Source organism: Lacerta agilis, chromosome 4 (assembly GCF_009819535.1).
Source record: "Lacerta agilis isolate rLacAgi1 chromosome 4, rLacAgi1.pri, whole genome shotgun sequence".
Lineage (NCBI taxonomy): Eukaryota > Metazoa > Chordata > Lepidosauria > Squamata > Lacertidae > Lacerta > Lacerta agilis.
This window is the reverse complement of record NC_046315.1, coordinates 25,677,163-25,783,233: the sequence shown is the minus strand read 5'-3', so window position 1 is coordinate 25,783,233 and position 106,071 is coordinate 25,677,163. Positions and strand designations below refer to the sequence as shown.

General features: G+C 40.2%; 2 protein-coding genes across 4 annotated transcripts; one reads left to right on the top strand and one right to left on the bottom strand.

Moving 5' to 3' along the window:
* Positions 1 to 755: 755 nt before the first annotated feature.
* PDS5B (PDS5 cohesin associated factor B) lies at positions 756 to 73,022 on the bottom strand. Its single transcript, XM_033146484.1, has 35 exons — positions 72,935 to 73,022; positions 60,458 to 60,581; positions 55,519 to 55,722; positions 49,572 to 49,658; positions 49,285 to 49,382; positions 47,557 to 47,683; positions 44,992 to 45,072; positions 41,990 to 42,130; positions 40,332 to 40,447; positions 38,965 to 39,059; positions 38,043 to 38,188; positions 30,619 to 30,770; positions 29,151 to 29,264; positions 27,445 to 27,526; positions 23,521 to 23,569; positions 22,431 to 22,570; positions 22,229 to 22,344; positions 20,974 to 21,079; positions 20,383 to 20,543; positions 19,222 to 19,345; positions 18,656 to 18,814; positions 17,757 to 17,825; positions 14,997 to 15,133; positions 12,966 to 13,089; positions 12,589 to 12,793; positions 12,041 to 12,155; positions 11,565 to 11,697; positions 9,889 to 10,008; positions 9,307 to 9,369; positions 8,356 to 8,501; positions 6,230 to 6,329; positions 4,926 to 5,368; positions 4,736 to 4,837; positions 4,348 to 4,486; positions 756 to 3,335 (listed from the first exon to the last, which is right to left on the bottom strand). The coding sequence occupies exons 2-35, from the start codon at positions 60,563 to 60,565 to the stop codon at positions 3,300 to 3,302; spliced, it is 4,338 nt and encodes a 1,445-aa protein (XP_033002375.1). The 5' UTR covers positions 60,566 to 60,581; positions 72,935 to 73,022; the 3' UTR covers positions 756 to 3,299.
* Positions 73,023 to 84,245: 11,223 nt separating this feature from the next.
* Positions 84,246 to 105,780, top strand: N4BP2L2 (NEDD4 binding protein 2 like 2). Of its 3 annotated transcripts, XM_033146480.1 has the most exons (11): positions 84,267 to 84,395; positions 85,943 to 87,183; positions 88,983 to 89,110; positions 89,820 to 89,908; positions 90,265 to 90,341; positions 91,374 to 91,517; positions 98,202 to 99,913; positions 102,078 to 102,163; positions 102,424 to 102,469; positions 103,844 to 104,024; positions 105,594 to 105,780. In XM_033146480.1, the coding sequence occupies exons 2-10, from the start codon at positions 85,943 to 85,945 to the stop codon at positions 103,915 to 103,917; spliced, it is 3,597 nt and encodes a 1,198-aa protein (XP_033002371.1). In that variant the 5' UTR covers positions 84,267 to 84,395; the 3' UTR covers positions 103,918 to 104,024; positions 105,594 to 105,780. The 3 variants fall into 3 exon arrangements, with proteins under 3 accessions (XP_033002373.1, XP_033002371.1, XP_033002372.1); XM_033146482.1 differs by lacking the exon at positions 85,943 to 87,183 and having other exon boundaries at positions 84,246 to 84,395; XM_033146481.1 differs by lacking the exons at positions 102,078 to 102,163; positions 105,594 to 105,780 and having other exon boundaries at positions 103,844 to 103,984.
* Positions 105,781 to 106,071: the final 291 nt, after the last annotated feature.

Sequence of the window (106,071 nt, the reverse complement as noted above, 5' to 3'; positions counted from 1 at the left end):
CTTTCTCCCACTGTGGCTATGCATGCATTCTAGTGGGTCCTTACCACTGCACCTTCCTGGGTTAATATGCGCTGACCTCTGCACTGACAGCAGACTCTTGATGACTAAAACAGTATTACACTCTCAGACTTCAGGTGGCCGTGACAAAGAGATCTAATAGAGAGGGGTCGTGTTTGCCTTGAGATGAGATCACCTCTTTTTCTGGTACCCCTTGCCATGTTACTATTATTGGGTCCTCTGGCCACTGTTATCCTCGGCTACACTTCCAACTGTGTCTCTCCCCTCAGGTCAACAACAATACAATAAATCTGCAAGATCAGGAGCAATAGTCAGCTGGGATTTGCAAGGCATTGTGATGTCAACCCAGACTAGACCCTGAACTGCCCTCTGGAAACCGCAAGGCAAAATGGGTGAAAAATTCACTATTTAATGAATAGAACTGATGAAAAACACGTGTGCTCACCTCCCCACCCCCCCACCCCATAACAGAGATTGCAATTGTAATCTAAACATATCTAGCATAACTGCATTTTTGGGAACTGATGCAGAGAAAAGTAGTAGGAAAAACCTTTTGGAAATTGTTTGAAGAGTTTTGCCTTTTTTAAAAAAAGTACAGAGAGAGAGATCACTGTTTCCAGTTGCACTGCAGCAAGAAAATGGTATCTTTAAAGTGGATTAGTATGACTGGCTGCAGACTGTTGCAATATAACTTACTGTAATCATAATAATTTCATACTTGAACTTGTAACAGGGAGTTCAATTTGACTGTTTAATGTTATACAGTACATACTATAAACTGAACATAATTGAAGAGCACGCTAACTGAATCTTAGCGTATAGTCTCTTTATACATTATTTTACTGCAGCTACTGTATGCAGATCTCAAAGTGTTAGTACATAAGATATTCATTATACGTGTATGATGAGGATAAAACCTAAAAGGTTTATAAACATTGTCATCTGCACCTGTTTTCCCAATTACACATTAAAATGCAAGAAATGAACATTTAAACTGCAAAACTATAGATTAAATTTAAACATTGGCATTTTATGATTAACGGATGTGCAGCAATATTAATGGAAATATGACCAAACTATGTTCATGCAAATAAATCTTCAACAGTCTGCAAGTAGTTTCAATATCTGTTCCATACTTTGTATAAAATGATCTTAAGATATATACTCCGTAAATGTTGTCAGTGCAATATTGTCAGTGAAGAAAATGTGGTGCTAACTTCCTTTTCCCACCCCCCTAGGATATAAAAACTCTCATTTGCACTGCTAAACTTTGTGAACCACTGAAGTTACTTTGTGCTAGGGAAGTTTCTAAGTCATCTGAGCCACCTTCAGCTAATGTTTTCAGACAGCTGTTTACCCAGAACTACGGGCATAAAAATATAGGACAGCTGAAGAACAGTAATTACTAGCTAAAAGAGCTACTACAAAAAGCACTTAAACAGAACAGCTTGATCAACACAAACTGTCTGGCTTTGTCTATTGCTGCTGCTGAATAATAATACAAATCAATACAAATTATATAATAAAAAAGCTTAGAAAAAAGTTGAATCACTTCTGAAAAATATACTTGCAAACATGTTTGCAAACTACCATGATGTCTCACATCCCTTCCCCAGCATACACTTCCTTGGAATTATAACTTAAAAGGATGCCTTTTGTTAATTTTATGACAATGTCCCATTATTCCATGAGATAAAATATTAATAAGTTAAAATTAGATTCTTTTACATTTACTGCTAGTAAGCAGGAGGAAAACAGCATGTTAAACTATGAAGTGTGCTTGGCTAAGCATAAATAGCAACCTATACATTTTGGTTCAAAGACAGTTTGTAAAACTGCATACAGGACAATGCCTTAAGGAGTTTCCCCCTAGTTGTTTTTCTTTTCTTTTCCTTTTTTGTAATTTTACTCCAGAAACAAAGTTCAACCACTTTAAGGTAGGACATAAAGTGAAGCTTCATACAGATTCTGAATACCCTGATTGGAATATTCTGCAGCTGATCATTCAAATGAAAACACGGCCCTCCTAGGTCCCACCCCCTAACTGCCCATAACCTCACTCACAAAAATAAAAATTTTGGTTAACAAAGAAGAAAGTACAATAAACTCTTGGTAGAACGTTCTTCTCATGAGGCAAGGTAGCATATCCTACAGCCAGATAAGACTTAAAAAATTACATTGCAATTTCATTACATTTTTCTCATAAACATGCAACTCACTGTGAAATACAAAACACTTGGCTCTGAAGAAAGAACAGCTTTATAAAGACAGACTGCATCAATAAAATTTTCCTTCTGATTTTTACATGGTTATAAAACCTGCTTTTTCACTAAAGTTCAGGTATCAGGTTTCATATTATTATAATGTAATAATTTGCTCTTTGTGAACATAATGTTCAAGAGGAAATATACACATTGACATACTAGACTATTAAAAATTCAGTTACAGAATTTTATTGATACAGCAGATTAAACCAATAAGGAAAAATAAGGGGATAGGATTTCATTACATTATTTATTAACACATAAAAAATTAACATATTAAATCCTCTTTTTTTTAAATGCTCAATGCCACAAGAGGTCCAGGAGTCTGGGATCAATACTGAGGTGCATAAAATGAATCGACTTTCACAAATCTGCATCTGGCTGTATTATTTTATCCCACATCATTCAAAATCAATTTGGCACCTTCAAAGACAGATGGGTGCCAAAGGTAAACACTGGATTAGATACATAAAGATAAAGAGATCATGTATTTTCTTTTTCAAACAAATAGTGTCAGAAGTGTCACTATTTTGTCAAGCTGATAATTTGTTCACAGTTAAATGCCAATAAAAAAAAAATACAGACACTGACAGATATTGCTTGATATCCATTCTAACTCCCCCCAACCCTCCCTTTTTTGAAATAAACATATCTAACAAACAGTCTGGTACTGTCAGGTTTAAAGCCGTTGTAAAAGCTATACAAGCACTTTAGAAGTCAGAAACATTTCTTTTTTTAAAAAAAGGATTATTTACAGGTGGTTTCTTTATTCCATGTGTTTATATAGCCAGTGCACATTACACTTCACAAGAACCCACAGTTAATGATATTAACATGTTGTGTGGCTTATGCTTGTGACCTACAAACTCCAAATGCAAGGGCGGGAAACAAGAGATTGGTCTAACTTCCTTCAGCAACCCCATTCTGAGCACCAACAGCTTCCTTCAGCCTGAAACTATGCATAATAAGAGCATTCTTCAAAAAGACTTCACTTCAAAGGCTGGGAACGCGGATTGTTCATCGCCTTTCCCTTTTGGATGTTCTCCGGCTCACCTGAGGGGGGAAAACACCAGATGAAGAGTTAAAGGCTCTAATCCAGAAAGGAGATCTGTCTATGTAAACAGGCTTCCACACATATCACCACCTGCTCCATCAAGAACCAAAAGCAGAAATGGGACGCACAACCCAAATTCATCTTAAATTGTGCAGCTGGGTGGTAAATGGCTCCTTATCAACCCTGGTTTATACTTCCAGCTACCTTTTTAAACAGGCATAGGCAAACTCGGCCCTCCAGATGTTTTGGGACTACAATTCTCTTCATCCCTGACCACTGGTCCTGTTAGCTAGGGGTGATGGGAGTTGTAGTCCCAAAACATCTGGTGGACCAATTTTGCCTATGCCTGTTTTAAAATAATCTTTTAAAAGTGTGATATAGATATAGGAGAAAATAACCATTACTACATGAAAACGTTCTGCTCCCTGAAAAGCCAATGGGTCTAATGCCAAAAAACCAGGGGTTAGGAGAGATTTTGCAAAAAAACAAAACAAAACAAAACAAAAAACTCAACAACTTTTGTGTCTGGATTTTCACTTTTTGAAATATGGCAACACTAGAAAAACTTGTTCCATCTATTTCAGAGGGGTATCATGAAAGAGTTGATTTCAATGGTACTAGGCAGAATCAGGAAGATGGTGAGGCTTTTAAGTGATATATCACGTAATGTATGCTTATTTGGATCAAGACTGAGAACCAGCTCTCACATTAAGCACAGGTAACTTAGGTTCCCATGGTGCTCACTTCTCTTGTAGTGTGGAATGTAAATGATTGGCCTATCCCACAATAAAATCCATTCATTTCACTTCCCACATTAGATGTAGGTACAGAAGGTGTCTCTTTGCTGACATGTGATTATCAAATGATGTTAAACAGGCAAGCAAGCCATTGTTTGTTTCTGTATCTCTTGAACATTTGTAGTTATATGTAATAAAATAATTCAAACTGGGGGAGGGGGGAATGAAATGAACAGATTTAATAGGTAGCTGTAATACACAAACATTTGCTTACTCTGACTGTAGAAACTTCCTCTTCCTCCATTGTTACTTCTTGGGGAATGTCCTGAACAGGGGAACTACTTTGAAATACATCCATCTCTTCAGTTGATTCATTTTCTTTACTTGCTATTTGCTTTGACCGTCCAGCTCTTCTAAAATGGCAAACCACAAATCAAGTGTATTAATCAAGGAGTGTTAAGTACAGGTCATCACAGCATTTAAGCAAAACTGAACTTATTTCCCGCATACATGTTCAAAGGTTGCTGCAAAACTCTGGAGGGACATTAAGAGCACTGCCCAGCAAGTTAACAATTTGGGCAGAATTATCTGAGGTTTTGCAACGTATCAAAATTTTAAAACTAAATTTAATGTACCCTATATTAAATGCACCTCACACTCACCCTTTTTTCTGCTGCAACGGTGGTGTTTTTGGTGGTCTCCCTCGCCTTTTCTGTGGTGTAGATTGGTTCGATTCAGCTGTACTTATTTCAGATGATTCAGACCTGTTTGGGAAGCATATCTCAAAGTTACACAGCAGATTTAGAATTAAAAGACGTTGAAATTTAGCGGATATCAAAACAGGGGGAATACCTCTGTTGTGCTTTCCTTGGTGTCTTGTACTGCCGACCTTTTGGCTTCTGCTCGATATTTTGCCTTTCTTCCTCCTCCTCCTCCTCTTCCTCCTCCTCCTCTTCCTCTACAGGTTTAACTGGGGTGGCTTTTTTCCTACCTCTTTTAGGAGTCTTTACTGCTGGCTCTTCCTTTTGCGTAGCAGCCTTGGGAGGTCGCCCTCTTCTTCCCTTCTTTGGCGGGCTATTTTGCTCATCTTCACTTTCTAGCACATCTTCCTTTAGTCTCTTTTCCTCTGACCACTGAGGTTCCTCAGACTCTGAAATGGCCGCTGCTCTTTTCCTCCCACGCTGACCACTCCTAAGTTTTGGTTCTTGTCCCAGTTTATTCAGGTCATCTATACCCAACTTTTCTTCTGAGTCTGTGATGATTTTCTTCCTTCCTCTGGGCTTTTCCAGATCTGACTAAGGAACAAAGAGAAAATTACTTCTCCCATCAAATACCTCAAGATTCTACTTCTGAAAACAGATTTAAGATCCAAGTGACGCCCTCCTAAAATGGGCTGCAGTATCTTATCCTTTTAACTTAAAATCTTATCTTTTAACCCTTCTGGCTTTATTGTGAGAGCACATAATCTGAGGGGGAGGGGAGCCAGGTTAAATGAGGCAGTGAGTTCCGGGAGGAGTTGGTAGCCTGCAGCAGTTCTACTTAGCTGCTTACAATCTCTGGGAGTTCATGACCAGGACATGTAAAAGGGGCTTTTTCAATGGATTGGTGGAAGAGACTGAAGAGAGATTGTGACTTTTGGATTAAGGCTGGTTGCTGAGGCTTGATTATGGGTTGTTGGTGTCTCTTTGTGGGTGTGGCAGAGCACATGATCTGAGGGGGAGGGGTGTTTGAGGGAAAGGCCTGGAGTGCTGTCTCATGGTGTATGTAGGACCAAGAGACATGGGCGGCAAGGGAGCTGCTGCAGTGACTTGAAACACCTGTGCATGTTTGTCTTCCTGCCTGAGAATGTGTAAAACCAAACCTGCAGCAAGTGTAACCTATGGAACCTAAACAGCTTTGCATCTTCCTAGTTCATGTTGTCCCCAGACTGGTGTCCTCCAGATATGGTTGACTCCAACTTCCACCCTTGCTAACCACAGGCCGTGTGGACAGGCATTGACGGGAGTTGGTGCTTCAAAAGCAAATGAGCTAATTTTCAAAAGCTGGTGCCATTTTAAATTTTCAACGAGATTTTCAAGTGTATTCTTTTTTTTTTTTTTACTTAGATACCGACTTGGGGGGGGGGGGAGACCACAATACACTTAATTCATCCTTACAATTTCAGAATCATCTCTCTTGTCATTCTTCTTTCCTGGCAAAGGCGAAGCCATTGTATAGTCTTCATTTTCGCTGTGGTCCATTTCAGTACTATCAAGTCTATAACACACGTATTCAAAGATTTTTTAGAAATATAATTAATTCTGCCACTTCTGATTTAGTATCAAATTAACAATGGCTTCAGGAAATGGCCCAAAGCAACAAACTGTTCTTAATGGATTTTTAGATAACTTAAATCTGTTAAAACTTATTTTAATTAGCCTCCAACATAAATTTATCATCTATTACAACAGATATACCTGCATATTTCAAGAATACCAGGGGTGGGAGGACAGGTGCTATACCAGAAATAAGACTATGCCTCTCAAAGACCTAGCAGGCAGAAAGTCTACCTTCAGGGCACTGTTGTCCTGAAATACACTTTTTCCCAAAGGAGGGAATGGCATCCATTCACTTAAAAGGAAGACAATAAAGGAGTACATTCATTGAGGACTAAAACCTGATCCAAGTGACCCCAATGCATGGGGAAAGGAACCATGGGAGTAGCCGGGCGGCAGCTGCCCCTCCCAAATCGATAAAAATCAATACTAATCTGAGGTTTTTCCCCCTAACAAAATCCTGCCCCCCAACGAAAATCCTGGCTATGCCCATGAGAGGAAAAGGAATACCCCTCTCAAGTAGGGAAAAACAGCTTCCCTTTTGTTCCGTTTCAACTCAAAGGAAGTCACTGAAAAACAAGCCATATCCATACATCAGCTTGTTTCATAGGATGCATTTCTTACTACACAATAGAATTGTAATGATGCTGGCACACTGCAGCACAATGGCAGAGAAGCCGGTGGGCAACCCAGGCAACTAGCATGGGTGGTGGGGTAACCCAGGGGAAACGCAGAGGAACAGCCAGGACAGCTCATGGCAAATCTCCAGGAATCGCCCTGCTCTGTCGCTGCTGTACACCTCATGCCGATCAAGGCCAGGAAGGGAGAGGAAACCTGTGGCAGACAATGATGGCAAGGATGGGGAAATAAAGGAACTTATTTTTCTCCTTCCCTGCAACCCCTTCCACCACTGCTGTTGTGGAAATCTCAAGGAACAAGCCTGCATTTTAACAATTCAGGCTTCTCCCCTCCTCCCACCAGGGGCAGCAGCCCCCATTGCACCTGTGTTTTGTCTATCGGCATTGGCTTGCTCCAGCAATAAAGGATTTCACTTCTGCACTTTCAGTGCTGCCATTTCAGTAAAGAGCTCTGCAGTTCTGTTCCACCCCACCCAACTGGGAAGAAAAATAATGGCGATCTCATATAGCAAACAAGGGAGCATGTAGGATTCTGCCTTTATAAAGGACCCCAGGCCCAACAATGTCTCTCTGGCACGGAAGTAGCAGAGGGAATGGCAGGGTCTCAGTAGGAGAGAACATTATTTGCACCGGCAAGGCCCCCGAGTTTCAAAACCCTGAGAGGCACCGCCAGTCACCAGCCAATGTTACATCTGCATAAGACCAGAGATACAGGAGTTCTGTGAAATTATTATTATAGAGCTCTTTCTCTTGGTACATGGTAACTGAAATTCTCATGTTGTTTAGCACATCGCTATCCTAAGGAACGTTAGGCTAAAATACAGCAACTTCAGCTTGAGGTTGAGGAAGCCTGATTTAGACATAAGTAAAAACCTACTTCAAATTTTAAAAAAAATTAAGTAGCTTAACATACAATTCTGTAACTTGGCATGCTTTCGAATATTATTGTTACGCTATCCTGGTAGGCCGAGTTGTATCAAGAACGTCAACATTGATTGATTCATTTCATTCATTTAACAGATGTGTCGGGCAATGACGACAGCATATGGCTGTCGCAGAAATGAAACCACAGGCTCAAAGAAATAGTTTAGAGCAAACATTGCAATAAGATTACCATTAGTGGCACACACACACCCAGCTGCGGCTATTTGAAGATCCAATTGCCAATTTGGCTGCACATTTTGCTGCATTAAATACAAAAAAGGACACTCCTCTGGAAGTTAACACTAGTATACGACTAAATTGGAATAATACCAGTATGAAGGAAAGTTTTATACAGGGTTTCTATATTAACTACTGACAAGCTAATCATTTTTGCTGTGTACCCACCTCCCTTTGATTCTTCCAGGTGAGGATGGATTTGAATTACTGCTGGCGTTGCTTACGGTTTCCATTCGTGAAGATTTGGACTGAGACTGCTTGCCAGCTGACGAAAGAGGCTTATTAACTGCTCCAAGAACATTGGCAGCTTTGGGCTGGTGGAGGGGGGAAAGCAAATTCTCAGTTTCAGCTTTTTTTTCTTTAGTATTAGGAATATCCGTCTCTCGGGTAACAAACCAATCTTCAGACCTGCAGTTTACGGTAGGCAATCCCAGAGCCTAACATATACAGCTTGAAAAACCGAGTTTCGGCTAGACAAAAGTTGCAGTTTTTACCCCTAAGGTGTTGTAAAATCTTGCGCCCATAACACCTTCCACGAGCAAAGTCAGACATATTCTGGCCACAGTCATCCATGCCCTGCTCTCAAGACTTCTTCACTGCAGTGCATTATAGCATTTTGTACACTGGAAATTTATATTAATTCAGAATAGGCTGCTAATTGGGAATAGGGACTAGGGAGCACATCTTGCTAGTTTTGAGACCAGGTGGTTGCCAATCACCTTCCAAGGACAATTCAAATTGTACCTGGCTACCTGAAGGACAACTTTGGTCACATGTACCTGCCTGTGCATTGAGATCATTGCTGTAGGGCCTTCTCCTGATGCTCCCCCCCTAAAATTAGGTGGGATGTGGCACCCCATTCTGAAATGCTCCCCCAAAGGTAACTTGCATGATGTTTTCTCTTTATGTTTTTCAGCACTAGGCAAATAACTTTATTTTATTTTCTAGGCATTTTTAAAAGCCGGCTCCCTGGTGCTCATGTGTGTTTCATCTGAAAACCACCATCCTAATCTGCAGGGTTTTGTCTTCTTAAAAAAACCATCATTTGTCTCACTCACTCCTTTTTATTAAATAAGTTTAATTTGGTGCAATACTAAGTAGGTATATACAAAAGCCCACCTTTCCTGGTGTGAAAAATGATTTCATTTCTGGAGGAAGATAGTTTTTGGTATTACTGAAATTCTGCAAAGAGAAACAAAACTAATTAGAAGAAATATTTGAATAGTTGTTCAGTCAGTATCCTTGGTTGGCTCTTGGGAGCCACGCTAGTAAAAAAGCTTTATTTTTATAGGCATCAGAACAGATTTTTGATTCAATATTATGATCCCGGTAGCACAGAAATTTAATGAAAAACAGCCAGTTCCCAAGCAGCACTTTTTAAAGGCTGAATACCCTGTGTTATACACAATATTATGGAGTAGAATTTATTAATCCTTCAAGTCTATAAAACTGAGAGTCCTCAAGATACTATGTTGTTTTGTTACCATAGAACAAAACAGCTACCCTTTGTAATAAGTTGCACTTGCCATGAAATGTTATTCTGGTCAGCAAAGAGTGGAGCATGCAGGTAAGACTCCACTCCTCTTCTGGAAAGCAGGGTCAAAACGTTTGTTCCTGCCTTCCAGAAGAGCTAACCCATACCTATAGGCTTCACTACTCAATTCAACAAGGAAAGGTTTCAATCCACAAGCCAAATTTTACCTTGTCAGGTTGAGTGAAATACCGAGCTGGAAGTACAGGGTCTTTGGGCGATTCCAAACTATATGTTGTGCTCTTTGATATTATGATGTTCATTGCTATATCACACACTGTGTAAAGTTTCTGGGGGAAGGAAAGGAAGTGATTTTGAACACTATCAGAAAACATCCAAACTTATAACACAAAAGGTCTTGAAAGGGCCAAGCTTAGAGAATTATTGTTTGAGACAGTCAAAATATCTAGAGTACTATAACTAAAGCAGGTTTTGTGTGTAAAAGCTCAGATATATTTTGTAACACCATCAATCTACACGAGGGAGATGGATATTGCAGCGTATGACATAATGTCACCTCTCTGCTCAGCATATGAATGACTGCAGCTATGGAATCCAGATAATCATATTATCTGAGGGATAAAATGGTCCAGCCCCCCATTTCAGTTCTACGAAAAATGGAATCAACCTTCAGTATATGAGAAAAGTAGAAAGTTCATTTTATCCTGAAAGAACACACTGCCCAATATGTTCCACCTTTTACAGCACTGGTCTTTAACTGGTGGGTCGAGATTCACTAGTGAGCCACAATCTGATCCAAGTGGATCAGAGCAGGAGCAGGGCAACCATGCAAATATATGGCAAAGGATTAAGATTTGGGTCCCCAATTGCTTGTTTGGGGTAAAAGTGGGTCCTGGATCTGAAAAACCCGAAGACACCTGGTTTTATGGCACAGCCCTTATGAGGAATATAAAATACATTTTTTTAAAAAATAACAAAATTTATAAAGCAGCAGCTTAAGAACATCTTATACAATTGCCAAGCACAATTCAAGCAAATCAGCTGAGATGTTCATGAACACCCTATGATATGACAAAGGGCTGCTTCTTTGGATTTTTGGAGTCAAGGCTGATTTTTTGGACAGCATATCTCAAAGAGCAGCACAGCTGATAAGAAGCAGCAGCAGCCCTGTGTTAGGCAAAAAGATTCCTGCATTGCAAGGGGTTGGACTAGATGACCCTTGTGTTCCCCCTTCCAACTCTGATTCTGTAATTGTAGGAATTTATTATGAAGAATGACAGAGCAAGAATAAAGGATTGTATTTATCTTACAATGATCTTGGGAGAGAGAGCTAGGGCCTATTTGTTGAGTCAAGGTGGAATCTGTTAAAAGAAACTTCACCAAGTAATCAGAAGCTATCAACGAGTTACATGAATCTGAAGAATCACAGCTGAAAGCAGCTTTTTTCCTTGTGAGCCAATGGTTCATAGACTTCATTGTTTTGTATGGGTTTGCTTGCATGTGTTCATGTTGTTGATATGTTTTATTAGTATAACATAGACACTAATCGAGTCTATTTATTGTGCATGAACATCCTAGATAATCACAGCTGCTCAGCCAACCTTCACAAAAAGCTTAATACCTAATAATATAGTGTTTTTGAAACAGGGCAGGCACTGTGCAGGTGTCCAAAAATCATAATAGAGTAATTGATCCCCCCTCTCTCTCTCACACACACACACAAACTTCAATTATCCTAATTCCTGGGATGGAGACATGTTAAGTCTACAGTGGACCCTTGGGATACATTATCTTTGGGTAAGGACCCCCGGAACAAATTAAGTTCATATCCAGAGGCTCCACTGTATAACTATTTGTAGCATCCAAATATTTTATTTCAACTTACTTCATTCATTTTTGGGTCATCAGGTCCTTGAGCATCCTTTGTCTGTTTAATGTTTTCTACCATTTTTCTGATAAATGCATGACTATTATTTTCATTTTTAGACATCAATATTTCTAATATGAACCAAAGACACCTAAAAGAAAAAAAATCCTTATTAAATATACAACTGTCAGAAAATACAACCATACACTCTGCAAAAGTGCATGGCCATCTGTCATGGATGCTTTAGCTTAGTTTCCTGCATTGCAGTGGGTTGGACTAAATGAGCCTTGGGGTCGCTTCTAACACCACAATTCTATGATTCTCTATTCACAATGGGTAAAAATAATAAACTGATTTCTCTAGTCCGGGAAAAGAGAGCATTGAAAAAGCAATTTCCTCAGTGAAACGAATGCAAACTACAAATCAGCATATGACTACAGACTGACACATACTATCAATTGTATAATGCATCTGATCTTTTTGGAAAGTCTTACTCTTTAATATCTTTCAGTTGTTCGATATCTTGAACTTTGACATAATCGGGATCATGAGCCAGAAGATGGATAGTATATGGAACAACATACTCTGGTAAAAGCGACAAGAGTTTTTCTGAAAGTGTAAAATTGAGGGGGGGGGAAATAGTAAGGTTTGGATTGCTTCATAATACCGATCAAAGAATATTCAGTTTATATAAATTCCAATATAAATCATTTTCAATCTCATGCAAATACATCCACAAAGACAAGTGCATACATGTGGGTGGCCAGAAGATTCCAACTTCTGGTTGAAGGCTTTAAAAAGTTGCAGCCCTAACCCTAGAAATAACTGAGAGGCAACGACATCAATATTGGGCGAAAGGCGACTTCGGTCAGAAACCTTACTCCTGCACGTACACAGCTGAAGCTTGCAGGAAATTTAAGGGCAGCCCCACATACAGCACAGTACAGTAACCTAATCTAGAAATGATTAGGCTGGGCATGTGTCATTGTGACAATCTGAATACCCCTTTGCATACTTCTGATTATTCCGTTTGATTTCTTACCGCTAACTGCTGCATGCTGCTTCAGATATTCCCTTCTCACGTTGATGTTTTTCACAAGGCATTGTCTCGCATGCGCTCTTCTCTCTTTTACGGGGTCTTTTGCACACAGTGCACATATCGCCATATACTCTAGTGGCAACCGTAGCCTTGATAGACCTTTATGAAGTTTCTGAGCAAATGCTTGCCTAACCTGGTAACATTCATCCTGGGGGGGACAAAAAGATTTTATACAACAATGACTTGTTCCCTATATGCTCACCTTTTCTTAAAAGTCCAATGTACTTCGCTGCACACGTTAACACTGTAAAATTTTGACTGTGTCAAGCTATGTATAATTAGCATGCAAATGCCCAGCAATGCCCTTCTGTTTAACTTACATTAATAGCTAATGCACACAGCTGGTACTGTTCTAACGTAATGATTTCATGATAACAAGGCTCCTGGGCTAGCTTCACAATAGCACTCGCAGCAGCTAGCCTCAGACGAGACATATCAGGTTTGCTGAAAAATAAGAAACGGAATATGAACTAATTAGGATAATAATCATTAGAATATTGTGCAAAGGCTTTTCATGCTTGGCTCACATTCGTTTTCTCACAACCCCCATTATGTGTACCCGAAAGGCAGGAAGGCTCACCTGTCAGGATCACATGATCTGCCTTCTCAGCATGGCAGTATTAAACAACCATATCTCAGCTTATAAAGCAAAGACGAGCACTGGCCTTTACATATCACCATCAGTAGTTTATTTGGATGCCGCTTTGCATGCCAAATTTGTGTCCAAAGCGGCTCACAACGTATCAAATGAACAATAAGTACAGGTAACTCGTATCTCACTCTTATTTCACTAACGCGGTTGCAGCTTTGTTGCAGCGGGAAGTAATTAATTCAATAGGAAGTGGGTGGGGCGGGCCAAAAGATGGGGCAGCGGTGGGTCTGGGCGCAGAAACACCCCCACCTTCTCTTCCTTTCAAGGTGAGAGCAATGACAAGAGCAGCACAAGCAGCCTCTGGAAGGAGCCAATCCACAGCATGGAAAACCCAGCACAAGGAGAGCTGTTAAGAGACCCAGATGTATAAGCAAGTTTGAGGGCTTAACAAAAAATAAATAAATTGTGAGTTTGCAAGGAGAGAACAGAAAGAGCATCAGGAGTCTAAGAAGGAGAGGCAGCAGCAGCAGCAGCTAGAAGAGGATTGAGGAAGGCGAAGGGGAGGAGGGCAAGTGAAGCTGCAGGGAGAGTGCAAGGGGAGTGGCACTTGCCAAGACCTCAGTAAGTAAGCTTAACAACCAGATCTCAGGAGATGGAGGGAGTTCTGGGGGATCGTGCTAGCTTTACACAATTCTGCTTATGTGCACGATGGCCAGGAACGTAACCCCCATGTAAGACGCGAGCTACCTGTATTAACAATTTTTAAATTATATATTAAAACAATGAATTGCATAAATAAATACAACTTTTAAAAAAGAAATACAAATAAGCTAACCTAACTTAAAAGCTGAAACTAATCAAAATAATAGCAGAAAAATAAAACAAAAGATTTCCATTTGAATGTTCCAAATGATTCAACTGTATCCAATAGCTTGGATCTGAGACTCAAACTTTAAAGATCCAAAGGCCTCTGCATGCAGCTGTTTCACTTCTCCCTTTTCCGTTAGCCACAATTAATCCAGGAAGTCTTCAGTTAATCATAGTTTTCCATTTTTGTTTGAATGGGAAACTATGGTTGCCAAGCTCTGGGACATGCCAGGCTATTAAACCATGGTTTGGCATTGGTTTAATCGTGGCCCGGGTTGTTCCAAAGCTCAGACAAAATATAAAATAATGATTGATTAGAGACTTTTTTGGGTCAACTTGTGATTTGCAGAGAAGTGAGGGGCAAAGGGGCTGTGTGCATGGTGAAAATACCTTCTGCATATCTTAGCTTAACAAGCTGAGATATAACTGGGCCAATTTCAAACTATAAAAATTGCTACCTAAACTTGTTTGCTTTCCTCTTTCCTTCCATTTTTCTTTGGTGCACAGTGTATTAGACTGCAAGTCTGTGGGCAGAGACTGTCTTATCTTCTGATTTCTCCACAATGTTTAGCAAACTTTATGTGCTTTGAAAGTGATAAATGACAACAAAAATTCCTTAAAGAAAAACTGGTACAGTATCTACTACAACTTTGAGGACCTGGAATCCACAACCACATGTGCTAGTAAACAGAGGGGCCAGTTGGAAGTTTAAGAACATCAATTACCTGTTTAAACACTACCACCCTCCATGTTGACCACGTATGTGCAGCAGCACACAGCAGCTTTCTGTTCTGCATGCGTATCACTGGATCAGAGCTATAACATTCTTCCACTTTCTATGCCAGCTGAAATAAATTACCCCAAAACTAGCTTTCAATCCATATATATATACCTAATTTTCCCTTGTTCTGTCAGGTCTCCATCACTGTGCAATATTGTTGATAACAACCTCAGGGTAGAAGTTCCTGATTTACTGAGGTTGTTCTTCATTCCTATCAACCATCGAACCATCATCTTGATGGCCTGGATCTGAAACAAATATGACGAACAGCAGAGGCAAATTATAACAAATACAGTAGATCAATATAATGTCTCTGGTAATCTAATTACATAGCAGGATACTTTTCTAAAAATGCTGTTGTTGTTTTTTTTTAAAAAAAAAAGCTTTATAGGAAACAGCATAATCTGGTGAATGGGGAAACGACAATATAGTGGTACCTCTACTTACGAACGCAATCCGTTTCGGGGTGTGAAAAGTCCGTAAGTAGAGTGCCGCTACTGAGCATGCGCGAAGTGCGATAGAGCGTTTCTGGGCATGCGCGAAGTGCACAGATAGCTTCTGTGCGTGCGTGGCGAACCCAGAAGTAGACACTTCCAGGTTTGCTGGTAACCTGAAAAGCCGCAACGTGAAGCAAATGTAACATGAAGCGTGTGTGTGTGTGTGTGTGTGTGTATGGACACGGGTGGCGCTGTGGGTTAAACCACAGAGCCTAGGGCTTGTCAATCAGAAGGTTGGCGGTTCGAATTCGCGCAATGGGGTGAGCTCTCATTGCTCGGTCCCAGCTCCTGCCCACCTAGCAGTTCGAAAGCACGTCGAAGTGCAAGTAGATAGATAGGTACTGCTCCGGTGGGAAGGTAAATGGCGTTTCCGTGCGCTGCTCTGGTTCGCCAGAAGTGGCTTAGTCATGCTGGCCACATGACCCAGAAGCTGTACTCTGGCTCCCTCAGCCAGTAACGCGAGATGAGCATCGCAGTCCCAGAGTCGTCCGCAACTGGACCTAATGATCAGGGGTCCCTTTACATACACACACACACACACACACACACACACACACACATATATATCCCACCAAAAGCAGCTTAGAAGCTAACTCACATCAAGTTAAAACAAAATAAAAAATAAAAAAAATCCTTCCAGTAGCACCTTAGAGGCCAACTAAGTTTGTTCTTACACATCAAGTTGTAGCTCTTCTCCTTTTTGAGTAAGTTGTTCCTCCCTCCCACCTTGCTGTTCCACTGACTACTGGAGGCAGCAGACCATAAAGCAGTCTCCAAGTTCTAATCAGATCCAGTCAGCATGGTCAATGGTTGGTGATCAGTGCAGAATTTGCCTTTGTGCCTTTGCTAAGTTTGCAGGCCTTCCTGACCAAGTTGCCCTACTTCGAAGCACACACTATATTTAAAAGGTCAACCAAGAATAGCTGTGTGGCAAGTTATCTGTTCTTTACCACCCTGTTGTGTGTCTTGCTGTTGTTCTTCCAGCCATAAGAAAAAAAACCTGACCCTACCAGAGAGGCAGAAGTCATTAAACACAACATGTATTTAGTGACTATGTGGTAGGCCTCGAAGAGAAGTGAAATGGTACATAGACAATGACTGACAGGACTAAGGAGGAATCACAAAGCCCAATAAAGTAAGAAAGGCAGGGTACAAAATGTAAAGGCAAGGATGTAATGCTATATTTAATTAGGAACTCTAATTCAAGTTACTGGAGTTTCATGGATTCTTCATGGAGCCTCTCCAGCACATTATGTTCGCTTGCTAAGCTAAGGCTTAGTATGCCATTCTATTTTATTGTAAACACGCATCTACTGCATAAGTTGTTATCTATGTGTTTTTTACTTGTATGGGCCTATGGCCGTAAATAAAATTCTATTCTATTCTATTCTTCATGGACCATAACAATTCCAGGATACAAAAACCGCTGTAACTCCATATTTAGAACACAAAATAATGAAAGAGTGTGTCTCCCACACTTAGTATTCAATTATTATCACTATTTCCCAAAGATCTGTCATTGAGCACAGATGTGTATACAGCACTAGGTCATGCCACTGTTAAAGCAGCAAATTTCTGAATATACTCAAGACAGGCTAGGAATGCATAGCTATTCACATAACAGATAAACCTTCAAAAGCTGATATTTAGGTGGGTTTGTAGTATCAATTGCTCTCACATAGTAATCTTTTTTTTTTCTAAATAGAGGACAACTAGCATCCTTTGAAGCCAAAGAAGAAGAAGAGTTTGGATTTGATATCCCGCTTTTCACTACCCGAAGGAGTCTCAAAGCGGCTCACATTCTCCTTTCCCTTCCTCCCCCACAACAAACACTCTGTGAGGTGAGTGAGGCTGAGAGACTTCAGAGAAGTGTGACTAGCCCAAGGTCACCCAGCAGCTGCATGTGGAGGAGTGGAGACGCGAACCCGGTTCCCCAGATTACGAGTCTACCGCTCTTAACCACTACACCACACTGGCCATCACTACTGAGAAAGTAGTTACAAGGAAGTACCGGTAGTTATACTTGTATCTGATTAGAAGCTTTAAAGCCGTGGCTGCCTAACTGTAAAATGTATGGTGTCAACAATTTTATAAATAATGACCTCCATTTGTGTGTGAGATTGTTATTTTAACAAATAATACTGAATGGAAGCCACATAAGTGTAATATGTACCACGTTATTTACTGATAGTTCATAAACAAAAGATGTGTCTACCACGAAAGATATCTTAAAGAGTCTCACAAACAGCTACTTTAAGAAGGGTGGAAGATCAGAGAAAGGAACAAATTAGTTGAAAGTAAAAGTAGCACTGTAGAAAATAAAAAAATGTGATGGGAAGATAATTATGAAAATACAAGTGTTTAAGTGACTCACCTTTGCAAGTGTCTCAGGAGAAACCTCTTCATCTGGCACCCAGAGCTTAGTTGTCTTTTTACCTGGCATCTGAATAAAATTATATAGTTTGTTTCATACACAATATTCAGAGAAGATCACTGTTATTACTTCATCTTAATATACAGCTTCTATATAGATATATATTATATTATTCTTGTGAACCAAACCAGGAATACAGAACTGAGTGCCTATACATACACCAATTTAACGATGTAAGCTAAATGGATTTTTCTTTTACCAACAAAAATCACATACTCGGCAGATTAACAGCGGTAGCAACGCTAAACCATCGTTAGTTTTAGCCATGGTATATTGAGTAAGTTAGGATCCTGCACACCTAGCGCTGGCTTGTTTTCTCGTGGAAAAAATGCTGTATATATGTTCATGTTTGCAAGGAAAAACACGTTCTGTGACCTCTTAGAGCTAAACAAAACTTTATTTAGCATTATGTCAAATGCAGTGTTTGCGACACTATAAAAATTAAAATCCAGGATTATAATTCAGAGAAATGCATGCTTTGAATTTATGAAGACTGTAACTCAAGAGAATCCAGGTACCCGTTTGTGAAAGCAGAGAATCGGGTTGTGTGTGTTTTAATAAAAAGGGGGAAGGGAGGGATGAAAAAGAGATGCAGGGGAATTTTTTTCAAGGATTTACTTGTATATATCTGCTTTGAATTAATATTAGGTTAAAGTAATTTGGTTACTAACTGAGGAGGGAAGCTTATTTGACAAAGTCTGAAATATGTATTTATGCTTTTTGGCTCTTGTATGAAGAAAAGGTTTATGCAGACATTATTTTAAGTAGTACTTTATTTTTTCCTGTTTCTGAATTTCTTACTGTAAAAAATAAAGATATGAGTACAAAAAAGTTCTTACCCTGTCATTCATTAACAAGTCTTTAACAATAAAGGTGGCCACCAAAGTCTTTAATGGGGCAGCAAATTGATCAGGTGCCAACAAGGCTATGTGGCCGATGGAAACCAGAGGTGTGATCAGATGTTCAAGGTTGGTTGGATCTAGACTCTTATGCAGAGGCTAAAAAATAAATACAACCATTGAGTACTAATAAATATTAATGAAAGTAAACTTAACTGACATGCCCTTAATTACCAGTCTGTTGAACTAAGTTAAAAATAATCACTTTTGTTCAGAACATAGAAACATAGGAAACTGCCTTATATTGAGTCAGATCTTTGTTCCATCTAGTTCAGTCCATCCGAACCCAGAACGTTCTCCATGCAAGGAAGACGTCCTACCAGAGAGCTATAGCTCTTCCCCCCAAAAACAGAACAAGGAATGGAACCAAATGTTCTCCAAGAAGCACATTTTAACTCCACTCATAACTGTAATATTTTCGGGTATCAAGTATTCAGTTATAGCAGTTTCCCAGAAAAAATACAAATGCACTATAAAAATTCCCCCCTCCCCCCCACCCCAATTACCTCAAATATCTGTGCAAATTGTGTTTCTTTACTGGAAAATATTGCATGGATGCAGTGAATAGCATACTTGGCCTGGCGAGGTGGTCCTTTCTTAGCTTTATGATGCAAAACTGGAAGCAAAGCACTAAAAGTAAAAAGTTTTTTTTAATTAATGTATATCTGTCACATTTCTTCTGTTTGCTTTAAATAGATATAAATGTAGCAGTCAAAATGTTTTATTTTTTTTATTTTATTTTTTGCAAAGTGGAGGGAGAGAAGAACGAAAGCTATATTGAAGTACTTAATTTTCCTCCACAGTAGCCTGGGGGGAAAAAAGGTTTTCCGTGAATGCAGAAAGCAACCCACCAAGCCAAAATCGATAGGGTTTAAAAGTCTGTGGTTATCATTTTGAATATCCGTGGAGGTATTTCCAGTCTCTTGGGACAATTGGTGCACCGAAATATCTGTTTTGTTTGTATTAAAATCTACGACTTTCCTTTCTAAAATGTTTTTTGTTTTTGTTGTTTTACTTTAAGCAATATGAGGAGCATTTCGCTCAGCACTATGCTATGGAAAACCGAACAATGCAGGCCTCAAGTTGACTGTGAAAAATAAAAGTCATCCAATTTCAACAGAAATACATCATCTCCAGCTGTGTCCTGGCAACTATCATCACTAGAGCTTGCTTTGTTTTAACATAATGGCCTGGTTCTCAGATAAAATTAAACCAGAGTTAACATAAACTATGTTTTAACATGAATGAGGAGCATGATGGTGCGCCCTGCTCAAAATGTCCACACTTGGCTTCTTTCCTGCTCCACTCGTGCCACGTCAGGCAGGAAACAAGCCCGTCTGATTCGTCATTTATATGCGAACCCAGGCTCATACTTTGTTTCTCTTCAAACAAACTACAATTATAAGCCAAGGTTTGCTCCTAGCTTACTGCTTATGAATTTTTTTGGAGAGAAATAAACCACGACCAGAGATTCATATATAGCACAAGCCAGACTTTGGCTTGTTTCTGTTCCAGGGTGGTGACAGCACCTTGTTATTTAGTGGAAGCAACAGGTGCAACCCAACGTCATCAAAATTAAGTGTTTCATTACTGACTTCCCTAAGAGCTAAATTCTGCCTGAGTATTCTAAAACTGTAATTTAATATGGACGGCCTAAAGGTACTCACGATCTGATGTGTGGGAAATCCTCTTCAATTTTGCCTCCCGTGTTCTTGAAAATTTGCAGCGCAGCTTCAGCCACCTTTTCATCATCCATTTTCAGACAAGCCAGGAGGGATTCAAAGGTTTCAGCTGAATGGAATGAGATAGGGTGTGTAAACGAAAGCACCTGCAAAGTAAGCAATATGGTTCTTTTAAAGTTTATTCTCACAACACCCCATACAAACCGAACCATTATATTACCATATTTACTCAGCTCAATTCTTAAGTAATCTTTTATATACCAGGAGAAATCAACGGCAAAAAATACATCCACTAAATTGTAGCCAGTGGCAGTGCTCCAAATAATATAACAGCAGCTCTCAACTATAAAATTAAAATGCACAGGGAACATATGGCAAGACAGACTAACACAGCACTCATTCTCTCCATTTATCATCAATAATATGATCTGGCTATGCAGCAGCTGCACCCTAAATAAGACCTCTCCCCCAGCCTACATAATACCCACAAGTTTGTCTCTTGCTTTAGACTATCCCAACCACAGCTTCCATTTTTACCAATAATGCTTCTCACTAACTACAAGAGGAGCTCTTTACCTTAAGCAACTCAAGACCTGCCCTGATTGCCTGATCAGTCGGTACACCTTCATCCTCGTCATCTGCCGTTCCATCTATAGATTTGTTCACTTGTTTAATTAGGGCACTAACAAAGGACAAAATCAAAGTTAATCACCAGTAGATAATTTTATACTTGCTGAGCTATAGCTAGTGCTATTTCCATTACTAGTACCAAAACACCCTTTTTGTTTCCTTGCTAAAGTTGCATGACATATTAAGATAGACATTTTCCTTCCTTAGCAAGTAAATAACTATACATTGTTAAAAAGCTTTGATTAAACTGACAGTACTGATTGTGATGTACTACTATGAATAACCCATAGTCGCCTTTGTAAAAGTAAAGGACTGTCCAGGGTCCTTTACCTTACCATGAATAATACTTTCTGTTAGCTTTATGTTTTTCACAGCTAAGCAAACATCCTAAATGGAAAGCCAGAACACTGAACTAATGGTAATTTAAAGTGATATTATTTCAGGTGATGTCCATTACGTTGATCATAAACATTGTTATAAATGCACAAAGGTCTGGACTTCAGCTATTGCTGTTTTTACCCGTTACAACTAGTGATGAACCCAATACCTTACCCATTTTGGAAGTGACAAATTTGGGAGAACCATTTTGTTGATTTCATGGGTGGAGCAGCTGTACCTATTCACTGTTTTTTTTTGTAAGGTAACATGTTTACTTAAAAAAAATATCTTACCTGTAGTGTTGTGAAAATTCACTGACACCTAAAGAGAACTTTTCTGGGTAGTTGTGATTCCCCACCTGCCCTGTATACCTCTTGAATCATGCTACACACAAAGTACGTAGCATAATTTCAGCAGCCTTCAGGGTGGGAAAACTATAGCTGCCCAGAAGAGCTCCTCTCTTGCCGCTACTGCTAATAACAATGACTGCAAAACTCTTTCTTACCTAGTGCAAAAAATTAAAATTCTAAAACAATGAATCTATTCTCACCATAAGCAACTTCCTGCCCCAACACATTGCTAATATGTTTGGCCTCCACCCCTGAAATTTCTCCGTATTCAGAGGGCTTGCTTCATTTTTCCTTATTAAAAGTGGTAAAATTTTAATTTCTGCAATTTTTTGTCTCAGCTTTATAGTTATTACTAATTATAATATAACCATCAAGGGAGGAAGAAAGTAAATTTTCTCATCAAAAACCTGTCTGTGCAATACCTCCTGCCAGTTTTTTTTAATTTTACCACTAAATTAAGTGAAAAGAGGTACCTGATAGATTCTGTATCAATGTGCACAGGGGCTATCCTCTCCAGCAGGAACTTTATCATTTCCAGAAATGGGTTTGTAGGTTGCTTGGGATTTCCGAGCTTCTTTGTAATTTCTCGCTGCAATATTCAATGTTAGCCAACAGTTAACTGACAGACAGGACAATTCAATAACCAAAACGTTATGCTTTAATATCTATTCTTACCACACATCCTTCAGCTTGTTTGCATGAACACGTTGGGCTAACAAGTGTTTCCAGCTGGTGCTTAATTTTGTCATCATCTTCAAGAACTTGTGTGAATTTCTTCATGAAATCTTGTGCTTTGCCAGGATCTGGCAAGTTTCCTTTAAGGAAGTGAAATACGTTTAGGTTCAATGGGACTTTTATATCACTTAATAGAAAAAAAATTAAGAAGCCTAATACTTACAAACAAACAAAAACCCCACTTCAAAACCAGTTGTAGTTAGCTTCTACTGTGGCTGGCAAGCTTCAGCGATGGGCCACTTTGAAGCATCTTAAGTCTGTGGCAAACATATCTGGGCACAAATGCCTGACAGAACATATTTCAGTGGTACCTCTGGTTACGAACTTAATCTGTTCCGGAGGTCCATTCGTAACCGGAAACTGTTCTTAACCTGAGGTGTGCTTTTGCTAATGGGGCCTCCCGCTGTGTGCACGCCTCTGGCACGTGATTTTCACTCGCACCCCGGGGCAAAGTTCGCTACCGGGAGCAGCTACTTCCAGGTTAGCAGAGCTTGTAACCTGCAGTGTTCGCAAGGAGGACGGTTCACAACCAGAGGTATTACTGTAGTCCGATACCGCCCACGCCCAGTGAAAAAATATTCCCCCACTACAGTGGTACCTCAGGTTATATACGCTTCAGGTTACATACGCTTCAGGTTACAGACTCCGCTAACCCAGAAATAACGCTTCAGGGTAAGAGCAGAAATTGTGCTCTGGTGGCGCAGCAGCAGTGGGAGGCCCCATTAGCTAAAGTGGTGCTTCAGGTTAAGAACAGTTTCAGGTTAAGAACGGACCTCCGGAACGAATTAAGTTATTAACCCGAGGTACCACTGCACTCCTCAGTTCTAACTTTCAAACCACTAACTGTACTGATGATATATGTGCTTATGCTAACAATATTCTTCACACAACTTGTTCTGGAGCATTTCAGACCTCACTGTCTTAATACTCCCTCCAAATTAGAAAGTACTTCAATCAACAGTTGAACAAAACAATTAGCAAGGAAACAGTGTTAAAGTAACAAAGCTTTAAAACATTTTTAAAAACTTACTTGTTATTACCATCACTTTTGAAAATATAGCTTTACTACTGGCATCTGTCTGGAAATTAAATGAGAAAGCACTTTTGAATGTCAAGACTTTGCATTGTGAACTCACACAGCATCACGTAGAATGCTGCACCATCTTTTCAGAAATTGATAACATCATTTCTATACATCATACTTATATAGAAGCAGAATACAATATAAAGCTGGATTTTAACACAGAACATCAGGTAATTGTTCAGAGTCCACCGCTGCTCTTAAAACCATGATGGGTATATAGAGATATATATGCGACATTCCTAAGCATATTTACTCACAATTGGTTTACATTTTGACAAGCAGGTTTATGCTGTTGGAAATCATCAGGGGGGAAATTAACGACCAAGGAAAAGACCAAGCAATCCTAATAATAACCCCAAAATGTGGGTTTCTGCAGTAGCCACCCAACGAAGACCATAATCTACTCTATTTTTACCAGAGTGTATTTCTTTTTATAACAGCATGTGAAACCATCTGTAGTGTTTCTTTAAACCATATTCAGGTTTCTGCCTTTAAAAGTATATTTATCACTGTATCATAATATAAATAGTAGCAACAGTTACAGTGTTGCCAATTTGAAAAATTACACGAAAAAGTTAATGCAAAGAAAAATACTAAGAACCAGCCCTCTATGAACAACTAAATTCCATTTAGCATTCTCCAACCTGGTACTCTGTGGGCTACAATTCCCATATCTGACCATTGGCCATGCTGGCTTGGGCTGGTGGGAATTATAGTTCAAAATATAGAGAGGGCACCAGGTTGGAGAAGGCAGCAATATGAACTTTCCATTTTATTTTATTTTATATTAAAAAGATGTTTTACATCATTAATGATACTCGTGACTGTGTTATTTCATTTCGTTAATTCAGTGTGCAATAAACTGTTGCTGTTTTTGTAATAAAATACCATCATAATCCAAGAATGTTCTCATTTTTACATCGTCAACACATGAACTCCCTACTAATTTTATAAACAACTGCCTATGAACAGGGAACTATGAACACCAGTCAGAAAGGGGCAATCTGGTTATAATGGGAAAAGGAGGACTCCTTTATTTTAAAAATTTTTACTGAAAAATACTTATTTTTAAAAAGGAATAAAATGCCAGCATGTAGTAATAAATATAAATTTAGCTTATTTGATTGACACCAGATAGCTGTCAGGAATGATTTCATTCGCCATATCCCTATCTCACTTCATGCAAAATTTCTCAAAATGTTCATTTTTTTTTGAAGCCATCAAGAAATTCTACAACTCAGTTTTGACTTTTGAGTCAACTGGAAAAGAATGGAGAGGCAATGTTTCTAATGGCAACCGCTAAAAGTTCTGAAGTACAGTCTAGCCTACAGAACAGCTCAAACAATTCAGACCCATCATTAAGCGGGAATGAAATCCAATACTGGTACTGAAATCTGTCAGGTTCTTGCTGCAAAGTTTTCCAGAGGATTAAGCACAAACGAAGCAATTTATTTGAATCAAGCTTTTCTACTCCTTATCAGAAAAGCCAGGCAGCATAAGTCACTGATTACCTGTCAGAATTCTGCCTAATCTGCTTTAAAAGCCCTTTCACAGATCACAGATTTAGATATACAATCCCATGGAAAACATGCTCCTTCCGAGTTGCCATTACTACCACAATTTTGCTGCTTAATAGACTGAAGAACACCATTTCTAAAAAGCTTCAATAGTTACTCTAGTGTGGGGAGCTATAGAGGGACAACAGAAATTTGAAGCTATTCCACATACTACTTTCTTAATCTTAAAGAAGAATGTTTCAGGATGAGGGAAAAAACAATAATGGCAACACATACAATTCTGAGGCAAGGGATGCATTCCAACACGTCCATCAAATTTTAACGCGCAAATGTCTGTCTATATCCATGCATAACTCCATGCCCTATATAGCAGAGCCCTGCTAAATTTTGCTATCGCCTTTCCTATTTTGAACACAACAGCTCTACTTGGGAAGAAGAAAAGCTGACAGAAAGTCTAGGGCCAATGGTTCTTCTTCAATTCAGGCTACCACCTCACACAAGGATGAAATATACCAGGCACGTCCAACAGGTAGATCGTGATCTACTGGCAGATCACTGGCTCCCTCAAAGAAGCTCAACAACTTTTGCTCCCCTAAAAAAAGTTCATTTTTCTCGCTTTGCACCCCCCAAAACCAGGGCTTTCCTTCTCCCCAAAAAAAGCTCAACAACTTTGACCTGAACCAACCCCCCCCCAAGTTGCCAGTTTTCAACTCTGTAAGTAGATCACAGTCTCTTGGGAGTTGGCTACCTCTGAACTATACTAACCAAGGGTTACATTCATCCTAGCCTAAGAGCAGTTTAATTTCCAGCTGAGCCTTGAAGAAAAGCAAAGACTTAACTGCCAAAACAGTTCTCTTTTTAATTCACTACAAGCTCTCCAAGAGCCATTTAAATGTCTTTTAAAGCAAACAAAAATTCTCATGAAGAGACATACTGAACCAGACAAGAGGTCCACCAGCATCCTGTTTCCCAAAGGAACAAGCCCAACACTTCTGGATGTCAACCATCTAAGGCAAAGCTATCACCAAAATCTAGCAGCAGCAACAGCAGCAGCAGCAATAGCAAACCCCATTAATTATATGCTGTGTAAAATACAACCCCTCATTTTAATGTTGAGAGGGGTGAAGAAATCTCTCTATTTTTTTTTTGTAAGTTTCTATCACATCCTCCTTATTTGTCTTTCATATATAAAGCCCTAAGAAGCCATTTTTTAAAATCCTTTTCCTAACAACCACCTCTCCTCCTCCCATTATTCCCTAAGCCTCTTTGGATGTCTTGGGCTGTTAAGCTTCATCTCGAGGACTGTAAACTCTCGTTTGCCAAAGGAAGCATGTTTCAACCTTAGAGGTACAGAAACATTCTTTCCAAAGCTTCCAGATTAATATACGAACAAGTTAATCCAGATGTACACTGAAAGTTTGTTAAGAAAAGGAAATCAGTACTTTAAGGACCAGTTCTGATCTTAAAGGTGGAGGGAGATTCAAAAGATCTTTTGCAAACCTTCCCTCCTCCCATTTCCCTTTTAACATCAGAATGAAAAAGGGACTTGTTACAGGTGGGTGGACGCACTCATTTGCTAAATTTGGCCCACTAGGCAGATCCTGGTCATAATCTGTCCTGTAGAGAAAAATGATTACTTTCCCCTGAAATAAGTCATACTGAAAGTAGAATTAGTGAAATCCATGGACTGAAGTTAGTTAAATCTATTGATTTTGATAGGTCTATTCCAAGTATGATTTAGTCTGACACCTTATGGTTGTCCTGGATTGTAAGAAAAATGTCTTTACCACAGAGCCAATATTAATAGGGATATTTACTGCACATTCATTCACTCACTTCATTGTTATCCTGCCTTTCCTGCAAGGAACACATACATGGTTCTCATCCACTCAGCCCATTTTATCTTCACAACAACTTTGTGAGGTAGGGTAGACTGAGAGGCAACGAGTTGGCCAAAGGTCACTCAGGGAACTTCATTGCTGAGCAGTGATCTGAGCATGGATTTCCCTGGTCCTAGCTCAAGAGTCAACTGACAGTCCTTTTATTTTTATTATTGTTATGAAATAATAAAATTTAGTAAACACAATTAAATAAATGTTTCTAATGCTTTTATTTTCTAAAATGCCCTAATCTCTAACATATTATTTATTAAGATGCTAAAAGGACAATAGCTAAATGGGATAATTACTGCCTTAAGAGTCTAAATAATTTCTACTTTCCTTTTGCTTATTTGACGCTTCTTAAAAGGGAAGCAGTTTCAGAACCACAGTTGACTATTGAGCTTTCTACAAGAATTAGCCTGAACTAAGTATTTTGTAGTATGCACAAAAGTTAAAAAGGTTAATAAACTTACTTTGGGTTGCTTGATTAAGTCAACCATATCCTTTACTTGGTGCCGCAGCAGATTTTGACATTTCCACATTTCATTCAATGCCCTGATAGATAAAATATAAAGAAACAAATAACTGATATAGTACTCATCACTGCAACTTCCTAAACCGTTAGCACTATGAATAGGGAGAAACTTCCAATTAACAATTCACCTGGCTATAAGCCTTTAAGGCAGGCAGGGGCAAACTCGGCCCTCCAGATGTTTTGGGACTACAACTCCCATCATCCCTAGCCAACAGGACCTGTGGTCAGGGATGATGGGAATTGCAGTCTCAAAACATCTGGAGGGCAGAGTTTGCCTGTGCCTGCCTTAAGGCCTACTCTTCTGCTGAAGAACTAACAATATTTTGTTCTTGCCTTTAATGCCTTTAGCAAAATAGTTATTATTCAGATTCATTTATTTGGGGCTTTTTTGCATCCCTATTGCCTGCAAGCATTTCCTTTGGCAATGTTTGTGTTCCCTTTTTTCCTCTCATTTGGATGAGACTTCCATTTTTTTTAAATCTGTAATAGCTTCCTTAACTCTGTTTATTACCCATGATTGTACCCTCTCATAGCTTTCTGTATAGATTATTGTTGAGCTTCTATTATTGCAGTTTTGAATACCATCCAAGCATTCTGGAAAGATTGGTCCCTACTGACTTCCTCTTTCAACTTCCTTTTTATCAATCCATTCACTTCAGTTATTTAAATACTTTGGGTGATATTCAGCTAAGTTGTACTCAGAGCAGACCATTACTATTTAGTCATATTCATTAATTTACTTGAGTCTACTCTGGGGGAAAAGTTAATTGACTACCACCCACTAAAAGCAAGATACCAGCTAGGGAGGCAGTTTGAAGTTTGGACATGTGATTCTCTGCCTTCCTATTTTACCCTAACAACAACCCTGTGAGGTAGGTTAGGCTGTGAGAGACTGTGACAAGCCAAGTGAGTTTCTTGCTGAGCAGGGATTAGAACCCTTGTCTCCCAGGTCATAATCCAACACTTTAACCACTGCACCACACTGGTTCTCATGTTAGAGATCATTAGGAAAGAGATTGAAAATAAAACTGCCAATATCATAATGCCATTATACAAAAGTTTCTTAATTTATGCTGTGTTTATACACAAATTCTGATGCAGAGAAGCAGCTAAAACTGAGCACACTGTGCTTGTTGGGATTATCCTATAATTTCTATCTATCACTACTGTTTTCTAAGCAAATTGTACTCAGAGATGCTAATACCTATTAGACAATAATTAATGGCACCCATCATGAAATAGTGGGTATGTGGGGCAGACTAGAACCAAATTCATTTTAGCCTTGCCAACTTATTTTCAATTACATAGCCAAATAAACCAGTTTCAACTCTGTTCCGCCCATAACGTATTTGCAACATATTTTGAGAAAGTACTAAACAGCCTGAGAAAACTGTAATTCACAATCAAAGTAAACAGTCAAAAAATATGAAGGAAGTAGTACGGTCTCTTTCCCATTTTCTCTTCTTTCATGTTCAAGGATGGATTTTGATAGAAATCTTAACCTACTGAATACTGCAAGAAGTCTGGTGAGCACAGTCTGTATCCAGGTATTAGCCAAGCAAAAATTCTGTGGCACTAATATTATTAGATATATTAGCATTGCAAACATCATTATTAGTTCCAAATCTGTCATGTAAAACGTACTTAACAGCATTTGAATCCAGGGTTGCGTAAAGGTAGTATAAACATTTCATTCTTTCGTTTGTTTCCAAATTGTGAGGGACCATATACTGAGCAAATATGCGTTCCACCAGCAGTCTAAAGAGAGATAGTCAATAATAAGCCTCTGTTATATGAAACAAGATTGAAGTTACTAAAGCAAATTTCTCAATATCCTCTATGATTAAAAACTAAACACTATGATATAAAAACTAAATTGATACCAAGCTGATCTAAGTAAGTCAAATTTAACAAATAAAATTAGTAATGAAATGTTACAAACAGAATGCCACTTATTTAAAATACTTATAAGATCTATAGAAATACACAAAGGTTTGGTTCAGAGGTAAACAGAAACTATTGTTTTTGCCAGGTGAACAAGCTTCTAGAAAATTTGAGGCTTAGGTAAAGGTAAAGGGGCCCCTGACCATTAGGTCCAGTCATGTCCAACTCTGGGGTTGCGGCGCTCATCTCGTGTTACTGGCTGAGGGAGCCGGCGTACAGCTTCTGGGTCATGTGGCCAGCATGACAAAGCCACTTCTGGCGAACCAGAGCAGCGCATGGAAACGCCATTTACCTTCCCGCCGGAGCAGTTCCTATTTCTTCTACTTGCACTTTGACGTGCTTTCAAACTGCTAGGTGGGCAGGAGCTGGGACCGAGCAACAGGAGCTCACCCCGTTGCGGGGATTCGAACCACCAACCTTCTGATCGACAAGCCCTAGGCTCTGTGGTTTAACCCACAGCGCCACCCGCGTCAGGTGAACAAGCTTCTGGAAAATTTGAGGCTTACTCCCAGATAATTGTTTATAAAGTTGCAGTCCTAGTCTCATGCTCTGCTCTCCCTTCTCCTTTTGGAAGTACCATATGAGTTTATCAAAAGCAATCTTGTTAAAACCAGCCACAGTTCCACATGATGCCTGAACTGGAAAAACTCTGCCTTACTTAAACTGTGGTGAGAACCAACCAGGATAAAACCATGATTTCAGATCTTATCTTGCTCTCACTAACCACATTATGAAACATAAGACCTCAGCTTCAGAAAAAGGGCAGACCAAGATTTGTTTAAAAATAGTGTCTTTCAATATCTTCCTCAGAGGAGCCTGCAAGAAGTCTCTAGCCTTAAGCAAGTTAATTCACATAGCTGGGAATCATGGTTTTCCATCTAAGAACCCTATGGCTTAGTTTAGAATATAAGCTTCATTTGATCAAACAAACTGTATAGGCCGAGTATGAATATCACACCTATTTCTGTGAAAGCAAAAGAAAGTTATGGCCAGAGAATTCAGTACACTTAGCATTCCAAGTTCCAAAAGCAGTGCAGACTTTGGAAATGCTGTTTGAATGCCCTCCTAGACTCAATGAGCTGCTTGTGTTCTTTTCCGACTTTATTGCTATTGGTCAGCAGGCATACTCACACAAGGCAAAAAACCGTATATATTCAGGTTAACCTACCGATCATCAATACTGTTTTGATAATATATATGCAGCAGCTTGTCCTTTATCCAGGCAATTTGTTTTGAAGCTTCTTTTCCAGCTTCTGACTGCAAGGAGTACTTCTTGTATATCTGTGCAAGTCCCATCATTGCTTCTTTTCTCACTCTCCACTAAAACAACAACATATCTCAAACATCAAAATATAAATTTGTTTCTAAATATATTGTCATACACATTTCAAGATTTTGGATCGTCGCAATGTGCTTTATGTGCTGCTGCCCTTGAAAACAATCAGGTGCTGCTTCAACAACTTTGTAATGATTATGCTGAATTATTCATTCTTGCTGTTAACTGTTTCATTGGCTTTATTGGATATTCACTTCCACTATTGAGTGTTTTAATATTGTTGCTACCGACTTCCGGTTTGGTGCCGGTCAATGGCGGACGGGAGTCTGACGGCTCCGTCCTCCGTAAGGTTTTAGGGACTACCGTGCCTGCGCCACGGGTCCCTTAAAGCCACGGGAAGAGCGTCCCGTGGACCGTTTGCTTCGTGGGTCCCAGACATGCCGTCTCCGCTCCTGATTGACCCTCGTAAGGGGGAAAATCAGGCGAGCGAAGCTCCGGCACGGGACTGAAGAGGCGACTGCCTTCGGAGGATCAAAGCAGCGATCCCGCCAGACTCGAGCACCCGGCACTTCCGACATAGAAACTTCCAAAGAAACTCTGTAAGTAAAAGTTTTGGACTATTTGATGAGTTTGGAGAACACTGCTTACAGAGGAAATTTTAAAAGGAAGCCTGTTCCCTTTGAACTGTTTGCGCGAGCTTGGTAGCGCTAAAAGATCAAAGCCGCGACTAACGGAAAAGTTTTGCGAACTCTGCCAAACTTTTTAAAAGTTGATTAAAAGTTGTTTTAAGGATGTTTAGAGACTTAAAAACAGTTGATATGGCAAAAGAAGACACCGCTCGCCCTCTGGATTAGGATTCCGGGTCGGTAGCGGGCTGCAATATATTGTTGCCATTTTTTCTTTGCTACTGTTTCAGTGACTGTTTACCAGTGGAGACATTTTAACTTCTCTGCAGCCAGATACAAGTAACTTTATGGACTTGGTGGTAACACTGCAAGTGAGAAACAGCTACTGACTTGGGCTATTTAAAATAAACTCTTCTTGGCTATAAGGAAGTTTGCAACTTGGGAAAATTTGAACTCTTTGCCTAAAAGTTGGATTTTTGGACTGGTGTGGGACTCCTAGCTCAGCAGGCTCTTTGTTCTCAGAAGTGAGCTGCTGGCCACCTGGTGTTTACTTTTGGGACTGTTGGTCTTCTGCTGTGAATGTCTGAGATAGTTACCACAGCAACTGGAGTGACCTTGAGACTGAAATTGCAGAGCCCACAAGAAATGCAAGATAGCACTAGATCTAAAACAAGCAGCTCTACACAAAGAAAAAGCTCTGTTTCCCTAACCCTACAGGAACAAATGGAGAAACTGGTTGCCAGTGTGGCAGAATTAACAGCAGGACTTAATAGTGTTACTGAGGGGTTGAAGCAGACGCAAGAATCAGTGAATACAATTGGTGCATCAGTGAACACTACAGTTAACTCTGCAATAGAAAAACTCCAAGTTGATATAAAAGCTGATATTAAAAACTCCACCCAGATTCTGGAGAAATCAATTGGCCAAATTGAGGAAAATGTAAGGAGGAACAGAGAAGAAATTAATAAAATTGGGCAGGAGGTGACAACTTTGAAAAAAGATTCCGAGGAAATTAAAGTGGTCAGAGAAAAAATAAAAAAGGTGGAGGAGAAACTGGACAATTTAGATTTGGAGCAGATAGAGCAAATTGGAACAAGACAGAGAACTGTAGAAGAATCTCTTGCTTTTCTTCAACTCCACCAGAGAGAGGGGAACATCCGTTTGAGGGGTCTTCCAGAACTGGAAGGGGAAGATCTAAAAGCCTATATTGTGGAGCAATTCTCAACATACTGGGAGTTAGAAGAGGTAAACGTCTCAGCACGCATAGTGAAGGCCTTCAGATTTGGACCTAGAGGATCCAGAGGAAAGAAAAGCACCAAAACAGTCAGTGACTGTTTGATTGTGCTGCATGATAGACACGACAGAGACTACTTTCTGGACCTACATTATAGAAACAACCTGGTGGTACAGCAGAATAAAGTCATCTTTTATAAGGACATCCCCAAATTTTTCCTGGACAAAAGAGTTCCTTACAACGACTTGGTTACTGAGCTAAGAAGAAGAAAGATCTCCTTCAGTTGGGAATTCCCAGAAGGCCTTGCATTTACGTTTGAAGGAAAAAAGATAAGAATAAAGTCCCTGGCGGAAAAGCAAAAGTTTTTGGACAAACATCTGGAACAATTTAAAGGCACTCCACTTGATCCAGCACAGCTCTATAAGTTTCCAGAAGTATTTCCACCGCCGGGAGTACCAGGGCCGAGTCAAAAGGATCCAGAGGAAGGTAAGAAAGGAGAGGCAACTGGAGGAGAAGAATAAATAAAGGAAAATGGCGCTCAAGTTAATGACTTGGAATGTTCGGGGACTGAACCAGAGACCAAAGAGACGCAGAGTGTTTTACAGCATAGAAAAGAAGAATCTAGATATAATATGTTTACAGGAGACCCACATAGTTCGACGACACAGAAGACTACTACAGAACAAAAAATTAGGCCAAGAGTTTATATCATCGGATAAGGTCAAGAAGAGAGGAGTAGTGATTTATGCAAAGGAGAAATATAGCCCAAGACAGCTATTTAAAGATGAAGAAGGGAGATACATCGCAATTGAAATTAACGTACAAGGCGAAAAATTTCTGATTCTGGGACTTTATGCACCAAATGATGGAAAGTCGATTTTTTACAAAAAAATACATGACTTGCTGTTGGACTATTTGGACTATAAGGTAGTTTGCCTTGGAGACTTCAATGGTGCAGTTTCCACATTAATGGATAGATCTCAAAGAACTAAATTAACGAATGATGGGAAACTCCCAAAGACCTTTTTTGAAATGGTGGATAATTTGAATTTGGTGGATTCTTGGAGACTAAAAAACCCCACAGAAACAGAGGCAACTTATTTTAGTGAACCTCAGCAGTCATGGTCGAGGATAGACTACATCTGGATCTCGAATGAAAAATACAAAAGGCAGAAATTGGCCCCAAAACGCTTTCTGACCACAATCCGGTACAGTTAAATTTAAAAATGATTTCCAAGGATTCTTTTAGATGGAGAATGGATGACGCTCTGATGAGAGACACCAAGCTAGTAGAAAGAGCGGTGAAAAAGATGAAAGAATATTTTCAAATTAACTGGAGCTCCGAAGTGGAGAAAAGGATTGCCTGGGATGCAAGTAAAGCGGTAATGAGAGGATTCCTCATAAGTGAAAAAGCAAAAAAGAAGAAACAACAAAACGCAGAAATGGAGAGACTGTTGAAATTAATCAAAGAAAAAGAATTAAGAGGACATCCCAGATGTGTTAAAATTCAAAAAGAAATCAAATACTTGCAATCCCAATATGCGAATATTATGAATCAGGATATTGAATGGAAAGTGAAAATGATGAAACAAAGAACATTTGAATCTGCTAATAAATGTGGGAAACTACTAGCTTGGCAATTAAAGAAAAGACAAAAGGCAAATGTCATCAGTAATCTGGTAGTAAATGGAAAAAATGTGGAGAAACCGGAGGAAATCAGATGGTGTTTTCAAAGATTTTACAAGCAACTGTACAAGGAGGAGAAGATAGATGAAGCGGAGATAGACCGATTTCTGGAAAAGAATGGATTGCAAAAAGTCCCAGAGGAAAAACTAATAACTCTCAACCACCCAATATCGACACAAGAGATAGAGGATGCAATAAACAACATGCAATTGGGGAAGGCCCCAGGACCGGATGGATTAACAGCAAAATACTACAAGACATTGAAAGATTGGCTATCGCAGCCGTTAAGAGAAATTTGCAACAAAATACTAGAAGGAGATAGGGCACCAGAGACGTGGAAAGCCTTTATCACACTGATTCTAAAACCAGATACAGATAAGACTCTAATGAAAAATTATCGTCCAATATCCCTTTTGAATGTGGATTACAAAATTTTCGCAAATGTTTTGGCTACAAGGTTGAAAAGAGTGTTGAAAGATTATATACATAGAGACCAAGCAGGTTTCTTACCAGGAAGACAAATAAGTAACAACACGAGAATTATTGTGGATATTTTAGAAAAACTGGAAAGAGACATAAACACAGATGCGGCACTATTGTTTGTTGATGCAGAGAAAGCATTTGACAAAGTATCCTGGATATTTATGAAAAAGAATTTGGAAAAGATGGGAGTTGGAGAAAAATTCTTAAATGGCATTAAGGCCATCTATACAGAACAAAGAGCAAAGGTAATAGTAAACAGTGTGATATCGGAGGAGATTGAAGTTGACAAAGGAACAAGACAAGGGTGCCCTATCTCCCCTCTACTTTTTATTACGGTCCTGGAAGTCCTTCTAAATATGATACGAAAAGATAAACAGACAAAAGGAATTAGAGTGGGAGAGAAAGAATATAAACTACGCGCCTTCGCAGACGATTTGATGCTATCCCTGCAGGAACCGGAAAGCAGTGTTCCCAGAGCCTTGGAATTAATTGAACAATTTGGACTTGTAGCTGGCTTCAAATTAAATAAGCAGAAAACCAAAGTTTTAGGTAAAAATTTGAGTGCAGAACAGATTCAAAGAATACAAGAAGGCACTGGCCTCAATTTTGTTAAAACTGTAAAATATCTAGGTATCAATCTCACAACCAAGAATTTGAACCTGTACAAGGACAATTATGAAAAACTGTGGATGGAGATAAAGAAAGATATGGAAATATGGACAAGATTAAAACTGTCGTTAATGGGAAGAATAGCAGTGGTTAAAATGAATGTCCTACCAAGGATGCTGTTTTTATTCCAAGCCATACCAATTTTGGATAAACTGGATTGTTTTAAGAAATGGCAAAAGGACCTATCGAAGTTTATATGGCAGGGCAAAAGCCTAGAATTAAGTTTAAGATCCTAACAGACTCTAAAGAGAGAGGAGGCTTTGCCCTGCCGGATTTAAGACTTTACTTTGAAGCAGCGGCCTTTTGCTGGTTAAAGGATTGGTTTAAATTAGAGAATGTTGATGTGTTGGACTTGGAAGGACACGACAATATGTTCGGTTGGCATGCATACCTTTGGTATGACAAGGTTAAAATTCACAGAACTTTTAAGACCCATATAGTTAGAAAATCCCTGTATCAGGTCTGGACTAGATATAAGGACCTGTTGGAGAGAAAGACTCCTAGATGGATTTCTCCAGTGGAGGCCAAGGCCTATAAGAGACCGAACATGTCTGCAAATTGGTTAAGATATATGGACATATTGCAGCAGGAAGGGGACTCATTTAAGCTAAAAAGCTATGATCAAGTGAAAAGTCAGGTCCCCGATTGGCTGCAATATCATCAGGTGTACGAAACATTTAAAATGGACAAAAAAGTTGGTTTTCAAGTAGAAAAATCAAAACTGGAAACAGAACTGATAGAATCGAACTTTAAGAACCTTTCCAAAATGTATAATCTTTTGCTAGAGTGGCATACGAAAGATGAATTGGTTAAATCATCAATGATAGATTGGGCGAAAGATGTTGGATATAATATTATGATGGATGACTGGGAGAGATTGTGGCAGAAAGGTATCAAATTTACTGCTTGTCATAGTTTAAGAGAAAATATAATGAAAATGGTCTATAGATGGTATTTGACACCAGTTAAGATAGCTAAGATGAACACCAAAATGTCAGATGTATGTTGGAAATGTAAACATGCGAAAGGTACCTTTTTTCATATGTGGTGGTTGTGCCCAGCGGTAAATGCTTTCTGGGATAAGATTTATAATGAGCTTAAGAAGGTAATGAAAGTTACCTTTTGTAAGAAACCAGAGGCATTTCTTCTGAGCATAACCAATGAAGAGATACCCAGTCAGGATAGAGTGTTTTTTATGTATGCCACAACAGCAGCTAGAATCTTATTGGCAAGAACATGGAAAGGTGAAGAGATACCAACGGTGGAAGAATGGCAGATGAAGATGATGGACTATATGGAACTCGCAGAACTGACCGCCAGAATCCGGGACCAGAGGGAGGAGAAGGTGTCACAGGATTGGAAAAAATTTAAAGATTATTTAGTTAAATCAGTTAAATTGAATATTTGAGCAGAATTAAATAGAATATCGGCTTTAGTAGGTTTATGTTAGATAAAACTGTTAAGAGGAATTTTTTTTTGTGCGAATGATTTATTTGTTAAAAATGTGTTAAGATTTGATGCTAAGATAAGATTTATAGTTGATTAGGTATTCGATTAAGTAAAGTTAAGCATATTAAAATTTGGGCAAATGTTAATTGAATAAGATATAAAGCTACCTAGAAGATATATATGATTTTGAAGACAGTGGAGGGAATGGGGGAAGTCCCCAAACAGAGAAGATAGAAATAAGGAAAGTATGAAGATAAGTGTTAGCTTAAGGTTTGTATAAGTTTCTTTTTCTTTTTATTGTTATTGTTTGATTGTGTTTATGTAGTGTGTTTTTATGGTGTTAATGTTGGTGTTTATGTTATGTTTTTCTTTTGTTTTAATGGAAAATAATAAAAATCTTATAAAAAAAAAAATTAATATTGTTGCTACCTGCCCTGGGTTTGATATGAAGGGTACTGTGGATCTTTACACAACGCAGTCAGTATACTTCTCAAAAGGGGGGAGTTTGCTACAATAAGGCAACAAATTAACGCAAGGAAAGAAACAGTATTCAACCAGATTTTCCCTCAGCTATCTATCTATCTATCTATCTATCTATCTACACACACACACACACACACACACACTCACTCACTCAGTTTGATAAAGGTTGTTCTCTGTACCTTTGCTCTTCATGCACTAAGATTAAGTAAGTAGCTACATTGCCTTTTTGTAAGATGTACTACAGACCTAATTTGACATTTGAACAAGTTATAAATTCAACTGATCCACTAAACCTAATAAAATAAAATAAAATAAATCATACATTGGGTTGTTTTAAAGTACTATGGCTAAGGCAGAACAAAATAATTACAAAGACTGCCTTACACATTACAAAATCCTGAAGGCACTTCTGTGTGGATTGTAAAATGGAATCAGTTGTACACAAAACTTTCACTGCACTCACAACAAGTTCATTGTTTTTTTTACTATCATGTTTATACAATCTCATAATTTAGGAAAAGCAAGAATGTGCGGGTAAGGTAGATAATCACAGTATGCAAATATGCAATTAGTCAATTCTTGTGAGAAATCTTAGCAGAAAGGAATTTTTAACATGCTGAATTAGTTGCCTACTCTTGGACTAACAATGACTCCAAAGTAATTGACCTACATATACAATGACTTACCCGTTTGTCAAGCGTTCGCTCTCTCACAAAGTTAAGAAGATGGTCATTGACGAGCAAAAGATCTTTCTTAGCAGCAGTAACTATTGATACAATAACATCATGCCTGATAGCTTCTTCGGGGTCATGAGACCTTACTTTAAGGTATTCTGTACAAAAAAAGACATCCTAATTAAAACTTTATACCACTATGTCGAGTATCCTAAACTGATGTAGACGGATGCTGGCACACTAGTCCCAGAGAATGAAGGGCATAAGCTTGCATAATAGGAGACACTACAATTACAATTTAACATTTTCCTCTTAATAAACTCACTGTCCGTTATTATCTGATAAGTTGTGAACAAAAGACTTTTATTCATGAAAATAGCTAATTAAATCACTAGGGTGTTGTATTTGCTTGTCCGCCAACAGTTGAAGAATAAGGGACTTATCAGAAGTGTTTAATTGTTTTTAAAGGCTTTTATTTTTAATGGTATTATTTTATCACAGCTGTGTTTGCTGCCCTGGGCTCATTTGGAAGGGTGGGGTGTTAATTTAAGAAATAGGTTCTACATGGGAAGGCTACTTCAGACTAGTTATCTTCAACTTTTTCAGACCCAGAACCTACTTTTGACTCAAACATGCATTTGGGAACCCATTTTCTTAATCTTTTACTATATATTTCTATAGGGGTAGTTTCCCTGCTGTGACCAACTAGTGATTTAGTAAAATATATCTGACTGTATTAGTCAGATTAGGCCACAGGTGAGTATGAAGGCTTGCTTCCCTAACAAATGCAGAAAAAAAAGATGAGAAGTAAATATCATCACAAACCAGGCCCTTTGTAAATGCACTATAAAAACAGTGCTGTTATTTTGCTACTACTAAAAACAGAATAAATGTTAAGAGTTCTTCTTCTTTTGCAGACTCAATTTACTGATACCTGTTAAATCTTTTGCTAGATCTGGATGGTTCATAAGGCAGTGACTAGCAAATTTCACACATTCAAGACGGATAGGTACATGGATATCATTAAACCTGTTTTAAAAAAACAAAACACCAGTATGTTATCCCTCATTTCAATTTTCATCAAAATGCCATACCTATTGCTTCAAAGAATCAAAAGATGAACAGTCTGGTAAATATGACGGATTAGATCCATATATTTGCAAGCAGAAGAAATTCAACATGTATTATGTAAACTGTTATAACAAAGACTTAGAAGAATACTCTGAAAAGTTATCTCAAGATGCTGTGCAAGAGCCTGGAAACACAACAGCTGATTCCAGCTTTGGCAAGTCTGGATCCAACCCAATATTAATAAAGTTATAATGGCAATGAAGCTCCTTTGTTCAACTTTCTAATGTCATACAATCTGACATCCAAAGCTTCACTTGCTTACGACATTACTAAGGTATTCACTGTTCAAGAGAATGCACTATGTTCCATCTAGCTTAGTACTGTCTACACTAACTGGCAGCAGCTTGCTATGGTTTCAAGCAACAAGCCCTACCTAGAGATGCCAAGATTGAACTTGGAACCTTCTGCCTGCAATGCAGGTGGCTCTGCTATTGGGCTACAACTCTCCCCCCTTAACCTGAAGGCAGCCCTTTTTAGGGAAGTTTTTAATGTTTGATATTGTTGTATTTGGTTTCTGTTGGAAGCCGCCCTGAGTGGCTGGGGAAATCCAGCCAGATGGGCGGGGTACAAATAATAAATATTATTATTATTATTATTATTAACCTGCTACCCAACTTGTGTCTGATAATCAAGCTTGGCCATTTACATCCAAACAGATACCTCAAAAATGTAATACTATATAGCCTATTTCTCATTTTAACCAAAGGACAAATCAGCTGGAAGATACATTCTTTAAGCATGCATCTCTTTCATGCAAATATTTATTAATATATGCATTTGTAACCTAATTAAAAGTCTAAAACCTTTTTTTTGTTACTGTGGCTTGGAAAGCCCCACAACTGTTGAATATTAATCAAATACAATATAAACATAGAATTGATTATTAAAATGTTGTGGTGATGACAAGAGTCAGATTAATCTACATTAACAGAAAAAAGAGAATGGCAGTAAACTAAGTAAGATGGTTTGTAATTGTAAGCTTTGTGGAACCACAGATAAAGATCTAGCTTTATTTATGTCAATTTCAGAGGACACGGAACAAAAGAATTCATATATATCTATAGCTCATATTAGACATAAAAGAATGTAAAAAAAAGCTACATAATAACAAAATGTTACATTAAATTTCAGTATTTAATCCCCAAGGTAAAGGAACTAAACAATTTATACCTCCCCAAATAACACTGCCAAAGTGGTTTGTTTTGAGATGCCAACTCTGAATCCTTAGCCCCAAACATTTTTGCTAGTAATTTTACAACCTGCAGGCGTTCTTCATTGTCATTGCTCTGAAAAATAAAAGAAATTTCAACATATATAATACATACACAGAGAAAGAGACAAAGAAAGGACAGACACTGTAAAAACAGGTTCTCGAACAAACCTATTTCTTTTTTTTAAAAAAGCATACACATTTATCAATCTAAAATTTAAAAAGGTAGAAAATAATAGCTGTGGAAATGAACCAACAAGCAACAAAGTCAGTTTATAAAGGAATAATTAAACTTGTCCTGCCATATGACTCTGATAAACAATTTACAAATACCATTTGAGGACCAAGGTATCACTTATACTTCTCATATGTGCTTAACTTAAACCCAGTACCATGCCAAGTTTACTCAGAAGCAGGTCCATTATGTTCAGTGGAGCTTGCTCCTTGTTAAGTATGCCTAGAATGAGTTAGAAGGCTACAGTTCTAAGTCCTACTTTTGCTTAGGTATAGTTAATAAAATTAGTTGTGCATACACTGTGTGCTAGTGCATCTGCTTCACTCCTCCCTACCTCCAGCAGGGAAACAATCCACAGGGTTGTTGGTTTAGCCTTATGTTCAAACATGTGCCCCTGGTTTATTTCTCCCAAAGAAACTACAACTGGGAAGTTTAGGATATGGTCTGGAGAAAAACAAACCCTGAGCGCTGGCTCAGATATATTATCATAAGACAATCACTCTGTGGTTTGTCAAAGTGGAAGAGCTCCAAGCTACATGGCACAGACTGCGCTACTTTCCCATAGTTTATGGCTCAGCATTGCGTCCAAACGCTGTCACAGACACCAACACAGAGATGGATGCTATTGCATGCTCTTTCCCCGCTCCTTTTCAGCCTGCAGGGCCAAAGCTAAGAGGTATGGCAAATGTAGCACAAAGTGGCATTAGCTGAAGTTAAGGCTACATATACACCAGAATTCTGTTTCATTTCCTTTTTTCCTCTTCATTCCAGCTGCTAATGTATATCTCAGTATACTCCAGTGCTGCTCCTCTGCTTTCGTCCCACATATGCAGAGGGCAACAAAGAAATTATTTACGACCGTGTGTTCCTGTGTTCTTTGCAAGCAGATATACGGAGCGTTGAGGGGAATATTAATTCACCAGCCTGCCAACTGAAACAGCATCTGGACACAGTTACAGCTTTGCGTATAGGTAGTACTGCAGGGCAGAGATGTGGTGCAATGGGTCAGTGCAACTGGCTGTTAACCAGAAGGTTGGTGATTCTAGCCCACCCAGGGACAGCTGTGGGCAGAATAACTGCACTGCAGTGGACTAGATGATCCTTGTGGGTTCGTTCCAACTCTATAATTCTGTGTTTCCAGGGGTTATAGGCCAGTGAGGAATGTGGCTTGGAAGGCGGGATAGTCTGAGGAGAATCCCAAGAGCTAGATAAAGAGAACTGCTACAGGGAAACTAAAAGGCACTCATAAGGAAAAGGAGTTGACGAACCAATGTTCACTGAGGTGCAAGGAACACGCTGTATGAAAAGTTGTGTGCTTGTTGCCCCACACCAGCAACAACCTCCCAAATGATCCAAATTTGATACAACTGATGTAACACTTACCTTTAGTTTAAATTCAAGCTGTGGCAAAACTGATAGTAAAAGATGACTATCAATATTGTATAGCTCCAGAATTAAGTCAAAAACATGCTCCGAGAGATCACTGATAGACGTTTTTCCTAACATAAGCACTTGATTAAAGAACTGCAAGACAAAGCAAGATGTATCAACAGCAGAAGCAGGTTCTCAGTCTCTCTCAACAATCTACTCCAAGCTGTTCTGGGAAAACACTACAAAGGGATATCAAAATGCCCAGAGGACAAACATGTGACCCCAAAACTCCTAAGTAACTACTTTCTCACAGTTGAAGCATTTGGGAAGCCCCACCCCCTGGCCCTGGGATTCTTCATAAGGGAGCTGTTCCTGAAGAACTGTGAGGGGAGAGATTCCATCAGGCAAGGCCTTCTTCCACCTGCTTTCCTCCAACCTCTAGTCTCTGCTTCTCAATTTGTATTGTATTATTTTATGTACTGTGGCTTGGCGTTGTTTTATTGATTAGTTTAGAAATTATTTATTGTAACTGTTGAGTGGATTTCTGTTTAACTTTTATATGTTGATATTATTATTTTATACTACTCTAATAATTGTTGAATGTTACTTTTTGAAGTAGGTTGCTTATTTTAAAGTTTTGTTTTATTATCACATTTTCGTATTGCATTAGATTTTTATAAGATGTACATTTTTTTTGTTTCTTCAGCTTGTAAACCGCCTTGAGTATTGTAAGATAGACAGTATACAAATAAAAAAAAAGAGAATTAAGAACAAACTGCTATTTTTAACTTCATCTTAGCTCTTCCTATTTCTAAAAGTACATCATTTGAAAGCTAACAAGTACTTTAAGAAGACCCACTAACCTAGCATTCTACCCAAATGCCTGCTATCTTAGATTTCTGGTAACTCAGCTAGTTAACTGCAGGAAACAATAACATACTAACCCTACATAGGGGACTCACTCTAGTTTCAGCTGGATTTACTTGCTTAAGCTCATAGTCTAAATTTCCGAGTGCCCTTTAACGCAATGAGCTTTCAAACGTAAGAGAAATCGTATTTCTTTATTATTAAATTTATATCCCGGCTTTCCTCCCAAAGGATTCAATTTTTGTTCCATTTGTTTTAAAATGTTTGTGCAATGGAAACCACATTTATGCAGAATAAAGTATAACAATTACTGGGTACAGCTGAAAATAAAACATTTCACAATCTACATTAATAATTCTCTGGTGGAATACTGCTGTGCCTAGAGCACTGCTATGACAGTCTTCTTCGTTTCTGGAGAAGAGAATGTATTTTTCTCGTACTGAAACAACTCCACAAGCTATCAGGAAGTTTCAGAACTCAAACGAAAGCACTGGTCTTAACCTTTAAAGCTCTAAACAGCTTGGGACCCAAATTATTTGTTGGATTGGCATATCAATCCACCCTTGCGTAGCAAGGGCTGCCCCATGTTCCATAATGGAGGGGGTGACAAATTATCAAGGAACAATAACTGCCCTACGAGGGCGGTTCATAAAAAACTTTTTTTTAAATGCCTGCTCCAAAGGTCTTATCTTACTATACTAGGGATTATATAACTATATATGAAATTTCATGCATATCGGTTAGCATCTTGACCCTCCTCCACCAAAATAGCTGTTTACTTGGCTGTTTTCCTATGGCTGAAATTTCAGTTCAGTGGAGCACTTACTGTTCCCAACCCTAACAATGTGGAAAGCCATCTAATTAGACTTTAATTTGATTTTGAGATGTTTTTAGGAGGTAATTTAATTATTGTTTGATTTTATACCAATGTTATGTATCTGATGTTAGCCACCCTGAGCCCAACTTTGGCCGGGGAGGGTGGGATATAAATAAAAGTGTTTTATTATTATTATTACTTGTTATTATTCCTTTGTAAGAAAATATGAAATAACGTAAAACCATTTTTGCGGGGGGGGGGGGAATCAATGGGGGGTGACAAGAAATTTTCTGCACTGGGTACCACCTGGCCTTCCTACGCCTCTGCGGGGCGGGGTGCCAAAATTTTTTTGCCCCTGGGTACCAATTTACCTTGCTATGCCCCTGAATCCACCCATCGACCAAGAATGCCATCTAAGGCCTTTCTCCAGGTCCCTGTACCATCTGAATTGTGATAGGTAGCAGCTGGAGAAAGTGAGAGAGCACTTTTCGTGTGGTGGTCCATGTGGAATACCTTCCCCGAGAAGGCCTGCCTAGAGACCATGTGTCAGGGATTGCCCGGCTCCTCGCGAGGAGAGGGAGAGGAGAGGCCCTACTAGGGAGGAGAGCCAGGGCAAGGGTATTCCTTGGGAGGAGCAAGGGGAGAGAGGCCCTCCTCTTGAGGAAGAGAGGGACAGGAGGACTACTCATGAGGAGGGGCTGGTTGGAAGTCCTGCTCAAGAGCAGGACTGGGAGAGCAGCTCTTCGCGAGAGGAGGGCTCTCTACGCTACAGGGAACCCCAGCCACTTCTGTCAACAGACTCCTCCTCCTCTAGCCTCTCGCCTGAGCTCTCTCCAAGGGAGGGGGAGCTGCGAAGGCTTGGAGACTCTGGGCAAAGACCCAGCACCGCCAGCCAGAAAGGATCTGAGGAAGAATGGCTGCTTCCGGCGCCAGCACCACATCGGAGGTTCAGGGGGCACCGCAGACGTCGTTTTAGGGTGCCGAGACTTTGGTGTTGAGCGGCAAACAGGAGAGGGGCACTTCCGGATTCTGCAAGTGACTGAGCGGTCATGTTTTGAACTAGCTCCACACTGTAAATAGTTATGCACAATAAATAGTTTTAGCTACTGAAGGCTCTGTCGTTACTCATGAACAACACTTGGGAAGCTCCTGACACCATGTTACTATTATTTTGGTGTCATACGGAAACAGTCCAGCTTTCCAAGGGTTCTAAGCAGTTTTAACTTAGGACAATTTTAACTGGCTCTCTGGATATGCACGTACTTAGTCATCATCAAATTATACATTTTACTCAGTTTCATCTGCACAGTCACTTTAAATCCTCACTTACATTAGTAATGTATGGTTCAATAGCTTGGGCCGTCCTCTTCAGTAAAGCCTTTGCCAAGTCATATGCTTGTTTGTTTAAGTTCTGAAAGGTATAGTTCAGACAAGAAACACTATGAAAGTGTGCTTGAAATGTATGCTCAGATACAAATATGTGAATTCACGTAAATGGCTTTTTTCAAATCTTCACAAACAAGATGGACAAATGCTGATTTTAAAAAAGGATACTGCAAGTATTGCACAAAAAAACCCCACTATGATTACAATATATAGAAACAACTACAGAGTTGGTCAATGCAGTGTCAAACTTTCAAAGCTCAGAAAAAGGCTACTATGCAGGCTGCAATCCTCTATGTGCTTTGTTGTTGTTGTTGTTTAGTCATGTCTGACCCTTTGTGACTCCATGGACCAGAGCACGCCAGGCACTCCTGTCTTCCACTGCCTCCCGCAGTTTGGTCAAACTCATGTTGGTAGCTTCGAGAACACTGTGCTTATCTGGGTTAAGTCCCATTGAACTCTGGGACTTAATTCTGTGATTGCATGCATAAGATTGTGCTGTCAGCCATAAATCCTGGTTTCTGCTAACTTCCATCTCTCAATCTAACAGTTTTCCTTGGTTTAGTTATTTTTCAGACTAATAATCCACATTTTAACATTACAACTGACAAACTAAGTTATGTATTACCATTTATTGTTTTATGCTTCCTAGCAAATCAGCAGAACTGCTAGGACTCTGGAGATGATACAGTATAAATTACTAGGATCACTATAAAGCTCAGACGAGTGATCCTGTATGCTGTCCAGCTACCTGTTCTTCTGAAATGTGTTCAGTTCTCCAATTTATGTCTAATTATTTAACAGCACCAACATTACTTTCTGTCCCACTGAGAAATACTATTTTGCTCACTGCCAACTCTTGCTTTGCTGTACAGTACTGTGTTTTTAATATTCGGTTGGGAGCTGCCCAGAGTTGCTGGGGAAACCCAGCCAGATGGACGGGGTGTGTACAAATAAATAAATAAATAAATAAATATTCTTATTGTTATTTTGAAAAAGTTCAGGACACTTACAGCAAAGTCTAATGCAACTTTACTCAGAAGTAAATTAAACTTTGTTCAGCTGAACTTGTGTATAAATAAAAGCACATACAACTGTAGCCTTAGCCTTTGAAGTATTTGTTTTTGTATAGTTTCCTTGCATGTATACAGAAAGAGCCTAACAAAAATCTGTCTTGTTTCTAAGCAAGTGTAATTCTGCATTGTATGTGGGCTGCACGTCCAAAGGTTTGGGATTATATTTCAAGGTTGTAGAAAAGCTTTATTTAGTTGCAAATTAATATTTAGTTGTTATAGTAACCAGTTAACACACATCCTTGTTCACAAAACATGCAAAAATGAAAATCAGGAACTCAATTTTAATTGCTTTTTTTCCTTGATGGTATTAAATTATTTAACTCAATTAACCCTGTGAAAAATGGAGTCAGGTTAAATTCAGTTATAAAATACTGTTGAACAATAGCTAGATCAATTTCATTTCAAGATCAATTAATAATGACTAACTGAAAACTGTACCATGTGAATTCTAAGATGTAATGCTTTCAAATAAAAATTAAAAGCCAGTTGATACTCTTTGTGTTTTCCAGATATTAATAGTTCCTTGCATCCAAAAATCTGAAACAGCTAATTACACTTCCCAAAACTGGGAAAACCAACATGAAATAATATACAGGTAGCCAAGGCAACTTTTCAACAATCCTCCAAATATGGTGCCTCAAGAAATAACAAAATGGCAAACACACAGTCTTTATACTCTTGACCAAGCAATGAAGTACTGATGGAATTAACCACAAAAAGGTAGAAACATGAGCTTTCCCTGTGCTGTCTAGAGTTGGGAAAATAGCTTTCCTTCCCAAACGTAATTGTTCTTTCCCAAATCAGCTTCAGGAAAAGAACAAAAATTTGGCTGAGACACAGCTACAGTCAGAACAATGGAGACATAGAAAAATACTGTGATTTGCACCCTTATGTTCCAAGACTGCTAGACACCTCAAGTACTTGACATATGAACATTTATATTAACATGACACAGTTAATGTTAGCCTTACAAATTATAATTCAGAAGGAAGGTCATCCATCTGCATGCTTAGCCTAGTTGCACAGAGCTTTCCTGGCTGCACTCCCCTGTCCCAACAAGCACCACGACACAGCTCTGCTTGCCCCTCTTCTACAATGGAAGAGTTACTAACAATGCCATTTGAGGATAGAAGAGGAAAACACACACGTGAATGGAGTTTGCCCAGTGCTATCTGCCATTAAACTCAAGCAACACTGAGCTGAAACAAATGCAGTTCTCCAACCTCTCACAAAAAAAAGAGTTGATCTCTGTCTAAGTAGTGGGAACAAGGGATGGAGATCTTGGCCAACTTTATTGCTTCAGTTTGGCAGTCTAACCCTGGTTACAGAGCCACAAATAAAAGGTAGCTGCACTATAACATTGCCACATACATGCCTGTTGATGCTAAATAAAAGTAACGGAAGTGCCAGGAAATTAGGGAAATGTTACTGCTTACCTTATGTGCAGGCACCAGGTTAACTAAAACTGTATCCAAAAGCTCCTGAGACACTGTATCACCTTCACAAATTATAGAGCTCATCAAATCCACCATATGCATATGAACCTTTTGATTATGACCATTGCTGAAATCAAGAGGAACAGATTTTCAACTCATTAGCACAATATAATTCACTATGGTTCAGCCATAAGATAAGTAAAATAAACTATTATTACATTTATCCAATATTTCCTTCAAGGAGTTCAGAGTGGCGCACATGATTTCTCCCTGTTCTATACTCACAACAAGCTGAGAGATAGGTTACGCTCAGAGACAGTGACTGGCCCAAGGTCACCCAGTGAAATTCATGGCTGAGGGGGCATTTGAACCCTGGTATCCCAAGTCCTATTCTGCTTACTAGACAAAAACATTGATTTCAAAGTCACACATATTTTCACACTTTTTTTTAATTTGGAGAAATGTGGCCCAGTCCATTTATTACTGTCATTCTCTCTTGTAAAATTAGTGAAATTTTTCGTAATTTTTGTTTTTCACAACTCTAGCATCAAATAGAAGGCTCAGCAGAGGTGAAGTTAATACATTACACTACTAAACTATGACTAGAAATGTCCAGATCTGGGGATCTATCCTGGCTGATATTTAGTATGGTGTTTCTGCAACTGTTCATGACCATAAAGTTATAATCTATGAGTTGCCATTAAGAGTTCTGCACATGGGCCCTGTGTGTACACAGAGACTATAAACTCATTTAAAATAGAACTTTTAAGTGCAATCTTATACATGCCTACTCAGAGGTAAGCGCCACTGAGTACAATGGGACTTACACCCAAGCATGGATGGGGAAGAAATTGGAGCCAGTGCAATTGTCTCAGCATCAGTGTTATATGTTCAGATCATCCTGCCCCAGTCACCAATCTGACTGCTGTAGTCTACACCAGCTACAGTTTCCAAACTGTCTTCAAAGGCAGCCCAACATATAATGTACTGCAGTAGTCTAAATTATCGAGTTACAGGAGCATAGACAACAGAAGTTAGGCTGCCCTGTTCAGAGAACTAACTGGGACACACACTCCTTGCCTCTCTCCTGGCAAATGTCATCATACAGAGCAACTAAGGCAGTTTCTGTACAAATATCGGGTCAAAACCCAAATTGAAATGGATCTAGAAAATCAGTTTCAGCCAAAAGAACCTGGATCTGGCCCATGACCATCTGCTTGAAGACCTTGCCCATGAAGGGGAGATTAGAATGCACTTCATGCCTTCCCTTTTCAATTCAGCCCTGTGGATTTGTCTGCCCCATGTCTAACATCATATGATGTCAGGTAGATGTGGTCTGAGTCAATCCATACCGCTGGCCAAATGGGGATGTCTGGCAAGTCAGAGGTTCCCTACCACTAGTGTATAGGATTGCAACCTTAGTCAATTACTTTAATGAACAATGCATCTGTGGCTTAGAAAATTCACGGTGTTTTAAGTGGCCTGGGCACCTGTAAGTCTGGTACTGATCCCTAACAATTTGAAATACAGGCAACCCCTGATTTGCGCATGGGTTGCATTCTGGGACATTGTGTGCTCCGTCCCATTTTCTAGCCACTTCCAGGTTGCTGCGATGCGCGTGTTCATGGTCACGCACATATTGAAAGCGGGTAAATCGGTTGTTGCCTGTACTATTTTAATCCCAACCTTTTCATGAATATATTTGTTGTTAAAGATAAATATACTTACTTGATTACAGAAAACAATGTTCTGTACAATTGTGTGAAAATTTCATTGCTATCTTCGAGTTCAAAGCATATGTTGTAAGATTTAACCCACGCAATGTTCTACATAGGAAAAGAAGACAGTTAATGTATCTGGAACAGCAACCTAACAAAAAGATAAAAGGTAAGTCCTGTGGTGGCCACTATCATGATTTTGGATCTCCACCCATTCATATTTTTAAAAAAGTGAACCTTTTGCCTATTTTAAATCAACTGTGGATAGCTTATAAATAGAAAATAATTTACACTTGCCTCAAGCAAATAAAAATATCTATTGAACTGTGGACTTTTTGTATCTTCTAATCCTTTCAATTGTCTTGTTATGAACATAAATATATCCTGCAAAGGAAAGAACAGGTATTTATTTCACATACATAACAAATATATACTAGTTGCATAAACATTCACTTCAACTGAAAAATCATTTCTCTATGAACTAGAATTCGTAACATATTTTAACTGACCTCTTAATTCTCACAATCAAAGTCTGAAGCACATAAAAAGACAGAAAATATTAGGAACATCAATCAGGATTTTGCAGCACTTGTTTTCACTTTAATTTTATTCTGAATCAGGTTTTGAGCTTTCAGTCTATTACAGTGAATAATGACAGAACGAAATCCTGGTAATAATTATTATCATTATTAATTATTAAATTTGTGGGAGAGAGTCCTATAGTTCAACTATGCACTGCATGGCATGAAGAAGTACTTTCAGCAATTTCAGCAGCAACAAGAGATGCAGTGGGAAATCATGGGAACAGCTCCTCAATCTTTCCATGACTGCTCAATTCACACACATTGTCTGACCACCCTAAGCCTTTTCCATGGCAAGCCAGAATGGATTTTGAGTATAAAAACTCATTTGTGTTTACCAACCTGCAGAAAGCAAAATAAACGAATTTTCACAACTCTCCATATGAAGTGCACACAAGTCTTGAAATGAAAAGGGCTGCTGGAAGCAACATTTCCTAGATACGGCCACCAGGGGGCTTTCCTCCTGACACTAAACTTGTGTGCATAACATCCCCATACAGTGTGTGAGCCATTCAAGAGGGCAATGCAAGTGTGAGGGAACTGTCACCTAAGAAGTTAAAAGTAACCTAGAGAAGAGTAACAACTGATAACGAGAATATACAGATGAAGGTGCTGAAAGACACGAGGAATCAAAAGAGCTGTCAAATCTGCAAACACGTGAGTCAGAAGTGTAAGGCACAATGGAGCAGCAGGTTTAAGAGCTTGGCATTTCAGCATCATCTCAAATAAATACAAACAATGAGGTGGAATATATGCTCAAAATAATTTTGTCTTCTCTACTAGAAGGTCTGGGTGTCCAAAAGGATCACACAACACCACGTCTTCCAAAACGCTTCCCGGTTTTAGCTCTATGTCTCACATGCTAGAGTCCATGTGACAACTGGGTCATTGAGAGCACTCCTGTTTGAGAGGTTTTGCTGAAGAAAACTCTGTTCCTTGGAAAGTTCACACGTATTCTATTGGGAAGGTGAAAGTTAATTGGATAGGGGTCTTGTCCTCCCTCCTTTTGCCTGTTTGAAATGCCTTTTCCCAAGTAATTTGTCTGGAAATGATCAGGCTAAAATCAAAGTACTGTAACATCAGCACTGACAGACATGCATTTGAAAAGCTAGGTTTATGAAATATATTGTTGTTGGGAAGAAACATTTCAAAATAATTTGTCTGGGAATCAAGACTGTTGACACTGACAATGTTAAAAAAGCACTTTTGAAAAGCTTGTGCTTGTGAAATATATGTTGCGATGAAGAGAGTAAATGTGAACAATATAGTAAAAGAGGACTGCGAAGCTAGACGTCATTTCTTTTAACTTTTAACTTATAAAAAGTAATACTGAACACTTTCAAAACACACTACATAAAAGTTAACAAGTAGTCATTTCAAGTGGAAATGAATGTACTTGGCAATTTAACATAATACTGTTGCCTAAGAATGCACCAATCTAAATTTCAACTGAGGGAGTAAAAAAATGGAAAGAAGATGAGGGAAGCAACAAGGGAAGACTATGAATAAGTGTAGTTATGCTTCAGTTCACAATCAATTAGCCAACCTGAGTTAATATGGTACCAATCCACTTACTTCAAACTAGCCTTATATAGTCAAAGTGAGTTCTCTGAACTAACTGAGACATAGACCGTGGCTTCAGAAATTTCAGTATTGACAACAAGGTAAAGAGAACTACACCTAGCAGTTTTCTATCCAAGCCATGTAGCTTCATTCTGATATAACCGTAAACTTTTTAAATATAGTTTACTGGGGTTTGTATATCTGAATCAGATACGGCTCACTAACCGTCAGCCAACAAACTACAACCTTAAACTTTGGTTTGTCAATCTCAGACTGTGCTAACTGTATATTATCATTATGTATTAACTTGCTATCCTAATTTGTTGCTGCCCACCTGCTGACCCGAGATGCAAACAAAGAGCAGCTAAAAATGAAACTCCTCACACAGCTAATAGACTCTCATTGGTGCTTTCTTAGACCTTGCTCGGTGTCCTCTCTCTACATGCTACCGTGTTTCTCCTAAAATAAGACGCCGTCTTATATTTTTTTTCGCTCAACAAAACACAGTATGGCTTATTTTCAGGGGATGTCTTATTTTAACCGCGTTGCATTGGTACACTGCATAGCCACGCCTCTCCAGGCTGTTTTAATGGGAGGTACCACGTCACTATGGCTTATTTTTGGGGTATGGCTTATTTTTGGGGAACGGCTTATATTTCGCAAATGCATAGAAATCCTGCTATGGCTTATTTTATGGCTATGTCTTATTTTAGGAGAAACAGGGTAGGAGACTTACCCCCCCTTTTCTTACAATTTAGTACACCATCCAACCTAGAGCTGAATACACATGGCCTCTCTAAACTTTTCCCATATGTGGGCGGAGAAATGGGGAGGGGGAGGCATTTCACTGACTTTCCCCAAAGAGAAGAGAAATTATCCAGTAACCTCTTAGGGCTGAGGCTCACTGTTACAAGCAGCAGTGTGCTGACCCTTTACCAGTACCACAAAGCAGAATCCACATCTGGAACTGTAAAGTGGGTTAGCCCCCCCCCCCGATTAGTATTGCATCCAGAGCCATGTAGTCCTTTTTTCCATTCTCCCCAAAACACCTGTACAGTATGTGAAAATACAACAGCTAGCTTTTTCACATGAAGTAGATGTGGGAATTGTTGGGTTTTTCAAGCAAACTGATTGATCAATCTACCCCCACAGCAATTAAATTGCCAGATTATTGTTTAGAGAACAAGAAATCTACAGTCAGACTTGGTGAAAAGAAAATAGGGTTGTTGTTTTTAAGAAACTTTTCTGGAAACAGTGTTTCCCACACTTGGGATCCCAGCTGTTTTTGGGTTGCAGCTCCCATCATCCCTAGCTAACAGGACCAGTGGTCAGAGACCCAAGTCTGGGAAACAATGATACAGAACAAGCCAACTTCAAAAAACCAATCTGTCCATAGTAAGGAGCATAAGGAACTCTAGACTGAGTTCAGACTCAACTAATTATTAATAGAAAATAAATTCACAAATTTCTCTTTACTATATTTCTGCCCAACCCAGGAAACCACTAATTATATGAGAACCATTTTCTTTAAAACCACTGTTCTGAGAATTGTACAAACACAGATAGATAATCAGCATGATTTATTCTGCATCTTTAAAATGGATTACAATTAGGGTTGCATGCCAATTAAAATTTAAATCCATTACTCATGTGTGTTTTAGTTGATTAATCTGTTGGCTAAATCTGCATACATTTGCATATGGGTAAAAGCAATATTCCAGAAGAGGCGTATTCACTCGTTTTTACAGGATGCATACATTCATTATGCCAGGTATCATCATTCCCATGTGTTAGAGAAAGGGGGGATGTGTCTTTCAAGATAGTGCTTGCCTTTTGCAGTTTAAGTACTTGTATTAAAATATTTTTCAAAAAAAATATCCTGTCCAATTCATCATGAGCACATTTTCATCTGATTGAAATGATTTAAAAAACAAACAAACAACAACACACTACAGCCCCAATTAAAATGAATGTAACATATAATGGCTTTAGAATCAATAAAAGCAGCAATAAGCCACTCAGAAGTGCTAAAATTGAGGATAGAATAGCTGAAACAGACACGGACTTTATTATGGACAATAGCAGCCAGACACTTGAAAGGAACTGAGCTGAAAAACTAGAGTCCATGACACACAACACACCATTTTCTATGCCCTCAGATGTTCATTCCACTACAAAGATGCAGCACTGTGCAACTCCTTGGAATTATTATTTTAGGAGGAAAAAGAAGTTATGTAACTGGAATAATCCACTATGGTTTATCATATTGTGCAATCCCATGTTCTAGCATGGCCACAAAGAAATGAGAAGTGTTTGCTTCAGTTTCAATTAATCAAAGTTAGTCTTACATGGTAAACTGTGGCTAATCTGAACTATGATTCACTTGTTAACTTCAGCTTAAAGTTGCACTTGTTTCAAACAAGTTCATAATAATTAAATTATTGTCAGAAATGAATCGCAGTTGAGTTTAACCAATTTTGCCAAGCTCAGATAAAACAACAAGCTGTAGTTAATCAAAAACAAAAACAAAAGCTTCTGAACCCCTCTTCACAACCACACTGGAGGAGGAAAGGAGAGAGGAAGACCCCCAAGGAAAACCTAGGCGCTTCTCAACAGAAAACCTGAACCATACTCTATGCCCTGATAACATTATGATGAAACGACATTTTGCGTGGCGAGTTTATAAAACAGTGTCCATGTCCCTAGCAAATGGTCACAAAACAACACTCATTTTCATTCACTACAGGACAACGTTTTTCAAGCAGCTTCTTGACAGCGCTATCATAAAAGAGGCAAATGGGAGTCAGCAACTAAGTTCCATAATATACAACTTTGTCATTTATTGTACAGATACATGAGTCTCGGAAAACAAATACAACAAACTGCAGACGATATAGCTGAGAAAGATGGAACTGCTGAAAGCCATAAGCATAAATACCACTTGCTAACATCAGAACACTTCATAATACAGAAACGTATCTCTACCTAAAATTCAAACTTGGTCAAACTACTTTAGAATTCACGTAGTCAAGGGGGGAAATGCCAAATGACTTGCCATAATTTGACCCCAAATGCCATAATTTAACAAATTACAGTGGTACCTCGACTTACGAATTACTCGACGTACGAATTTTTCGACTTACGAATGAAAAAAGTGCCCGCACGCCTACAAATTTTTTGACATCCGAAGGACAGCCGTTGGCGGTTTTAGATGGGGTTTATTCAACTTACAAATTTTAGATGTGATTTACTCGACTTATGAATTTTTCTGAATTTTTCATTTCCAATGCATTCCTATGGGGAAATCGCTTTTTTCGACTTACGAATTTTTCGACCTACGAATGTGCATTCGGAACGGATTAAATTCGTAAGTCGAGGTACCACTGTAATCATTTGAAAGCAGGCAGCTGACAATATTTATTATTCATATGAACACACACACACACACAAAAATAACTTTAAGGTCATTAGAAGGAATACAGAATGCCAATGGTTATTAATTCTTTAGTTTTAGTTTTTGCCTGTTAGAATAGCTTTAAACCTACACAGCTACCTTGCCCTTATTGTCAACAGCTACTCAATTAAAGTTTTGCATGCTGCCCTAACTCGTATAATCAAGTTCTCATTTAAGGGTCATAGGAACGCACAACTGCATTTAGCACTTGCAAAATTTTATTTCAAAATTCTTTTAACAGGAAAAACGTCCCTGCTTATCGACTTTTCAATTTCCCTAGGCTTTTTTTTTTTTGCAACATAGATCAATCTGTGATAAATAACAGGCAACTGTCACTCCAAGCCTAAATACACTGTGGCAAATATTATCAGTTCTTCCTTTCAAACTGGGCCTATAGGACCAGACTACACCTTAAAAATTCCCACACTGATCCTACAACAACAAATCACTTAAAAATACCTAGCTGAAAATGGAGCCAGTGCTTTTAAAAATATTTAATTCATATCAGCTAGAATATGCAGTGTGAAAGCCCTGCTGAAGAGTTCTAACCTCTCGATGGTTTGTTTTTGAATGTTTAGAAATAAACATAAAACAGCAATCCTGCTCATCCAAAGTCGCAGAAAATAAGGATGACATACAATCTTACCTTAAGTTTATCTGGTGAAGTATATGGTGCTTCAGGAGCATATATTCTAAAAATATCAGCAAGACAACAAGCTACGAGCAAGCGTACATCTTTATCAGGATGCTTAAGGAAAAAATCAGAGGCAAGATGTAAAGCAAGATTTAGATAGAGCTCCTTTTCTTCCTCAGAGTCCTGGTCCATATCCATGAATGTTTTGACAACCATCTGCCAAAAGAAATTTCCAAGATAAGCAACATTCTCTAGAAAAAAAACATCCCATATTTAAAAAGCATATACATTAAAAGGACTATTTTTCTCTATGTGCTTTTTCATTTTCCTGGCTATTTCAACTTTCCCGTAATGAGGGTAGAATATTGTAAGCTTCAAAATGGTTGAATGTCAAAGTATTTAACCTACAGTCATGTGACCAATAATATTTGCATTAAAAGGTAAAGGGGCCCCTGACCATTAGGTCCAGGCCTGTCCGACTCTGGGGTTGTGGCACTCATCTCGCGTTACTGGCCGAGGGAGCTGGCATACAGCTTCCGGGTCATGTGGCCAGCATGACTAAGCCGCTTCTGGTGAACCAGAGCAGCACACAGAAACGCTGTTTACCTTCCCGCTGGAGCGGTACCTATTTATCTACTTGCGCTTTGACGTGCTTTCGAACTCCTAGGTGGGCAGGAGCTGGGACCGAGCAACGGGAGCTCACCCCGTCGCAGGGATTCGAACCGCCAACCTTCTGATCAGCAAGCCCTAGGCTCTGTTGTTTGAACCACAGCGCCACCCGTTACATCTTTGCTAATAGCACATATCAACATTCAATGACACTAGGAATAAATACATAGCAAAGGTGGTTGCTGCCAACAGGAATGTACAGTCAAAATAAATTTGTATCTGACAAAGTAGATTCTGGCCTATAAAGGCTGCCCTTGTTTAAGTTGCCACAAGTTTGCTTTTGCTGCAGCAAATCAACACAATTGCTCTTCTCACTTCCCTTGGGGAAGGGCCATAGCTCAATGGTAGAGACTCTGCCTTGCATGCAGGAGGCCCCAAATTTGATCTTCCAGTAGAGCTGGGAGAGACTCTTGCCTGAAACCCTGGAGAACTGCTTTCAGACAGTGGAGACAATACTGAGCTAGATAGACCAAGGGTCTAATTCAGTGTTTGGCACCTTCCTATCTTCCTATATATAAAAATGTAAGTCTGCCATCACACAGCTCCTGTTGGGAGGATTTGCAGTGTCACATCGCAACCCGGGATTCGCATAAAGTCAGAGTGAAGGAGGGAAGCAAAAGAGAAGTAAGGTTGCACAACAGCAGTGAATATGGCATGGAAGTGAGAAGGGAGAGACATTGAAAGGGGGGGGGAATAGTGGTTTAAATCAATGGCTGAACTTCCAAGTAAAACATGGAAAGAGAGGAAAGCAACAGTTTAAAATGGTTTTAAACAACGGCAGAGGTTTGAGAGAAATGGGGATAGAGGGGCACTGAGGGAAATTGTGATTTAAACAACATAACTTTTTGAATAAAGCAGGGGTGTAAAAAAACTGTATGCTGCTCTGATTAGTCAGACTGTCATTTAATATTCATTTCACTGGGGATCTTTTGATATATAGAAAATCTAAGTCATTCTAAGAGTAGACTCATTGATATCAATGACTTGGACCGCACGGATTTCAGTGGATTTACTCATTATTTTCAAAGAATGTAACAAATTATTCAAGCTTCTCTGGAGTTCAGCTTTGTCGTTCAAAGTACTTCATGAAAGCTTTTGAAGTTCACTTACACGGCAACAAAACCTCTGGAAAATCTAACATGAAAAAGACTGCATTCTCTAACAAAACGCATTTATTACCATAGCATATCGCAATATTTTTTGCTACACACAAAAACCAGCAACCAACCTCAAACACTAAAATTATTCCAGTTACAGGTAGGTAGCCGTTTTGGTCTGCCATAATCAAAACAAAATAAAAAATAATAAAATTCCTTCCAGTAGCACCTTAGAGACCAACTAAGTTTGTTCTTGGTATGAGCTTTTGTGTGCATACACTGAAACAGAAGTCACCAGACCCTTATATATAGTGATAGAGTGCGGAGGGGTATTACTCAGAAGCATAGCTGTCAAGTTTTCCCTTTTCTTGCGAGGGATCCTATTCGGCATAATGGAATTTCCCTTTAAAAAAGGGAGAACTTGACAGCTATGCTCAGAAATGTGGTGGGAATGGGTGATTGGCTGATAGGTGTGGAAAACCTGTTGACGACTGCAATTGGTCTTACAGGAAAAAGCAAGGGGTGAGATGGCTAAAAATAGCTTTGTCATGTATAATGAGATAAGAATCCAATGTCTTTCTCCAGACCAGGTCTCTCCATGGTTTTAAGTTTGGTAATGAGTTGCAATTCAGCAACTTCTCTTTCCATTCTATTTCTGAAATTCCTTTGTACTGTAATAAGACAGCTACTTTGAGATCTTGGATAGAATGTCCTGGGAGACTGAAGTGTTCTCCTACTGGTTTCTCTGTTTTGTGATTCCTGATATCAGATTTATGTCCATTTATCCTTTGGCGTAGAGTTTGGCCTGTTTGTCCAATATAGAGAGCTGAAGGGCACTGTTGGCATTTGATGGCATACACAATCTTAGAAGATGAGCAATTAAATAGTCCTGAGATGGTATGTTTATTATGTTTATGAGATGGTATAGTATCAAACATACCATCTCAGGACTATTTAATTGCTCATCTTGCACACCTATCAGCCAATCACCCATTCCCACCACCCTTCTGAGTAATACCCCTCCCCACTCTCTCACTATATATAAGGGTCTGGCGACTTCTGTTTCAGTGTATCTGAAGATGTGTGCATGCACACGAAAGCTCATACCAAGAACAAACTTAGTTGGTCTCTAAGGTGCTACTGGAAGGATTTTGTTTATTTTTTATTTTGTTTTGACTAAAATTATTAAGAGCAGGCCAAATTACAAAGAGAAGAGCACAATCAAAGTTAATCTTCTAGGTATACCTAGAAACTTATTTACAAACCCAGAAGGCATCTATTGAATTAATTTTAAAATTTCAAGATTTTGTACAGTGGTACCTCTGGTTGCGAACGGGATCCGTCCCGGAGCCCCGTTTGCAACATGAGCAACATGTAATATGAAGCGCCAAATCTGCACATGTGCGCGATGCGATTTGGTGCTTCTGCACATGCGCAAAGCACGATTTAGCACTTCTGCTCATGCATGACGCGCCGAACCCGGAAGTAACCCATGCCAAACGCAACCCGCAGCTATTGTAACCCGAGGTATGACTGTAATGCTCAGTTGCACGAAGCACAAACAGTTGTTTATACATTATCACCCTTTATACTGGGGGGGGGGGGGAGCCAATTTATATCTGAGAAAACGTCAGTGTATCACAAATCATTTGGCCCCGTAATTGTATCCTGTCTTTGAACTGTAATATAAATGGCGAGTGATCAATTTTTAGGAGTATCTCTTTTCAAATATATAAAAAGTAATCAATTATGTACTACTTAACACTCTAAATATCTATACAATTCTTTCCACGAGAGACTTAGTAAGGCATCTATAAGATGATGACATAGAAGATTCCATAAAACTAACAGTTGGAAACTCCACTTCTCCTTTTCTGGCCTCTGGTAATGCTGATCTCAACCAATGATTCAGCTAACTGCAAATAGGAATCCAATTAAGATACCAGCTGGGTACTGGATTTTTTTTTGTGTGTGCAGAGAATAGGAGAAGCACACTGTGGAAGCAAGAAAGGATGTAATATTTAGGCTGCACAATGTTGGGGAAGCACCAGTTTCCATACTTAGCAAGCAGCCTACACATGATGGAGCATAACCATGTCATTTTAATATGCATAGATTTCATGCATGGTGGGGCAACAGAATTGTACACATACATCCACCCTAGGTCATGTCTCAACTGCACCTCCTCTTGTCTTTGTGTCCAAAGACCCATCTCCCAACATGTACGGTACTGTCAACATGTATGATTCTATCAAAATTCAAGATGTCCCTGCTGGTCCGAAGAAGGATGGTGGCTTCACCTTAGACCAATAAATAATAACTATACCCAATTAGTATCTATGTAAGAACTATTACATTCAGTTGGGTGTTTAACTAAACACTATATTCAAATTTTGACTTCCATGTCATTATTTCATTCTCGGTTTCCCAGTATCTGTGAATTTCAGAAATACTGTCCTTACTGTCACTGAGTTAGCTAGCTTAGAGCTAGGACATCTTTCTCCTTCTCTCCCCCCCCCCCACCAACATATTTACCGAAAAAATAACTGTGACCAACTCTTGCCTCCACAGATCTGAGCAGAAGGAGGGAAGGGGACCCTTGTTTGAAAGCTTATTAAAATTAAGATAAGGTTATTAAAATTAAGATAAGTTGAATAGTATTTTAATATAAGATCAGAAAATGGTAAGGAAATTACTAAAGATGAATTACAAAGAAAGCAGTCAGAGAGGACGTGAGGAAGTCAACTTACAATGATATATAGAAGAATAGTTAGGTTTAGATAAGTATTTTGGTGGGGTAGTGGGGTATGATTTTTTTATTGTTTGTAGTTTTTGTGTTGGTGTTTTGTTGGTGTTATGATAAAATTAATTTTAAAAATTGTTTAAAAAAAAGAAAGTTTGGTAGTTTGATGTACATGATGAGAATGCTTTGCCGATTTCAGCAGCAAATGACGATATTTTTCCATGTATAAGACGCCCCCATATATAAGACACCCCCTATTTTGGGGGAGTCCAAATAAGAAAACACCTCTCAGCACTACCCGTGTATAAGACGAGCCCCAATTTTAAACATATTTTTTTGGTTAAAAAACCTAGTCATACACAGAAAAATATGGTAACTACAGTTCACTATGACACATTTTCATCATGTAATAGAAAAATATGTAATAAAACTGGTCACTCACTTTTAACCGCCGTACCATCTCTTCTTTAGAAATTTTATCAGATATTTCCTTGACGCCCGGTGGGTAAGTAATTTTTCCATCATTGGCTCGAGTCTTTGAATGAGCCATGATGCCGGTTTAAAACCTGGAACAGAGAAAAATGGAATTAGATAATGTTTCATATCCATCACACCGTTATCTAATTTCTTTTTTGTTTTGTTTTTAAGACACCGAAGTGGCCAATTTTATAAACCAAGGAACAAATTTAAGTGATGTGCAAACAATTCTACCTGAACTGTGCTACACTTTTACACATCCAATATGCAATTGTACCACATCTGCTAATAATCAGACAGGTTTTCATTGAACAAGCTAACTAGCTCAATATGAAAGTTACTTTAGATATAGCCAAGACAAGATTTTACAATCTCATTGAAACTAAACCTAGATGATTTCCTCCCTATTGCAAATGTAGAGAAACTGACATTTTGATACTTTTAAGAAGTGGGTCAGGGATTCAGAGTAAGAGAAAGCAAAAGAGACAGCAATAATTGTATAATTTTAAAAATGGAATTAGTTAATTTATAATTTAATGTCTGAATACAGCACATGCTTCAAAGGAGACTCTTAATCTCACTTCAACGGAATCCTCCTCAAGTTTTAACTTTTCTACATGTAGACAGAAATATATATCTAGAAACATGGTGTGTGTGTGTGTGTGTGTGTGTGTGTGTGCATATGTACACACACACACACACACACATTAAAAAAATCTCAATTTTGTAACAATGGATATTTTGCTATATGAAGAACTTTTATCCAAAGTAATCTGTGACGCAATACATCCCTAAGAACAAATGTGACTCAGGGGATTGTTGGGCGCAGGAGCCCTCTTTCTTCCTTCCCAGGCCGACCCTTCCCACAATTACTTCTAAAGGAGTAATTTGCAGGCCAGAACTCAAGACAGAGAGATGGTTGTATGGCATAGCACTAACTTCCTATTACAAGAGTGGTTGGCACACACTGGTGTACATGTCGTTGAAGAGGAATCAGTGCATGGAGATCCTCCACTAAATACTCACACTCCCCTCCCATAGGAGCTACTGTACCTCATGGGGCATAAGCCAGTTCCCTGATAAGAAACATTACAAGCTGGAAAAACATTACACTCATATTAGAATTGATGTCAACTGTGTCTTTTAAACTACTAGTACACCCATTATTTCATATAAAACTATTTACAAGGTGAATAAAGGAATAGAAGATAAGCTAGGCATCTATCTATCCACCATCTATCTATCTATCTATCTATCTATCTATCTATCTATCTATCTATGCTTCTATATAAAAAATGAGAAAAGAGGAAAGCAATTCCCGAGAGATGCTGCAGCATTTGATAATGGAAGATACAGCAAGCAAAGTAATAGGAAAAAGTCATACCTCTTATGGAGAACCTACAAAGGACTCTATAAGGGCTCTTGTGTACCCCATAAGGGAATAAGGGCAGATTTTGTTTATGACAATAGGCACGCCTCACAAACGCTGTTATATTGTGTCTTTGACGAGGAAGTGCGTAGCAGTCACATACATAACAAAAGGCATCAGGCTTGTTTACACTGTTATAAACAAAATTTGCCCTTATTCCCTTATGGGGTACACAAGAGCCCTTATACTGTAGAGTCCTTTGTAGGTTCTCCATCGGTAGGAGAAAATAACAAGAGACCAACCAGAGAATATTGAGAAGCAAAGCAGCTAATAAACCTGATCTTTATTAAAGCTGTTGCAACAGGGTGCTCCCCTCACATGCAGGAGAGAGGAGGACCCAGAACGAAGGTGCGCCCGCCCTTATATAGACATTTTGAAATTCCCTGCCCTGGAGCTCAAGACCACCCCTCCATATATCATACATACATCACAGAAGAGGTGTAGCCCAAGACCACCCCCCAGATACATCATACCTACAGCTTGTAGATACTGTGTATCCCAAGGGAATACATTTTTTTGCATACCACATAGATATACATATCATGTTCAATGCTATATAAGTCAGTTACATTTATGCTCATATTGTACTACTTTGGCTACGTGTTTAATAAAATATTAAATTCTTGCATTGTGAAAAACAAAGATTATGGTGAAAAGTGAAAAACATGAATTGCCAAAAAAACCTAGAGCTTACAGAACAAAACCAACTTCAGATATGAAATCAGCATGTCGAAATTAGGTTAGAACAACTGCAGGTGTAAATGCAACAATTTTTTTGTTGCCCAGTGTAATTTATAACTGGCTGCGTGATGGCAGTGTGAGAGGCTATAGCCAGTGGTAGGGCAAGAGTCAAAAGTGTGTGAAGCCAACACATTTTTCTCCTTCTATCCATGACCTTCTTTTCCCTCTTTCTGTCACCTTCTTTTCTTGCTGGGTCTTTTTCTAACACTTTTGGGAGGGGTCTTTCTCCCCACTTTTCTTATCCAGCAGTTTGCTGAGGCAGTAACAGATTGCTGAGGTCTGAACTAATTGCTGATACATGCTTTTTTAAAGTTCAAGAGCCACATAATTTTTGGCCAAGGATCACAGGTTGCCCACACCAGCTCTTCAAAGAGCACTTCTATAGGGCATACCTATAGAATAGATGTGGTGGAAAAGTCACCAGTACACAGATAAAGGAAAACTGCCTGCATTAAAAGCTCTCCAAAGAATTTTCACACACCATGACTTACAAGAAGTCATTAAAACCAATGAAGGTGTAACACCTATTACATGGAGTTTTTCCATTATCAAAATCATTGATTCTCAAGCAACAAGGGTGGCATGGGGAAAGCCAACCCACTGGTGTGTGTGATATACAACTGACATTTCAGTTGCATGTTGTTGTGTTCCACCAATTTGTAGCATTCAAGAATCCCAGTTTTCATTCCAAGCACCATCTTGGATCTACACAGAAGCAATAACAACCAATAATAACATAAACTCAACAAGAATTCAGTTCCCCCTCCACCAGAATTAATTTATAGTCAAGTATGTTTATCTCAATATTTTCACTCAAGGCAACCAATTCCAGAACTAAATGAATTCAAAAGCAGATTAAAAAGCTAAATTCCAACTGTCTTCCACACACAATGGAAGCTAAACTTGAAATGTGTCAAATTTTTCAGTAACTGGAAGTCACTTGCTTTTGAAAACCGAAAACAAGATGCTACCGACATTTGGTTTTGTATACCGGTATTTAATGCCACTGAACAAGTGCCCAAGACATATTTAAGTTTTAAATAATCTTTTATTTAAGATTTATAAACTGCTTCCCAACAAACATTCATAACAATCTACAAACAGATTTTTAAAGCATCAAATTTCAAAACTCTGCATAACATGCAATATAAAATGGCTGATTCACTCTTCAGGAAAAGCCTTCTTAAAAAAGTAAGCAATATTGATCCCCGCCCCCCCAACACTGAATGCTTGAAAAACTTCTCTCCAAAGGAGAGTAGCAAAAAAACAAAACAAAAACCACACACACAATAAATTACCTTTCTGTGACTTGGAATCAACCATATTCCTGAAGATACAGTAGTTAACCACAATCCTCAGATTCATACAACTTTCAGGGCTTAATCAGTTGATTATCATAGCATTTTAAAACAACAAATTACTAGCCAACTGAAGCTCACCACAATGCTCCCCAAGAAATCAAACATTATTAGTAATAAATAACCTTCATAAAGGAACCTTGAAAAGGAACCTCTCTCACACAGCTCTATTAACTTGCCACACAGTTTCAAATATTTAACAACAGAAAGGAAGCAAATATGAGCAAAAGGCAACAAAGATTGCTATTAACTGTATATTGTTCCATTTTACATCTGACTGGCACCAATTTATATAGTCTATGCTGACAATCCTGTTTTGTAGAGAAACAAGATTTCATCCTAGTCCATCAAGTTTGGCAAAAATACTACAGTACCTACAATGTGAGTTCAAATGTCTCGTTGAAGAATATCATAATGCAATCACTAGGATCTATATACAGTACAGGTAGAACTTAAAACAAAATAAAAAATTCTTTCCAGTAGCACCTTAGAGACCAACTAAGTTTGTTCTTGGTATGAGCTTTCGTGTGCATGCACACTTGCATGCACACGAAAGCTCATACCAAGAACAAACTTAGTTGGTCTCTAAGGTGCTACTGGAAAGAATTTTTTATTTTGTTTTGACTATGGCAGACCAACACGGCTACCCACCTGTAACAGGTAGAACTTAGTTATTTGTGAAACCAGCTATGTAGGCTAGAAGCAAAACTCATCAGCTGCGGTGACAATCCTTAATAAAAAAATAATAATGCAACTCTTCCCCTAACCTTTTGTGTGGATACGAAGTTTTCTGTATAAGAAGTCATAGGTCTTCATAACTAATCACTGAAAGTACTGATAGGTCAGAGATGAGGACCTCTTTTTTTCAGTCCAAGACAGAAGGTAGTGGAATTCAATAAGTGCTGGAGAAAGTGATTTGACTACCGGTATTTAAAAAATGTTCTGATCTGGTGACTTTACTTCAGTTTCAATGGTGGCACACCCTAAGTTCAAGGCTGCTTAGGATTTGCTGCCTCCCTTCCCAATGCACCCCATGAAAAGCCCCTCCAGGTGGTCAAGGGACACTCAGGTATATAGTCATGGATATAGTGTGAGGAAATGGCAAAGAATCAAAGGAGGGGAGAAATCGCCAAAACTTAAGCAAAAGCAACCTGCCCACAGAGACTTCCTAAATCTACTCAATTTTTGCTGATTCACCACATCTCAGACGGTTCCTGATTGTCTCCAGACCATTAGCAGAGACTTTTTAGGGCGGCATCAAGACCTAGGGCCATTGTGTAAAGTGTCTCTTGGTTGGTTCCAAGTGGTTTCAAGCCTATAATAGCCTTGTAATGCTATAGTGAATGTTCTTATAGCCATGTTGCAGGTGCATGACTGAAGCCAAGGCTGAAAGTGACTTACCTAAGACAATAGTATTTAGTGTCCACATCCCATCAGCTGAGCACAGACAATTGGTTGAGAGGCTGGAGATGGCCATTCTCTGTGGACATACTCAGACTATGGAACTTCCTGCCTTGGGAGTTAACGACAAGCCTCCTCTCTTTTGGTCTTTTGCAAAACAGTTTAGACACTTTTATTCTGGCAGGCATGATCTGCTAGGACAATTTTTAATGGTCTGATCACTTGCCTTAAGGTGTTTTTAACAATTGTGCCTGTACCTTGCTTTATTGCATTGGTGTGTTTTATAAACCAAATCTGTGAGTTGTTTTTAGTCTGAATACTGTGTTGTACTAGAATAATGCAGTACATTTTTCTATAAATTCGTAACAGTGAGTTCATGGCAGAAATGAGATTTTTTACCAGGCATTTTCATAACACAGTCTCTGTTCAACCCCACTGTTTGTATAGGCCAAGGCACCCCTTCAGAACAGCTCATCCCCGCTTGCTTTGAAGGGAGCTGGGGACAAGGGGTGAACGCTCACCCCTTCTCCCCGGCTCCCTTTAAAAAAACGGGGATAAGCCGCTCTGAAGGGGCGCCATGCACCCCTTCAGAACAGCTCATCCCCGCTTGCTTTGAAGGGAGCTGGGGACAAGGGGTGAACGCTCACCCCTTCTCCCTGGCTCCCTTTAAAAAAAGTGGGGATGAGCCGCTCTGAAGGGGCCCACGCACACCTTCAGAGGGCTTATCCCCACTTGCTTTGAATGGAGCTGGGGAGGAGGGGTGAGCTTTCAGCTCCCTTCAAAGCAAGCGGGATGAGCACAGGGCGTGGGGTGGTGGAGAAAGCAGCAGCATCCCCGCTCCTTTCTCCACCACCCCGCGCCCAGCCGCCGATCCCAAAAGCCTGCTTTTGAGATCGGCGGGAGGGCGCGGGGTGGAGAAAGCAGCGGGGATGCAGCTCTCTCCACCCTACACCCAGCCGCCGATCCCATTTTGGGATCGGCACACAGGGCGAGGGGTGGAGAAAGCTGCATCCCCGCTGATTTGTCTACCCTGCGTCCTGCTGCTGATCCCAAAAGCCTGCTTTTGAGACCGGCGGGAGGGCGCAGAGTGGAGAAAGCAGCGGGGATGCAGCTCTCTCCACCCTGCGCCCAGCCGCCGATCCCATTTTGGGATCGGCACACAGGGCGAGGGGTGGAGAATGCAGCGGGGATGCTGCTTTCTCCACCACTCTGCGCTCTGCTGCCGATCCCAAAAGCCAGGCAGGGGGGCGCAGGCGGGCCACAGGCGCAGCGCCCCCCACCATTTCCCCGCCCCGGAGCCGCGGCAAAGCTTTAAAAGAGCCACATGCGGCTCCGGAGCCGCGGGTTGCCGACCCCCGCCCTAGGTGGACACCTCCATTGCCAGTCGGGTTTTGCTGCCAATGGAGGTGCCCTAGGTGGACATCTAAATCCCCTCCAGCACAGCAGATTATGGGGTTGCATTGCCCTTCCCACTGCCCTTTCCTGTATGTTTTCAAGCTTTACAATATCATTTATGAAATTAGGTGTTCAGGGATGTGCATGATGTTTTTTTTTTAATGCTGTACCAAAAATGCATGTAATTAAGCTTCTTCACAGCCATGGTCAGTTTAGACCCAACAGCAGATTTTGTTGGTGTGCATCACTTGACACATCCTTACAGTCTCCCTACCATTTTGTTGCCCAACAACCCCACATAGGGAATATCCTGTGCTTTTCAGAGTCTGCTTGAAAACATCTCTGCAATCTACAAATAATACTTCATTACTTTGATCTTTGGAGTTCTTTTAAGAACTGAAATGTGGACACCAACAGACTCTGAAGACTAGTTTCTTTTTAATTTTTCAGTCAGTTCTACAACTTTATCCTCTTTCATCCCCATTTTATACAGTTCTTCACAATTCACTTCCCCAAAACACTGCTTCACATATGGGCCTCTCCCCCCCAAACATCCTTGCAATTTAACACAGGTTCAAGAAATTGTTTAGCTTCCCTGCAGTTTCCTTCCCTTCCTTCAGTATTTTCTTTTATACTGACATCTTTCTCCAGAGAGTTTCCTACTTCTAGTGTGCTCACTTTTTAATATTATGAGTTTGCTCCACAAGTACTATCTTGACTTGCCTTACTGTCAACTTACATTTACTTTGCCTTAATTTCTGCTTTTTATTTTTCTCATTTTAGCGATGCTTCATTTGTACAGCTTTTAATGCAAGTCACATTTCTTTCTACAGCCTCCTTGACTCTGCAATTTAACAGCAATTTCAAGAAATAGTAAATTATAAATATAACTGTGACTTTCTTGGCAATTTCCCACTCAGCAGAAAGTTTGGTGGTGTTACACTCACTGTTCTGAAGCAGTTGAACAGCATATTTCACATCAAATTCAAGGCACCACTTGAGATTTAATCATAACTCTTGTCAACCCAAATCTGCAATTATTTATTGTGTCTAAGCTTCTGGGTTTATCACAATGACATTTCCCAGTCAATTTCATTATATCAACAAGGTGGCACCTTGATTTATTTTATACATACCATCCAACTGTCGGCCAATGAGCTGACAATACAGTGCATTTAGTACTTATTTAGCTGGAATTTCTACATATAACAATTATGTGGATAAGTTTGTTTCCTTTATTATGGTGGGACAGAACTTCCAACCCATGGGCTAGATTATAGTCCAGGCATCCCCAAACTGCGGCCCTCCAGATGTTTTCGCCTACAACTCCCATGACCCCTAGCTAACAGGACCAGTGGTCAGGGATGATGGGAATTGTAGTCCTGTCCAAAACATCTGGAGGGCCGAAGTTTGGGGATGCCTGTTATAGTCAATAGGGGTACGATTAGCTACAGCTCCCATCATCTCCAGCCAGGATGGTGAATGGTCAGGGATGATGGGAATTGTTGTCCAACATCTAGAAGCTAACCCAGTTCCCACCCTAGTGCAATCAAATACTGCTTTGAGCAAGGATCTTCCTTGGCAGCTCATCTGGAGTTGAAGCCAGGCTGCAAAGTAAGGTAGGAAAAAACCAGAACCACACTTTAACCATTTTGTGGGGGTGAAAGCACCCCCTGGCTCACTTTTCACTGTGCATTTCACAATAAGCAGGTCTAACAGGTAGTCCTTCTAGGACACAAACTGCCACCCACGCAGCATCTCCAAACTTCAGCACTTACCACTGACCATTTTTCTACTGGAAAAACAAGAAAATCTGTAGCATACAATGCTCCCAAAATGAACCACATTTTGCCATTAGGGTGTATTTACTATCACAGTCACTGTTATCATTTTTTCATAGAAAAATTGTCAGGGATACATCACCAAAGAACACTTAGATCAAACAAGTTTGCAGTTACATGACAACGGATTACCGGTAACCAAATTTGCAATCACTACTCCAGAAATACCTTCTGCCAAAGTTGTGTCATTCTAGATAGATCTGTGCTGCAACAGTGTTAAATAGAATAAATGGGCAAGAGCTCTTAAAAGTGCTACATTCCAATGTGTTTGCCATCAGTTGAAAATTCAGTCATATATTTTCTCTTTTTCGAATATTAGACTACCACCAAACTATATTTTAACCTCATTATAAACTCTTTTATAATGGTAAAGCAATGAAGCACAAGGTTGTGCTCCAAGAATGTAATAAGTGCCAGATAATAGAAAAAGAAACCAAATTCCTCAAGCAACACTATTCCTAAACATTTAAGAACAGTAAGAGATATTCTGAACATTATTCTTAAGAGCTTCAGCGGGAAAGGATGTCTTATTTTAGCTTGAATCTGTTTAACAGTACACACTACAGTACTCAATTCATGGCAAGACTCTCCATAGGTGAATTTTCTACATTTACACAGTATTCAGGAACTTATAGTCCAATCCTAGACATGGCCACTGGTCCCATCACCTCCTGGCAAATAGAAGGGGAAGAAATGGAGGCAGTGAGAGATTTCACTTTCTTGGGTTCCATGATCACTGCAGATGGTGACAGCAGTCACGAAATTAGAAGACGCCTGCTTCTTGGGAGAAAAGCAATGACAAACCTAGACAGCATCTTAAAAAGCAAAGACATCACCTTGCCGACAAAGGCCCGTATAGTTAAAGCTATGGTTTTCCCAGTAGTAATGTACGGAAGTGAGAGCTGGACCATAAAGAAGGCTGATCGCCGAAGAATTGATGCTTTTGAATTATGGTGCTGGAGGAGACTCTTGAGAGTCCCATGGACTGCAAGAAGATCAAACCTATCCATTCTCAAGGAAATCGGCCCTGAGTGCTCACTAGAAGGATAGATCCTGAAGTTGAGGCTCCAGTACTTTGGCCACCTCATGAGAAGAGAAGACTCCCTGGAAAAGACCCTGATGTTGGGAAAGATGGAGGGCACAAGGAGAAGGGGACGACAGAGGATGAGATGGTTCGACAGTATTCTCGAAGCTACTAACATGAGTTTGGCCAAACTGCGGGAGGCAGTGAAGGATAGGCGTGCCTGGCGTTCTCTGGTCCATGGGGTCATGAAGAGTCGGACACGACTGAACGACTGAACAACAACAACAACAGACATGTCTACTCAGAAGCCCCATCTACTTCACGTATGCTTACTTCCAATAAATGAGTGTGTAATTACAGCCTTAGATAGCGCTACAACTCTTACAAATGTAAACGTTTTAGAAACTATTATTGACTTAAGGATGCAAGCTGATTACATTCTCACCTGGCACTAACAAGAAAAGTATCCATTGAAACGATCTCCAGCATTTTGATTCTGAGTAGTAGACTGTATCTGACCTTGCAAACAGTGAAGTCAGATACAGTCACTCCCTCTAACCACCTTCCTCCCTTGCCCTAGCAGTAAAAGCAGTACATAAAAGCAGTTAAAAGGTATGGGAGAATTAAAAGAGAGTTGCCTTTCCTAAGGAGACATTTGAAGTAGACGACAAGTTACCGGTAACTTCCTAGGGAGAACATACCACAACTAAGAACCACAACCAAGGTTTTCCCCCTCTCTCTTTGAGAGGGAAAAAGGACAGCTTCATTCACAAACTTCCTAGTGACAGTATGGACACTCAGCACAGCACACAAATAAGAAGTTCCACCTATGAGTCCCCTTCATTTTTCCTGCTAGCTAAATACAACAACCATTGCTATATTCATATTTGCCATATACACACACACCAACTACGTAGTGGAGGGGAAGAAAGGTAGTGAAGGAGCATCTCCACCCCCATTGTTCTGCCCAGACACTGAGGTCCAGCGCCAAGGGCTTTCTGGCGGTTCCCTCACTGCAAGAAGCAAAACTACAGGGAACCAGGATGAGGGCCTTCTTGGTAGTGGTGCCCGCCCTGTGGAACGCCCTCCCATCAGATGTCGAAGAGATAAACAACTACCTGACATTTAGAAGACCTCTGAAGGCAGCCCTGTTTAGGGAAGTTTTTTATGTGTGACATTTTAATGTATTTTTAATCTTTGTTGGAAGCTGCCCAGAGGGGCTGGGGAGACCCAGCCAGATGGGTGGGGTACAAATAATAAATTATTATTATTATTATTATTATTATTATTATTATTATTTATTATTATTACTATTATTATTATTATTATTATCATCATCATCATCATCATCAAAGTATGATTTCAGAAAGTGGTTACTAGACAAAGCTCACCAGGCAGTTCACTATTTGCAAGTCTACTATATATAGATTTATGACCAATTTAAAATAATAGAATAAGAAACATTCTGGAATTGTTTCTTAATTAAAAGATACCAATACTGCATATGAATCTCAATAGTCAGCCTCAAATACTTAAGCATGGCATTTATGTTTTTCCTGATGTAACAGATTTCACAGCTAGCTGCTAATGAATACTATTTAAAGACATTACACCCATTCAGAATAGTATACTGAACACATGCAAAGTGGGGTTGCTGCAATAAGCTCCACCCCTGATTTCCACGTGTAGACTGTACCTTATGCACAATGCTGGTGTGTGTACAAAATACAAGTCCTAGATTGCATGTACAGAGCCTACCCTCTGTGTGTAAGACACAATCTACTCATGAAGGATAGAGGAAAACCAAACTACCAGAACCTTGTTGGCAGACATCTGCACAGGGCTAACACTATCCCTCACAATGCAGCAGTAAACAGAACTACCTATGTAGGGCTTGACAAAATACTATTAACACACATAGAACTGTAACAGAAAAGCAGTCATTCAAAAATGCATTAAATCCAAGTTAATGAACAACATGACAGTGCAAGACATACTTCACACTGCACTTATAGGTCTCCACAAGAAATCATTGCAAAGTGAAAATACCGTGCACCTGTGAATTCCTTTACTTTTAACAGTAAATACTGTATATATATATCACTGCAGGAGCTGTACTAGTCATCTTGTTGATCTGAGGTTATGCCCACCCCTGATCTGTTTTTTCCTCTATCAACCATCAAAGGAGCAGAGCTGCAGAGAGAGAAGCATCTTTATTTACTACATTGCAAGGCTGAAATTTCAGGCCCGGGATCCGTGGATCAGACAAACTCTCTTTCAAAAAGTAAAGGCTATCCTAGAGCGACCTGGCTGTCACAATGATGGCAACTCACTGGCCTCTATTCAATATATGAAGCAACGAGTGCAAGGCAAACTAGCACGATTTGGATATGTTATATTCGAGGCAAGCAGCACCCACCCCACTTCCTCCGTAAAGGAGGGAGAGAGAAAGAGAGAGAGAGAGAGAGCGACACGCCTCCAATGCACGGCAAGTTAAGAGAGCATAAAAGGAGGTGGGGGAATGAGCTTGGAGTCCCTCTTTCCCCTTCCCTCCACCGCCATCCTTACCAGGCCCCAGCCAATGGCAGCAGGAAGGGGCTGAGCTGGGGCAGGGTGCCTCTCCGAGGAGGAGGAGGTGGGGGACTAGGCCAACTAGGGAAGCCAAAGCACAAGGCTGCTCCGGGGCTCTCGGAGCCGCTCAAGTCTTGCAAGGAAAAAGCGGCTCTATTGGGGCGGGTGGGGAAAGGGCAGCCGCGCCACATTTGAGGTGCAAAAGCCTTCTGCCGCCTGCAGCTGCTGTCTCTCTCCCAGAGATAAGGATTGTAGAAAGGGGGACCCGGGAAGGGGAAGAATGGGGCGGGGGAAGGGCAGGCGAAAAAAATAAAAAATAAAATGTGTGCATTAAAGCGGGATGTGGAAGGCTCCTCAGCAGACAAGGTCACTCGCCCCCACGCTGCTCATCTTCCCGCCACCCCCCAACACACACACACAGACCCACAATCGCCCCACGGAGGAAAGGGCGGCAAGTTCAATATGCAGAGAACGGCCGAGGCGAAGGAGGGATGGCGGCTCGGGAGAAGCGGCACCGGGGGGGGGGGACCTGGAAGAAGAGCCATGGGGGCAAGTAGTCCTCCTCCCCACCCCCCAGCCCCAGCCGCCTCTTCGGTTTGCCGCCTGGCTCAATCGCCGAAGGGCTGGCGGTGGCGCGAAACGGGCTTCCTCCCCGCCTAGAGAAAGAGGGCGCTGCGCTTACCTTCCCAGGGGCTGCCGCCACCGCCGCCGCTGCTTCTCGTGAAGCGGGTAAGACGAGGCAGAGCGAGCTCGTCCGCTCCGCTCTCTGGCCCCGCCGCGCTAGGCTCGGGTAGCCGCCGCCGCCGCCGCTCGGCACCGCAGCCAATCGCCGCGCACCCGCCTCCCTCCCTTCCGCAGCTCGCCGCGGTGCGTCTCCCCCCCCCCCACCCCTCCCCACTCGTCGGCTTCAAAATGGCGCCAACTCGTCTCCGGCGGCTGCTTCTCTCGGACGGACCCCGCCACCGAGCGGCAGGGAGAGGCCGGCGCCAAAGTGAGGCAGGAGCGACCCCTGCAGACACCGGGAAGGAAGTGGCGCTGGGGTTGGGAGACGGAGAGAGGAGGCGAAAGGGGACAGCAACATTGAACAGCCGTCCCAGAGACTGCGGGTTGGGTGGGGGCAACTCTTTCCCCCACCTCCCGAGGTGGGTGGCTGCCATCGCAACACCAGGCTTCAAGGCACAGCGCGTCGGCGGATTCCACGGTCGCCTAAATAAATTGGGTGTAAGAAGGAAGGAGCCACACAGGCATGAAACTTCGGGTGCACTCCGCAAAGCACCCTGCTGTTTGCAATCCTGCATGCCTGAAGGTCTCGCTCGCAGCCCCTCGTTCTTTTTTTGTGCACGGTGCATGAGATCTGTTATGCGGTGCAGTCTAAGCCCCGTTGAGTTCCATGGGACTTAGTCGCAGGTAAGTGCGGGAATGCAGTTTAAGGAAGTTAGCAGTATTTAGTATCTGAAGGAGCAGATACATAGCTCAGGGATACTTCTGGATCCCTTGCTGTCCCTTGAGGCTCATGTGTCCTAAGTGGTGTGGAGTGTCTTCCATCAGTGTCTTCTGCTGGTGGCCCAGCTGTGCGCCTATTTGTACAGGAATAGCCTAATCAGGGGCGTCGTAGGGTGGGGGCGGTGGGGGCGGGCCGCCCCTGGTGCCGCCCCTAGGCGGGTGTGTGCAGTGCTGCTGCTCCCGGGGTGACGGAGGGAGCGGCGGCGCGTCCCACCACTCCCATGCGCCGCCGCTCCCTCCGTCACCCCGGGAGCAGCAGCGCTGCACGGACGAGGCTCCCGAAGTGGCGGCCCGGCATACCCCAGGGGCGGGGGCGTCGCTGCGCGCGCGTGCGTCATGACGCACACGCAGCGAGGCCCCGCCCCCAGGGATGCCGGGCCGCCGCTTTCCGGAGCCTCGGTGGGCTGCAAAGAGCCCCGAAGCCGCAGCCTCGCAGCCCTTTGCGCTATGGCTGCGGCTTCAGGGCTCTTTGTAGCCCGCCGATGCCCCCAAGCCCCCGCCCGGCATACCCCAGGGGGCGGGGCGTCGCCGCGCGCGCGTGCGTCATGACGCACACGCAGCGATGCCCCGCCCCCGGGGATGCCGGGCCGCCGCTTTCCGGAGCCTCGGTGGGCGGCAAAGAGCCCCGAAGCCGCAGCCTGGCAGCCCTTTGCGCTATGGCTGCGGCTTCGGGGCTCTTTGTAGCCCGCCGATGCTCCCAAGCCCCCGCCCGGCATACCCCAGGGGCGGGGGCGTCGCTGCGCGCGCGTGCGTCATGACGCACACGCAGCGATGCCCCGCCCCCGGGGATGCCGGGCCGTCGCCGCGCGTGCGTGCGTCATGACGTCATGACGCACGCACGCGCCACGATGCCCCGCCCCCCAGGGGTGCCCCTTGGCTTCCCGCCCCGGGCAGCCGAGGGGCTAGGAACGCCCCTGAGCCTAATTGCTGGTGTCTATGTTCTGGTAACATCTAGGTTAGATTACTGCAATGTGTTATGTGTAGGGCTGCTGCCCCTGAAGACAGTTTGGAAACTTCAGCTGGTGCAGAATTCAGCAGCCAGGTTGCTCACCGGAGCATGATGGTTTGAACATATTACATTGATCCTCACCCGACTCCACTGGCTGCCAACTACTGGTAGTTTTTGGCTCCAATTCAAAGTGCTGGTTTTGACCTATAAAGCCTGTAAAACGGCTCAGGACCACAATACCTCAAGGACTGATTCTCTCCATAGAACCCTACTCAGAACCTGAGATCAGCATCTGAAGCCATCCTTTATGTTCCACCTCCACAAGAGGTCTAGAGCAGGGGTCAGCAAACTTTTTCAGAAGGGGGCTGGTCCACTGTCCCTCAGACCTTGTGGGGGGCCGGACTATATTTTGAAAAAAAATATGAACGAATTCCTATGCCCCACAAATAACCCAGAGATGCATTTTAAATAAAAGCACACATTCTACACTCTGATTCCCGGACCGTCTGCGGGCTGGATTTAGAAGGCGATTGGGCCGCATCTGGCCCCCTGGCCTTAGTTTGGGGACCCCTGGTCTAGAGGGTGGCAACACAAGAATGGTCCTTTTTTGCAGTGGCTCCCCCCCTTGTGGAATGCTCTACCCAGGGAGACTCAACCAGTGCCTACATCATATATTTTTAAGCACCAGGCAGAAATGTTTCTCATTAACCAGGCCTCTGGCTGATTAACATTCTATGTCCTTTTAAATGTGTTTATGGGAGGAGGGTCAATGGTTTGTTTTGTTTTTATTATGTATTTTGTGTTCTCATTTTGTATTTTTATGTTGTGAACTGCCCAGTGATCTTTGAATGAAAGGTGGTATACAAATTTAATAAATAGTAAAGCGAGATGAGTGCCACAAGCCCTGAGTCGTTCGCGACTGGACTTATAGTAAGGGGGGAAAGTATTTGATCCCCTGCTAAATTTGCCCGTTTGCCCCCTGATGAAGAAATGACCAGTCCATAATTTTAATGGTAAGTTTATTGTAGCTGCAAGAGACAGAATAACAACAGGAAAACCCCCAGAAACCTAGAAGACAAAAGTCAGAGATTGATGTACATTATAATGAGTGAAATAAGTATTTGATCCCCTATCAACCGGCCAGATGTCAGGCTACCTGGTATATTCACTGTATGTAACAAGCTGAGATTAGAAGCACCTGCTGTAAGGGAGAGGTTTTACCTGTAATCCCAGTTCATTACAGTACCTGTACTAAAGGCACCTGTCGACAGAAGCAATCAGTCCAGCAGATTCCAAAGTAGCCACCATGACCAAGACCAAAGAGCTGTCCAAGGATGTCAGGGACAAGGGCTGTAATAATAAACGTTCACATTACAGTCAGTTCTTAGCTGTGGCTCCTAAAAGCATGAGACTGTAGGCACACCCTGGGAACGGCTTTGACTGGCCAGCTTAACCAGGTAATGGCAGCTGAGGGGTCTCAAACCCTTGGTGAGTTAGGGACTTCCCCTGCATATGAAGATAGGCTCTGGCAGATTGAGCAGACGAGGCCAATAGTGGGTCCAACGGTCAAGAAGGCGGTTTTGGCACATGCTGTAGAAGAGGGAAGTGAGGGGCAGATGGGTCTCATCAACCTAGGAAGATAGCCCATCTAGGAGAAGGAAAACTCCAATCCTAAACCTCCACTGCCTTGTGAGACATCTTTGGGAGAAGAAAAGGCTAAGGAGTTAACCCTACACAAAGCCTGAGTGGAGTCCCTAAAATGGTTGGATGGCAGCTTTTGTGCTTCTTCCGGCAACTCCTGAAGCCAAGCTTTCCTTTGGACTACATCAGTGAGGCCAAGAGGTGGGGCTTGTCATCTGGGCAGCCCAGGACCTCCATGCACATTGCCCAGGCCTGTGCCGCAGGGGAGGTCACTTCAGTGCTGCTTCACCTCTAGAAATACGCTCTGTTGTCTCTCAAGACAGATGGATGCCAACAAGTTAATGATGATAATAATGGTATGTTCAATAATTGAAGGGAGTTTGCTGATCAAATATTATAAAAGTTCAGGTTGCTTGACACAAATAAACCACCCTACTAACCCAGCTTTTAAAAACCAGCGACTTATGCTCCATTGCAACAAGTAGTAAGTACAGTGTAATAGTTAAATTGAAACTCAGCACAGATATTGAAACAAAGTGACCATAATGAGCAAGTCAAAGTTGGTCTTATCACAAAAACAACCTTGGTCACCCTGGTTGATTACCTTTATCCACAGAAGGATGGGGAGTGTGACCCCACTGCTTCTTCTTGATCTCTCAGTGGCTTTCAATATCACAGACTGCTGTGTCCTTCTGTTAGTTGACCCCATGGCTTTTGGTCTGTAGGGTCTTGTAGACGTCCACTCTGTCTCCTATGCTATTCAGTGTCTATATAAAATGGTTGGGAGCTGTCTTCCAGGGATTTGGAACATGTCTCTGTCTGAATTAGGAGTGAAGGTATAGAGGTGAAACAGAAACACACTGCCCCACCCCACTGCAGTCGCTATGCCACCCCACAAACTCCATTACCTGTGTTGTGTGGTGACATCAGCTTGACGGAACCCCCCCCCCCAATATTTTCACAACTCCGCTGGCAAAAATACACCTGATCAATTATTATTATTTTGCAATGAACTTACAGCCTTACACACGTTCCAAGTATTAGAATGTAATTCCTTTTCTTAACTTACAACGGTTTTAGCACTTTTAATTTATTATACCCTCGTCATAAACACACTGGCTTGGAAATAAGAGCCATTGATTTGGGGGAAACTTAGAAACAGCTTAGAATGGCTGCCATAAAATAGCACAGCTGAATTTGGAACATGGAGGGCTGATCATATAAGCTACATGATTATATCTGACTAGCTGGCCGGGCCACACCTTGCTGTGGCTCCCCCCCCCCCCCGTTCTTGCCTGGTTTCCCACAGCTTATGCCCACGAACTTCCATGTGCCCCATTTCAGTCTTCCTCCCCCCCCCCGGTTTTCACCTGGTTTCCCACACGTTATCCCGATGAACTTAAGCCTGCCTCCTCTCAGTCCCCCCCTTTTGTCTTCCTCCCACTCACGCAGCGTGATTTTTTTCCCCTCCCCGCACTCTCCGTGGTCACTCCAAAACTGTGTTGATCTCCTACCTCCCTTCTCTCCAGTCCCCCCCCCCCCGGTTTCGCCTGGCTCTCCACAGGTTGTTCTGTTGAGTGCTGTGATTTCTTCCGTCACCTCCGCACTCTCATGTCTGTTGCTCACTGTTTTAAAATGGGAATTGGCTGAGCCTGAGGCAAGGAGTTGTTATGGCGGTGGTAGCTAAAGGTTTATTCGGCCCTCCCCGGTCAACAGCCTATTGGCTGAGGCGACCTCAAGTTCTGCTCCCCCTCCCACCCACTTCTGAAGTCTGTTGTTGTAAAGCGTGTGTTCCTTTGACGTCCACTGGAGGGCGCTGTTGTTGTTTTTTGCACAAATTCACGATTTACCTGGGAAAGGTGTGATATTTTTGCAATCTAGGTACCTAAGAACCTTCCCATATGGCCAAGGAATGTTGTGTCCAAATCTGAAGGCAACCGGTCAAGCGGTTATGGAGCAAGGCATTCGCATCCGCGCACCCATCTTGAACATTTTTATATATATAGATTTGAGACAGGGCAGTTTTGCCAACACATCTGTCCTATTGTTTCATTACGTGAGATCACTTCATATATCACACACACCCAATAAAAGTGCAGGCTAGTCATAAGCATATTAACTTGGAAATAAAGTTTTGTTGAGTTTAGTGGGCATTCCCAAATAATTGTTTATGGGAATACATCCTTAAGAGCAATGAGCAAGAGGATACTTTCTCTTCAAAAGGTACACCGAAGCAACTGGGATTAAAGATAGAGATCTGCACGAAACCAGCAAATGTATAACATGTTAGTCCTAAATTAATGTTTCTGCTACAGCAGTTGTGGCACTGTATTTACAAGATACAGCTAGCTCCAATGCTTTCAGTTAGCAAACAGGTGCCCATGCCACTTTATGAAACATTAACCTCTAGAGATAGTAGATAAATCAGCTTTTGCTGAGCCATTAGCATTGCTTGCTCCACCTTCCAGCTGCTCACTAACTAAAGTTCTGTACAACTGATAGGATAGGAACATACTTCTTCAGAGGAGAATCAGTCAGGCTGACTTAGTAACCAGCAACCACTCACTTTTAGATTCAGTGTTTTTAAAACTAAATTAACTGTTCCAAAAGGGACATATCATTTGTTCCATCATTTGCATTTCCACAAATCTCCTTTCCCGTTTGTTTTATTAGCTAAACTTCTAATATGCCACCTTTTCTCCAAGGAACTCAAAGTTGCACACATGCCTTTCCCTCCCTTCCATTTTATTTTCACAACAACCCTGTGGGGTGGGTGAAGTTAAGAGATATTGACAGGCCCGAGGTCTCCCAGTAGCTTTGCAGCTGAGTAGGAATTCAAATGGTTGGAGAGTTACAGCGCCTGCTGTGGCTGTAGAGACCAATACGAGAGAGGCATGTTTTGTTGCAGCTGGGGCAGATGAAGGCATCCGGTGTTACTGCAGATGCACCATGGAGTTTCTTCTCTGTGCTCCTCCTAGCTTGTTGCTTCATGGGTGAAACAAGAAAAGGGAAAAGAAAGCACCCCAAATGAACAAAATGAAAAAAGGAGAACGGATAATGGTGAACTCTAATGAACAACTATAATGGTTCGGAGTAAAACATTTCTCCATCAGGAGCCATGAACAAAAGCAACGTACAACATGAATACAATGGTTTAAAAAAATATGACATAAATAACAAAAAAGTAACAAAATGTTAACATATACATACACTAATCCAAAAAATAAATAAATCCTTAAAACACACACCCATAACATATCATAAAACTGCATCAAACTCATAATATTTTTAAAAAGGAAAGAAAAACAAAACTTATCCCTTTTCTACCATTGTTCTACGCTCAGAAGAGCAGGTGTGCAGAGTCCCTCTATTTCGAAGTCCTTTCCTCTATGTGCCATTTCATTTGAGGGGCCTGACTTCTTCATTTAATTAATAGCAAAGCCGCATACATTCAGTGTGTACACTGGAACATTTATGGAGCTTTGGATTGGGATAATTTCCTGTTGATATCTGGAGGAAAGACAGTTGCCTGAAGAAAATTAATTGGAATAAGAAAGAGTAATCTCATTTCTAAACAAGTTTGTGCTGATGGGAGTTCTACATAGATATCAATAGCCATTGTAGTCACCCCCCCAGAACAACTGCTGTTAGTGCAACATTCCAAGATGTTCTGTACACAGTTATAGAACAATGTATTAATAATAACAATAGTAATAACTAAAAAGTTGTTCAGTCCGATATGTTCCATACTGTCCCTGCTCATTGCTAGAGTTCACTGAAGCTACAGCAATCTGAGATGGATTCAGGAAGAGAAGTCAAGCACTGTGCTTCTCTATTTCAATCAAAGATCAACAAATATTTCAAATGTCTCCTAGAATTTCCTTTGTAATACTTTTAACCAGCTTTAATGATGGCAAATGAAACATAGTTGCATGTCACTTCCAGCAGATGGGGCAGCTGAAAAATCCCAGTCTTGCTGCTTCATCAAAGAAATAAGATTTGAAAACCTTTATATAAATGCTTTGAAGATTGCTGCCTTGCCATAGCAACTGGAATTGACCGAGGGAGAAAAGTGGACAATGGAGATTTGAATAATGGTAAATACGAGTTAAGATGAAACTATGCACAGAAAATTCCTTTAATTAAATCTGAACTTTTACTGCTGCAGTGTAAAAATTTAAATGTATTCTAAAATTTGAAATGTGTATTAAATAATTCATTAAAACTGCATACGCATAGTGCTAATTTTGCATGTGTCGAGATGAATATAGAACTAAAGAAGGTGGTTGAACTATTTGAAGCTAATTATGCTACAGGTGTGCTCTGGTCCATGGGGTCACGAAGAGTCGGACAGGACTGAACGACTGAAGAACAACAACATGCTACAGGCAGCTTTTGGGGTGTACCCACCCTGAACATGACACTTTTTGTCCGGTTTCATGGGGCTGTGTGGGATAAGGATGCACAATTATGTCTTCTAGCAGAGGACTGAATTTGATCAGAAGTTTTGGATCCATTCTGCCTCTATTTTTATTTGGAATATATGTACAGAACTCTGGTCTCCATTTCATTTGTTCTTGGAAGCTGGACACTCCAGATGACAGTCTTAGCCATGCTCAGTGTTCTAATAACTATCTGTCCCCTTCTGTGTAGTAGTAGTAGTAGTAATATTTATTACTATTATTATTATTTATATACCCCACACATCATCTCGCTGGATTTCATCACTATGCAGAACAGAAGTGTGTTGTATTACCACTGTGTTACCCAAATGGAAGTGGCAATATATGCTGGTGCCGGTGCCTTTAGGCATTCTTTTGTACCAAGCCATCTAGGGGGGAAATTATATGCAGTCTGGTGTGAAGTAGTGATCTGCTATTACTGATAGATATTACCCTCAGATTTCTGTTTCCACATCAATTGGCCATTTCCCAAAGCTACCTACAAAATTTCTGTACTATTATTTTCCTCCTTAATGGTGAAGATAAAGGGACCCCTGACCATTAGGTCCAGTCGCGGACGACTCTGGGGTTGCGGCGCTCATCTCGCTTTATTGGCCGAGGGAGCCGCCGTACAGCTTCCGGGTCATGTGGCCAGCATGACTAAGCCGCTTCTGGCGAACCAGAGTTGCGCACGGAAATGCCGTTTACCTTCCCGTTGGAGAGGTACCTATTTATTTACTTGCACTTCGTGCTTTCGAACTGCTAGGTTGGCAGGAGCTGGGACAGAGCAACGGGAGCTCACCCTGTCACGGGGATTCGAACTGACGAACTTCTGATCGGCAAGCCCTAGGCTCTGTGGCCCACAGCACCACCCGCGTCCCATAGACTCCTTAGATATTTCTAAAGACCTTGATTTAACTTCAAAGTTATTTTTAATAAACAATTTATTTCCTATATCCTAGAGAACTATTCAGCTACAAAATACAACAAGGTACTTGTTATGTATTGAAGTTCCCACCTTGGCCACCAGGGGTGTGTGTGTATATAGTTTATTCTGCAGCGGTTTTCACTCAGGTCAGCTTATGCAAATGAAGGATTAGAAACTGACACTCAGGGATTGGTTAGCTGCAGAATGTTGTTACTGTTACATTGTAGCTGAGCTCTATATAAGCTGGTGGCTGAGGCCTCCAGTTCAGTTCTGTTCCAGCCTGCAAATAAATAAGAGCTGTTTTGGAAATCGCTGTGTCGTCTGTTGTGTCCACCCACAACTTAACAGTACTATTCTCACAGCAGCTGTAACCTCTTGCTGAGGAAAATGTCATGAGTGCATTACCAAGGCTCCCAAAGTCAGGGAAATGAGTATTAGGAAACTCCCAAAATGAAGTGTGCATGCACACGAAAGCTCATACCAAGAACAAACTTAGTTGGTCTCTAAGGTGCTACTGGAAAGAATTTTTTATTTTATTTTGTTTCCCCCCAAAATGAAAGGCATCTGGGGCAGAAAATGATTGTTTTAATAATAGAAGGCTCTTGAGAGATTCCATGTCTGGATTGAAAGGTGCAAACAAGGAAACAAAAGCTGCAGTCCAGTAAGAAAACCCTATTGAACTAAGTGAGACTTCTGGGTAAAGATATTAGGCCCCTTTTGAAAGTACTGTATAGCCACATCTTCCTTTCTATAACTTAAATATTATTTAGATGAGGATTTTTCACCTGTGGAAGAAATAATCAAGTTACAACAGCCGGATTTTCTACCCTAAAACGTCAGCACCACTTTGTTGTTTATTTTGAAAAATCAGAATAATTATTTGGAATATAAACATTAACACCCTATTTTAATACAAAATAGTTGAGAATTTATTTTTATACTCAGTAATTATGAGCAACTAGACAATATTCCTTCCTCATCACAGCACACCTTATATACAGAAGCAAGCCCTGTTGGGTTCAATGGGACTTTCTCATTTGGCAAGGGAGTAGGTTTAAATCAAAACTGCTTTTATCAATCAGTCTTCACTTCCATAATTTTCCCCCCTTGTGCCATTAAATTGTTAAATTTGTAGTTGTATAACAGCTTAAGGGGAGGTAAAATATGGGTGGGGTTTCTTTGCTTCTTTGTATTGTGAGAGGAACAGTGTCTGTATGTTTACATTGCAATGTAGCCGAAACAAATTCCAAGTAGGTTGGAAAATGTACTTGGCCAATAATAATAATAATAATAAATTATTCCTATTCCATAAGAATGCCCTTTCGGTAGATAATGAAAAGCTGCCCTCACATCCTTAAGATCAAAGTGCACAATAATTTCCAGATGGGTTTGTATCATTTCCCCACCCACACCCCAACAGCAATGGCACTTTTTCAAGGTATGGAAATGGAAGAGTAAGAAAAGGTCCAGCAGCTGATGTAACTGTTCCTTGAAGGGATAGGGGTCCTGCCAGTAAATAAGTATAAATAAATTATAAATAAATCATAACCATGGCAACCTAGAGCTTAAACACTGACAGTTCTAGACAGGGCAGGCCCATGGATGTAGTCAGGATTTTTTTTTAGGGGGGCAGGCTCTATGTCGGGGGGGGGGGGCAGACAGAACCGAATTATCTGCAATGCAACTTGATGGGGGGGGCAGTTGCCCCTTTGACTACACCCATGAGCAGGCCCACCCATGGGGCAAGATGAGCAAAGAGATTTGAGCAGCAGGATCCACGGAGGCTGCAGAACCCAATGCAGAACTTTATGCTCACCTTGCTTGTCCCTGATGTAGATCTTCACTCGCCCCTTCTTCCCTGGCAGGGTGTGGGTGTGTATGTCATTTTGTGCTTCGCCTCAGGTGCCCCAAATGCTTCCAGGTGGAGCATAACACTTATTTTAAAACAAGCGAATTTAGATGCGAGCACAGTCCTGTGCATGCATACTGAGACCTCTTGGTATGTAAATTCAATAAATAATAAATAATACTCTCGCGGAAGCTCCATTTGACTCAATCCCATGTGCCTACGACTGCTTCTTCAGTTGCACAGGGCTGGATGTACCGTGGATAACAGTATCCATAGTTGGCAGCCACCACCACATCATCAGCACCAAAGCTCAATACAGTAAAGGAATTCCGGACAGAGGAAGAGACTCTCTTTGCTTCCCATATTCCCAGACGCCGCTCTCCCCCATTGAAATTGGCCCCGTGAGAGCCACTGCCGCTTTCCTTCCCGCAAAAAGCCTCTCTCTCTCTCTCTCTCTCTCTCTCTCTCTCAATCTGTGTGTGTGTGTGTGTGTGTGTGTGTGTGTGTGTGTGTGTTTAAATTCTTCTCCGCCCTCTCCAGAGTTCCACGTTCCTCATTTCAGCAGCATCACGTGAGCCCGCTAAGGGTTCGGGGAGCTGTAGTTTTCGGCGTGGCTGCCGCTGGCCTCGAGAACTACAACCGCCTCCCCCCGCCCCCACACGCGAGCAGCTGCCACTCGCGCATGCGCGGCGCGGCGAGAAACCGCCATTTTGGAAAGCGGGGGTTGGAGCCTTTTCCGGGGGTATGTTTTACCTCAGCCCCGCGAGCATGGCGGTGCCCGTCTGACCTCGGAGAGCCCGCTGGAAAAGCGAGCCGCGTCGTCCATTTGAGGTTGGTGTTGCTGCCTAAAAACGCGGATAGGGAACTTGGCTTTGGAGGGGATAAGAGTGAAAAGCGCGGGTTGGGTGTTGGTTCCGCGTGAGCGGGGATGCGCCTGGGGTCCCTCGAAAGGATCCCTCGGGGCTCTTGTCCTGTGCTTCTCGCTCGCTCTCTGGCGCCGGGGTGGTGGCATCGGGGCACGTTGTTTCCAGCCGGGCGGGTGGGTGGGATGCGTGGCGCACAGGAAGATGACGGAAGGCAAGGCCCCGGGCTCGGTGAGGGGTTGGCTGGTAAACACGCGGACATGCTGCGTGAAACGAGTGACATCCCATAACCTGCGCCTGGTTAAGGCATCTGGTGGGCGTCCCTCAGAAAAGGACACGGTTAAAATAGCGTGGTGACATAGTGTCTCATTATTAACCCACAGGGAGACTAAAAAATAATAAAAATAATAATATGCCTGTTGGGAATTATGTTCTCAGATAAGCAGGGGCTGGCCTCAGATTATCATCATATTTTACTGGTCTGTTCGTTTGGTGATTATAAATATGAAGTTTAACATACTCTGATTGTATGTTACTAACGCACAAGGACAACTTCCTTTTATTTAGTAACCTGCAGCTAAACGGATGTGCTTACTATGGTTGCAGGCAGGGCCGGATTTAGGTTTGATGAGGCCCTAAGCTACTGAAGGTAATGGGACCCTTTATATGCCCAGCTGTCCTTTGTCAACAACAAATTGTCACTGTTTTTTGTGTTGAATATATGCTATATGGTAATTTATGGGCCTAATAGGTATCTAAAGCCATTTGCACATAACAAATAGGAGCCTACACAACACAAAACGCTGTTGCTGTTTGTAGGTTTTATTTTATTTGTACATTTCCAAAATATAAGATTAAAAAAATCTTTTTTTCCCTTTAATTTTTTGTCTTATATGTAAACCCAGCACTGGTTTTAAGGCCCTTCCTCATGATTTCTGACTGATTTTAAAATGCAGCCCTTCAAGTATGTCCCACTGTCTTTCTCAGGGAAGAAATGCGCAAAAATGGAGCTTTACAGAACAATCCTATGTAAATAAGTTCCATTCTGTTTAATAGGACGGCCACAGTTCTGTAGTAGAACATCTGCTATGTGTGCAGAAAGCCCCAGGTTCATTCTCTGACATCCTCATGTGGGGCTGCGAATGTCCCATGCTTGAAAACTTGGATTACTGCTGCAAATAAATTTTAATGGGGGATAGGCAACATGATGTTCTCCCTATGTTTTTTGGAGATAACTCCCATTATCCCTGACCTTTGGTTGTGCTGATTGGGGCTCATGGGTGTTGGAGTACAACAACATCTAGAGGACACCATATTGGTTACTGCTGGTGTAGCCCCTACTGTGCTAGATGGGTCAATGGTCCGGCTGAGGGCAAGGCAGCTTCCTATGGGGATTAGTACCATCTAAGTGTGCGTAGGATTGCAGCCTTAATTAAGAAATGAGTCAGGTGTAGGTGGATACATGGGAAGAGTAACTGATATCATGCTGTGACTATATTGTTTTATTATTTTAAGATGCTTCATGAAAGTCAAGATGCATCGGCAACAGAGCCCTGTTCTAAAAGGATGAAATCAACAGAAGAGCCTTATGGTAAATCCTATGATGGCTTGCAAAAACTTCATGAAGAAATACATGTTAAAAAACCCCATAGTGGGTTTATTCCTTTGTCCATTTCTGATGAAAAGGCACAAAATGAAAAAGAAACTGCAGAAGTAAAGGCATTCATGGATAAAATACCAGTGTCACCAGAGCCTTCAAAGTCAGTAAAAAATACTGAGATTACAAGAAACAAACGTTTTTCTCCTTCCAATACCAATATACGTAAAAACAGAGAAGACAATGACTTCATCAAAGAACATAATGAAGATAAAGAATTATATAGCACAAGCAAAGCCTTTATTGGACCCATTTATAAAAGTAAAGCTGATTGCATACGTGATCAAAGGAAAAAGAGAGAAATGGTGTCTAAACAGGCTCTTCCTGGTGATGTGCCAAAAATAGAAGATGAATTGTCCCAATTCTATAATGAAATTGATCAGCTTGAAAATGATGAAAATCGTTTTGATAGTCACTTTCAGGGGACAGAAACAAATTCACTTGGGGAATATAATAAATGGAATCCACCTGGTGGTGGTCAGTGTTTTTATAGTAATGCACCAAGTAATCGTAGAATAGGCAGTGAACAGTATCCATACAATGACCCATCGGGTCACAGGAGTGACAACAGAAGGTGTTGTAACAATGAAAGAGATGTATGGGAAATGAGACAATTATGTAACAAACAGGATAGTTCTAGATTCTGGAATGATTCTGTGTCTCAGTTAAGGCCTAGTTGGCAAAACACACATCCTTTTATAATACCTTATGGCCCACCACCTCCTCAATTCACTCCTCGTTTTAATTTTCAGGAACCTAATTCCTCATCACTTCGTTCAGATACTTTCCATCCCCCAAATGTGGGACCATTTAAAAACACCCATATTAACATGAGTAGTGCAACATCTGATGAAAATAATGCCTATCATTTTAGTAATCATAATATACAGCCCACCAGAAATGGATATAACATGCCTGATGGACACATGGGTAATGGTTTCTGTGAAACTCGACCATGTTGGAAAGAAATTAAAACTTATCCAGATGAAGGATCAAGCAACGTTTCTCAGCAGTTTCCAGAGGGCAAGTTATGTGAGTCTCAAAAGCTGCTTCTGATTTTAAGAGGTCTTCCAGGCTCAGGGAAGACAACATTATCTCGGTAAGTGAATGACAACTTAATTTTAAGAAAGAAATCTGTTTTGTTTGATTTATTGTTTGTTGATGTTTCAAACATCATGGTCATTTCAGCCACCCCCCAAAAATAATTCATATATATAAATACAACATTAAAACACAATATCAACCTATCTATCTATCTATCGAAAGAAAGCTGAATATTTTATGTTGTGGACTCTTGTTCCATTAAAACATTTTTATTTTTTGAGAGCAATTCAAATCATCCAAGACATTTCACTGGTGAGACAGTAATCGTTAAATGGCATATGTGTTAGTAATAAATTTTGCTTTTTCAGTAATAAAGTTGTTGACCATTGTTTAAATGTTTAAAACATAATATTGTTTCTATTTTGTAACTGAACTTTTGAGTTGAATAATTCCATGATTGTATATTGTTCCTTTTAATTTGTATTTTATTGTATTCTTTGTATACTGTACTGCCATGAGAACTTCAGTTGAAGGGTGATCGTTGTTGTGATTATTTATTAAATTTGTAAACTGCCCTTCATCTGTACATCTGAGGGTGGTTCACAGCATAAAAATACAAGATAAAAACACAAAATACATAATAAAAGCCAGAACAAAACAAGCCAATAACCTATCCTTTGATATTATTAAAACAATTACGATAATGATAAATAATGGGCTGTATCTAAAGTTGTGCTATATGAATTTTCTGTCAGTGCAATGATTTCTGCTTGAACAATGCAACATTCTCCCTTGCTCCTCCCCATGCCCATGCCCTAAATTTGTTGTAACGGTCCCCCAAACCCTCCAGAACCAATTTGGGGAAGACATGGGTATAGGAGGGTGGAAAAATTCCATTGCACAAGCATAAATCCTTGCAGAATGAGTGCACTGAATACTGTCCATTATTCTTTTTATTTAATCCTGAAAACTCCAACAGTGATTGAAGCTGATTTTGAATGCAGCTGATATTTAAAAAAAACAATATTGAATGTCTGTTACTTTCTATTGAGGATCACAAGATAGGGGTTAGGGTCTTAGGCGTCCTGACTTTGAATTTCAGCTTGGCTATGGTTGATTTGGTCTGAAAGTTCTTGTCCAGAGTTTTCCCCATGTATGAGATAGCAATAATGGTAGTTTGGTGTAAGAATTAATGCATGTAGGGCTATAAAGAGTACAGTACTTGTTTGTTTCCATGCATTTTAAGTTTAAAAACAAAACATTAAAAGTAGAAACAAGGTACAACAAAATAATTTTGTGGCACCTCAATGCCAGGCATTTACTATGGCTTTTGTGAACTATGGTTGGTAGATGATCTATTGAGTGTTTCTTGTGGCTGAATTTAAAAATGATCCTAGTCATGGAGCATTCTAGGTAATGAGGTTCTAACTTGTGCAGATTGGCTGACCCTGCAGTGTTTTATGTTCTACAAAGCAAGTCTGGATGACCCCACAGTTGGTCCATCAGGAGTAGAAATTCACATCCTGTATCCTCTGGGATAGTTTTTCTGCAGTCTTTGTGGACTGAAAGGAAAATGAAGGAAGCCAGGAATATTTTTTGCCAATATTGTATGGCCAGTTTTAGCAAGTGAGCTGATGTAGAAGTGAGTAGCTGAGTTTTCACCAGAGAAGTTTTGTGCTCTGGGCTTCAGGGAAGTTGTGAAATGTAGTGAGATAAATATGAGATTTATAAATAGTTGACTTTGCAGTGGAAACCAAAAGTACCTCCAAAATAAATGAATAAAGTGTAATATGTTTTGCTTTCCAAAAACAAGATTTGGCTATCTTGTAACAGTGTTGCCTTTTCCTTTAACAGTATTCTGCTTGGTCAGAGTCGTGATGGCATAATATTCAGCACTGATGAATTCTTTCGGCAGAACAATGGGTGTTGGTCATATGATGTTGGTCAACTAGGTGCTGCTCATGACTGGAACCAGAAGAGAGGTGTGAACATATTAAACTTAATCATGTATAATTTTGTTAATGATATACTTAAAAGTATGGATGTAGTGATACAAGAGTTTGTGGTAGAAGATCCACCAATATGTGCAGTTGGTAGCCTGTTAAATATACAGAATGGACAAATTTCTTTTCCCAAGACTGGACAAAGGAGCCTGTGGTTGTTAGATGCAATAAAGGAAAGAACTCCTCTGCCTTTGGTAGTTCTGGGGCATGTAAAAGTTTAAACAGGTTTTCTCATGTTTCTACAGTGGTAGGAAAAGTTACATTTTCTGAAATTTTTTCTACAGAGTTATGAAATGCACATGAGCTCCACTCAGCCCAAAACACAACAGTAGCACTGTCACACTATTCTTGTGTACAGAAGCTGGCTTGTCTTCTCTTTGTAGATGCAACCATTTTGACTTGCAAAGGCCACATCGCCATTTTCTCACAGAAGTCTATCTGGATTTACTTGACTAATGAACTAATCAGTTTTGGTCAATTGTGAACCTTGATGGGAAAGAACAGATAAGGCAGCTATTGGTATTATATAGGAAAACTTTGCCTTTGACCTGAACTTGATTCTAATGAGATCATTGAAGAGGAGTTTGTTGTATCATTGGCAATTTTGTAGTAGACTTTCTACCTTGTTATTTGAAGGAAGTGATATTTATAATTGCTGTTTGTATAATTTATTATAATTTTATTGCAGCAAGACAAGCAATGGATCAAGGAAGATCCCCAATTATAATAGACAACACTAATACACAAGCCTGGGAAATGAAGCCTTATGTAGAAGCGGTAAATAAAACAGCATATTTCTTCCTCTCAGTGAGAAAACTAAATGAATTAATCAGTCTGATTTTATTTTTGACAAATCTACATTTTGTATTATCTTCAGGTTATAATTTATGTATGTTTCTGTAAATCCTAAGCTTTCCCCCTGGCAAAATGCTGGTTTTCAGTCTGCTGAACTTGCAGCACAATCATATGCATCTTAGTCAGAAGTAAATTCCACATATTTAAATGGGCTTACGCCCAGATAAGTGTATAAAATAGCAGCCTTTATCAGAAAAGCTTGTTTCTTATACTTTCCTTTGGAAGTTACTACTCTGTCACTATTCTTTTTATAACCATAATTCTTTATCTTTGCTTAGGCTCTAGAAAAGGGCTACCGAATAGAATTCCATGAACCAGAAACATGGTGGAAGTTTGATCCAGAAGAATTAGAAAAGTGAGGTCTATGTTTTGGTTTTATTTAAAAATACATGAAAGCTTTGAAGTTTGTTATTTTGATTATGTAACCAGTGAATCAGCTTTTAAGAACAATGGCATATATCAACTTGTAAGGCTTCTCCCTACTTCTTCAGCATTAACCCTGCCACGAACTGTCCTTTTGACAACCATTGTATCCGCTTGTCTCACTGAGGATTGTGTTCTGCACACCTTTCAGTTTCACCCTCCCCTTTTCTATTCATATATCTTAGTAGAAATGAATAGTAATAAGTCTGATGAAACTTACAAAGCTTTTGATTTTTTTTTTTAATAAGGCTGCTGCTGAAAGCATAATGATAGTGCATTTTATTTGGAACTGACAAACTGTTCTGCTTGCAGAACAAAGCTTTCCTGCCTCCCACTTTTTCACAGCCCCTGAAAAGACACTCCTGAAGGGTGTGGGATATGACATGGGTGAATGCTGTGAATAGCGGGCTGCAATTGGTTTAAATTGGGGACTTGCCCTTTTGTGAACAGAAGTGCCTTCTGCATATGCTGTCACTTAACTGGATCCAAGCCAGTATTTGTAATTATTTCAAGAATGCAGTAAATGGAGTTATTGGGTGCACCACCTAAAAATATAACCTAGATTAAAATATTGTCAGACTTTTTTTTAGTATTTTCTCATTCAAACTTAATTTCAAATCTTCAAGAAACTAGATTGTTGAACATGCAGATAATTTCCTTAGGATCTTGATGATGCTCATTTAAGTGACAGAGGGCTGTTGGTGGTAGGTTTTGGTTTGGCTCTTTAGTGAAAAATGACCACTGGGAAAATACAACTCTGCAAAAAGGAATAGCAAAGGAGAGCAACAGCAGCCTAATCTTTTGTGCCAAAAATTGCTGTTTGCCAACTGTCTTTCTACTCATGAGCAAAAACATATAGGAACCTGTTTGACCCTGGACAAACTTCTTAAGAAAGACAATTTGAAATCATTCTGAGAGATTCTATAAATTGATCAGACTTGAACTTCATTTCTTGTTTTTGTAGGAGGAATGAACATGGGGTCAACCGTGAGAAGATTGTTCAAATGTTGGAAAGATATGAATATGAAATATCAATACCCATTGTCATGAATTCGGTCCTGCCTTTTCACAAAATTTCACAATGGCCACCTCCACAAAGAAGACAGAGGTGGGGAGCCTCTTCAGACTCTTGGAATACTTTCAGTGTATCAAATAGCCGATAACTCGGGGTATACTTGCTAAGGCTAATTCTCTTTTCAGAAAGCAAGCTATAATAAAACGCAGCGTTAATAAATTGAAATTTTAAAGCCAGCTTAACTCCTAGTGTCGGATTGTTTCCAAACTATTCTGCTACTTTCTTTTGAGGGTTAAATAATCTTAATGCAGATAATTATCCCTTGGGGAATGCTTATAAATAATGTAAATACATGTTTAATATTAAAATTTGAATGTTAAATATTTTTAAAATATATATTTGTACTAATCTTGGTTATGATTAAGCCCTGTGACAATGTGGATACACCAGGTGGTTTTTCATTGGATTTTAACACAAGAGTTTTTGCATTGTAAACTGTTGAGCAGTTTCTTTAAGAATTCTAAATAGAATATAATGAATTTTTAATAAATGCAGGTAACCAGAAGAATAACTCAGTATATATATATAGGTGTTGCGTTTGAACCTTTTTTTACTGCTTTCAATCGCAGTCCAGTTCTAACAACTTTATACCAGTTGTTTCAGTTAAGTTTATTAATCAAATGTTGGCATCAAGCTGAAGCTCATTTTTCCATTCCCATTTATTCTTTGAGGTTTGTTGTTGTTCAAACAGTCAGTTATGACAGTAGTAGTCTAGACCCTGCCCTGCAATTAAAACCTCTGACTTCAAAACATCAGCATACAATTTACATGGAATCCTGATAAGTTCAGTTCTAGAGATTTTAATATGAAGATTACATTGTCTTTTTCTAAGTTCACACTATTGTAGTATGTGCAAGCTTGCTTTTTTTTTGTTTGGTTATGCGGCTTTGTCATGAAAGAAGCAATAAATGAAATACACTGAAAAAGCTGGAACTGTATACATACCGGTATATGTGGACATTGGAACCAGTTACTTAGAGCCACATTACATGAGCTATGATATAGGCAGTAGCCAATTCATCCGAAGTTTGAGGCTGAGCTGGCATGAGGCTTAATTATTGTTCTAATTTTGGTTTTTTACCATGTAGTGAAAATTTACTGAATGTTTGCCTCTTTTCTTGTCACCCAATTGCTGTGCTCTCTTGTACTATTGTTTTAGCAATTCATTGTCAGTGTAATACAATTAGTGTCTTGAGTCTGAGCTTTATGGTTTAAGTTGAATGAAAATATTAAAATACCAGTGTGGTCCATTAGGGCTCTCCAGTTGTGGGTTGAGAGGTAACTCTTGGGAATATCAGGTAGTGACTTTGTCTTAAAGCAACCTTATTTGTCCTGTTCTACATGGAAAATAAATCTAACATAAAAGACCCACTTTCCATCTCTTGATAAATATGTTTGCATGACACACAGTTGGAGAATCTTAACTAAATTCAGAACATTTTCGTGTTTGCTCTGGAGACATGCTTTTGTCAAACTTGTTGGTATCTATAAATCTCTGAACAAAATAAAAACGGCTTATATCTGCTTAATAAATACATATTTTTAGGAGGCCATTGCCATCTTATTTCAGTTTTGCTACTCAAAATGCCTGTTTTGGCCCTTTGGCAACTATGTCAGCCCTGCATTGTTTCCATCTGAGAAAGCAGGGTGTAGTTCTCTGTTAGTTGCACATATGCGTTTCATGGCTTTAAAGGGCAGTAGTTGTTGGGGAGGCAGAGATAGTTTGCTACTCACCTGCTTATTTGGAGACAGTATTGCTCACCCCAGGTGAGCAGAGAGACTGCAGATTACTGCTACTATATGCAGATCACTTAATTGTCAAAGACAATTATGAAACCTGGTTTTGAGTTTTACTAATAAGGGGCTGTTAATATGAGACCTTTGTGGAGCAAGAGAAACTTTAGGCTTCTGTGAAGGAAAATGCTAATTGCTCATATGTATCTAAATGAAAATCTGATGGCTGCACCAGTCACTGTAGAAATCTCAACTTTTTGGCATTAGTTAGGAAAGGATTTTAAAATATGTCAATCACATTTGCTACTTTTGCATTAAGCTAGCTTACACAATTAAACAATATAATGCTTTTTACAGCATTTCTGTAGAAGCCACTGAATCACTAATACAAAAATAGCCTCATTTAAACAACTAGGATTATAAGCTATGGGCTGAGTGTGTTAATAATTGGTACCCAGGATGTTCAAGTTAAAAATGTTCCTACAGTTTGCCTCAAGTACATTTTTCTCCCTCTGTTATTGCTCTTTAACATGGGAGATTCAACCTTTGTGCTGCTGCATTGTGGTCATACAGTCCTTAAAAAGGCAGGATATATTTAAGGATATACTGATAATTGGCACTTTGGTAAATACTGTGATTTAGTAACCATATATATGGAAGACCAGGACCTTGGTATATCATGAACTTCTCCTATGTAAGCTCCATTGGAAGTGCATGGCTGCTGTAGAAGAGCACAAGAATGATAAACATAACCAATAAAGTACATGCATATTTCATGTGCCTCATTTGAAGAACACAACAAGAGTTGCAAAACAAGTCATCTTTGGGGAAAGAGGCTGAAGACTCCATAGAATAGATTGGTTGTATGCTTTCTATCATTTTGCTCTTGTGTTCAGAGCCCTGCTCACTTGCATGGCACCAAATTTGCGAAAACTTCATCGTAGGTGTGTCAGCATTGGATTGGTGATCAGATATAACCAGCATACTTTTGCAACTGTGGGGGGAAACGTACATAGTTCCTATAGCTTTAAAGGTTAGTTAACAAAAATTTGATTTCTGTGGCTGAGATCCAGACTTGCTCCATTTGTCTATCAGTTTTTAAGATCCTGCCTTAAAGCGAACCCTCTAAAAAACTGCCTCCAGAGGTTTGCAGGGAGCCTATGGAGTGTTTCCTCCTTAAGGGGACTTCCTTTTTCTTGTGCTTAATTGGAGGTTCTGTGCCACATACACAAGGGTTTTAGGTACTAGTCTATGCTTTGCAGAAATATCTTAAAACGGTACTTTTTAAAGTCAAATTATTCATATGTTTAAACTATATAACAAAGTTCTCGGTTACTAAATCTGGAAAAGTAGAAGCAAGATAGTAGCCATGATCTAGGGATGTTGGCACAGAATGTATTCTTTGTAACTCCTACCACACTGAAAATTTCTGCAGACATCAGATGTGGATATTCACAACCATGGCAAGAGACTGATTGGAAGGCTCATTCTCACATATCCTGACCAGAGTTTATGTGTGCGGTAAATGAACCTGTTATGTCATCTGGTAGATGGTTTTATTTGTATTTTAATTTTTGGCTTTGTGTAGCAAGCAGTTACCTGTAAGTGAAGAGGGTATATCTCTGGATCTACTCTTATTTGCCCCACACACTTAAAACCTGAGTAGGGTTGCAAATGAGGTTACATGGATATGCATATGTAGGAACTCTATGAGGTAGGTAGGATGTTCAGTTAAAGGTAATTTCTTGAACCTTAGTTATAAGAGTAAAGTGTGCTAAGCCTTTGATCTTTTCTAATTATTCCTTAATAGGTAGTCTTTTTATCTGGTAAGATTTGCTGTGTAGGTATGTAAACAGCAACAAAGTACCTTTGTTTGGTTTGATTATTCAAGGTTTATGCTAGCACAACTTTCTGTTTCATTTTTTAAAAAAGATGAAAGGGCAGGAGAGGATTGAAAGCTTGCTGTATAAGTCAGACTCATCAGGAATAAAGTCTTTAAAATATTTAATGTTGTTTTTGTTAAGTGACTTGCGTGTGTTCCTGTTTTCAATTGTATTTCTGAAATGTGCATGTAAATACTTTTTAGTAGAAATTTTTATTAAATCTAAAATTTTGAATGATATTTTGCTGCTTAATTTGTTTGCAAATGTTGCATTTTGAATGTTTTTCAGTAGTAGAGGTTGCTATGAATATCCAGTCTGGTGACTTTAATACGTTAAATATATATATATTTAACAATGTTCATGTATCTCCCTTGATTGCTGTGTCAGTATTTGAGTATCTACAACAGGGAGTGTAAAAATGTATCACTTTTAGTAACTGGCAAGGTGTCTTCCCCCATTGGCAAGTGGGATGTGTAGAGGACTTTGTGGCTTGGGATGTAGCTGCACCCATTCATCAGCGTGATTCAGTTACATCATGTAAGTGTGGGTGGATTGTCCTGCCCAAAGTTGGCATGATTCATCAGCCTGCATTTCCTCCTTATAGCAGGCAAGGAGCTACATTGTTCCTAGTCATAAATATAAGAGAAACCTCAATGTGTTCATACTTCCTGCATGTTGCTGCCATAAATGGGGGGGGGGGGACGAGCAAGAAATAACTTGTGTTAACAAAGAATGAGTAGTGTTTTGGGAGGGGAACTAATATTTCCAAGATGGACGAGTACCTGATCTAGTGAATGAAAATGAATCTGCTCTGCAGGGCCACATAATATCTTCCAATACTTGCAATGTGTGAAGGGTGGGCATCAGGTATAAAAGTGGTTGGTGGTGAACTAATTGCTTAGTAAGGAAGTAGTAGGGTTTTTAAAAATTCTACCATGGGAAAGAGTATATATTTTCAATTTGATTTTGATCCATTTAGGATGCAGCCCTATGGTCTGTGTCTCTGGAGCAGCAGGACATTGTTGACCTCACTCTCCGCTGACAAGGATGTCTGCTTCCAGAGGCCTCTTGGTTGCAGCTGTGGAAGCATCCATGGCTGTTGGTACTCTGGCAGCCATAGGAGGCAGATTGAGAGTCGCTTTAGATGAGGACGCAAAGCTCCCCTGTTCCCATGACAAAGCAGGGGGTGGGGTGGGTAGGAGAAAGAGGATATGCCAGCCTTGGAACTTGTATGCTTATTTTAATTCCAGTGACTACCCCCTCCACCATCTTACTTCCAGGCCAGTATGTGAATAGGAGGGCTTTGTATTCGTTGCCCTTCCACCAAGGATTCTGCCCCTGCTCCCACAGAATTGCTTTGCCCGGTAACATCAGAAAGGTGGCTAATGCAGCTAACAATAGAAATCAGTCAAAGCAAGACATTAAAATGTCAAAACCAAGTAGGCAAAAAGATGAAATACCAAATAATGCTAATCAGATAAAGTCCTGCCAGCATAAATATAACTTAAGGAGGTCCTGTTAAATTAACCAAGTAGATTGCCCCCTTTGTGTTTCTGCCAATCATACTTGGGGAAAGGTGGGACATGTAAAATGCCTACTTGGTTGATCTTAGATGGCAATAAGGTTTACACTACAGTCCTTTTGAAAGCCTAGTCCCAAACAATTTAGGGCTTCAAAGATGATAACCAGTATCGTGAACTGAGCCTGGAAATGGATCAGTGGTGAGTACAGCGGGGGGGGGGGGGGAGCAGTTGTATGCTCCAGAAAACTAGCCCCAGCTAGAACTTTTGTAGTAGTATTTGTACCAGCTGTACTTTCCAAATGCTTCTCAAGAGCAATCACTATAAAGAGTGTGCTGTCAGTAGTCAAAATAGTTAACTGAGGCATGTGCAACTATAACCTGAGCTCCTCTAAGAACGGGTGCAGTTTGTGCAGCAGTTTAAGATTAGATCAAGGATTATTCCTAAACAATGAGCCTAATTTGTGGGGAGGAATGTAGTTCCATCCAATATAGGCAACAATCTTGTTCCCTGTTCTTAGCGATCAGGAGAATCTCTGGGTTGAGTCTCCTTTTTTTGGCCCATATTAAGTCTTTCAGTGATATGGCACGGGTTCAAAACTCTATCACCTCCTTGGACTGGAAAAAAAGAGAATATTGGTGTCTTTAGTGTACTGATGGCACCGGATCCAAGAAACTTAATATTTCCTTTACACACTTTCAAGCTTTGTCTTTCAGACATTTTGTCAAATGCACACTAGGAATAGATAGCAAGTCAACAGCTTGCCACTCTTCCTCCAACTGCATCTCTGTTTTTATGCATCCATACTAATTAATAATGCTACCCGTGAATGCTGAATTCAATACATAGTCAGAATAGGCTTACTACAATTTTGATGGTTTACCAACACAATCTTACATTTGCCAAGCACTACTTTCAAATAATTCCCCTTATTTTCACAACCATAAAACAGTGGCTTAAGCACCATAATATATTTTGAAAACCTACAGTCCAGGTCTAAGTCATTCTAATTGAATTAGTGGGGCTTAAGAATACTTAACTTTGATAGGCCTGCTTTTAAAAAAGAGTTTATTACTATTTAGTTTGGAAAGATACACTTGCATCTAGCTGCTCAATAAGAATGTTTGGGCACTTGCAATCATACAAAAATGACACGCCTAGGTCAACTAGTGCAACATAACTGGTGGCAGAGAACTAGAAAAGTACTACCAGAGAAAAAGGGTTGTTCTAGAACTGATGTTCCTAATGGTATTTTTCTACATTCAAAAATTATATCCACCTGTAATCCGATGGTACAGTCTTTTCTAGCACCTCATTATGCTGCATATGCAGACTCAGCCTTAATTTCCCTCATTTCACTGAACCGAAAGCAAAAATTAGGCTGCAGTATTAACCTCTACTAAGGAAATGCTATATCCTAAATGTATCCTAATACATTTATTTCTTCTGGACAACCTCATTTTTTCTTCAACTCAAATGCATGTTTTGGGGTTTTCATTTTAACTAGGAACTTTGTAACTTATGTTTTTATTAAAATTATTCTTAATAATTTGTTCATATTTAGTTCTTATTCTGTTTAGGGAGTCGGTTGTAAAGAAGAGGCACAGGTTGCACAAGATGAAACAGAGGAGGAAGCAAAAGAGGAACAGAAGAATGAAGGGTGCTACCATGAAAGCTATGGGGAAAACGTCAGGTGGACATTTCACTCCAAGTGATGAAGAGTCATCACACAGTGGCCTGGAAGATTCAGAAGACAATGGAAAATCAGCATATGTGATTGGGCACCAGAATGAGCTAAAAGAAGGTGTTGAGAGTGACTCTGCCAATGATAACAGTCTAACACATAGTGAGTTGCAAGAAGGAAGTGTCCTTGTTTCTGATATGGTGGATCCAGTGTTGGACAATTCATTAAAAAGGAAAGCTTTTGCAGGAGACGGTAGTCTACATCTAATGCATTTGCCATCTGCACCTAATGAAAACAGAACTGAACAATCATTCAGTGATCATTTGCCAAATGAAATTAAAAATGTAAACTTTGTAGAAGGCAAGAGCAACGACTTGGAGTATGAAAAGCACAGTTCTTCTCTGAAGTTGGACCACGTTACTGAAAATAGTACAAAAATACTGACAAATAGAGAAGACAAAGACAAAGCTGCATCTGCTGAAGTCACATTTGATTCTGGCCCAGAAAGGAAACTGCTCAGCGATGAGGAAAAATTAGCCGCTCCTCATCTTCCTGGGCCATCAAAAAAGAATGAGGGAAATATCTGGGCTTTCTTTTCTATTGACTTGGCTGACAAACAGCCCCAAACCACCTTGGACAAAAGTGATTCCTGTTTGAGTTGGCCTGATGGTACATCTAAGATCATGTATGAGCAAAGGCCAAAGAGGGAGAGGAGGACCAAGCAAGTATTTTCAGGAATGACTGGAGAATTGATTGAATATCAACCTAATAAAGAATTAGTGAAAGGAGAAGTGTTACATGGAAACAACAGTATAACAGATTGTGCTCAAACACCCCAGCTAACTGAGAACATCCATAGAATGCCATGCACTGAGACAGGTGAATTCATGACAGAATTCAGTACTAAAACCAGTGATCCAAACAATGTAAGCCTTTTAGCTACACCAAGGAAAAAAGGAAGATGCAAAAGGATCTTCAAGTTGGCCCCTAGCTTTGGTTTACCCAGACAGATTCCAGTTAGAAAGGACGAGCAAGTACTAAAGGATATTGTTGTACTGGTGGAACAAGAGGAGACTTCAAATGAAGAGGCTAGAGAAAAGAACAAGCAAAGCCTTGGCTGCTATAAACATCCAGTACGTTCTAGTTATGATTTAGTAATAGAATCATCTCATCTTGATGTAGAACCTCTCTTATGTAAATATTCCAGCCAATTTGCACAGAAATCTATGGACTTTTCAACAAAAGTAGTCGCTCCTCCAATTCAGATATGTACTTATGTGTCTTGTAGAGCTTCCTTACCTAGCGAACAGCAAGCTGTTGCTTTTGATCAAGCTGTGGAAGCTAACACAGAGAAAAAGAGGGAGAACATATCTCCAGATGTTTCAACTACTCAGCCAGATATTTTGTGTTCAGTTCAAGAAACTGACTCTTCAGCTGAAAACTCTGAAAAGATACAAGAAGTTAATGAAACTGAGCAGCCGGAGTATTCCCCAATCAAATACGAACAATATCCTTTGAAAATGAAAGCCAGTGTTTTGGGGCTTCCTTTATCCCTAGGATTTGCACTTCAACTTGTAGAACATTTTGGTTCTCCAGGAATTCCACTGGGTAACTAATTTTTTTTTTGGGGGGGGGGGAAACAAGTGATACAATTTGGCAAGTTAGGTACTTATTGCTTAGCAAAGTTGCCTAGTGAGCCAACCACTGCTCTCTCTCTCTCTCTCTCTCTCTCTCTCTCTCTCTCTCTCTGTGTGTGTGTGTGTGGCTAAGTCCAAAGCAATACATTCAAAAGAACATTACACCAGCTGTAGATGGGGTCTTATATATAAGAGAGTCCTACCCACAGCTGGTGTAATGTTCTTTTGATTTTATTGCTTTGGACTTAACTTTTCCTAATAGAGACTGAATGCTTTTGGGTAACGGTTAGTGTTTAACATCCAAGAAATTTAAAATTCCTCTGGCTATTTTAGAATGAAAATTAAAAATCACTATACATTCACAAAATATTTGATTTTAACCCTTCAGTAAATGTTTGTTCTTAATCTTTGGATTTAACCATTATCAGCTTGGCATTCATATTATTTATACTTCAGCCTTATGTGTGGTCTCCTACCCATGGGCATTTCAGTCTACACTTGCTTACCTTCAGCAATGACGTAGCCTTCAGCAGTTTCTGGAACATTAACTGAGCCCACAATCTTGGCCTTTTCAAGTGTTACGTTATTCCTTTACAAGTCTTATATACACATTTAGTGACTTCCCCCAATTTCCTTAATTAGGCTTGCGTTACAATAGCAACATTTGTAATTGTAGAGGGAAATACTGCAGTGGGGAAAATTACACTGCTGTTCCATATTGTGTTCTTCTATAGTCTTAATCATGCCTAAAATAAAGATAAGTGCTGATTTATTTTAGCAGGCCTGCTCTGCATACTTGTTTTCATAGCTGAATGTGGTTACAGATTACCTGGGCCCTTCACTTTCTGCATACTCTTGGTCCCCTTAATTCTGCCTACAAAATCCAGCTTTCAGTCTCAACACAGTATGGAGGTTCAATTATTCCCAGTCTCTTTGTAGATCCTAAAGCATCCACTACTGCTTGACACAACAAATTCGATGCTACTGTTTTCAGCATTTTCTTCCCAGCTTGCTTCGGAACATTTAACAAGTCTACATGCACATACCCACAGAAGAAAATTAAGCACTGCTTGTTAACATTTCTCCCTCTAATGCTACAGAAATAATCCATGCCAACAGCAAACCACCAGTGCTACCATAAAAGTGTTGTTTATAGTACCCTTATCTAAAGAGCTGCTTGCTGGGTGAGACCAAAGGTCCATCTAGCCCTGCATTCTCCCAGATGCCACTGGGAATATTATAGCCCTTTCCAGGTATTTCTGGTATATGGAAGTATATTGCCTCTGAATATGGAGATTCCATTTAGAAACTATGGTCTACCTGTCATTGATAAATCTATCTTCCATAAATTTGTCTTAAGATTTTTTAAAGCCATCTGAACCACCAGCCATGGCTACATCTTGTGGTTGTGCAATATGTTAAGTATGTGTTATTATAAAGAAGGAATGAGCCATAGCTCAGAGGCATTGTCTGCAGGATGTCCCAGATGTAATGCCCTGGCACCTCCTACCCGAAATCTGTCTCGAGCAGTAGATGCTGGGAAGGACCTCTGCCTCATGGAAAACTGATGCCAACTGAAAAAAATTGGGCAGGATGGACCAGGACATCAGTATGAAGCTGCTCCATATGGGCATATGAAAAAAGTGGATTTTTTTGCCCACATAAATTCTGTTTTATACACTGCTTCGTTCTCTGTACTGCCACACTGACCTTTTTTTATTGGCCGGTACAGTGTGTTTACGTCTATACAGACACTCCCAACACTTTTTGTTATCTATGTGGCCTTGTAGGTTCACAAATTATTTACTGCAACATCCAGTGATAACTGCACGGGTGCATGAACAGTAGTAGATCTAGCCCCACATACTGATTAATTGGATCTCCCAATACAATAATTATTTTTATCGGAATTCGTGCATACTCTTAGTTGCTAGTTCCCAAATATTTTAACGGCACGAGAAGTCAAGATATCAGTGCATGTGTGTCTCAACTATGGGATATCTGTATTTTGCATGCTCAGGTTGTGACACTAGTAACAACTAAAATTACTAGCATGCTTCTCAGGTTATAGTTACTCTTCGTTATTTGCAGTATGTAGGTCAAATAACCACTTTGTGCAAAATCTTGTTTCGTAGACACTTTATTACCAGATGATTATGTAGTTCCCCTTGATTGGGCAACATCAAAGGAGATCTATTTACTGTGGAAGACATCTGTGGAGGTATGAATGTTAGTTCTCCAGCTACCTTGCCATGCAGATTATGTTAATAACATACATCATGATAATTGCTCCACAGCCATTGGACAAAACCAACATAAGCAGTGAAGAAACATGCACTGCTTGCTCATTCTGTCAGGAATAGCTCTATCTTGATGGGCTGTCACCCTGTAGAAAAAGGAAATTTTTATGTTTTCTTGTGGCTGAAAGAAATAGAAGACTCACATTTTTTAATATTAAAAAACCCTTTAATTCTATTTTAGAAGAAGCAGAAAACTATCATATCAAAAGAAGACAGCTCCTTACCCAGTGAGTATAATCTTTTGCTTAATAAATGGAGAGGAAGAGGGAGGAAGAGTTCACACAATTCCCAAATTATTACCAGTTGCAAAATATTTTCTGCGTACTTTTGGAATGTTGTGCTCAGACGTTTGTCTAAATTTTTGCATCTACAGATCTGATTGAAACGCAATGAGTTGTTGTACCTTTTAGCTACTATTTGATATAGAATATAAAGCGGAAAGGTCTTTTGTTCTTCTGATCTTGGAAAATGTCATGGATTCTCACCTCCTTGATGACAATTTATTTTCAGGCAGCCAATAAATGATCTGTTGAAACGTGTTAGTAGCAATATCTGCACTGATCCCAGAGACTCCACTGTCAAAACAGGGCTGTTCTTCTAGTGCATAATCAAGCTATAGAATTCATTGCCACAAAATGTGGCGATAGCCACCAACCTGGATGACTCTTAAAAGTACAGACGGATTCATAGGGACAAATCATGCCTCTGAATGCCATCTGCTGGGGAACAGTAGCAGTAAATAGTATTATCCTATGCCCTGCTTGTGGGCTTCTCAGAGGTGTCTGGCTGAGCATCTACAGGGCCCTGCTGTTGGTGTCTCCTCATTCTGAACTGCAGAAGATTTGCACAAGGCAGAAGGCCGTCATGGCAGTGCCCCCACCCCACCCCTTGTTGCAGAATTTCCCTAAATACCTGCCTGGTGCCCACATTAATGTATTTTTAGTGCTGGGTAAGACCTCTGTATTCTCCCAGGTTTTGAATATTTTTAGTGCCATTATAATATCACTTTAACAGTTGTTATTAATATTAATTAGCTGACTCTGTTGTTGTTGTTGTTGTTGTTGTTGTTGTTGTTGTTGTTGTTGTTGTAAACCCCTGAAGAAAGCAGGATTGAAGTTTGCTTGTATCCCCCAACCACCCTTGTGGGTCAACTTTGACCCACAATCCATCAGATGATTGACAGGTGGGTCAGCACACCCACCTGTCAAAGTTGGGCTATGGGGGAGATTTGGTCCAGTGGAGCAGAAAGTCCTTACCCCTGTGTTATGATGATTGGTGTGTTTCACTCTGTGAAGTACTTGGCTCTCTAACTAATCCCAGCCTCAGAGGCTTTGAAGTCATTTATCTTTGGGCAAAAATAAAATAAAGGGATCTAGAGTTGGCCTGGAAAGTTGGATGAGGATATCTGTTGTAGAGATAGAAAGGGAAATAATGCAGCAGTATGTATAGTCAGACAGGATTGCATACAGCAGCAGGTTGATGGTGGGAGCTGGGAACCAGCCACACTTCCTGGTTCCTCTTGGAAGACGACACTGATCAACAGGTATAGATAAATCCATGTAAGATCCAAGTTAAGGCTGCTTATGTTGGTTTCTTTGTAGCTGGTGAAACTGCCCAAGAAGGTTCAAATAAAGATGATCAAGACAGAAAAGCATCTCCCGAAGCCAATCCATAAATGCACTTGGAAGAAGCACCCTTACTTTGTCAAATAATCCAAGCAACGATGGTGGCGTGTTCTGAACTTTTGTCTAAAAATTAAATATCAGCATAATGTGCAGAAAGGTACATGGAATTTATATACATACATATGCATGAGAAGATCTATGTCCAATCTGTGTTTCGATTTTTAGGTTAACTATAGGCATCTATCTTTTCTGTAAATGAATATCCACAGACTGGGCTCCATAGGATGGTGATATAGCTCCTGCTACATTATTATTCTCAGCTGCTGAGAGCAAATGTTTAGATTGGGATATGATATCATATTAGAGTGGCAAATAGTAAAAGGAACTATTTGCTTTACTTAAATAAGGCAGATTTGATAAGCTTTAAATATTGATGCTACTTATTTTTTCCTCAGATGTTGGATTCCATCTGATAGCAACCCTACACATTACAACAAATTATGAAAAGGAAAAGTGCAAGGCTCGAGATCATATGACCTCGAGAGCAAGATCCCATGTCCCTTTTTCCTTTGGATATTGAGTGTACAAATCAAAGTTAATCTTTTAATATGGAGGTATTGTTGGCAGTAATAGAACATTTTTGCAAAGTCATGCTTAAGATGTTTACCTCCTCTTCAGATAATATTCCAGAGTCTGGGTGAAAAAATTCTGGCATCTGACCACCCAGTTGGGAAGGCATGTAGTCTTAGGTTTATTTTTGACTCATTTTTTTTATCCTATGTACCCCATATTTTAATCCAGAGCATAATTGTGTCACTTCTGCCTGTATCAATTGCAAAAATACGGCCCTTTCTATCTGTTCCCTCAGGAAAACTCTGTTCCATATCCCGGTCATTTCTTACCTACACTTCTCCAATCTCTTCCTCACTGGTTTTCCATTGTCTTAACTTGGTGTCTTTGCATCTATTCAGCACTCTGAATGCCAAAATAATTCACCATTCTCATTGTCCTAGTCATAAGATGCCTCTTCTTAGATCAACACTGGTTTCCTGTCTACTAATGAATACAGCACAAGCTCCTTCTTAACTTGAAAACACTCCAAAGCCAATTCCCCTTAGCTCTCCATGCTTATATCTTTACACATCCCTGCTGATGACCTTTACTTCTCCATTTTCACTACTCTCACCCATCAGATCTGCTCCCTCAAAAGACATCGCCCCTTCCTTTTCCTTTTGCACTTTTCTATAAAGCCTTTGCACAACCCCACTATATCTAAGTTTGTTACAGAGCCTAACAATTGCATCCATTTTCTCCACTTTATTTTTTTCCTTGTTGAATTTTTGGGGCAGCAACCATTTAAAATCTTTAAAGCACTATATACACAGATGGCACTACATTAATAAAAAAAAATAGTAATAATCAATATGCAAAATACGCATTTTCTGTGTTGAGAAGTGGTGTTTGCCAGTTGGCAAACTGGATATATATATATATTCCTCTACCAGCCGAAAGAAATAATACTTCAAAAAAAAAAAAAAAAACCCTGCTCCCCACAAAGACACAGAGTAGCCAATCTGAGTTAATTACAAACATTATCATTGTGTGTGTGTGTTCATATTTCATATTCTGACTGAAGGTGACAATTGTAAAACTTTAAATCAGCACTAATAGGCTTGGGATTTTGGTTTGATACTTCACTAGATTTTTTAAAAATTTTGTATTACAGAATTTGCTCAATTTTGGCTTTGTCACGGATGGACTCAAGTAAGTCACCTATAACTAATGACAACAACGGCGGTGAGGAGAAATGCAAATTCTAAAGGTTGTTGAAAACATGGCCTACAGTCACACTGCTGCTTTCTTTCCATGTAGCCTTTGAATTTTGTTTTGAAATAAAATGAAGCTTTGAAGAATGTTTTGTCATTGTCACTATGAGAAAGCAACTTGAAACCTGTGCTGTTTCATCTGTTTTCCTCCTGTGCATGTGGCATGAAGAAACTAAGAAAAAAGTGGTCAGTTGTGAGTGTGGAGACTGCTAAATTAAGACTAGAACAAGGACTGGGACAGTGCAAACAATTGTACTGCCTGTATCATCCCTGCTGTCTACAATCCTCCTATCCACCTCTTACTTGCTTTTCCATGGCGCTAGGTCTCCCTCATTTTAGAAAGGGCCAATTGGGTACTTCCTCAACACAAAGCATTCT

Bases quoted from the DNA above. Each gene is read 5' to 3' on its own strand.
- N4BP2L2 (XM_033146480.1), top strand. From the start codon at position 85,943: ATGCTTCATGAAAGTCAAGATGCATCGGCAACAGAGCCCTGTTCTAAA. The intron at 89,909-90,264 runs GTAAATAAAACA...ATCTTTGCTTAG, and splicing joins TGAAGCCTTATGTAGAAGCG to GCTCTAGAAAAGGGCTACCG. The intron at 91,518-98,201 runs GTGGGGAGCCTC...TATTCTGTTTAG, and splicing joins CCTCCACAAAGAAGACAGAG to GGAGTCGGTTGTAAAGAAGA.
- PDS5B (XM_033146484.1), bottom strand. From the start codon at position 60,565: ATGGCTCATTCAAAGACTCGAGCCAATGATGGAAAAATTACTTACCCA. The intron at 38,189-38,964 runs GTATCAGTAAAT...TTTTTTGTACAG, and splicing joins TCTAGCAAAAGATTTAACAG to AATACCTTAAAGTAAGGTCT. The intron at 12,156-12,588 runs GTAAGAAATCAA...TTACACTTTCAG, and splicing joins GCAGCATGCAGCAGTTAGCG to AAAAACTCTTGTCGCTTTTA.